The sequence below is a fragment of the Drosophila virilis genome, chromosome X (genome assembly GCF_030788295.1).
Source record: "Drosophila virilis strain 15010-1051.87 chromosome X, Dvir_AGI_RSII-ME, whole genome shotgun sequence".
Classification (NCBI taxonomy): Eukaryota; Metazoa; Arthropoda; class Insecta; order Diptera; family Drosophilidae; genus Drosophila; species Drosophila virilis.
The window spans coordinates 21306051-21427946 of NC_091543.1; the positions used below are offsets into that span (position 1 = coordinate 21306051).

The 121896-nt window shown below is 38.3% G+C and overlaps 8 protein-coding genes and 1 long non-coding RNA gene across 20 annotated transcripts; 5 read left to right on the plus strand and 4 right to left on the minus strand.

Moving 5' to 3' along the window:
* Nucleotides 1-13301: 13301 nt before the first annotated feature.
* On the minus strand, nucleotides 13302-15299 carry LOC6631570 (fibrinogen-like protein A). The gene is made up of 5 exons (XM_002055521.4): nucleotides 14990-15299; nucleotides 14879-14925; nucleotides 14695-14808; nucleotides 13916-14467; nucleotides 13302-13603 (listed from the first exon to the last, which is right to left on the minus strand). The coding sequence occupies exons 1-5, from the start codon at nucleotides 15107-15109 to the stop codon at nucleotides 13462-13464; spliced, it is 975 nt and encodes a 324-aa protein (XP_002055557.1). The 5' UTR covers nucleotides 15110-15299; the 3' UTR covers nucleotides 13302-13461.
* Nucleotides 15300-15406: 107 nt separating this feature from the next.
* LOC6631569 (fibroleukin) lies at nucleotides 15407-56561 on the plus strand. Of its 2 annotated transcripts, none has more exons than XM_015170871.3 (4): nucleotides 15407-15573; nucleotides 15976-16163; nucleotides 16217-16822; nucleotides 56446-56561. In XM_015170871.3, the coding sequence occupies exons 1-4, from the start codon at nucleotides 15472-15474 to the stop codon at nucleotides 56468-56470; spliced, it is 921 nt and encodes a 306-aa protein (XP_015026357.1). In that variant the 5' UTR covers nucleotides 15407-15471; the 3' UTR covers nucleotides 56471-56561. The 2 variants fall into 2 exon arrangements, with proteins under 2 accessions (XP_015026357.1, XP_002055556.1); XM_002055520.4 differs by lacking the exon at nucleotides 56446-56561 and adding an exon at nucleotides 16877-17021 and having other exon boundaries at nucleotides 15410-15573.
* Nucleotides 17032-23795, minus strand: LOC6631567 (uncharacterized). 3 transcript variants are annotated; one of them, XM_015171206.3, is made up of 4 exons: nucleotides 23632-23793; nucleotides 23282-23455; nucleotides 18742-18894; nucleotides 17032-17783 (listed from the first exon to the last, which is right to left on the minus strand). In XM_015171206.3, the coding sequence occupies exons 2-4, from the start codon at nucleotides 23420-23422 to the stop codon at nucleotides 17628-17630; spliced, it is 450 nt and encodes a 149-aa protein (XP_015026692.1). In that variant the 5' UTR covers nucleotides 23423-23455; nucleotides 23632-23793; the 3' UTR covers nucleotides 17032-17627. The 3 variants fall into 3 exon arrangements, with proteins under 3 accessions (XP_015026692.1, XP_032295515.1, XP_002055554.1); XM_032439624.2 differs by having other exon boundaries at nucleotides 18742-18897; XM_002055518.4 differs by lacking the exons at nucleotides 17032-17783; nucleotides 18742-18894 and adding exons at nucleotides 19079-19835; nucleotides 19903-19995 and having other exon boundaries at nucleotides 23632-23795.
* Nucleotides 38665-41729, minus strand: LOC6631566 (uncharacterized). 2 transcript variants are annotated; one of them, XM_002055517.4, is made up of 7 exons: nucleotides 41005-41729; nucleotides 40817-40918; nucleotides 39681-39827; nucleotides 39555-39623; nucleotides 39333-39476; nucleotides 39204-39263; nucleotides 38665-39067 (listed from the first exon to the last, which is right to left on the minus strand). In XM_002055517.4, the coding sequence occupies exons 1-7, from the start codon at nucleotides 41725-41727 to the stop codon at nucleotides 38756-38758; spliced, it is 1557 nt and encodes a 518-aa protein (XP_002055553.2). In that variant the 5' UTR covers nucleotides 41728-41729; the 3' UTR covers nucleotides 38665-38755. The 2 variants fall into 2 exon arrangements, with proteins under 2 accessions (XP_002055553.2, XP_070067364.1); XM_070211263.1 differs by lacking the exons at nucleotides 39204-39263; nucleotides 39333-39476; nucleotides 39555-39623; nucleotides 39681-39827.
* On the plus strand, nucleotides 56454-72123 carry LOC6631564 (uncharacterized). Of its 6 annotated transcripts, none has more exons than XM_032439622.2 (6): nucleotides 56454-56615; nucleotides 64879-64986; nucleotides 70092-70468; nucleotides 71215-71359; nucleotides 71424-71636; nucleotides 71703-72123. In XM_032439622.2, exons 1-6 carry the CDS (start codon nucleotides 56454-56456, stop codon nucleotides 71766-71768), a joined length of 1071 nt encoding a protein of 356 aa, XP_032295513.1. In that variant the 3' UTR covers nucleotides 71769-72123. The 6 variants fall into 6 exon arrangements, with proteins under 6 accessions (XP_032295513.1, XP_032295512.1, XP_070062715.1 ...); XM_032439621.2 differs by having other exon boundaries at nucleotides 71230-71359; XM_070206614.1 differs by lacking the exons at nucleotides 70092-70468; nucleotides 71215-71359; nucleotides 71424-71636; nucleotides 71703-72123 and adding exons at nucleotides 67441-67776; nucleotides 67882-68861.
* LOC116651998 (uncharacterized) lies at nucleotides 72079-77191 on the minus strand. Its single transcript, XR_011416001.1, has 2 exons — nucleotides 76932-77191; nucleotides 72079-75757 (listed from the first exon to the last, which is right to left on the minus strand). It is a non-coding gene; the product is annotated as an uncharacterized lncRNA (long non-coding RNA).
* A 35-nt stretch (nucleotides 77192-77226) lies between these two features.
* LOC6631462 (transcription factor 15) lies at nucleotides 77227-78346 on the plus strand. Its single transcript, XM_002055514.4, has 3 exons — nucleotides 77227-77775; nucleotides 77844-77974; nucleotides 78045-78346. The coding sequence occupies exons 1-3, from the start codon at nucleotides 77540-77542 to the stop codon at nucleotides 78182-78184; spliced, it is 507 nt and encodes a 168-aa protein (XP_002055550.2). The 5' UTR covers nucleotides 77227-77539; the 3' UTR covers nucleotides 78185-78346.
* Nucleotides 78347-79123: 777 nt separating this feature from the next.
* dgt3 (dim gamma-tubulin 3) lies at nucleotides 79124-81911 on the plus strand. The gene is made up of 6 exons (XM_002055513.4): nucleotides 79124-79379; nucleotides 79436-79764; nucleotides 79835-80197; nucleotides 80261-80926; nucleotides 80988-81165; nucleotides 81225-81911. The coding sequence occupies exons 1-6, from the start codon at nucleotides 79359-79361 to the stop codon at nucleotides 81387-81389; spliced, it is 1722 nt and encodes a 573-aa protein (XP_002055549.2). The 5' UTR covers nucleotides 79124-79358; the 3' UTR covers nucleotides 81390-81911.
* Nucleotides 81912-87011: 5100 nt separating this feature from the next.
* Nucleotides 87012-121004, plus strand: Cht6 (Chitinase 6). Of its 3 annotated transcripts, XM_032439688.2 has the most exons (12): nucleotides 87078-87143; nucleotides 87687-87934; nucleotides 103655-103718; nucleotides 103790-103975; nucleotides 104104-104618; nucleotides 104939-105124; nucleotides 105190-105455; nucleotides 106163-106633; nucleotides 106710-107714; nucleotides 107779-109078; nucleotides 115015-117984; nucleotides 118052-118209. In XM_032439688.2, the coding sequence occupies exons 2-12, from the start codon at nucleotides 87926-87928 to the stop codon at nucleotides 118073-118075; spliced, it is 6996 nt and encodes a 2331-aa protein (XP_032295579.1). In that variant the 5' UTR covers nucleotides 87078-87143; nucleotides 87687-87925; the 3' UTR covers nucleotides 118076-118209. The 3 variants fall into 3 exon arrangements, with proteins under 3 accessions (XP_032295580.1, XP_032295579.1, XP_032295578.1); XM_032439689.2 differs by having other exon boundaries at nucleotides 87012-87143; nucleotides 107779-112051; nucleotides 112186-121004; XM_032439687.2 differs by having other exon boundaries at nucleotides 115015-120976.
* The last annotated feature ends 892 nt before the right edge of the window (nucleotides 121005-121896 follow it).

Genomic DNA, 121896 nt, shown 5'->3' on the forward strand with positions numbered 1-121896 from the left:
CGGTCCCAAGCTTTTTTTCAAATAACTACAATAAGACGTGAAGAGTACGTAAAAAGCGAAAATCTTATAACTTTTTTGCCATCCGATCAGCTGAAAAACTCATTTTCAAAGATCTTTGTGAGAATATATTCGATACATTGTTATTAAAATGCATGGCTTTTGGAGGGAAATTGCGAGTCAAAGTCCTAATGAATGAAACCTTATATTTCTTCTTCAAGATTTGCACCACCAGTTAAAAGCAGGGGAAAACGTTGATTTCAATTATTTTCAATTAGATTTTAATTGAAGCACAAAACTTGCCATGAGCAATGCCGCGAAATGCCCGATAGTATAATGTAAAATAAACAGCCAACATGGGGCTGTTGTTTGTGTTTTATTATTTCTTTGTTAAATGAAAAATTGATAGGGTTATTCGGGAGGGCTAAAGCGAAGCTCGTGAAAAGGCACGCGGACAAAGTCGCGACGCGATATGCTAGAATGTAATAATTACGAATGAATGTTTCGGAGCTGAGTATCTCCTAGTCGGGTACTCTCAGCAGGCGCACTTTTAGTTGTTATACTCTGCACCCATCGAATGAGAGGTATATTTGTTTTGGCAAGTGTATGTAACAGGCAGAGCAAGACATGTTCAACCCCATTCATTCTATATATTTTCTTGATGAGCACGTCAATCTTAGTCGATTTAGCCATGCCCGTCTGCCCGTATATATGAAGGCGTCAGTCTTGGAAACTAAGTACATAAGAGAAACTAAACTACCATTATCAAAACTTGCTTATAATATCGATCAAATTATGTTTTAAGCATAACTCAAAAACTATAGAAGCTGGCCACCCAATTTTGGATAGTATACCGGCTAGTATACACAGTTGGGAATACTTCACTTATTGGATATCTCCACCATTCTCTTCGAAATTGAAAAATGTATATATTATTTATACAACGCTAAAGCCCAGTGATTTGGTATGTACACACATAAATGCTTTATTTGTTTAGTTAAAATTCCATGAAGGCAACTAACAATGAAGTTTAAATACATATACAGAAAATGTACAATAGTTTCGCATAGGCTTAAGAAGCAGCGCTGGCAATTCGCAAGTTTCGTAGTTGGCCGCGCACGAGCTTGTTGTTGCGCATAAAATTATATTTAATGAACTACACAGGAATTTTGGAGCTTATAAAGGGCTATAGATTTTATTTTGATAAATTAATATATAGGCTAAAACAATATATTGGCTAAGAAGTACAGGGGATTTTGCAGTCGACATCACCCGACGACAGCCTTTCTTACTTGTTTTTAATTAATTTTTATGCACGTAATTAAAAATGCCAGCGGCTCGCATTGTAGTGGCTAGTTTTTGTTTTGAATCTTTTTGTTATGCAGTGGTAAAAACAAGAAGCGGGAAATTAATTACGTGCCCTCGTTGCGAATGCATAATTCCTATATTTATGTAGATAATCATGGTAATACCCTGTAGCCAATTTAATACTTATTAATTTTAAAATCTCCTTTGAATATGAAAACAAGTACAATTAGTGTTCAAGTAGTGTTCTACTTAGTGTAATACTAACATTAGGGCTTTCACTTCTTGGATATCTTCCCTGTTCAAACCCAAAATTAAAATAAATTACATTTTTACTTGCTATATATGAAACGAATTCAAAAAAGTTGAGCTATAAGATTTTGTGTTCATTCTACTCAATTTTGGGTAGTTATCGACAATGATAATCAGAAAAAATGTTCCTCTAAGCCAATCATGATTTTCTGTTGATTACATAGCAACTTAATGTTCATTTGCTTAGAATTGTTGCTTCCTTTGCGGGCTCAAGTTATCTTTATCAGTCGTGTGTACAAACCGATCTGAATTGCTTAACCGACTTTTTGACATTTAGAACTGTTGAAATCACTGCTGAAAGCTTAATTCCTGTAAATATAGTTACAGTCTAGAGTTTGGAAAGAAGGAGCATAGCTGCTTGAAAAGTTCTACCAAATGTTTTTTAATTCCAATTTTGGCTTAAGGTTAATGTGTATAGGAATAGTTAAGAACAATTTTTATGTGCAAATGAAAAAAGCAAATTATTATTTTCCTTTTGACACTCACTATGAGAAGATATTGGAGTCTTAATCTGCCATGTGCCAAGGGATAATACATATTTTATCCTTAGCTCAGATGAAATAAGCGACTTTTATTTGGGATGGCACTGACAATAGCAAGCGATGGTCAAAAATTCGGTTTTCTGTGGGCTAGTTTCCACTTTCCACAAGGGAAAACATTCAACGTTTTTTCTACAAATGTGCAAATACACGCGCAAGCTTCACGCACACGGAATGTTTCTTCTTCCCTAAGCGTTCTTTAATAAAGGAAAAGGCCTACCTCTCAAATTCCGCCATTTCTTGTTAGTTAAGTTATCCTTGATCTGTTTTCTTTACTTCTAAAACTCGGTGTATTCAGCAGGATATTCTTTGAGATATATTAATAGAAACCACAGCTGAAACCCGATATTGAAGGAGTACGCAACCATTTAACTTAAACCCGTTGTACAAGTGCAAACATATGTATATATTTTAAATTTCAAAGCTCATACGAACAAACGCACAGTTGGCTCCCAACATATTATTTTGTGTGCAAATGTTTTCGGCGTCGCAGCAAACATTTTAATTATGAGCTCAGATTGTTCTGTTTTCTTGTTCTGGTTATTGTAAAAAACAAAATGAAGAAAGTCATATGTACACATGTAAGTGCGCGGAAACAGGCGCGGGTGCAGGACAATAGACGTATGGCCATTGCTGGCGCTAAATGAAAAACAAAATGGACATGTGGCGGCGCATTTTGTGGTTGGTTGCCTGGCAGCAGCCGAGATGCTAAAAGTTAAATACTCCTACAGGCATATGGCTTAGAAGTGTTGTTTTAAAAACTCTTTTTATTTAACAGATTGTTCCTGTAGGAATCATATGATACATATGTCTGATGTGGGCTTATACATATGTTAGGGGAATAGTTGACTTTGGTAACATTTTGTAATTCTATTTTATTATGATTATGATTACTGATTATTACTCAATGACTGGAAAATTATGATCCAAGTCATTTTTTCATCGCTTCTTTGGGATTTTCAAAAATGATACCGTTGTTTTTTATTTGATCCGCTTTAAGCGCATTATCCAGGATATACACTCGTCGGCATACGTTTTTGCCAGAAATACCCATATTTTCCGATTCTATGCAGGGAACAAAATTTGAAACAAGTAAGAGTTTTCTAGTCGGGAATGCTCGACCACAATATACCTTATACCTTTTTAGCCAAAAGTTAAATATACATAATCTGAAGAAGCTACCGCCGATCGGAATATAGATTCTCTGAGCATAATACTTGGACTTTAATGCTTTTTTTCTGATGAAATCGAATAAAAACTTTTTTACATTACACTAAGTACATTACACGAAACTGAAAGATAATTTTCGACGAATTCAAAGCGCTAAATATGGTTTTTTTTTTTAAGTAATAAATTCGGTTGACTTTTCTGAATATATATTCTGAATATATTTTCGCTTAGCCGCATTGTTTCACTGATTTGAAATATTGTGATATCAAAATACGTATGCCACAATAGAAAAATCAATCCGACTACTTAACAGAATGCTGCATACACAGAATGAATCAGAGGTGTAAGAAGTGCTTATTGCTAGGTCTAGTTTTGAATTTTACAAAAAGAAAATGCAAAACCGTTTTCATTTGATGCAGTTTTTACTTAAACGATTACTGAAAAGCCTTCAGAGGAATATGTCAAAGTACGTCTGCCGGCAAGTGTATATTTAACTACATTGAAGACATATTGGGCACTTCGCTGGCATGGGTAACATTTGAATGTGAGTCGATTGGACTTTAACATATTTTTCAGCTTGGCCTAAAAAATTGAAATAATTTTGCATCCAAGTTCAAAATTGGTTGTTGAATAGCCCTGTAAAATGTCACTTAAGCTATGTGTAAAGTGTACAATTGGGTATTCAATATAGTGTGGTCCATTCTACATATTTCGTCAAGTCAAAAATATGTTAAGGAAAACGATTGGACAGGTTATACGAGTGTTTTTATAAAGTAAGAATCATAAGCCACTATGAACAGAGTCATTTGTTTGTTGATTGTAGGAATGCCAATAATCGCTGGGTATCTCATGGTTGGGTACTCTAAACTATTTGTTATGCGTGTTCGCGTGCAGTCTGTGTGTGTAAGTGTGTGTGCTTGTGGAAGTGACATGTTAACGACGGAGCTTAAATGACTTTTGTGCGGTTTTAAACCAAACCTCAGAGCACAGCAGCCAACCATCGTACTATACGTGCATGTTTCTTGTGCTGCTCGTTTGGAGAAGCATTTTTCAATTTTATGGTTTCCAGATGAATTGCGTTCGGCCGTAAGTAAATGCCACGCCAACGCGCCTCGTCCCTGATTTTAAAACGTGGCAACCGCGTCAGCTGCAGCAAACAAAGAACAAAGAGTCAAATGCGCCCTCGTCTATTCGTTGTATCGTTTTTACAACACAGACATAAACATATATTTTTTCTGTGGCACTCGTTGAATTGACTCTCTGGCTTCTTCTAAAATGACTGTCCCACTTTCTCTTCTCAGCCACTAATAATATATACATTTTATTTATTTGGATCATTACATAACAAACTCATTACCGATTTTAAAAACCTAGTCGATTACCGAAAGCTTAAATTAAAAATATTATGAAACTATATAAAAAATTCTGGAAAAATCGAAAAAAAATTTGTATGTTTTTCGGCTGGAATGATATTTTAGCAGGAAAAGAAAAACTGAACTTTTTACCGAGGATGATATTAGTTATTTTGTCTAATTAGCTTGATGAAGGACGATATGGGCATTTATCATGATATTTTCAGTCTATGTTCAGAACGTTGCTAAACATTGCAACCCTGAACACTCACAGAGTATATGCTCCCATGTCTTTGCAGTGCAGCCACAAAGGCATTTTGGACTCTCACTTATGCTCCTCGAATGCAACAATGCATTGAGAGAAACGTGACCTGTCTACAGAAATCCAAGGCATAGGCGAAATCCTAAACTCTCCACGTCTGCAACAAGGATAGCCGCCTCTCAATCTTGTACATTCAGGCTCGACGACTCCTAACAGTTCCTGCAAAGCCCCCATGGGCACACAGGCAAACAGTGAAGACAGCACTTTTTTCTACCGAAAACAATAACTGTCTTACACCACACAGACGATCCCCATGCGGCCTAGTCACTATCCAAATTCGAACATGCACGTCTTCTATACAATCGCCCACTTCTGGTAGTCGAACGCTCCTTTTAAATCTACAGAAACACCTAGTTACTAAACGCAACAGTTTTACCAATATACCTCTACGCATCCTTGTCACATCTGCCTTATCGAAACCTCCCAACCAGAAGCGGATCAACAGGATCCAGCGCACTTGGTGACGCGTTCTGACAGTCCGCCCTAGGGAAGAGCTCATTCAGTAAAACATTCGCACAATTCCTCTATGCCGTTAACAACACGGAGGCAACTTACATCCGTTTCCCTAACTCAACATCTGATTTTTTTATATGCACGATCCCATCAGTCTTTCTTATTGCGCTTGAGGCAAGAGCTTCTACTCATCCTTCTTCACACTAAAAATCATTTGCTTGTATTCAGTTATACATCGACTTTATTCGAAACTGGTTGGTAAGCACAATCAGCATTGGTAGGTCTGGCTATTCAGAATAGCTTCCTCAGAGACCGAGCCAGCTGCTGCTTAGTGCTCAAAGCACAGTATATCTTAAGCATGCGATCATTGGCATCAGTTTACCGGTTCACATATACAACCTGTACATAAACATGCAATACATGAAATGCAATAAGCCGCCTCATGCACAATACGAGTGTGTGACAAGAGTTTTATTCGAATAGTGGTCCCACCCAGTAAACACCAATAAAAAGCATATACACTCATTGCTGCTGCATTTACAAGAGTGACATCAATGTCACTTTGACTCACTGTGCATTCACAAGCCGGGCAAGGCAAAGTCGGCAAGCATCTCATCCAATTTAACAACAGGGGCCTGATGCATGCGCATCAAGACCAAGATTGACTGGTACACTACTAACCAGCAGCAGCACCTCATTCAGATACAAAATGTACGGTATAAGGAATCACCGAACGTACAATAAATGCTCAAACACCGTGCAGAAACTGCCAGTAAGGCTCACACACACACGCCCCCGTCAGTTGAATTAACTACAGTGAATTGTATCACAATTACAACAATTAACTGCATTCGACATCTGGCAATTCAAATGGAAAAATTGTCAAGACAGTTTAATATCTAGCATTCGCACGCGCAACAATTGAACTAAAAGCAAGCAAGACAAATTATAAGATATTTCAACGGCTCCCCATAAAAGAGCCATTGGGACAGTTCAGTGAAAAAATTCACTGACCCATCCACTGTAACTTAACGTAACAGCGTCTGACTTCCGGAATGGTTTGCATGGCCAGGCCAGCACCATCGAGGACGACACTAACTGATCCGCCACCACCAACTACCCATGTATGATTACTCGCCGTCCGGACACCTTTCCTAAGGTCCTCAAGCGACATTATCGTACGCATTATCTCACCACCATTCCGTAGAGGTTTTACCCCATGTATAAGCACACCACCGACACGGGCCATTTTTCCGGCGATATTGCCAGCAGGAGCCTGCTTTCTTGAAAACAAGAAAAAAAAGAAGAGGCTCTAGTCGGGAGCTCCCAACTAAGGGACAATTGCAATCCTGTTGATAAAATTCAAAGAAAAGGCGGGTGAATGTGTACATGTACTCTTGCAATTTGCGCTTGCTGCCCCAACAACTTCTGTGTTTATAAACCGATCTTGATGATTTTCTACAGTAGATCTCATTATGCTACAGAATATGTGTATATTCTCAAAAAGTCAATTGCATTTAAATTGTGGGCTTTATTGGTGGTCTTTTCGAATTGATTTACATCTATGAGCTAGTAGCGGGGAGGTTGTGATAGCTATAAAATTAAACATACCTTATACATATATATATATATATATACATATATACTATTCTGAAAGCTACATGCCAAGTTTGCTAGATCTTATTATTTACCAAAATTGATAAAAAAAAAAGGATTTCTATATTGGTTTGTATCGATTGCTTGGAAGCTATCGATTATCGGAACAAACTCGTACTGCTTGGGCACCTGGGGGAACTACGTTAGTGTCAAGTCTGTGTAGCTCTTATATGTCTTGAGATCGGATATGACTGACCAAGAATATATACACTTTATGGGATCAGTGAAGCATACTTCTGTCTGTTGCATTCAGGGTATACAAATCTGTATTAAATATAAGTTCCAGATCATGTGAATAGATTTAAATTTTCAAAGGGTTAAAATTTATGAAAAGCTGATCTCTAAGATGGTATTGTGACGTCGAATTGCTAAAAGTTAGTGCGTATTGAAATTGTTGCTATTAAATATTTATATCTTTAAGGTCAGGCAAGAATAATTCCGTACCCTTGTTTGCAGACACACAAATGTCAAAAATGAAATGTTATGTGGACAATAAGATGACATAATTTTTGATGTAAATAAATCAGAGAATTTCATAAAGATTTTTCTGGCGTCAACTCGGTTTTCGTCGCCTTGCAATGCATCCAAAATTGTTCTGCTGGCTTAACAGCAACAACAAACTTCACAAATCATCATGTATCAACATTATACTCTTTTGTCATCCTTCTATTGTTGCTAGCGTGCTCCAGTGAAAGGCGAAACGCACACTTAAAGTCAACAACCAAAATGGCCAAAAGAAAATTCGCGCTTAAAATTACAATAAACGGTAAGCCAGGCACCAGGCTTCAGTGGGGTTGCCCAAAGAAGGCTTCTTGCGCCGCCTGCTGCCACACGTTGACATTTCACGGCTGCTCAGTCTGTGTCGGCAACGCAATTGTTTGGCTGTCAGCTTCCTTCCCGTTATTTGTTGCAATTTAAGTGACTTGGAATTGCAATTTATTGTTGCCTGTCGGATGCCCGAATCTGGCCAAACTCCCAATTTTCTCAAAGAAAAAACAAATAGGAGTTATCTGGTGCGAGCCGCCCAACTAGAATATACCCTTTACCAAGCTTTGCAGCATATAATCCCTATTACTTATTTTTGGCAGCGGTTATACGAGTGCACCTTAACCATTAATATAATAATCTGTATATAATAGTTTTAGTTATCTTATTTTCTTAAAGTTTTCGAGCCTACCACGCACGCATAGAAGTCCAAAAGTGACGCTTTGATCTGTTACTGTATGTTACTCATATTGAAAAACGCCCTCCCCATTTGCATTGGGTAGAGGGTATAATAAGAATAACAACTGCCTTTTCCAACTGGTGCGCTCTTTTCGACCACCGCGTCCACAAAATATAAGAATTTAGTGTAATGTAGTTTTTATTGCAATTTCATGAGTGGAATGCATAGCGTGGCATTAAATCTACATAGTCGCATGTGTTGACTTTTATTGTGGTGGATACGCTCAGACCAAAAACTTTCGTTTCAGGTAGGCAATTTAAATCTCAGTCCTCTAAAAAATAATAATTTTATTTAATCTGTATACATTTTTTTCTTTTTTACACTCTGAACCCATTGAAAATAGGTAAAAAAAATATAATAAGCTTGTGCGTATGTGTATATCTGGCAGAAGAAAGCATCTCTGACCCCATATATCTAGATCTAGTCATGTCCTTCTGTAAGTCCGTATATATGTACGCGTCGATCTCAGAAGGCACACAATTTAAAAACTAAACATATTGAACAATAAGGGGTGATAAGGTTTTTCACCTGCATTTTCCCTTGAGGGAGCTTGGATTCTACGAAGAGTGTGAAACACGTCACCAATAAGTTTAACATGGAAATGAATTAGAGCCCGAAACTTGAGCCACCACAATTTTAACCGTCATAATGCATTTTCCGTTTAGTGAATGACAGATGATCGCATGTTTATGGTCTGCTTAATTCTATGAGAACCGAAATGCTGCTCAAAATCGGTAATGAGATTCTTGAATATGACTAACACAGTCTAACCTTTGAAAAATTTTAAGACATGTACGCAATTTAAACCACTTTCTATTTAAGAAACATTTTTGAATTTGGTTTTCGTCATACGGGACTCATTATGAACCAGAAAAAAACAAGAGTTGGCAGCAGATACAATTTTGATGTTACCTAGTGTAGCTTGCCCCGGCCTCCGTGATTTTGTTCAAGGAATCTCCCAGTTAGGTAGTTCCCAGTAGAGCACTCTTGCTTGTTATTTTTATATTCGGTTACTTCGCACACGTTACATTTGCATCGTTTTAATTTGTTTTTTGTCATTTTTTAGCCTGAACCTGTGACTAAACATGTTATGAGAAAGAACTTATTTGCAATTGGTATCTTTATCGAAATTAAGGCAGAATGCTCCTACGAATATATGATTCTCAAAAAAAGCCATATATTTTTTTTTTTTACTTTGAACAGAGACCAAATATATTAAACAAAGCAAACGAAGCACTGACAATGAATTGCTGCATCTAAATAGGTCGGTGTGCTTCTTTTTAAATTTTCATAAAACTTTTGCTCGTTTGCCGCTAATAAATTATTTTGCAAAAAGTTTGCGCCGAAGGCGACACACCGATGTGCCGGCCACTAAGCTGTCCACAGAAGGGACCCAGCCCCCACTTAAACTCTTACTATAACATCGATTCCAATTCCAACTACAACTGCGCCTGCGACTGCGGATTGCTCCAAGTATGGGGACATGGGTCGTATACTAACTGAACGCTCGTTTGCGCTCGTTTGCGCCTCTTTGTTGTTCTAGTGTTTGTTATTCCTGTGTGTTCGCTTTGTTCATAAATAATTGCGCCACAACTCAATTTCATGAGCGTAAATCACGGTGTGGTCACTTGGTACTCTCTATTGGATTGAGCTCGGGCTTTTGCTGCTTCTGCTGCTTCTGCTGCTTAGGCTATTGGTCGGTACCCAACTCCGCTTTTTGACTGTCAATGCTGTTTATTGTTTCACTTCTTCTTTTCAAATAATTTTTCAACTTTTTTTTTTTATTTTTTGGTTCGTTGTTAGTGGCCATTTATCATACAATTCTTTATTTATGTCTGCCGACCAGGCAACAAGCTATAAGTTCCAAGCTCTGAGCTCAAAACTTCTTTGTGTGCAGCAAAAGTTTTTTGCCAAGCGCCTTGAGGGAGTCCAACCAAATCAAGTGAACAAAAGGGAGGCCCAATGATAGTCGGGGGCTCGCTTTGTGCCTCTGTTGTTTGGCATGCGAGTGTTAAATCAACAGAAAGTTCCGCCAACTTTTCAATTGGTTTGACAAATATAATGAAATTTACAACATCCCATAGAAAATGGGTCGGGATAAGATAGCAGCAAATGCCGATAAGGACCACAGTAGCATAGAGCAAAGAACAAAAATTGAGGACAAAAACCAAATTAGCACCAATATATGGTTTGCATATATAGAAGTCATAAATCAAGTCAATAAAGTACAGTAACTTTGCTTATTGCTATTCATTTTGGACTAAGTCAGTTCCATTAAGTGTACCCTTTGCCTATAAAAAACGGGTTAAAAAGGATTGAATGAATTTTGGCAAATTTATATAAAATGTAGAAAAAAAGCGAAAAGTAAATACCTTTTCATCACTGATTAGCGCCAATATATGGTTCGATAAAGCCAATCTCGGTTTGTATGCATTAACGTGCCAATCGCAAGACTTTAGGAGGAGACATTTTATTGAAAATGAAGAAAAGGCATTTAAAAACTTATAGACTTTTTCAGGAACGCATTTTCCATTGGGTCGCTGAGGGTAGAAGAAGCCTTTTCGCTTCTTAAAGTGCGCAGTAGCGTCGTGATTCCCCGAGTAAGGGAATTCAACGCAACCCATAAATAAAAGTACGGGTTTCTTGCTTTTCTTCATTTTCAGATGAAACTGAGTATAATAAACATTATCAACAGCAGAGTCGATATATATCTCTATACAAGCTAATCTCTTAACTTTAAATCTCAGCAATGTAAGCTAAGTCATAATATACTTCTAACACATAGACCAAAAAACGATATTATGTATAAAAACTATTAATTTCTTAAGATGTCCTTACCACCTTCAGTATTTAAAAGATTTCGTATGCTTTTTATATGTAAATAAATTCTTCATTAGGTCGGCAAACAATATTCTAGGGTTCCCAAAGAAAGTGGACCGAACCCTAATATTAATATATTGTTTTTTCTGTACTCATTGAAAATGTGTAAAAAGGCTATAACGGTTTTGTTTGTAATAGGCAAGAGGCATATTGGACTGCATAAAGTAAATATTTTCTTACACAGCGTCAACAGCCGAGGTGTTCAATTTTATTAAAACATCGATAACTTGAGTCGTTCTGAGAATACTTCAAAGCTTAAAGAAGCTGGAGACACAAACTGGGACAGACTGCAGCATATTTGAATTATTAGGTACCTTCTTCTTTCCGAAAATATCCCAACCCATGTGGGCGTGTCCGAAAAAATTGACCACAATGCCTGACGCGGATATGCTCAAGTATAAATTGCAAGTTTCATGTTTTTGCTTTAACAAACAAATGGAATCCTATTGTGCTCAAAATTTGAATTAAAATCAACAAATTTAATATCTCACGAGCACTACAATTGAACAGCGTATTTTCCCAAAGTTGCTGTCTATCTTCAGGTTTTTTTTCTTATACCCTGGACTCGATGAGAGTAGGTAAATCGGGTTAAACGCGTTCTTGAACGTGTATGTAACAGGCAGAAGTCATCTCTGCCTCCATAAGGTATGCATATTCCTGCTTAGCGTCAAAATTCAAAAGTCATATTCTATAAGAGATGAAGATTGGAAATGTTACGTTCTGCTCCAAGCTCCACCGCGACATTGCTTCAAATAATTGAACTACTTCGCCGTTTCTATTGAATCGATAAAAGTCGATATTGAAATCCTGTTTTTTTGGCCCATTTCTTAGGGCTTATGAGTTAAAGTTGTCAAAATTGATATAAAGCTTCCAAAATGGTTCAGATTAAGTACAAGCCCTTCGATATAAATCAGTGAATATACAAATACACGATCAACTGCGAGCTGGTATTGCGCGGGTACTAGAAGGACCTACGTTAAAAAATGCAAGTCTCTATCTATTATACGCTCTATTTCCAGCATGCTTGGTTGTGTTATAGGTAGAAAAGTAATGAAGGTATCTCCTAGTCGAGCAGTTCCGACTTAAGCTCTTTATTATTGTTACTCTAGTAGCTATTGTGATGGCATTATGTGCCAATCTATTGAATATCATTTAAGGCAAACAATTTAATTGCTAGAATTAAAACCCGTTTTAAACGCATTCATATTATTCACCCAAGCATTTTACTTTCTGCTGTAGTATGATGTCATGTTATAATATGGAATTCGGAAATAATGCAAGTATCGTCAAGCTCGATAGCATCTAAATGCAAATATTATTTTCAGTTGATCGAAATTTTAAAATTATGGAATTTGTTCAATTGGTACTCAGTGTCTAGTTTGTAATAAGCCAAATCCTAAAAACATAAATATTGAAAAAAAATATGTCAGGTGTGCCGAACCAGATGCAGCTCTCGTTGCACGCACGCATGCTTACAATTACAATTTTTAAATTCTTACTTTTTTATTTGGTAATTGGATAAGAACTGAATACAAATAGTGCGAGGAAGGATGGCCCTTAAATATATATTCCCTATGGGGCCTAAGATGTTACACATTTCCCGAAAATATACCCTCTACTGGGTTTGTACACATATACAGAAATTCTCGCACTTTGCGCTAGCTGCCACCTGGCAAAATTTTTAAGTTTTGGTCCAAATTCATATTGATTTGATGAAAATGGGACGTGTAACTAAATGAGAAACTCTTTGGGCATATAGTATATGAGAATGAATGTAAATGTAAGTTGATGAAATTTCCGAACTCGACCTATTGTAGTTTCGAGATCGACGCTTTCAGGCAAATAGACAGACGTATATGAACGACTAAGACCGTCTTTCTTATTAAAAAGTATATACATACATATAACATGCAAAGTTTCTTGAGTATAGCTTCAAGAAAGTCTATCATATATACAAATGACAAATCGAAATAGTTCGCTTAAGCTGTTCCCGTACTGATAAGGAATATACATATACTTCTTCTTGCCAGAGATATCGATATAGAAACTTATAATACCCTCTGCAAGAACAAACATGAATCTCACATATCTTCATGTGTTATGTTTCCAAACTAATTGCATTTAAATTTAAATGATATTTTAATTACAGAATGAATACATATGTTTGTGTTACATTAAAACTAATAAAAAGTAACTGTGATATTTGATTCTTAGACTATTTAGGAATTCTTAAGAAATCCAAGAATTTGGCTACGCCTGCCTGTAAGGTCGGATTAGCATGCGAACATATCGCAACGAGCCTGTGGGACCCGGTAGAAAGGTTTTCCAAAGAATGCCTTTAAAATAGTCAATCTCCTGGCCATACTTTTTTTGAAAAGTGCCAAATAGATTGCTGAAAAATAAATAAAGAAAAATACATATGATAGAAATAAAGAATATCGATATTAATTAATTAAAAATGTTTAGCTCTGGTGCAAGTGGCTGCGAAGTTATCACAGTGTAAATTGTAAGACTGTAAGTCGAGCGCAGGGACTTTTAGGTTCTAACAACGAAATATATCTTTTTTATTTAGGCTTTTAGCGGATTGTTGGCCTGTGAACAGCAAGCCGCTGTCGATTAAATCGGAATGGAGCATTTCTATTCATTTTTTGGAAAATAGAAATTCGAAGAATCTGATGTATTTCCACAGTTACTGTGTATTTACCTCTCGAAACATTCGCGTCCATACCACCAGGCTCCCGAGTGAGTGCGCGCGCAGTTTTGTCCGTTGTCGTCGTTATCCTGGTCAAAGGTTGTGAACTTCTTGCCGCCGTGATATCGCAGGGAGTCGCCTGCGTCGCCTTTGTAGGGGCCCAGCACATAGAGCAAATATTTCTCCGCTTCGCTGCCAATGCTGAACTGATCATAGAGCGCGAAACGCTCCTCCCGATCTTTGTTACGCATTATAATAAGTAGCTCGTGTTCACCGCTGTTGGTCAGCCGGTTCAATTTATCCAGGCCAATAAAAAACTCAGAGTTAAGCGCACCAAAACCAGTCTTGTATGCATTCCACTCGCGATTAAAATTCTCACTGCCATCGAATCGATAAGCGATCACTAGCCATCCACCGCCGCGCACCTCTTGATCACAGCTCACATAAAAGGGCTCGACATCGGGCGCGATACGGATGCGCACCTGACCGTGCCTTTGATCCAGACAATTGCGCGGTATATCATTGGCATCAGTGACTGAAGGCACGAAAGGTTGAACTGGAAGGCTAAAATGAAAGGGCGAGAATTAATACAGATTGAGATTGAGTTATTGATTGAGTTACCTACATATATACAGCATATCAACATAAGCATTTCGAGCTCAATGACTAAATACGCATATATGTTAATTAATATAATTACAAAATACATAGGTAAGCCATAGGCAGGTTAGAAAGGTATCACTTTTTTTATAATCTCTTGGATAGCTGGCGAAATTATATTTACAACTTACATGCGCGATTCAAGTTGTCCGCTATATGATTGGCTTTTATACTGGTCGATGAGATGTTGCAATTCGTTAATATCCGATCGGAGCGACCGCAGCTCATCGGTCATGTGATGGACACTGTATTAAAGTAACTGTGACATAAGCACAGTTTGAAACTTAATTGAATGCATCCTTGAATATTACTCACCGCGCCATCAGACCTCCTAGCGCAGAGACTGGACAGCCGCCTGTATGCTGCAAAGAAGAGCTGGAGCCTTTGGAGCGGTGTTATTTCAAGCCAACCCTAACATTTACTCACATTGTCCACACGAAGCGGCTCCAGCGAATTTTGTATGATACTTGGTATGGGTTTCCCAGGCAGCGTCGTTGTTGTCGTGCTTAGACAGGCCAAAGCTGTGACTAGTGCTTCAAGAGCCATGCTGGCAGCGAAAAGCGGCTGCTAATAATAAACTAAGCTTTTAACTTCGATTGCAGGCAGCACTCGTCCAAGATAAAGTTTGATGTGTACGCCAACAGCTCGGATAGTTAACTGCGACGCAATCGACCCTCAGGTGGTATGCTATTCATAGACAAGTTACGAGCGGCATATACTGATGCTAGTTGCCAGTCCGACGCATATAATAGAATACTCGTTTTCAATGCGCCCGTGTGCATTTAAATATAAAGCTGAATTGAAATCTAATTGTCGACCTTTGGTGCTGCCACTGGGGGAAAACAACAATAAATTGATCCACAAAAGCGGGACGTAAATCGAAGCTCAGTTTAGCTGTGTACCTGAACATGAGCGTAATGCTGCAACTGGACGCGTTTGTCACAATGCTGGCCTGCCTTACCACAACGCATAACGATCTGGGCAATTATTCCTTGCCCCTCGACAATTCGGTGAGTCAAATGCACACGGTTAAAAGGACAGCAGGCATACATATTTCTACGCAAAATTACCCAAGTCATGCACAACGTGCTCTCTCTCTAAGCCAAAGATATTGTTTGAAATCTTCACATTTTTAAGAATTACACAATTGGTTATTGCATAGACCTGATCTTATATACAACGCAACAAGTTTGATTGGGTGTGCGTCCCCAAGATAATTTTTTTTTTTGTTATGTCAGAAATGATCTTTTTTGTATGTATTATGCATAAATAGATTATTGCATTCATACAACATTATTTGTAAGTATATTTTCGTTCAATGGCAGAAACCAAATGAAAATATATGCAATTTATACCTAATTGAATACATGCTTGTCAACTAAGAATCCATATACAAATTATATCCTACACAGACATCCGGAAGCTTTCCCCTGTCAAAGCTAAGTAGTCTTACTACACGTATTCAGGCACTATCAACAGATATTGCCAGCGCCAAGGAGCAATTAGGCAGCCTGCAGGAGCAGCTGGTAGATCTGCGTCGATGGACTGCCCCCAGAGTTGCCACAGCAGTTACGGCGGACAGGACACTTAGCACGCGCATGTAGGTTATCTGTTTCTGCACAAAATTGAAGTATTTCTAACAGGCAATTTAAGTGCTGATTTGAATCCACAAATACTGAAGAATGCTGCAGTTCCGGCTGGTGCGACCGTGGAAACGGGTACTGGTCTTGGGGTATCGGCCAGCGAGCCGAGCACGCCACATAATTGCCTGAGACAGCAACACGGTGTAGTGCGTATTCGTCCGCAGGCTAATATGGATGCCTTTTTTGTGTTTTGCGATCAAAAGAACCGAGGCGGCGGCTGGACTGTGATCACAAATCGTATAGATGGCTCTGAAGACTTTAACCGCAAGTGGGAGGACTATAAAATTGGGTTTGGGCCACTAACAAATGAGTTTTTTATTGGACTGGAGAAGCTGCATCAAATCACAAATAGTGAAGATAACGAACTATTGGTACAACTGGAAAATCGCAAGCAGGAGAAGCGTTATGCCCTCTATGATCACTTTAGCATTGGCAGCGAATCGGAGCAATACCGCCTGAATGTACTAGGAAATTACCAGGGCGATGCCTCCGATGCACTGCGTCAACACAACGGTAGAAAGTTCAGTACGTATGACAGGGAAAACGATGAGAATGAGGTTAACTGCGCAGTTGCACAGTCGTCCGCCTTTTGGTATAGCAACGCATGTACTCTAAGGTAAGTACAACGTCTCTAAAGATACCCAATTCCAATATGTATCCTTTTCCTTAGCAATCCATTTGGCATTTATCAGCGCTTGCTAGAACGCGATGTGGATAGCTATAAGGGCATCTTATGGCGCGGCTTTCTCGATGGCCCTAAGGGTTCCCTGAAACTGATGCGCTTGCTAGTACGTCCACGTACCAGCAGCAGTTAAACACATTATCTATCTGCATCATATGTTCACATACAATATATTGATAAATACAGAGATTATTCGCGTTTTAAAAGTACAACAAATCTCGAATAAATAATTAAAAAAGCCCAAGTATAAATGCGTGCGTCGGGTTAGCCCGACATCCAGATACCGTGTACCCAAGCCTATTTGTCTTATCTAGATAGAGTTAATATACATTTTCGATTAAAAAAACCTATCTCACATTCTTATACATAGTTTAGTGCTGGTGATTTTCGCTTTAAAACACAAATTTAAGGTTATCTGTTTTTCGTCCGTTTTAAAACCTTCAAAACATAACAAACATATTAAAAAATGTCTGTCGTTCTTTAAACCGGTTTTGTAACTACAAAAGGTAAATGTATCCTGTGTGAATATAAGTTAGACTGCCTAGAATCATATCATAAACTTATGATTTTTGAAGTCAAATGGATGGACACAGAGGCAGACATGACCTTATCGAATTGGTTGTAAATACTGATCAATACAAATAGGTATAATGATAGTTATTCCGGCATTTACGTACAGAGTATAGAACCTAACACTTAAACACAAAGCAAAAAAATGTATAAGTGACTTATTTCCATTCTAGACCTCATTGAGATTGTCTGTTCCCTCAATAGCTTGCGTAGTTGTGCGGCTGGTTGTTGTGGTTGTGGGGTCCTCATAGCCCTTGACTACCAAAGCATCGCCAAAAATGGGCTTGAAAAATAAAACGAAGCGGGAATAACGACGTGCGGAATTCTAGAAAGAAAAAAAAGCATAAGGATAGTTAAAACCCAAATTTCTCACATTGATACGTACAACATGTAAGAGGCTCTAGTCGGAATGACTAGGGGATACCCTAAACCAAAGGCAATATAAACCCTAAGATGGGTAACGCCCATACATTTGAATGCGACCCAACATTTTTGCCTGGCTTTTTGGCTTTTCGCTATTCAAACGACACGCCAGCCGTCTGGCCTTTCGCTCTCCAAAAGCCATACGTACGAAAACCGATGTCGTGAGTCGTGATACGGCTGGTCGATGGTGCTCTGCGTCGTTTCATTTTCGAAGTACATTGAGCGAAGAAGTTTACTTCTTACAGTACTTTCTCCATGATATGCATGCTTTATATGAATGATATATTATCTCAGATACTATCGATATATTTAAAATGAAAATTGATAAGTAAAATAATTTGATCACAAAGCGCACCTTTTGCAATAACTATCTTCAGAAAATACGCTTACGTAAAATGATTCTACATTAGTTTTGGACATTGTATGCTGTTGGCTGCCAAACAAATTAATTTTGTTCTTTTTTACCGCTGACCATGACCTATCCCAAGTTTGTATTCACATATAATTTATTATTAAGCCGATGCAAATAATTATATAAGACCCCGTCTTAGCGTACACATTCATGAGATACGAATCTTATTAAGAGATCCCATACTTTTATCTCTTATACTATGCGTATGCTTCTATTCAAAATTTGAGACAGTAAGGATTCCAGCAATTTCTTTTAATGCCCATATTGGTCTTTCTGCGTATTGTAGGTTGACGGATACCTAGCTTTTCGTAGGAAATCTCATTATTTATAGTCGAATTGATTATTATCGTCAGAAAAATGTGTTTATTCAAAACCTGTTTCCCATTTAATAATTTACTATTAGTAATTTTATTTTTCTAAAGAAAAATTAAATGAAAAATATACTTACCATAATTAGACGGGAAAGAGCTTGGGAGACTTGGGTGACCGTTCGGAAAGATTTGGTGAACAGCTCGTCGGGAAGCTCGAATGAGACGTTGCTGCGGTCCAGTTCCGGCGCGTCACTTAGATCTTTACCCCCGGCGCGAGTCCGACGTTTGCTCTGCTTGAAAAAGCAGAGAAAGACAAAATTGAAATAAGAGAGGATTGTGAGTAAGCTGTCTTATCAAATCATGCTACTTATTAAACATAAAAGAGACAAGGCCAAGGCTACCGCTAGACCCCATAGGCGCATTGAAACTTCCGGTTTTGGGTTTGTTTGCATTTTTTTTTTTTCTTTTTATATATTTTGTTGATACATATGTAAAAATTTTTTGCTTTATTTATCGTTATTAAGTCGAACATTACATACATATATGCGCCAATATTTACAAACATGAGTACAATGCGTAGCATAAAATTAAACTTATATATTGCCCTGACGACAAAGAAATTGACAGCGTTTAACAAAATTAAATCTTAAGTCTAAACTACAACAACAACAAAAAATCATACAAAGTTTAAATGTCAATGAAGGAGTGCGAGCATCAGAGGAAAACTTAGGACTGTTCACTCCTGCAGAGTGTGTGATGTACATAAATTATAAAACCATATTGTAGAAGGGACCATCGAGCGATCCAGGCCTGGTCATCCAATGTCAGCTAGGTAGCCAGTTAGCCAATTGATTTAATAGCCTGCCTCATCGGAGTCGGGTGCAGGTGTTGTGACGCCTGCAATGCCATTCACTCCGCCCGACGATCCCTGCAATATGGGCCCCGAAAAACTTAAAAACTTGGACACCACATTGCCCAAGCCTGCATTAGCATTTCCATTGCCCGATGAGGAGCCGCTAAAAGCAGTTATAGTAGTCAATACGCCAGTCGTCAGATCATTGGCAATATTGCCAATTGAGCGTATCTTTGGCGAAACGACGGCTGTGATTAAAGTCTGGAAGTCCTTAATTGGCACCGGCGCCTTAATGTCCCACTGCTTATTCTTCTCAATGTTCGATCGATCCAGCTGCTCAATCACGCGTGTCTTTGTGTCTAGAAAGTTGTCGATCTTCTGCAATGGAACGTAGTCAGAGCAATCATTAATCAAAGAATGCATTCCATCGTATTTAACTACTTACACCAAAGACAAATCCGAGCACGGCATTTTTCGCCTCAAATGTCGCATCGGGCAGTTTTCTTTTGTTGCGTTCAAGGTCAGCGCCTAACACCTCCTAGAATAGAATGGTGAAAAGAGAACACAAGAGAGATTGGCAAGGTGACATTGGATTCGCGTGATTTGCCAAGTTGAAGGCCACTTGTAGCCATAGTTGCGCATTTCTTTATACCGCGCATATTTTGGCTTGAAAACCAATTGAGCTGGAATCTCGGCCAGGTGTGACTTAAGAAAATGTCGATTTCTTAAATTCGTAGACACGGGTAAGGGTGATCACAAGAGGTCACCCTTGTGGTGATCATTTAATTTTGTAATTTGGATAAAAACGCGGGAGATATTGATATTTGTTGATTGACCGTCCCCGACGTAAGCCAACAATTTTTAGCACGGTGTGTCTCTGATATGCACGAGAATATATTTGACAGACAGACATCAAGATTCTACAAAACCAATACACTCTGTTCTCGTCGCAAAGTATAGAAAAAAAAAAAATTATGCAAAAGACTGCATAATACTCTTTTAAAGCCCTGACTTCCACAAAAATTGAGTAAGATATTACGTCTTCAAATTTTGACACGTTCTTAACGGGCATATATATATATATATATATATATATATTTGTAAGGAACCATCTTTGGAGGAGCACATCAATAGTCATCCTTAACTTATAAGCCCTTGTACAATTATGTTTTACCGATCATAAAATCATAAAATTGCGATCATAAAATTTGCTTCGCAAGCATTAATTTAGTCGGCACCGAACGGATCGAATCCCTATATTATATAGCCACCATATAAACGATCGGTTGAAACGAAGGTTTATTAATAAAAAACTTGTTGCTTACCAAAATATCTTGAGAAGACTCAGCGTTCTTAGATGGTCCTTTCAAATGGGCCAAACCTTATAATTAGGTCATTTCAGCTCAAATGCTGCAGAAGATGTAGACTTTCGCGGTCTTGCATACCCACAACGGGCGTAGTCGTAGCCAATCTTACACAGTGTAGACGAGTGTGCATTACAAAGTTATAGATTATTCAAAGGCATCGAAAAACATAAAGTTAATACGGAGACATCAAAATCGACAGCAAGACAGACGTTGTACAAAACCAACAAATACTTTTCACATTTTAAACAATATATACTTGAAATCGAACATCGAGGCAGGTTAGACCTAAGCCGATTAAAAGCGCAACACAACCGATCAAAATTCAAGTGACTATATATGAATTTATAGACTCAAATACACAGACACACATAGACACAGAAAAACATGTTGAACACATACGTTTATTCTAAGACCCTACAATATAGGTATCACGGGCTTTGACAGCAAGGCGATAATTCGGCATTCAATGCAATCATGTTTGTAGATGCTTAAAATTCATAACGTCATTGTCAATTTAAAAACAAACACTTGTGTGCGTTTCCAATGTTTCCAATGTACGTACATCAAAATTCACTAATTTCTAAACAAAACGCATGCGCAACGCGCACAGCCCAAGCCGGTTACCTTTTGTTATTGTACGGTCAGCTTGGAGTGCAGATGACTATGCCAACGTACAGATAATTAAACGAACTGTAAATACTGTTGGTTTTTGAATTTTTCAAAAAGTGGATACCAGTAAAGCCAGTAATTATTTTCCTATGTAAAGCATATAGTTAAGGCTAAAAAAACTCTACTAAAAATCTTAATATCTCACAGATTTCAACTAATACACATATAATCGGATAAAATGATTAAAGGATATTTCGATAATTAAGATAACCATAAAGAGAATAATTAAGCTGTTCCTCCATTAATGTTAGGTAGCCGGACGTTTGACCACATTTAACCTTGACATTATCAATCAATTGGTAGGCACATCATGTTAACATCTGAATACTGACTTTAGCTTTGATTCGTATTTTATTTATGTTCAAACTGAATATATTGCCGCAAGGGCTTATATGCGAAAATTTTTTTGATACAAATTAAAGTCTATCTGGTTAGTATTTGCAACGAGCACTTGTCGCATGTTGAAATGATGCCTCACTTTTGTTAAGCAGATCAATCAATTTTCTAATTTGTTGCGACCCAATATAATTCGCATAGTGCCTCAAATTAATAATAATTATCAGTACGGATGTTATAGTTGGGTATAACCGACTGCGCAATGCTCGATTCACAGTTAAATTATCTATCAAATCAGTCGAAAAAAGACACGTATATTTACGATATATACTATATATCTCATATACTGTATATCTCATCATTCACTTACATGCATCTCTGAATGGATATTGCACAAAACTAATCATATTATTTCACTTATTGCACCGAGTATTTACACGTTATTAGTAAAAAATATATATACAAATAAACAATATCTTAAACGATATTTATGAGAAACTTTGAGATGAGATGCTTCTTTTAAAGCTCAGTCAACTCACTAACAATATCCCCACCAGTCTCTTCTTTATCTAAGCTTCCTGTCCCCGTCAAGATTAAAGTTGTTCTAGCCGTACACATCCGTCTGTCCATCTATTCTCGTATACTGTTTGAGCTACTATAGAAGAAACATAGTAACGCGGACCTATTACTTTTTGTATGCCTTAATCGAAGTTAAGAAAATCTCATATTTGGAGGTAAGGATATATAAATATCCAAAAAATTACATAAGATCGGACTAAAACAGCAGGAATATTCAAGAATGTATTTCCCGCAATGTGGGATGGAAGAGTGTTTGAAGTATTGCAAGAATACTTGTAAAAGTGAATGTATGTTAAAGTGTAAGTAAGGAATTGCTACTAATTTTTAGTACAGCAGCTTGGTGCCGGATACAGGGTATATCCTAGTCACGTACTCGCAACTAGTGCACCTTGTTATTTTTGGAAATGTTAACTTAGGTCGGGCAGGTTGAGCAAGCGCTCTTTTCGCTTCAAGGTCACAATTTTAAAACTCCGAAGGGCTTGTTAACTTGGATAAGCACTTGTACACAGCTGTGCGTACATCGGATCTATACTCTCCTAATGGCGGAAAAACAGTATCAGTAGCGATTTCAGTCGACCACAAAATTAGCAAGTGCTCAGCTGCAGCTTACACAACATAAACAACTAAAAAAGAAAAAAAAAAAAAAAAAACAAAAGGCGCAACAAAGGGGCTAGCAGGCAGTTAGCAAGTGACTTTTACGCCTCAGTAGTAACTGCAGCAACAACAGGAGATGGTGGGGCAAAGGAGCTCACAACAAGTTTGTACCTCTCATGACACAATGGGCACTGGCAGTCGCAGTTTGCAGTCGCTGTGTTCATGAGTTGGATGATGTTTGCTTCCTAGTTACTGTTTGCTGTTTGTTTACTACTTTACCTCTGCATTAATGGGATTCAGCTCGGCAGGCTCGCTACTGTCCTGTAGCTCGAACAGTGGCTCCGCAGGTGCCGATATCGTCAGTTGGGTTGTGGCCAATAGCAGCAGGGCCATCATCATGCATCTCATTGCGAACTTCATTTTGTTAGCTTACGTCCTGATGCTCTTACAGATCTATGCAGTTGCAAAAAGAAAGAAACAAACAACAAGAAGCGGTCAGTTTATATTTCCAGGCGTAACACACGGCGCATGCGCAATATCGTCGCATGTGACCTTTAGCTGTGGGGCTCCCCACAAATGCTCTGCCCATCTTACATAAATACATATGTATATACTCTATATGCACGCACCAACTAAATTGTAGTAAATGAGCTTCGTAAGCCACAATTGGTATGCAAACTGAACAGAAACACACAACAGCTACAACAGCCCGCAATTACTACAACACAAGCCAAACTTTTGGAGCAGCTGCCGCAGATATGCGATACTAGCACGTTCACTAACTTTAAGCAAATGACTGCAGACGAAAGTTACTTCAATGATTTAGCAGTGGCCAAAAATCGGTTACACAGCCAAAGCGCAGTCGTCGAGCTTTTGCAGTCGACGTCGGCGTCCGCATAGACCTCATTTGGCCAACAACCAAAAATACAAACAACAAATATACATTCGACCATAAATATATATATATATATATATATATATATATATGTATATGTAGATATTATGCGATCATACCTACGAGTGGACATGCATGTATTGTACAATTGTGTGTATGTATGTATGTATGCATATACATCCACAGTGCATGTATACAAAATGTAAGACTGAGAAAACCGAATTGAATTTTATTACGCGCGCGCTCGCATAGGCGTCAATGGCTCGGCAACGGCAACGGCAACGGCAATATCAGTATTCAAGGCGGCGTCAGCGTTGACGCCGACGCTGCCGTCAGCGTAGACGCCGCTGTCGGCGTTAACGCTGCTGTTGGCGCTGGCAGCGCATTGAAGCGACAAACACGTTTTGAGCGCAAATTTCAACAAAACTGCTCAATAAAGTGCAAAAGCTGTAACGAAGCCACTAACAACAACTTTAAAGGCTCAAAAACCTCTTTAATTTGTTGCAGCTGTAAGTGTTCGTTGCTGGATTTTTTGCAATGCTCTTTTAATTTGAACTTTTGGTTTTTAATTAAAACACAAGTTGCTCGTACATACTTACATATACATAAATTCGCATGCGCAATCATTTTGATTTACTCCATTCTTATTTCAAGCACATTTAATGATTATTTTGTTATTTTACTCGATTAACTGAAATGCATAATATTGACACATGAAATATGCTGTATATAAACAGTGACTCTCCCCTTCACTGCACTACATTATTTAAGTAATTCGCCCTATTATTTCGAATACCCCTTACGCAATTTACAAGAAGGTGGCATTCCTATTCATATTTATATATAATACATACAGTCGTTTGAGCCACTATTGTCTGTCTGTCTATATGACAGTCGAAGCGAGCTTAAGGACAGCTAAATGGAAAATTTGTGGTCATTCATTTTTAGAGTTCTGGTCCAAAGACGACTTCGTTTTTGTTCGGGTCCGAAACTCGTTCACTTGCTCAGAGAGCAAAACAGTAAGATATCCATATGGTTTGTGTGATAGAACGGCATTGCTGCTTCTTGTCTTGCTTCAACTTAAGGAAATTGCTCTGGCTTACTCTCAGTGCTCTTTCATTATGTCTAGATACCGTTTCAATGTTCGTATGTGTATGTGTCTGCACAAGTCAAAATGCCCACAAAATCCCATTTTCTTATATATCAGTGGGATTTCTTCCCTTTTGTAGGACGATTTATATGAAATAATGAAAGGGTTTGCCACGTCGTTAAGGGTACCTATGCATTGCCATTTGTGACATTGCCATGTGTGCCTATTGTAGTTTTTTGGTATTGTATTGGTTTTGATTTCTGAATGGAAAAGCTAAATATAAATATATTATCACTCCAATGTTGTTTTTGGAATATTTGAATATTTTGAAGATTTTAGATTTGAGATTTTTTTTTTCAGAATGCGTTTGAGGTCGTTCGGACGATAAACAAAGATGTTTTATACATTCGTGTTTCGTGATTTTTCCACACTTGCGGTTAAACTTTCCGTCTCATCACATTGGGTAATTCACGTAAAAATTGCAGTTCCCTAGCTTTTACGTTTTGGGCTGTGCGCTGATTACCAATCAGTCAGTTCCGGATGCTCACACGCTCCAAGGATATGTGTGGGAAAATAACAGTCACTAGTGTTGAATTCTGGTGAAAAATTAAATCTTATTTTCTTATCATACGCTCGGGTTTGGTCACGTGTCAACATTTTCTTTTTAGTACAGTACGTTTAGCTTGATCTTAATACACCTAGCTATCCCCAAATGTCAAAAAGAGAGTGCTTGTCTTAGCAGTTTGCTTATCACGGATATAACCAAACGTTTCTTATAAAACCCATCTACTATTCAATTGCAAATCTAGGCAGCTAAGATAGGTTAAGAGCCTCTTCCAGTTGAGCAGACCATTCTAAACCGCTCTTACTTGATTTAGTTTACGATATCTACATTCGTTTCCTGAACATCAATCATTATTTCTTTTAAGCTCCGATTCTCGTTTAACATATGTCAGGGAGTATAAGAGGTAGAGACCGTAAGTCTGACATCTTTGTTCTCTTGTCGAATACGCAGATCAAGAATAATTCATATCATATAATTAAATGGAATAGTGGCTTAAATAATTATTATTTAGCCATCAAAAATGTAGTTAACGTAATTGGTAGAGGGATTAAAGTCCCTACGTTCTTTGTACCCTTAAGCAAGGCCAAATGTCTGTCCCCTGGACAGATAGCCTTAGTGAGCAGACAGTCACACGGATATTAAGACAGTCGGATACCAACATACTCTTGCCCACAATGACATAAACAAAGCGACAGATGAACAGCGAGACATCCAAACACGATGCAACTGTCATCGCTTACAAGGTCGAACCAGTTGAGAGAGCAACTATCTACGGTCTCTATAAATATAAGCACTTCATTGTCGACGTCGAAGAATCTGAGCAACAGCAGCTTTATCCTACAGCTTAAACTGGGTTTGGTGGAGCTGGTTTTATCTTTTGCTCCGCTTCACAGTGTGTTAATTAACTTTCATTTGTCACACCCTGTGCCCATTAAAAATGGGTAAGACGGGTATAATGGTTTTGTGAAAATCTATGTAACATGCGAAGAAGGCATTTGCTATCCCAAAAAAATATATATTTAAATAAATATTCTTGGTCAGCAAAAAATAGTGGAGACAATCTAGCCTTGTCCGCATTTATAAAATTGTCAAATGTTGAACCTATCGGAGCTAGAAATTTGAAATTTAATAGACTTAATTTCTCCTGGTGTCCGTGTACGAGTATACTTAATATAATCGAATGATCGATTGGCATCAATGACTTCCGCCCTTTTTCGTCTTGAAGAGTGAATCTTGAAGCCTACAAATAATCTTTCCTTTATATAACCAATTACCTGCATTTTCTATCCAAGAGAGACGGGTTCGCGAAAAACGTTTTAAAGAATTATTATATTATATTATATTATTATTATAATAGAATTGTTATTCGTGAATTTCCAACTTTAGCGGGGAGAATTTCCTCTCATAGCTTGCACCGACATCACATAGTAAAAGTAAAAATTGTAGCTTCCCTGCTTTTACAGTTTGTCTTGTGCGTTGATCACCAATCAGTCAATCAGGATTAACAGTGTTATACAAAATTATGTATGTATATAGTCTTTGGCAATTTTATTTTGGCTTTTTCTCTAAAAATCCGAATGTTGGTAAGACGTATGAGACGTTGCAAGTTTGTGGTAAATGGGGGCGCGAAAGAAAAAGCAGCGCTGCCGCTGCGTAAGTTTCGCAGTTGAACGCACATGAGTGTATTTGTTAAGCATGAATGCATCTATAAGTACCTGCATTCACATTCGGCAATACATATTTGGCTATATCTTATGATTTGGTCAATTCAAAGCGTGCTGGTATATGCCACAACAAATACTATTCTTCAACATCGTAGGTTTAAAGACATAGAACTATCAAATTTGAAATGTAGCTTTTCATGTAGTATACACAGATTAAGTATATTTTATTCTGTGGTTAGCATCAAGAACCGAGTTGATCCGGTTGTGTCTGTCTATTAATCCAATCGTATGTATGAACTCGCCAATCCCAGCAACTAATAGAAGGAGTGGGCTCTTTGAAGAGTTGCAGTACCTCTGTAACTCTTTCTCTTGCAGCAACACAAGTATTGTACCTGGCACTGAATTGTGGGCCAGTGTGCTCAAGCCAGTTGCTGACGCTGTTACTATTGGGATACATGAAAATTCAAGTGGCCGCAACACTTCGAAAATAATTGCATTCATATAAAAAACGAACATGGCACACAACTAATATGCCTTTTTACTTTGTGAACAGTGGATAGAAACTTATGCCGTAACTTCTAATTCCAAGTGCAATGAAAATGCTGTCATTAAATTTGTAACGCGTTAAAGGATACGTATCCAACACCATTCTGTTCATATATACATGATGAGTATCATCAGTCGAGTCGATACAGCCAAAGACAATGTACACACTTTATTCATATTGTCTCTGATATAGCCGACAAAATAAGCCGCAAGGCGTTACAGCTTTGTTAATGATCGGACATACCTAGAGAAAAGCCATTCCATTAACGAGGAGTCCGCTTTCCATATTAAATATGGCGGATCTAAAGAGGAAAACTTAAAAAATAAAAATCGGTATTCGAGCCCAGCTACGGGATAATTCCTTTGCTCTATTATCGTGGAATCAATATATAGAACAATCTTAATATAAAAGCATCTGCAGTAGTTGCAATTGACTAATTTCTACAACTCTTACACCACTAATGATATTGTGTGAGTTTGGCAAAAATGGCCACACATTAGGAAATCAGAATGTGGCGCTGACATCTGCATTCCTGTCGGACAGCACCGACCTGATCCCTGCCAGAGAAGTACGTAGTAGTTCATTGCCAGTATATACAAAAACCTATCGACTAGGAGAAGTCATGTATCGACGCGACATTGCTATGAAAATATGAGAACCTTATCTGAAACAGCCAAGTGTGTTTTAGTGGCCTACTAGGAGCTTCCTTGAGTCCAGTGCCTAGCTGTCGTCATAAACAGTCTACACGAGACTTTCTCAAAAATTAGTTTAATTAAATTTGTTGTCTCTAGCTCTTGAAATTCTTAAAATATGCTCAACATCGGCGTTCAATACAGTTTTTTATAGTTTACATCGAAATGGGGCAGCTTATGATCGTACTAGGATTAAGCGCATTCCAAATTTCAAGTCTATAGCTTGGTTGACATACGCCTTTGATCGGCTTCTCCAGTATATCTACACATAATTAATAGATAACTAACTTTTATCGGAAGTCTTTTCTTAACTCTGTACAATGATATTTAAAGTATTTTCTTTCTTTCTAAAAATGCCAGCGTGAATGTTCTAGCTATTATGAGCTCCTAGATTTGCTTTGTAGAATGGGTAGTGCAATAGAAGGCCATACATTCCAAGTATCATGTCTTTTGCGCACTGATATTAAAAACATGAATAGATTAAATGGGCTATGGGTACTGATCAAGAACATCCCCTGACTAACGCGTTCATACATACGAACTGATATTGAGATGGAGGATTTGCAACAACGGTGCATATTGAACATGCACATGAATATCGCCCAATTGCTTAGTTATGCATTATGTAAAAACCCAACACAAGTAAGTTGCATTAGCCATCTAGTTGATGTTATTAAGTTTTTCATGTTTGGAATTGGGTGTTTGGTCACCTCAAGTGGCTTTTAAGTTTGACGGGTTTGTCTTACATGCAATTGGGCTTTATTAGCACGGGCCTCATATCAAAACGAGTCAGTCGTAATATATCTATACCCTAGACCCATAGAAAATGTCTTAAGAGGGTATAATCGTCTTGTGCATATGTATGTAACAGGTAGCAGGAAGCGTATCCGAACGTATGAAGTATATTTAATATAGTCTTGGTCAGCGTGAAGAGTCTGTTCATATGGATGATCACATCGAACTTAGAACTCATAAGAGCTAAATATTATTTATAGGCAATCGATAAGAATCGATTTCGATATCATGCTTAATGAGCAAATCATTTAAGTTTTGAGAGCTAGAGTCACCAAGCTCGCTCGTTTACATGGGCTCGTATAAGGGAAATTTTGGCAATCGATGTGTGTATTTTAGTTCCCTTGGTGTTTATTTTTGTCTTTCTAAGACTTCCATTCATGGCTGTCAGGCGTGGGACGATGGCAAATAGTTCCATTACATAGCTTAAATGTGTTAAGCTTCAACTGCATCTAGTATTGGTAGAAGATGGTGCAGGGTATTTTCCTAGCCGACCTCTCTCGACTGGAGCACTCTTACTTGTTTTATGTAGCCGTTGTAACGCATCAGCTCACTTGTCATACCTACTCGTTCGAGTATTTGACATGGTCAAGACCCCAACGCTGCTCAAATTTTTTACTACTCCAACGGCGCGACGTTGTTTTAGCGGTTACATCAACATTTCCCCTCTTGCCACTTAGTCTTACACATAAAACACAATTACGAGGTGGCTGATAAGACGTCCTTGCGCACTTCGTTGGCCTGGCTATAATAGATCTTTCAAAAGTTCATTGCGCAAATGTTAAACGGTCGACGGGTCACTAGTATGCTATGATACATATGTACACACATATATTTGTCTATGTATGTATACTTTAAAATAAAAATGAATGCATATGCATGCGGCTAGTCATCTTTTATTCACATTTTTGGGACCTAGTAATAGCGCATTAAATGTGTAGTAGTTGCAACTTGTTCTCCAGTCACTCGTCTGTCAGTTGTTACAACTATAATTTGGCATTGCTCAATGTGCAGTCGCTGCTTGTTGTTTGGTTGCTGCTTCTGTCGACGCGTCGCGTCGTTCAAAATGATTGTCATTATACATTATTCATTTGTTTATTCATGTCACATGCTCTTAAGTTCTTAAATGCGTTGCGATATACAAAATACTTATTTTGGACAGATCAGGGCTGCCGCAGTACACACAAATCTAAAACAGGTCCATTACCTACGACTTTCAGCCTCAAATCTAAAAATAATTAAGTATACCATTATGTTGCATAGAATACTAATATTTCCCGACGCTACTTTGCCCGTATGCGAATTGGTAACAACAAATTTGCACCAAACCGGGCAATGCTACCAAATTTTCTTTACACAAATAACAATAAAAGACGAGCAACGATCATATTATTGTTGTTTTCTATATAACCTTTGAAGAAGAAATTCCCCGCAGACGAACGGATCAAATAAATAAAGTTAAATATTCAAGTGGCATTGAAATTGATTTCCCTGACTTCAGGCAGATACAAATCTCCAACACACGTCTATGTGTTTTAACTTATTGCAAAACACACCCAATTATTTAATTTAATTAAAAAAGATTTCGGTCCCGTCAGGGATTCGTAGCCAAATATTTGTGCGCGTCGTCCCATACTCTGCACATGCATTTAATTTATAGAACACATCGTAGCATCGTACATATATACTGGCATTTCAATTGGTTTTAGCCGCCACAATTAAAATACATCTCAAAAGGTGTTTCGACTATACATTTGCATCTATTTTAGCATCCAATCAGATGTGTTATTGTTTTTTTGTATTGTATGACTATTTAAAGTAAATTACACAAGTCAGGCAATTAGGTGCAAAATATTGAACCCCTCGAAAACACATTTCGATGTACTTGGTGAAGTAGCCTATTTCGAATAAAATGAAAGCTGTATTTGTGCCACGGTCATTGATCTTGGAATTTACAATGACTATATATGTATTGGATAGGACGAATGTTTGGTATATAAGTGGAAAGTAATTGTAAAATATTACACACCTTGAAGCTGCAATATGTTCTGATCCCAAAAGTCAGGCAAAGTAGACTCCACCGTCCCAGCAAAAATTCACTGCAAAAGCAAAAGTTATAATACATTTTTAAATATTATATATATTTATTTTTTAATTGACTGGTAAGTTTTGAATCTGATGTGTCGCTTGCTAGTGAATTACCACCTCGAAATATGATTAACAGCGTCTTAACAGTACAAAATGATCGAATACTTCCAAAAATCACTTGCAATCGTCACAATTGCATCATTACACAAGTACATCGTTCGTGGTTGAGAGTTTTTCATGTCAGACCCCAATATCCCCAAGAAAAAAAGCTGTTTTGATTTAACCCTACCCATCAAGATCAATCTAAGAAGTCAACTGGTGTTTTATATGAAAATGTAGATTTCTGTCATCGACTACTCTCCTTTTATATTCGTGTGATCTGTCATCGTGTGACTATTTTCATTTCCCAAAACAGAAGACAGCAGGGAAGGAGCAAAGACGTTATATATATGCTAAAGAACATCACAAAAACGGAGCATAAAAAGTCTGTAGACAAATAGGCTGACAGTCCCGATCGTTGTATTGGATCTAATTTTGTTTTAAGTGAAAGTTGGCTTTGAAGCATACTACAATAAAGCAAACATGGTACAATAAATAATACAAAACAGACACGGATTGGATATATTATTGTTAGCTCCCAGTCATTTTCGATTTCTTTATATGTGAATATTGACGAAGAAAAAAGACGACCAACAAAATATGTTTATCATTCTAATCGCCCGCAATTAGAAAACGAGGATCCATTACTCCCATAATGTTTTGCAGTTCAAAACTAGCTAATAAAATAGTAGTTCATTAGTTCCTACCCCTCGTTGACCCCGAATTGTGCTTTCGAATTTCATAGAATCGCGTATATTATCGCTCTTTATCATTTTAGCAGCTCCGCCAGCGCTAATATTAGCGGAATGATAATCGATGTATGCTAGATAGGAATCAGATATATATATATATATAATTAAGACAACCAACCTTTCATTAAACATCAACGAATCGATCATAGACTTGTTTGTTGTTCAATAATCTATGTAACTAGCATTGGGTATTGGGTAGTCGAGCACATTCGACTAAAGCGCTCTAACTTGATAACTGTGGAGTATTTGGGTGAATTCAAAGGTTAATTCGTTCCATGTGCGGCTAGTGCAAATTACTCAATGTTGATAAATCGTATCTTGTGCATTAAGTTTGCTTGTAGTGGAACAATTACACTGGCCATAAAGACAGATTATAAAATGTGGTTTTATATGTACATAAGTTATTTACCACGACGTAAGCTGTAGTTAAGCTGGCATGCTAGTTTAGCGATAACTGCTCGAAGGTTGTCTGAAGTGACCCAAGTTAAGATTGCTGGCATATTCCACGAAAGAGTCTTAGAAGGTATATATGACTAGAAGCACAATCTTACACTAAATCAAGAGTATTTGAGTTTTCCATTGCCTGCCATATTTATGGCCACACATATCATACTTTAGTATTTGGTATTAGTTTTCATAATTTATTTAATCGGCGTGCTGGCAGACAACATTGATGCCCAATTTTAACATTGACTATGGTAGTTTAATTTAAAATAATACCAATTAAGACTGTTCTTGAAAGCAGCGCCCGGCTAAGTGATACCCTAGATATAGTAAATATTCTAACTTCCTCTATCTATATAAAAATATATTCATTATTATACCTTGACCTTATTATAAGTATAAGTTTAAAAAATGTATTAAAGTTAGTTAAAGGATTAATTAAAACTTCAATAAGCCCTCAATAATCATCGATTCCACAGGTAAAAATTAAAGACACTATTAATTCGCTGTGTGCTCCTCCAGGGGGAGGCTTATCTTAAATCTCTTGCAATAAATGGATCACCACTCCCACACACCAAAATAAATTAATAAACGTCATGTTCATGGACATTTTTTCCAGTGCGTACTGAACGTATATATATATATATAGATAGGGCAGATTCCTCAAATCTATATTTTACACCCATATTATTTGCGAAATATTTACATTGCCAGCAATGTTGTATGGTATTAATATCAATTACTATAAAAAGACGACTCCAGCTACCACTTGGCTCTAAACTCAGAGGGACACCTTCTAACCTGACCTACGTTTGCTCAAATTTGTCAATTCTGTTTGAGTTTGAGTTTATTAGTCCACTATAACGTCCCCTCGACAAGCAACCATGCACAAACAAGATCTGCGTATTTTGAATAACTTTTGGCCTTGAATATAACATCCAAATGTTTGATTATGCCAAGCGAAAACCTTCGTATTAAATATAGGACATATATGCATAAAATAAAAAAAAACAAGAAAGATCGGCTATCTGCGGCACACCAATAATGAAATACCTTAGTAGACATTTGGCTCACTCAAATATAACTCATATTTCGACCGAATACATAGTGAGATCTTGTTCAAAAATGTTAGTTATTTTCACTAGAACTTCATTTTCGCATGATCGATCATATATCAGATATATAATGGTGTTATACGGCCGGTTTCGACATACGTACTACCTGTAACAGAAATACGAACTGATCCGAAGTTTCAAGAAGACGAAGAGACTAATCTTTGTAAAAGAGGAGACGGACATGACTATATAAACTGGTCTGTAAATGCTGATCAAGAATGTATATACTCATGAATCCTTCCATGCGTTAAACAGTTTATGATATATTCATAATACCCTTTGCGATAGTTTTTAAATGAAAATGACCTAAAATAATATAGTTTAAGCCTCTAGACGCATAGGCTAACAGTCAGAAAGAACACAATAACCAACAGTACATACATTTGCACAAGAGCGTTATATTCTTATATATGCATTTAAGTGGTAGAAAGAAGTAACAGCTATCTTGAGAGTGCCGAAGATGTTGTGCTCCTGAGTTATACATCTTATGTGTGGTTTTTTATATCCTGCGCAAATAGTAAAACGAGTATATCAGTTTTGTGCAATGTCTTTCTTGCCTCCTCCTGTCTGTATGAAGGAAAGGTTTTCTAATCTTAATTAAAAAGTCTCTGCTTTGTGATTACAGAGTAAGAGTTCCCACCAACAAAATTATACTCCAACCAACTGCTTCCAATACATCTACTTATTATCGATTTAGAGATGTCTCCTTTAATGCATTACACACATCATGACAAAATTAAGGTTGGTTCGGCAAGAGTTTAAGAAACGTCACTTTAATAATTTACACAATTTAAAAGCCAAACAAACGTTATAATAAATAGCAGACGAATGTGCATATATAATTTTAAAGCACAACCGCACAAAAGCATTGTTTTTGCCAATTTGATAAGTTTTTCTGTTGCTTAAACATTGATTTGCCTAACCAATTTCAGTTCATTGGAAAAAAACTTTTAGCGAAATAGGAGTATTCATTACGAAAATAAAGCCATCAAATCTGTTAAAACGGTCAATAAACTTATTGACCGACTTATGCAGATGCACATCCACACAGACACACGCAGCCAAACAACAAATTTAACAGATAACCTGGTATACCTGTATAGCAACGCCCCCTCGCTAGTTTACCTTGAACGCGGGCAGATTGTGCTCTACTTTCATGGCGTTTACTTTCGCTTTTTATATATGAACATATATGAATAGCTAAAGTGTGTGTGCCTGTGAATGCTAATCGCCATAACATGAGGCTTTGTTATTGTTCAAACTGTGTCGACGCTTCTGCTGCTGGTGAGGTTTATCTTGATTTAAGGCATCGTAATCGAGCCAAGTCAACCCGATGAGCGAGCCAAACGCACAGTTTCTCAACGACCTTGAGACTGTTACCGGTTTCTTTGCGCCAACAAAAACCGTCTGGCTTTAACACTGATTATGGGCATGCACAATTATGTATGCCTGTGTTTCTGACAGTATGTGTGTGCGTGCGAGTGTGTATGCGCGCAAGCTGTGACTATCTTTGGCGGCTTCGACTTTTTTTTCGTGCTCATCTTCACCTGTACGCTATAACATTGGTTAACTATTGTAAGATCACGACATTCGCATCTGAAATGGTTTTGAATTTTTATTTAATTAGTTACTTATAACATATAGACCATACATGAATATATTGTGATCTATATATATTAAACTAGCGCGTATCACCCGGACTTACTCGCTCCAAATTTTGAACATCTGATTTTCCGTACTACCTTGATCCTCAATTTGAACACAGTCAAAGAATGAGTTCAAGAAAAAGCAATATTCTTACTTCTTGCATGACACTATATAATATTTACCTAGCGTCACCTGGGTTAAAACTTAACCAACACAGCCACTAAAACATGAATACAATAAATCTTAATTTAGTGTCTTAAAAAGTCCTATCGGGTTTTTAAATTAGTTTCACTCTTATTTTCAAAATATAACAGTTGTTCCACCTTTGTTATCAAATAAATTCTAGCCAATCGAATGGTAAAACAATTTTCTCGATTTTTCCACACTTGCCTGCATCTTCATCACATAAAGGAAATACATTTGTTACAGTTGGTCAGTGAGTCAGTTTTATGTATAGAGTTTATATAATTTTATACATACATATTTAAGGTTTTTATTAGAAATTTAAAACAAAGACTAAAATCCCGTTGCACAAAAGTTTATGTACAAGAGCGAATACACTTTATTCAATAAATTTTAAACGCACGTAAATGAAAGTATTCCAAGTTTGTTTGCATCGCTTGTTGGCATGGTTCAACTGGATTTTAATTTTGGTGTTTCAACAGGTGTCTGATTTATTAATAAATGTATGCTAATCAGAGCTTTCAGCCGCATTCACGCATATTCTCTAATATACATTTTGTTGTTTTTTTAATAAAAGTTTATGTATGTATGTACTAAAATTATTTTGAATATTCGTTGCGTGTTGCAATGCGATGAAAGCGCTATTTGTTTTGTAAGTTGTTGTTTTTGTTAGTGATATTGCGCTTGCCACCAATCCAATCTTCGTTGAGCCTGATCCATTACCACATCTCTGTTCGTTAGCAAGTTCGTTGCCTAAGTCTTTTGATTTGTCACATGTGCATACTAGAGACTTTTATGTTTCTTTTGAATTCACCTCAATTTTTAATGTATAAAAATGAGCAAAATATATATTGGTGTGTGCATTTTCCATTCTACAGTGCGTCAGCCCGTCTTGCGGCAAGAGCAAACGCAAAAATCGAAATCTTTCACAGTTTTTGGGCTAACGTCTCTTAATTTGGCATACATATAAATAACTAGATACAGATTTTACAGACAGATAAATAATAGTCTTTTCGTCTTCTCGGTTATTTAAAAGTGTACAAAATTATCGCAATCAAATGCAAGTTGCCAATTCCTTTTTACTCAAATCCTTGATAATGTGAACTCTCCCCGCTGCAGAGCTTAGTAAATCAAACCACATTTAAAAAAAAAAAGAAAACACTGGGTATTAAATTTACCTAAAATATTTCACTTAAAATTTGTTTTTGATATTAAGGGTAAAATAAATTTTCGCTTGCACTTTTGAAATTAACAAATAAACACACCCAGTCGTCCGAAATGTCACTTGATCTTGTGAAAGATTCACGCGTAACTGAAACCGCTTTGATCGCAATGCGCAACTCGCAGACAATTCAAAGAGAAATATGTTTGAGGCATACAGTAGTGAGTGAAAAGTATGTTGATATTTATAAAGTACCCCTCCAACATACTCCCTGCCCATGTAGCATGCAATGAGAAAGTGACAAAATATGCGCTTCGTTGGCTAAAGTAGTTGAGTAGTTAAAGCAATTGCGTATCGAATGGAAACGAATAAAAGAAAGAAAATAAACGACAATTAAACCAAAGCGTGCAAAACGTTAACGTTGATGCCCACAATCGAATATCACTATAGACTGGCATTATTATTTAGCCAATGAATTGGTGCAAGGCACTCGATCTGCATCTAATTTGAAAAGTTTTAGCTCAAACATTTGTTTCTGTATTTCATTTCTTTATGTATAAATCTGTAAATAATTAATACCTAATTTTATACAGAGACAACCATTTTGAAATTAAGAGTATCCGTGGGAATTCGTATTGTACCAATTAACAATACAGTTAAGCGAAATGGCAGATCTGGTGAGATGGATTCCTCAAATTGGTTTCGTTTTATTTTGATTGTAGCATTTGCCGGTGCCTCTGTGCTTGTATGCGATTTGGTTGAGCTGGTAAAATGTGCACCATGTCAATAGTCTATAAATTTTCTATTTAATAAAGCCATTATCCCTGATTCAAGTATGGCATAAAAATGGTTGAAAATGTAAATAGTACCAAATTTACTGTTGTTCCAACTGGAAAGATATACAATGCCGCTGTAATAGCGACGACCCGTTCACCACGTCTTCTCTTCTTAACGATTGCTCCTTTATATGCATTAGTATGACATCTCAGACACCTAAGCCAAAGAGACTCATGACGCTATTATATGGCTGCGCTGTTTTTCATGTAACCTAAACAAACTTTGACCACATGCGGATCGATTGTATTCTGGACCCAAAAATAAAATTCGCAGACAATTTCCTGTCAGTTTGTATAGACATATCGTCTCTGAAATTAAGGTGCACGGACATGGAATATTCTGATTCTGATATATTAATTTAATCAGTTTTAAGGGCACCGCTCAACTCATAGTTCCTCAACTACCCCAAAGTGGAGTGGTGAGTCTGTGCATGCTTAGATATAAGCAAAGGTGAAACACACTTAAATTTTGGCCACATACTTAATAATGTCGCGCTTTATCTGCTTAATTAGGGTAATTTAATCTAGTAATATTCACAATTAATTGGAGAACATTCTAATTGAGAGCAAAAAAGTCATGGAATTACAAAAGTTATCCCCTAATCTCATAAAGTCTTTCTAAAAGGGAACTTTGAGTCATATCGCTGAACTATGAATTCAGTTTAACTTTGAACAGACCCTTCTGATTTTGGTTATGGCTTTAACGATTTCTATTAACTTGGAGCACTTTCATTAGTGACTTTATAAGTGAATTTCACTTGAGCGTAACACACTTTTTACTTTTTATTAACGTTAGAGAGATAGTTTAAATATACCCAAGCTGGTATATTCTTACGTCATCCACTATCCACTCAACTGGCCAACTGTCCAACTTCAAATCGTCACGGCTTACGCACATCCCATACCAGGTACGACTGTGCCAGCCAAGCCAGGCTAAAAATGTATCTTTCTTCTGCTCAAAGCTGTGCTTTACGCTTTTTCAATCGCTCAAGAAGCGATGGAATTGTTTGCCTATTACCTTTTGTTAGGCTGGATCGCCGGCTTGCAATCTTATCAAACAAATTACGAAAACTTGCATAAATAACGTCCAAGCTAGCTGTTTATTTCTTATAAACTATTAAAAAAAAAGACATTTAAATTGCGTAAAAGGAAGTTACAATCACTTGTAGTGTCAGGATCTGCTTACGTCTTCGTGTGATGGCTGCTGCTTGAAAATACTCCAGTGGATGCATGTGAAGCACCACCGGAGGCACCCAGCGATGCATTCAGCAACAGCCCTAGTACGCTGCTTACTAAATGCGAGGCGATTTGCTGAACAAATCCCTCGGAGTTAAATCCAGCGCTTAGAGATTCCTTTTTCTTTTGGCGCGGCAACTCGCCGCTTCCATGACGCTCCTCTGGCGCTTCCGCTGGTCGGAATTTCGATTCAAGAAAACTGCTCAGAAAGTTTTTGGTAAAAGTAAGTGGTTGTGGTGGGCCTTCATCCTCCGGATCCTGTAAAGATAACCAAAACGCAGTTGTAGCTAATGCTAGACAGTCAATTGACATTTGCACAAAGGTTAGTAGTACAGTCATAAAACAATCATAAGCGGCAAAAAAAAAAGGAATAATTAATAAAAAGCATAAGTACTGCGCTCAATGAGGCTAACACGGTCCCCACAAAATTGCCCAAAAACTGTCCATTGTTAATCTGAAAAAAAAAACCAAAAAAATAATTGTGAGCAGTGCGCAGTCGATGGACTGGATGTCTCAGACCTACCGCTCCGCCACCGCCGGACAGTCCATCAAGAGCTGTGCCTACATATTGACCCAACACAACACCAAAGTTCTTATTGCCCGAGAGCAGGCCTGACAAGAGCGATGTAGCTGTACTTATCAACGCCTCAATATCTAGTCCACCCGGCTGCCCAATGTAAGAAACAATATTTGATAAAAATATGTATGTGCTTCGCTTTCATCAGTAGAGTTGCTCAAAGCTTACGCCAAACAACGTCGAAATAACGCCTGTGAGTGCGCCGATCAATGCCCCAACATCCGAGCCGCCCTCGCCCTGCAGTTAACAATAGTTAGTAATATTCGGCTATCCATTTTTTTTTTTTGTACTCACACCACTTAAGCTTCCGATAATGCCAACCAGGCCACCGCCGCCGCCGCCGGCATCAGTTCCGCCATCATCGCCTCCGAGCTCTGAAGAACTGTCATCTTCCTGCTTCGCATTGCTTGTAGCTGTGGGCTTTACTGTAATAGTTTGCGACTTCAGAGGCGCATTAATAAAGGATTATTCAATTCTTTAACACGAATGGAAATTAAATAAGACAGGTGAATGGATTCTTACTGTCTCATAAGCCTACCATTATCACTCGCTAAAATATTCGAAGGAATATTTCCGAGCACACAGAGGGCTCAGGTCGAGCGCGTTTAGTACATACACTTAGCTTCAGAAGTAAGCACGAATTCTACAAGCTTATGAAAACAAAGTACACTGCCTTTCTAGAAGTCAAACAAGCACCGGACAGGCTGCATACTTGAAAAAGTTTAATACTGCGCAACTAATGAAGATCCGAATCTTTGAATCAAGGGCAGCGAGAACAATGTCTGACCACCCTTGGTATGCGAGAAGCTTGTTATGGAAAATATCTCTATTTCTATCTAATAAAATGGGATAAATTATTCGCTACTCCAGTCGGTACAAGAATCGACTACTTTTACATTCAAATTCTTTTATAGCAGCGTCGCCGCAAACTAAGAAGAATTCCCCAGCTGTCTTGGCTACTTGAATATGAATTATATTATAATACATTTATGTGCTTTGGTATGTTACTCTAAGTGTTTTAGTGTGAGCTTTGCCCATCAATTATTTATAAGCCTAAAGCAGAATAGAATAAATTGAAGGCCATTAAAAAAAAAGATTATGACGCTATGCTCGACTATTAGCTACCCTGTTTCTAGATTTGAGCCACTTAATTATTTTTTAAGATACATCATTGTAGTTTTCGTGCTATGCTCTCAGTCTTCATTCTAAATTTCGTATATCTAGCTGTAAAGCTGTCGAAATTTGGGACTTTGTGATAATATTGTAATATAATATATAATCTAAGTGCTTTATCTGATCTGGTTAAGCACAGGTCCGTTCATGCGGGTATTGCATGAAACAAAAATATTTTCTTCATTTTGCGAACGTATATAACATTTTAAGCAGTTAGTCACAAAATAAAAAACAAATATTTATATTTAAGTACTCACAACATTATCCAGGCTATCGAATTCGTTTTTAGGATGAGTTTGGTTACCACTTTCACCGCTTTTCTCAGATTGATCAACCACCAAATTTTGCCGAAAATCATCCTGCGTTTCAATGGATTTTACTTGGATTAGGTTAACTTCAACATAGTCTACACAATGCTCAGTAATTGCTGAAATTGTTTACTGACCTCTGGCAGATCAGCCTTGATCACAAGCGTTTTCTCAGAGTCCTGAGTCGGCGTTTCAGGAGTCTGTTTTTCATTGGCTGCCCTCTTGTGCAAAATCTTATGACTAGCCTTGGCGAGTGGCCCATCGACTGTGGCTTGCCTTACAAGATGGTCCAGGGTTCTCTCGATTTTGGCATCCAAATGGGTCTTCATCTGCGAAAACTGTTGCAGTATGTGGCACCGCAGCTGTCCTAATCGCGTACCAACTTCTGGCTGCACTTCAGACTGCTGCCCAAGAAAATGCTGCTGCTCCTTAAATACATTGTAAACTTCTTGCCGAAACTCTTGCTCATTCTTATCGTTGCACAACACATCCATGGCGTTACTGAGAATGTTGAGAGCATACTGATCGCGCTCCATTTGCTGCTCGATCGCATCAATTTTGGGGAGTACTTTATCGCTTTGCCACTTGTCAGTCTGTATCAGCTCCTTGACTGCTTGCACCAGATGCTGCTCCATTTGCTCATTTGTCTGTCGAGCGCCATTTAGCAGTCCTAAGCCAATCAAAGCACGCAGTTCCTGAGGAGGAAGGCTACGCTCTAGCCTTCTATAGGCACTAATAGCACGCAGGTACTGAGATTGCAGCTTCACTTCACTGGGCCGTGCACTAGTGCTGCTGCAAGCGCAGGCGCAGATCATCAAAACCAACAACAGCCGCTCCTGAGGCTGCCTTATGTTGTGCATGGTTTGGTCGCTGTACTAAAACAGCGCCCAGAAGAGCAGCTCACTTTATACAGAAATCAATTGTGGCGTCCAATATAATCACATATCTTTATATGGTTCCGATTCAATTCAATCCCATTCAATGACGTTACAACGCCAGTAAGTTTGTTTTCCGCTTAGTCGAGTGTGGGCGTATCACTGCCGCAGCCCATACTCCACCTGCCCTCGCTTCAATACACAGTTCGTTACATTGTCGTTACAATCGTTTATAGCCTTTGCTTTATATATATAAATATTACTTATATACTGAGTTGATCAGTGGTCCATGTCTTTATTTGATTGCCTAACCGGCCCATGATATGCTAATTTCCTCAAACATAATTATTGTTTTTACTTCTTTGAATTGTTATTTAGGCCATCTTTAAACATTTAATATCAAGTAAGTATTAAACTATTATAAATCTCTAAGCATATTGAAAATTGATAAAAATGCTATAATCCTTAAATGCTAATGTATGAAGCAGGCACAATGAACTATTCCAACCACATAAACTATTTATGTACTTTTGGTCAGTATCAAAAGCCGAGTCGATTTAGTCTTGTCAGTCTGTATGTCTATTCGTCTGTCCATATGTATGAACCCGTTGATGGCAGAGCGTATTAGAGCTAAAGACGTGTGTAAGTGGGCCCCTCCCCCGTTCACCAAATAATGGAAAACAAAGCTATTTTTGTGGAATAATCTTTCATTTACGTAGTCACCATATTAATGCCCCACAAATGAGATATAGATCTGATCCCATCTGGAGCTACGGGCAGTTTGTGCTATAATGCTTGTAAGCACAGTTCGACGCGGGGTTCAGGGAATCTTCTTTGATCTGGAAAATATTTTGTATGCACCGGAATCTGTGACCTAGTTTGTGAAAACAATTTATGTGACAAAGATCAGAATAATTGAATTTTGAAATGTCATAACATAAGCCCTTTAATTCGGTATAATGCCTTATTTGTTATTTGGGTATATATATTTAACCAGCGGCTTAAATCAGAAAAGCAAAATGGGCTCAAATGTCACAATTATTCGTTGTTGCTAAGTACCTTTATCCAGATGAGGCTACTGGTCCATATAATCTACATATAATCTGTTGGCCTGCAGGCAGCAAGAAATTAAAGCGACAAACAGAATTGTGTCTAATATCTCCGCCTCTTCAGCGCCCATTAAGCCGATTCAGCGGTCAGGCCACTCCCATTTAGAGATTCTGTGACTTGTTTAATTGGCAGCAAGTACAATGAATTTCTTTCTGCCAGTGAGGGCTAACAGGGTTAAACTTTTTGAAATGTGGAATTTAGAACAAGCTAATTATACCCTGAGCCATTGTGTAAAAAGGGTCTTATGCATTTGTGCAAATGTATATAGGAAAGAGAAAAGGCGTTTCTGATCGCATAAAGTATACATATATATGTATATATAAGATATAGATAAGCATAAATACTTAGCAGAGTCGATCAAGGCATGTTCCTTTGATGCCCGTGTGGAAATATCGTAGAAAACGGTTGTACAAAACAGTTTTGCTTATCCATCCGATTGGAGCTAAGCTCAGTTATAGAGATCCTTATGTGTTTACCAACGCCCGTTATCAGGACATACCTAGTTACATAAAAATCAACAACAAGGTTGAATCCATTGTTAAAGACCAAGCAGCATCAGAAAGATTAATATCACCCAGACCAATGAAGAAGTCATCAACAGAAAGCAAGAAGAGCGGAAAGATGGCTTGTATGAATATACATTTTTTTCCACTGTTGTACTTGCGGCCTGATTTTTTACCTGCATACGCATTACAGGTCTGACTGTAAAAGCACTATCAGCTATGGCATCTAAAACAGCTGGTCTTGTCTAGTGGCAATTAATTTTATTGTAGATGCCCCTCTGAAGGACCCACAATGACAGCGTACAGCGGACACACATGCAGCATCCGAAATCGTGTCCACTTCAGACCTTGTAGCTACAAGAGTAGCAAAAAAATGTTACGCCTTTGAAACTCACTTAACACTTTTTGGCTATTGAATTGAGGTTCAAGGGCTCTAAAGTTATCATTAGATTTGCAAAATTCAATGACCTTAAAACCAGTCAAAAGTCTGTCGCAGAAACAACCACAACTTCCCCATGCGAGTGGCAACTATAGGGAAAATAGGGAATTAATAATATTCTTCTGTCAAGCCTTTTAATAGCAGACAGCTGCTGCAACGTATTCATTCAGCCCTTATAATACCTTTCTTGTACAAGTGCACTGTTTCATTCTGACAGCTCTCAAAGTGGGGAAATTAATGTGCGCAGCCGAAAGAAATCAAGTTGTGAAATTTACTTGCGTCTCATGTTCGATAATTTTCTAAACTTTATACTTATCCACTTTGGCACCACATGACTGATAAAAAGGCTTTGCTTCAAAAATATAAGCTATTTTCGGGATCAGCAGCCTCAAATTTGTTTAAAACGCACTATTTATCGAGGCTTACGGGAAATAAACAAATTTTGTAAGTTCCTGTTCTTCACCTTTTTGCTGTCCAATGCGGAAGTGGAAAAAGCAACGCCAAGTCGTTAAGAGCAATCAGCATCGGCATCAGCACTTGGCATTGCAGATGTACTTACATACAACGTAGAGTATTTCCGCTTTTGAAGTTTAAACAATGCTAAGTTATTCGGTAGAGCGAAAACTGTAAGCGGTCTCTGCCACAGATTTTAGACTAAAGTAAACAAATTACTCACGAACTCCTTTTAAAATTGAGATCCAATTGACCACGCCTGTGCCCTACCTTTAAGAAGCGATACTTTTTAGTCAAAGTTTACAGGTCACTCCTTTGTGGCTACAGTCTTAAGTCGTACGAGTAATTTTGTCGAGAGTGCCTGACTGCGAGATACCCTGGAACATTGGAACATTCTTCAACCAACCACACAACCACAACAACTTAGGAAATGGATTCCTGATCATTTCGGTGTTTACAGTCGCATCTTTGAGAAATACGTAGGGCATGATTATGGCAGCTTAAATTGGTTGATACCAAAGTCCATGATTCTAAATTTATAAATGCCAAAATTGTTGCACAAATGAATCACAAATTAAGAAAAGTACGGAAATACGGAAGAATAGACGAACAGTACACAAAACCAATATACTCTCTTCACTTCGCGTAGCCAGTGTTAGCATTTGGTTTACTGGTTGAGCAGGCGATTCGGGTCTGTTTACGAGTATTGCGATAGGTACGCGAGCTCAAACGTAAACAAACGACAATCAAAAATCGACAGACATCAAATGGGAAAATAAGTTCATCAAAATCAATTTACGAGCAGGCCAACATGAAGGCCACTAATGGCTGTCTGTCTTGGCTAGTGTGTGTGTGTGTGTGTGTGTACGTTTGTATGTGTTAACACATATCTTTGTGCAAGAAATAATAACCTTGCCAAATCGTTTGACTTTGTTTTTATTAGTCGCCGAGCTTGGCAACGCAACTTTGTTTACACGCTGTATTGCAGTTTGACAAAAAGAAATAACAAGAATATGTAATATGGGGAAAAAAAAAAAAAAACAAAAACTTATAATTTTATTGGCAAAATAGTTATAAGCTTTGCACCGTTCTAAGCAATTTATGATTGCATTGATAAGCGCACTTTGAGCTCTAACCAGATTTAGAGCGGGGCTACACACACACTAAACATATTGTCGCTGCACGTTATTGACATCAATTATAGAAAACCTATGGAATCTATACTAAGTAAATAATTGTTTCTTAAATGGCTGACGTTTTAATGTTTGCAGCAGGCGACGTTTCTATACCCTATTTTTTGTTATCACAGACCCTTACTAACCTCTGCGGGCTGCAGACTTAACTCATTTTGCTTTTGTATTTAACTTTATGTGTATGTGTAAATAAGTATAAGGATCATTTGCATCTGTATATGTAAACACTCATGTACACAATATTTACATACATATATGCACTACATATAAACGAACGTTGTAGTCCAATGATCCGACTCCTATAAAATTTGATTTTATAATACAATAGGGCTCTCATCGGCAGCTGATACCCTGTTTACAGCAACAATTATTGTAACTTCTTTTTATACACTCATCCGCTAAAACATAGCAATACACACACACTGCCCGGAAGCTCCCATATGATTGTGCTTCTTCTCATTTTCGATGTTTATTGACCAATCGATATGGAATAAGTACTTAAATATGAATTCGAAATATATGCGTCAACGTCAAAACAAAGACATAGTATTTAAATTGTACGAGGATCCAGATACTTAATCTGGTGTCGCTAGCTTTTATAATCTTATTTGTTGTGAGATGGTATATAAAAAGACGAAATCATCGTAAAATGTAAAAAGTCGCTAAATAGAGCGATATATGCTTTCGTAGGGACAGTTGATCGTGCGGGACAATATAGGCTCATCTGATCATTTCGACCATTTGAACGCGAAACTTTGCACACCAAATTTTTGACCCCAATTCATTTCATACCAAGGGAAATAGTTTTCCGAAAATAAATATGAACATAGATCTTTAGTAAGCAAAAAAGTCAATCAGTCCGCCAGTCAGTCAGGACGGAAAGTTTTATAAATAGATATATAAAAAATATGAATATTACTTTATAGTTTATACTTTCAGTCCAATCAAATGTTGGAATGCCATACCCTTACCCATAGCTTTTAATAGCGCCCTTGTTAATGTTTTGCTCACTCAACCCAAATAAGTTTTTGCGCCAACTCATTTGAGCAGTCATTTGCAGATTTTTAATTTAATTTTTTCTTCCCAAATCATTTCAATCAGAGTCAGACAGTCAAAAATGCAGCCAGCTGTCGCAATATTTCGCAAGTCATTTAGCCATTCTTCGGCAGTATAATTAGTTACCGCTTGACTCTGACCCCAAGCGAACAGCAAAAAACATAAAGTGTCGCAGAGGCGCCGCGCCGCTGCAAAACTTTGCTTGAGATGGGGTCGTGGACCCAACGGACCAATAAAGGTAATGAAAAGTGTTTTTCACTTGCGCCACAAAACAACTTTAATTTGCAAAAGGCACAACACAAAAATACTTAAACTGCTAATTGAATATTTTATGAATATTTAAATATATTAAATCAAATTAATTCTCTTTAGATATGCTTCTGCTTTGAAATCTCAAGCTCAATAGCAAAGAGCTCACAAACGAAATATAGAGAACTATGCAAACACAGTCACAAAAACAATCTGGAAGGTTCAAAGGTTCATACAAAAGTTGCTTACAATTCCAGCTTACATTTTAGCGTTCGGTTGATGGTGGGGCGAGCTGGTACCGAGTAAGAGAAGAAACTAGTGGTTTTTTAAAGGCTGATGTTGAAGAAAAGCTTAAGGTTAAGAAGGTATTTCCTAGTGAGCATTCTTACATTTTGTGTCGATAGCTGAGAAAGTCAACACATAAATACGAGCATATGTAAGTAAATTATACCAAAGCACTTCCACTAGTCACGTCCTGCACCCATATAAATGCTTAAAATGGGTATAGTGGAAAGAATATAGATCTTCTTGGACAGCATTCTTGGCCGAATCGATCTAGCCATGTCCGTCGTTCTGTCCACCTGTCCATCTCAAAACTAATTTAACAAATATATATTGAGTCTGAAAGCTTAGATCTTTTACTGTAGCAATTGAGGTCGTTGGGTGGCCAATCGGGCAAATAAAACACCTCCATCGTGTCGGTGATGTTATTGAAAGATGTGTATTCTAACCAAGGCATTTAGTATTTTGTTTTAATATACTTAAGTATTAAATAATTAGAAATACACTTGTTTTATGGCCATTAATAAATAATTAATAAAATAAAAAATATTATAGATGTACTGAAAAACAACACTTTTTCTTAAAAGTCGTCAATTTTCGACCGCCCATTCCCATGGCATTCTTACAGTTTCTTTAATAACATATCTGTTTCTTGAGCCGATCTGGATAGAATAGTAGTAGTGGAGTAAATAAATTAAAATTTACATAATCTGTATTAAGAATATTAGCCACTCACCACCTGACAAGCATGCACATAAATTGGGAGTTCGATATAGCTTTGGATCGATTGCTTCAAAACAGCGAAAGGTATGGATGATTTGAGATAAGCTACCTACGTGTTCTATAAGCTCTAAGATCAACGTGTTTATACATGCGACAGACCATTATGACTAGATCCCCTTCAGCCTTTGATGTTGGGTAAGGATATAGCTTACGGATGAATATACTGTACAGCGTTCTGCCTGTTACATGTATTAGCACAAGGCAATTAAACTAATTTTACCTATTTTAAATAAAGCCACTATCATATTAAATATATGTGGAAATATTCATATTAGTCCGTGAGTATTTAAATATTGGACAATCTTATAACTTCAGAATGCTTTTATTTGATTAAATGCAGAGCAACGAAATTGTTGCGTTCGATATTAAGCTGTGACAGGCCGGAAATTGTCGGCCGTGTCTACAATAACTGGCCGACATGTCAAAAAAAAAAGACATGAAAAATGTAGGCAAATTAAAACTAGCAGCATCAAGATCGATTTTTGGCTAATTTTGATTTTGACTTAATTTAATTGTCTGTGACCGAAACCAGTGCCGGCCAGAGATCATAACTCGAGCTCTTTACCTTCGGCAACAGGTTTTTTGTCTGTGTGCGTATGACATGAAGGATAACCAGTTCAATAGTGACTGTGGCTACAGTCACTAAATTTGCCCATGTCGCTGGTTTGAGTTAACGACACAGAACAGCGGTTGGCTTGCAAGATATGCATGGAAAACTACAAATTACGCATACGCTGTGTTGCTTGGCAACAGCAATAAAACAGCGCGCAGATAAAGTATCTTGACGTTTTGCGATTACAAAATAAAAGCAGGCGAGCAAAAATAAATCCGAATCGACGCAACTCGAAACAAGTCGAAGTTTGAGTCGACTTAGATTTTACATACACACAAAAGCTGCACTAACACACTCAAAGCCTTTGCTTTGCATATGCGCAAAATTATGAAATTAGTGTGAGTCTCCGTTCGTTATAAAAAGCTACCAAATCGAAATAACATTAAATCAAAGCAACTATGAGAGTTTAAGTTGGGTGCGTCTGACCACGAGATACTCTGTACCCATGCTCCATGTGCCGATACAAACATAACAAAACTGTGAATGTTTCCACAACAGGACATTCAACTCCGCAATGTTTTTTCCGGCTATGAGAGATGTTTGGTTACGAAAGATGCTCGCTTACGGCAGGAGTAAACAGTCTTTATACCCTGAACCCATTGAAATAAGGGTATAATGGTTTTTGTGCAAATGTATGTAAGCCAACCCCATAAAGTATTTTTATTCTCGGTCAGCATCAATCGCCGTGTCGATTTGAGAGTCTGTCATTTTGTCCGTAGTTATGAACGCGTCATTCTTAAAACCTAAAACACGAAGAAACTAAAATTTTCAACAAATCATCAACAAAAAATTATTGATCCGCATTTTCCAACAAGGATGCTTGGATCCTGCGAAAAGTGTGAAACACGTCTCAAATTAATTTTTACGAAAATCCTTGTGAGTGAGTTTAACACCGAAATTTTAACCACAAGTTTTTGAAACGTTTTCCCATCAAAGAGAGATTTGTTTTTACCAATATTAGAATATAATTATAATTATATTATATCTTGAGCTCCAGCTCTCAAGTTATATTTTACATAAATCTTAAAAATTTAAAATCAACTTTTCACCAACTCTATTTCACCCCAATTGTACTTATATAAAGGCCAGAAAAATGCATCAGCAAAACTATAAAGAATAGTAATAATAATAATAAATAAATAATAATAAGAATTTCCGCAAGCTTGTCTACAAAAAGAACACGTCGACATCAGAGATTATATGAACTTGAAGACTTGAAATTTTAGACGTAAGCAGTAGTAGTTCTAAAAAGGGTCGACTTTATTTCAAAACATCGATATTTCACCCGTTGAATTCTGGAACCATTTCAACAAAGTAATTTGGTGTCTTTGTTAAAGCAAGTCTATTACACTTCAGCTGGCGTTGGAAACTACTTTTGCAGCTACATTTTGGTTTCATACATAAACGTTTACTTCAGCGTGAGTAAAGTAAATCTAGCCGATGCATACAAATTTTAGCAGAAAGTGACTGACGTTTTTGGCACAAATATTGATTGTCACCTTTGTATCGTATTCATACAAATATTGAAATCAGTCGAGTACTTGTAATCAAAACATCGACTAAAAGCCGTAAATATAATTGACTTCTGTTGTGGTCGTACTAGCACAAGAGACGTAAAAAGTTCAGACCAGATATATACGATTAATCCATTGAACCATATTGGACAATCCATAATTGGCCGTGACAACTGAGCGCGAACATCACATGTTACAAGAATGTTTACACATGAATAAACTAACCGCGCGATGGATGCCGCGATTGCTGACACTTAACCATAAGCACAACCATTTGACAACTTCAAAGGAGTGCATGGCGAAGTTCAGTCTCAATTCAAACAAGTTTTTACTTCGTTTCGATACCGTATACGATACTTTGATCCATCAAAACACACCAGAGACCAAGGAACAATCAAGACTGCGGTTTTCTTCGGGTGAACGTGCCTCAAAGAAGGCCAAGGTGGGTCTGTCCGCAAACAAGGTTATGGCCACAGTTGTTTTTTGGGATGCACGTGGTGTTATTTACGGTGATTCATTACAAAAGGGGGAAGCGGCTACCAGCGTATATTATTCAGGGCTTAGCGACAGATTTGATATTTTCATTTGGTTAATGAAAATGGTCAAGAAAAGAATTGACGTGAAGAAATCATTTGTCGGTCGAACATGTTTTTTTTTTTTTTAATTGAATATTAATTATGATTTTTACACATAAAAAATATAAGCATGTAATCGCTTTTCGAACTTTATTAGATTTTGCCTAAACTTCTTGCAAACTTATTGTTTTGTAGTCTGTCTTTTATTGAAAACCTTTTGTACTCCAAATATGGATTCAAATTAATCCTGCTCATACTTCACAAGCGTTTTAGGAGGAGGATGCTAGTCTTTAAATATGGGCGAAAATAAAGGGATAGTCACATAGGGCGATCTTCTAGAAATTGTAGTAAAAAAAAGGATTTTGAGGTAAATTTTGCTTGTTGATTAAAAAAAAATCAAATTATATACTATTTCCAAATGTTGGCCCTTTTCGTTTCGACAAATATCAAATAGAGTCAAATAGAGTTTAGCGGAAACTGGATATTGAAAAACTGAAATTTCGCCAAGCCCCAATTTACGATGAAGAAAAAGAAAACAATTAATTGAAATGAGTTTAAATATACGATATAAATAAATAATTCCAATTGTTATATTTAGTTTAAGTTTCGAGGAAGACAATCCAAATCAGTTGGAGAAACAAACCCCACAACGGCGCGAAATAGCAAAATGTCCAAATAAAGTGTTAAAGCTCTTTTTCTAAGCCTCTCAATAATGCCTTTGCTGTAATTTTAATAATTGCAGCACCTTTATTATGCCCATCTGCATTATTTAACTTATATACATAGTTACTCCATCAACGTAGTAACTGTCACCCCTATAAGTTCTTGGCAAAAGTTTTTAGGCTGTTGCGCAGGCCTCCGATATCACTGATCATTGTAGCTTGTGCGATTGTTGCCACAAAGGCACTTGGAATGCGGAATTCACCTATTCAAATTGTTAAGCCCAAACGGTTGAGTAACTGAATATGCTAGTGAGGATACGCACTACAACGCAATCAATTTAAAAAAAGAAAAAAAAAACGGCAAACGCAACTTGAAACTAACGATTATTACCACACAGAGCATTACTTCAAGAAGACCTGTACGTGTACTAAATTGAAGAGCTCAATAAAAATTCAAGAGATGGGTACAGCTGCACAGATTGTGTAAGTCTAATCCTGCCTGCAGCCCGCTAACAGTATGACAGACTGGCGGACTGACGGACTGACGGACTGTCGGACTGTCAGACTAAGTGCGCATTTGCAGCCATGAAGCGGAAATTTTGGGTGACTGGTAAACAGGCCAAAGAGATTCGCGAATGATCCATACGCCAAAGCCTTCATGCATTTGCACTCAAAAGGCGGCTGCGATTTGACTCAAAGCTTCGGCTCAAACACGGCCGCCTTTGGCTTTGACTCACTTTCGTTTTTTAATTTTTGAGTGCAACGTCACAGTCAAGGCGTTAAGCGAGTGACGCCAACAGCAGCGGCCGCAACAGCTGCTAGCGTCCGCTGCTCAGCCGCTTAGCGTCTAGTGGTGCTTACTGCTCGCTGCTGGCGTCGCAGTCACTTGTTCGGTTCGCCGCTTTGTTCGAGCTTTAGTCGCTAGTGTATGATAAAATCACGTTAGTAATCAATTGCAAGCCCACCAGCCAAGACCGCATAGCCAGCGCCAGTTGCAGAAAGGTCCACATAGCCAAAAAAGTTTTAAAACGTATAATATAAAAAACCATAACCAAAATATAGTATTTAAACAACAAAAACAAAGCTTCAACGTAGTCGTCTTACCCGTCGCTATTACCCGTCGCCGTCGCACCAAACGTGAGGATATACCCTAGGCATATATACAATACATAACACTGCTTATAGTCGAAAAGTCCAATACGGTTTTTTGAGTTAGGTTAAACCAAAAACACTACAGCTAATGCAAATGCAAGTGCAACTACAACAATAACAGCCGACAAGCCGACAAAAAAGTTGCAACTAGCGCAAATTCCACAAGTTTCGTACTGCAAATCAACCCCAATATATGTAAACAAAACTAAAACAAAACACGCTAAATAACAAAAACACAAAAAAAAAGAAAAAACAAACAAACAAAAGTAACGAATGAAACGTTGTAAACTTATGACGAAATATTAAACTGAATGTTTTTTTTTTTTTTTATATTAAACAATTTTTAAATTTTTTTGTTTACACTTTTTTTTCTGTGCTGTGCCTATTTTTTGGTGAAAATCGAAACAAAATTAACGCGTGTGTTGAACTGTTTTTGTTTTGTGTGCTCAAGTATTAACTTATTTCTTTTTTGTTATCTTTGGTTTTTTTGGCATACTCCGTTCTCATACAGTTGGACATATGGTATAATTAGACCTTGTAAGACGCATATACGTAGCAGACAGGCACGACACCTTAATCAACCTAGTCATGTCCATTAGTGCCTATACGGCCACACTTTTCCTTCTGATCAGATTAAGCAAGAATTGAAGAGAATAACAAAGTTTCACAGCAACCGCTGGTGAGGAACACAGCATGCGACCGATATTTACGATCTGATAATCTCTGTGTTTAAGATTAGCCTTAGATTGAAATATTTTTAAAGTAATTTCATTTATATGTTTCGAGTCTTAGCAATTTACTTAAATAGCTGAATGGCTGAATTTAACTCTTATTAAGGTTGTCTAAGCATAGTTCAACATAAAATTATTTAATCTCTAATACTGGACATTTTCTTTTGAAATCCACGATCGTGCCATGGCACGATCGCATCATTATACGATTTGCTTGATCCAAGCAAGGCTGATGCCTTAATTGCAGTTCGTTATGTATGAGTTAGTAATAGAGATCCACTAAATGACAATTTTAGATGTGTACGTGGACAATGACAGGAAGCAGCGGCTTCAGCATTAATTTGAGACTACAGATCGCGCCAAATTCATACTATGGCAAAAGTTTGCAGCGTCATTTGAGCCACTCCCCTATTGCACAATCACCTTCAGGCATAACGCTACTGAGAGTTCATTTTCTGATTTCCTTTTTACATTGTACGCCTTTAAAATAGGTGAAAAGAGTTATAATACTTAGTGTTGAGCAAATATGCATAAGGATCTAGGAAACTACTAAATAGAGACATTAAATTTTGATGAGTGTTTGTCGTATATCGTACAAAGTTCAAATTTGTTTTTGCTTGCTAAATCGATAAATATCGATTAGAAGCATTTTAGCAAATCGGGGATATTGAAAGCGCAATATACTTGAAATGCTGTTTGCAGCTTCTATCGCGTACACAGTTAAGAAGATTTCTTTAGAATCGGATTGTCAATAGCAAATCTATTCAGTAATGCCACTTATAGACTGCTGCTGCGTAAACTGCGCAGCTAGCGCCGTTTGTTTTTGTTTATGGATTTGTAAAGTGGAGATTAAACAATAGTTACAGTAGCTCTGACCTGAGCACAGGGTGATTCCCGTTGGGGTACTTTCGACTAGAACACTCTATCTTCATTTTTTGGATACTCTTTCATTAAATCATTAAATATTATGCTGGCCTTTTAAAATTAATGCGCATACAGTTAATACACAATGCCATCTGATTTTATAGGTCTTAAGTAATCATATCAATACGCTGCATATATTTATTTGTATACTAGTAATGGCCAAAGGCCAGATCTATATTTTGACTAGGTTCAAAATTACCAAAAGTAACTACTACAGACAAGGTGAAAAGTAAAAGCAAGCATAAGTCCAAGTCTGCCACCACTGCCAGATGACATAACTATACAACCCAAGACGTCAACCGGGCTGCGTTGTCTGTTATTGCCGGTTTCTGACAGCTCTCACAGTTAACACTTCACACTGTCCAGTTGGTGATGACAACCTTCACTCTCCCTTTCTACACCGCCCAGTTTTTTCGGCGTTGGCTTCTCTTTCTCTCGGGCTCTCTGTCTCTGTCTCTTGCCTCTTTTTTTTTTTCATTTTGTTCGTTTTCATTTGGGTTTTTGGCGCTACGCCTTACTTAATAGTCGCTGACCGTTGGCCGTCATTGCATGTTACCATGCACAGCTAATAATAAACTAATAAAAGTGTCTTCGTATATAGTATATCGCATCGTATATCGTATATCGCAGTAACCGATAGATGAGTTGTCTTAGTGACCCAGTCATACGGGCAACTGAACAACGAGGATCCGGGTTCGAATTCCGGTCCAATGTACGGATGTAACCATTATGTATGTTAGTCGAAGGCCATAGTGAACATGGCTACTTGAAAACTTCGGTTTATAGTTGCTTTTAGTGACCTGTTTAAGTATTAAGCTACGAGTTAACGTTAGCTGGCTGAAAGACACGTGTATACAAGTTGTTTTTTATCACAATGGTTTCACGATTTTTTTGTTTTTTTTTTTTTAAACAAGTTAATTGCTATAATAGCTACCCTGATCTCAATGTCACCTTCTTTTCATCTGACCGACAGCAGTTAGCGTCCATTATTTTATTTATATTTCAAATGTATATTTATTTCTATCAATTTCATTGTACATTTTTAAGTACAATATATTTTTTGGTTTCGATTTTTATGAGTTAACAAGGGCAATCTTCTTAGCTTATATATTTTCATCGTAAACTTAAGCTACAGTTTTCGGGATAGACACTGTTGTTTTGCCTCATTTCGCACAGTTTCAATCTGTATACTTCCCTTTCGCCACCGTCTATTTAAGACTTAAGCTTTTCCATTTTGTTGATTTCCAGCTAATTTCCTAAAACTCAGCTTAAAAGCTTACACGCTCACTCAAATATCCATACACACACACACACGCACACTCGCTTAACGCTGTCGACGCCGCTGTCGCTGTCGCCGTCGCCGTCAACGTCGATGCCTCTGCTGACGTCTGCGCTGTCTAAATAAAATTACATAATTCTTATTGCAGCGTTTTGTATATTGTTGTTGCTTTGTCTGTTGTGATTTAAAAATTGCTTTAACCGTTGTTGTTGTTTCTCTGTTGCTATTGCTGTTTTAGTTGTTGTGCACACTTTCCACACATAATGCGCATTACTCATACGACATGTTGCCCAAGAAAGATTCAATATTCAAACTTGACACACACGATAAAGAGATTCCTAATCGAGCCACAAAACAACATGGGCCGGGCAAATTCAAATATCCATTTTATATACACAATTAAAATTACAAAAATCAGTGCCAAATGGGCGGATTGTATCTGCTAACCTTGGCCCGACCCCCAAATACCAAGCAAAAACTAAAACACTAATATTAGTCTTTGAATGTTTAAGAAACAAATTAGGGTTTCGATAGTGTCCGACTAAGGCATACTCTATAATCAACGCCGGGCTAGCGTTCGGCCGTTCGTTTGGAATTTGTACGATAAATACATGCAAGCTGAATAACTTATAGGGCTTAAATGCAAACTCAAGCGCTAGAATATACCTATTAAAATGTGTGTATTCAAATTTGAATATTAGCACCGGTACTCTAAAAGTCAAATTTAGTGGATCTCTGCTTGTTGCTGTTATTTTTACCGAGATATGCACAAACAAGCTTGCTTCTAAATTGGAATCTGTCGATGTTTAGAGAGATGCCGAAAAAAGTAAACTCGTTCTAGTTATTTTAAGCGATATTACATATTTCGAAATACGCCTCTTTCTAGCTCTTTTAGTTTCCGCTTTATTAGATGGGCAAATCGAAATCGTTAGATCGACTTCGCTTGACGTTCTGATCGAGAATGTATACAGTTATATATATTTTATTCTTTTTTAATCGGTAAATGCGTGAAATTGCGTAAACCTGTGAAAGCGTGCGGACGGCAACATTTTGAATTTCTTATTCGATCGGTGTAAAACTAATGAAATTTATAAGAAACAAACATTTCGGGCCGGGCAAAGCCGCGTAACATCAGATTGTTTAATATTTATTGAGTGTGCCCATGTATGCATTTCTATCTTGTAGGTTCTCCAATGCACTACACTCTTAACAACAAAATGTGGCAGCCGAGCACACAGCACATCCTGACGCTGATCCTCTGCAGCAGCCTTTGCCTAATCAGCGCGAGTCCTCTTCCACATCCCGCAGGCAATCAGGAATTAGATGTGCTTCAAATACCTTTGACTAACGGAAAGGTAAGTCTAGAACAAATTCGTTTAAATCAACACGTTTCGACACTTAGGTCGCAGCTGCCTGAGCCGCACTGCACTGCCTGCAAAAAAAAATGATGCAAAGTTTTATGCCAATAGCTCTACAACAGTGAGAATAGACGTTACTGACCTGAACTACATATAATTTTTTGGGCTCCGAAAAGTGAAAAATGGAAGATATACTGTAGCCAGATCCAGATCTCTACAGCTTAATAGGGAGACGTAACTAGGAAATAAAACCACATGTGTCCCAAGTATAAGGCTGCAAACTTGCATTTTGGGTTCATAATAAGAGGTTCCTGATAAGATGGGAAAGACGAAAACATTCTAAGTAGGTCTCCCTTAACAAGCCTTTGCATTTTCTTATCATCATGCTTATTCGCCAATCTTTATCAATTTTTTCATGACATGACATAAGATGGCATCCAAATGTGTGCTAATTCCAAAGCCCAAGCTTAAGTCTGCAATAATACGTTTTCTTTTTACTATTTTGGGGCGATATATGTATAGAAAAAGTGAGGTATTTTGAATGTCTGTACCATTCGACAACCCATGAATCAAGAGCTACCTCTACGAGAGGTGTTCTTGTTCTTGTGTTTGTACATAAATAATTATAATAATTACAATTACAAATAATTACTGAAATTGGGAAACTAAGCATTTTCGATATGCGAAAATTTCCCTATTCCACCATTTCTTTAAGAACAGTTCCTCGCACTTTGGTTTTAGACGTAGGGCAAGGGCATTTGATTGTCCGCAAGGATCTTGTTAATTTATATGCATTTGCTTACTGTTGCTTTTTGCAAACGTTAAACATACCCAATTGCTTATTACAAAAGCTTGTGCTACCCTTTTGTAAACTTCCTTGGCAGATCTCCATTCGGATGAGAAGGCGAGTGATTTAGGGAGTTGGTTGTCCAACGAGTTTGTCAAGCTGACAAAAAATTTTCCTTTTACTTTTTCGGTAACAGCTGGAACTGTAGAAAATTCAGGTCTTGGGGTCTGTATGCCGATAAAGTCAAAAACCTGTGTGACCAGTTTGGCGAACTGGACAACACCAATTGCAAGGAAGTTGGCACACTAGTCACCAGTTTCCATGGCACGCTCTAGACCAGGCATGTTGGCCTGGCTTGGGTATTGGCCCAATCCCCACAAGCCCCTCTTGAAACGAATTTAATTCCATGCGGCTAGCTACGTGTCTGCCTGTGTGCCTATATGTCCATGTGCAATCTCTTAATTATTTAATAACTCCCAAAAACATAAAGAATTACGAGTCTTTTTATAGATTAATATTGTTTCCATATAAGTTAAAGAATTTAATTGCACCTCAAATTCGCTTTAAAAAGTTGAATAACGAAATCACACAAATTAACTGCCAGCGGATATTTTTGCATCTATCAAAGCCAACTGCACTTTGTTTCATAGTAAGCTTAGTAATTAACACCTGGGTCACAGTATAATTGCTTGTTATGTGCTGATTTGTTACCCAAAATTACCAATGCAATCATCGAAATATGCCAACCCCTGTCAGAGCAATCAAAAACAATCAAATCAAAGCTCTAACTCCGCAGCAATATGCTTTATACTTTGTGCAGAAGCAAATGTGGTCACGACGCAGAAGGTGAGCTCACCCAAACTATATTTTTCAATTGTAATTATATTTTTTTTTTTTAATTATATTTAAGTTTACCTTGTGACATGTGATATATACACAGGCTCATACACACATATACACATAAGCGAATCTTCTAGCTTATTTTTCCTTAATGTGTTATATTTCAAGTCTCTAGGCCTTGTCGTTTCTCATATCAACGCGTTCATCAAGACGGACAGACAGGCTTGGCCAGATTGACCATAATCGGATTTTATAAGAGCTAGATAAGAAAATTGTTGCGTCTTGTACTTATCAGATACACAGATTATGTATATATCACTTTCAAAGTACCTCTCTCCATTCGGACAAAAATTAAAGAATTTCGATATCGATGTCTATCGAAACTTATAAGGTCAGAGATGCTGCCTTTCACATACATTTTTAAAAAACCATTTTACCCTTTCTGTCCATTTTCAATCGTCAAAGGTGGCGCCATATTTGGGCCCTAAAATTTTATTAAGGATCGGGCGATAAGCACCAAAGATCAATTCATATGTACTCAGGGCTGCAGCGCTTGTAATGTGTGTGAGTGATGTTCGCAAATACTTGGTGCTGGGTGCGGGGTATCTGCTAGTCGGGCACTTCTGGCTGGATCACGCTTACTTCTTTTACCTTCTTTTAATTTCTCCGACTATTAAATGATATTACAACAACAGCTACAACGGAAATTGAAGCGCTGTGGCTTTTAAACGGCAACAGCAGAACCAGCAGCAGCAGCAACAGCAGCTGCAGCAAGACGAGACCAGACAATTACACAATTTCCTATCTGGGATTGCCCCCAGCAGACACAGACACGTCTAGTTTCTCAGCAACTGCTCATGGTTGCTACAGCTGCCTTATATAATCTCTCAGTTACTAGCTCACAAACAAATACACATCACACAATACTCGTTGTGCACGGCGGTGGCAACGGCAATTGCAATTTGTTGTTACCGTTGTAACATGTCGGCAGTACGCAGTAGTAGCAACTAGCACGCAACTATTACTATTGTTGCTGATGCTGCTATTGTTATGGCAGACAATTTGTTGGTAGCTGCATTTTCAAGTGGCAAACGAGACGCGCTTGCTAGTCAGTCATTAAGTCAAAACTACTTGCAGTTGTAGTTTTCGAGAGTACAAAAAATAAAAACAAGAGTGTACCAGTATGTGTGCCCGACTGTGAGATACCTTGGAGCTAATGCCGAACAGACATTAAAGTTATTCTAGATAACATGTGCACAAGCACGCACACCGTTTTACGCTCAGATTACGTTCCAATATTAGAAATTCACATTGGTCACATTGGTGTTTTAATTGTCCGATAAATATGATTAAAAACAAGTAAGAGGCTCTAGTCGGGAGCTCCCGACTCCCAGGGAATAACCTGAACTCTTAACTTAATCCAACACCACATGCAGCTGGCGCTATGCGCTCGTTTAAAGTAATAAAAATAGGCGACAGGTCGTACCACTTGCTATGCCTCTTCTCAACAACCAAACCAATAATTAAGTATAATTGAGAAAAAACGAAGTAAAATATTGCAATGATGTTGATAGAATTCAAAGCAGACGCTCATGAATAAGTGTACATGTATACAGATATTCTTGGAATTTGCGTCCTATGCAATTTCGTAGTGAAACAAAAATTTAGTTTTCCGAACTTAATGAAATTTTCTACAGTATACTATTGTACCATACATTATTGTACCATAGAATATTTGTGTATTCTCAAAAAGTCAATTGCGTTTAAATTGTGGCTTAAATTGGTGGGCAATATACATTACAATATACAATATACAAATTTCGAATTTTGGTTGAAAAAACCATCTCTTAAAATCTATATTAATCAATAATTTAAATGTGGCAGACAAATTTTCACTTCTGTGAAGAATTGTTATTTTTGTTTTATATTCGATTAAATTATTGATTAATCCTTCTGCCCCAAATATCGATCCATCCATAGCCTTTGTAAACATTTTAAATCTGTTCTGGGTGCATGCTTTGAATTGAAATGTTTTCAATTTTGCCACGCCCACAAGGAGACGCGTAAATAACAAAAATATATATACTCCTTCGATGCACTAGGCATATTTATTATTATACCCTTGGTATCCTGAATTTTTCAAAGATCGGACTAAAAGCACCGAAACTATTCCTTTGGCGTATGTTTTTATAAGTAGAAGGAAAAGAAAGCTTCTGTGTCGGCAGTTTGGGGGTGTATTCGTGGAATCTTTAAGTCTTAGTTTTATATAAGAAAGAAATCTTTAAGAAATCTTAAACACCAGCAGCCATGCTTCTTACATATCCTTATCGTATTCCTCAGATCAAAAAAGAAAAATAAGTTGGACGACAAACTTTTCTGTTATTGTTGTTATTATTTTTTTTATTTTTATCATAAGGTATGTTACGCATATAAAACACCTTTCCAACCCCGAAGAGTATAAACATTCGTGACGATTCGATTTATTCATTTCCGTGTCTCCGTCTGTCTGCTTTTATACAATGTTGTCGATTATTTTTGAAGCCATCCTCATAAAACTTGAAATGTCAACTAGGGTATTATATATTCGGCGTTGTCTCTTGCATTTGCATATGTTAATATATTAAGTTGGTTAAGGTCAAACAACTTATCCAAGCAGACACAGATTAATGCATATATTGGAATTTATGCTAATGCGCTTAGTGCCCATAAGATAAGATTTGATATCGTCAGAGTGCCAAAGATTAAATAAATTAATTGTCTCAATCGCTGGGATTTTTACCATGACCCCCATTTTCAAGTTGCACTAATTATATCAAAGTTTATTATTGGTTATTATCATATATTTTTGGTAATATTCAAGTTTTGCAAATCATTATCAATTTCTAAACCCTAAACAAACACCAATCGGAAATTCGTTTTTTTGTACATCCAGAAAGAAAAACCAGTTACAGCGCTCCAATAGGGAATACCAGACATGAAGATGGCCATGAAGATGGTCTACCAAGCTAATAACATTTTTTAAAAGCAAAATAGAAATTTATAGATCTACGCACTCACACTTATACTCAAACTATCCTAATGCTGACCGACTCTACAGACTGACCGCAAATGAGGTCACAGATGCATCCTGTTGCCTAACACAATCCATATACCCATAAAAATAGGCCATGATTACCTTAAAATTTTGGTAAAGAATTACCTAAAGTGTTAACGGTTGAATTGTATGTTAAAGGCAGAAAGAGGCGAGCGCATTATCATGTATAATATATATAATTTAAACCATGTTCATCTGTCAAAGCGATTTTATAAACATAAGCAAAACTAGATCATCTATTTCAGTTCCCCTAACGTTAAAACAAAAGAAACAAAAACAAAAAATATTTTCAAAGCTACACACATTTCAATGTCATATTTATGCCTCACTCATTTTATTAAAATTAGACCGCATTTAAGTTATTTAAACAGTTGCGCATTCGATATTCATATTCTGCTATATTTAATGATTTCAAGAATTCAAACCGGGACACAGGGTACTTTGTAGTCGAGCACAGCGTTCTTACTTGTTTTCTAGTGCCCCTGCTTAGAGTATGTGCATATACAATATGTAGGTGTATGTTTACGTTAGATCGAATGTTTCGTTTACGTTATTTTCAAGTCTTATATTTTTTTTGTTAATACATATTTTGTGTTGTTGTTGTTGTTTGAGGTTTGTGGACTGCTATTGTGAGCTGTGAGCCACTTTGATTCTTTTCCGAGTTTTTGTTGTTTAATGCTGCTTAACTCAAATACATAAACGTGTTTGTTTAATGCTGCTTAGCTCAAATACATAAACGTGTCTCAAATACATAAACGTGACTGACTGATTGCCTGATTTGTGACAAATTAAAAGCTCAAGCCATAAGAACTGGAAAGCTGAAGTTCTAACTTTGTGTAATGGAGGTGGTTTTTGAGGAATGCCTTCCGTCTCCCATCGGCCTCAACTCATGGTCAAAGCTTCTTCTTTAAATTCATTTGAGAGGTGTTTCAAAACAAAAGTTCTTCTTGGTGAAAATGGGATCATAAATGTAGTAGGTGTAGTTTCTAGTTCAAAATCAGTTTCAGTTTTCACTTTTTGAATATTAGTGTAAGATGGCTTGTTCTTTGTTTTTCACAAAGATATTCCCTTCAATAGTTTTTCACCAATTATGGCGAATAGATTTAGCGGGATCTCCAAATCTATTAATTAGTAATCCATTACAAAAGGGATTGTAAGCTTCCGAATTATAAAATGCTAACCAGCAAACCAATTCCTGCCTCAATTGAGCAAAAGAAATTTGACTTAAAAAAAAGAAAAAAGTATTTTGCCTTTCCCAAGACTCGTGCACACTGTATTATTAAGTATACAGTATACGTACCCAGTCACAATGAGACTCCTCCCCAACGCATTAATGCATAGGCTAGTTAAAATGCACAGTGTTATCTTTAATAAGATTGCCTGGAATATACTGCTAAGTTTTAATTGTACGCGAGTGAATTCAGCCAATTTGAAATTCATTAAACAACTTTGGGCCGAGAGTTATTCCTTCCCTCGTTAAAACTTAACAATTGTCGCACTTAGTTGGGAAACTGCTTAAATTTGATGGATCATTAAGAGTGAGAGGTGACGATGCACTATAGTGAGTGGATGGCGGATTGTAGCTGACAATGGCAAAACAGTTTGCTGTCCAAACTAAGAAAAGTTAGTCTTTCTTTATAGCTGTTGCTGTGGTTGTTGCCGTTGGCATTACCTTCCGCCCGTCTATACAGCGACTTCCGCACTGACTTTTGAGACAAATAAGCACACATAACAAAAACAACTAGCCCGGCAATAATAACAACAGCGATGGCGTCTACTAATTCTAATATGCCAGACTAGGAGATACCCTAGGCCCAGGCCCAAGCGCCGGTACCAACATTCTAGCTTTCTTCTACATGAGAAATGCATTCATGAAACGTGGCATTCAAACGTGTCCATTCAATAAGGTACAAGCTCTTTGGTATTTAAAATTAGTTTTCTAATTTTTGTGACTTGTGTAGGGTTTAGTAAGAGCCCCACCCCTCACAGCGTGCTTGTGTATGTGTACGAATATGATATGGGTAAAATGTATTGAAAAAAGCTGGATTGGTTCTGGAGTTTACAAAGGTTTTAAACTACGAGCCGGGTGCAGGGTGTCTTCTGGTCGTGCACTTCTTTGTAATGCACTTACTTGGAGAAGAAGCTTCGCAAGAAATCAATTTTGCAACCAAAAGGCTAATTTTGATTTTTCGATTTGTGACTTTTGGGCTGCTTTCACTGTAACTGCCCAAGCTTGGCTGTAGGAAATTATCGATATATTCCTTTTACGTGGAACGAAGTTTTCCAATTTACCCGAATATAAATTCCAAGTTTAAAGCCTCTAGCTCCAAGAGTGGCGAATGCATATAAGATTTTTGATGCTTGCAAATTGTATTGTAATATTAGGTAAGTGCAATTATCGTTGCTTGCACTGACTGTCCAATGGTTCGTGCTGTAGATTGCCAAAGTCATTTTACATGCCTTCACTTAAAATGTTTTTATCCAATATTTTCTTAGACTTAGCTAAATCACAGTTAAGATTACCTTTTACAACTTGTTGTATAGTCATTTAACCAGTATCCCTCTCTGTCTTTATACCTCTTTCTTTCTTTATCTCTCTCTGTCTGTCTCTCTAACTCTCTGTGTCTAACTTTTTGCGGGAGTTTGGCAAGTTTTAAACACCTTTTGTTGTCCAAACCCTAGGCAAAATGACTTCAGTCTATTGAGGGAGCATAAATAGAGCTGAATGAGTAAAAGATTAAGGCCGAGTTCATCAGGCAAACAAAAAGGGAAACGCTGCTTGGCGACTTAAGGAGAATTCAAAGCCCACCAGCAAAATGCAAGCCTTCCCCACTTTAGCGATAAATAGCTTTAAAACTATCAGAAGTTTTCAAGTTTTCAAGCTATTATTGATATATGCATGATACGCGTCTCGAGCTCTCTGCCGAAATATGCTCAAGGATGAACGAAAGAAGCTATAAATTATTTTAAATGCATTTTATATGCAACACACAAACTTCTCTGGCAAATTTGGTGAATACAGTATCTCCGATCGATGCGATAATCCAGACGGAGAAAGTTTTTGAAATGCGTTCGCTTATAATACCCAATCTTACATATTTTTAATGGGTACAGAATTTTAGCTTGGTTTGTCGAATATTGCCCAATTTGCTTGTACGAAAGACTCGACATTAAATGGAGTAAATGGATAAAATAAATAACACAGCTAAAATATAAATAGATTTGCATAGCTGCTTTCAGTTAGAGATATATCTGCTGGTGAGGCACATTATGGTAGTGTACATGATTTCGATCAGAAGTGTATGTGCACTTGAAGCGTGGTTACAAATGGCAGGCACACAAAGACGAGATCATCAACTCATTGCCTCATTGTGCAAAGTGAAAGTTCGTCATTTGTTGAGTTTGCTGTTGGGTTGTTATCTTTGGGATTTGCTTACTCATTGCGGTCAGTTTTGGGCCGCGATATACATATATGTATATGTATTTCAGTGCCACTTGAATTATGTAATGTATAATATTTGAGATATGTTTGCTTGCAGGAAATCGATGTCTTGACACTTGGCGCAAAAGATCAAGATCAATTGATAGCCGATCGCAACAAAAGAACTATTGGACTGCTGCGCGAACTATTTCCCGACATCACAAAGGTGCGTATAAAAATCTAAAATACCTAGAATAGAGCAGCCCCAGAAGCAGTATATCAGTCAGGTTAGGTGCGAAACGTCCATATTGATTTATATATTAACATAGATACGCCCAATGAACCCATTTAGCTGTTCGGAGCGGCATACAGCTCTGTTATTGTTAATTGTTGTATTGCCTGAACATTTCCTAGGAAATCAATATGCAAATCAATCGTCTAGTCAATAATATACTGCAACGCGTTGGGCCTGTCGTCTTGGGCACAGTTCTAAACCCCGCCTTTGCGGGAGGTGCTCCCCGCAAAACTAGTGATGATAATGAAACAGTTCTACCGATCGATAATGACTATGAAAGCCTACCCGAGGAGCTTACCAACTTTGAGCCCGAAGAGGACTTTGACAGCAATCAGAAGGACAACTAAAGACAGCCCGTAGAATATGAAGCGCTAGCATATTGGCATTTATTTAAAATTCCGTCAATTAGTTGATTATCTCATTTACCCAATCAAGCTGCATGCCTCAATATACTCGTATCTTTAACTAGACCTATGCCACTCCACTTGCCAGTAGCTTATGCACGTATTCAATACCCCACAAAAAAAAAAACACCATGATACCCATGCCCACCTACCTATGCATGCCACCTGCAAAAGCTCGTCTTATTTAAATAATACACGAAACCAAAACAAATCCAAAGCCAAACCAATTAGTAATTAAAAGCACATTGAATTCAACTACACACACATCAGACAATTGGCCAATCACAATGTTGCAGTACACAAATTTTTAAAGCGCCCCAGACAATCCACTACAACAGAAGTACCGCAGCAAGCACCAAAAAACAGCACCAAGTCAAAATAAACAAACAAAAAAAAAAATAAACATCAAAACAAAATATCATCTCAACATCGCAGCAAATCATGGACGCAAAAAAACAGAAAACCAACAACAACAACAACAACAATAACAACAAAAATCATCATATCAAGTCATGATGGATTGATGGAAGCAAGCCTGTCACAGTTTTTTGCATACCTCTCTCTCGTTCTTAGGAAATCGACTCGATTGTTAATCGCATTATAGCTCAAGTAATACGCGTAGCCGGGCCAGGTCTGCTCAATAGCGTTCTAGCGGGAAATCGTGGCAGTGGCGGTGCGAGGGGCAGCACGACACCCTCCACTAGCTTTGATGCCGATTTCGATGACGACGGCTTTGCCGATGATGATGATGATGATGATGATGTACCGTCTGCTTCTGCAGCATCAACGCCAGCCTCTGATGGGGCTTTAAACAGCGATGACAACGGCTCGCGGGTCAAAATTGATTTGCCTACACTTGCCCCAGTTGCAGAAACATCAGCGAACAAAGTGAGTGCGCGTAAGAGCCAAGCAAATGTAACAGCATCAACATTATCCTCAATATCAACAAGTACCAACACCAGTCCTAGTCCCAGCCCAAGCCCAACAACAATCGCCACCAAAACATTAACAATGGGGACAGATGTGCCCTTCGAGCTGTTGTCACGATTTCTGGGCACTGAGCCAACAAGCGCAACAGCAGCAACAACTGCAACTGTTGCAACTGAAATGCTAGCAACAACAAGAGAAGTGACGAGTGTAACAACAACCACTGATAATTCCCAATTAGCACCTACCTCAACATTCACAACCTCCACCCAGTATCCTCAAAACAAAGACAACAACAATATTATCGAAGAACCACAATTACTTACAATTATAGCCGATATAAATCGATTATTAAACTCTACCAATTATTTTATTACAACCAGAGATAATTTAACAACAACAACAACAACAACAACAACCACAACTTCAACAACATCTCTTGCAACGCCAACAACAACAACATTGGCGACAACAATTGACAACCACAACATTACGAAACTATTGCCCGTCTATGATTAATAGCAAATGAGACAAATATAGAGCACTCAACAAATTTTCGCTAGTGCATTACAAGAACATCAAGAAACAAACATCAAGAACTGCAAGCAGCAACCACAACAAATACAACAGTGCTTCAGGCTCCATTCAGTTAACATTTCTTGTTTCATTAACAATACATGTATGATATTTAGGCAGACAATGCTGTTTCAGGGATCGGTTTTAAAGATAGTTTAGTCAGAATCGCAATACAACAAACATTAATTTCTTGTAATAACCTAAGCTATTGGTGAAAGCAATTAGTTGTCAATTAACTAATCATTAACATTTATAATAGCCTTTAAGGTTTTTTTGCGCGTTTGCCAAATTCGTTATGTATGTGTAGTCCTAAGTCAGTACCCAGTCCGCAATATTAATCCGCCCACAATTCTTATAATAATACGATAAAAGAATTAAATAAACTAACCATTCTCTAAACTGTACCCAATGCACACGCACCGCAATCCACAACAATCCAACGCAAACCGCACTTTAAATTGAAACCTGGTTGTTGTAGCAAATCGATGAGCAAGCGAACCGCATCATCTCCAAGCTGCTGCGAACTTTAGGTCCAACTGTTCTACGCACCGCCATCCAGGGCAATAGCGCGAATGCGGCACGCGAAACCTTCGATGCAGACTTTGATGATGATGATGATGATAATGATGAGAAGACCAAGAGCGACAACACCGCTGGCAGCAGCGCAAGTGGCACACGAGTCACCATTGAACTGCCCACCTTTGAGCCCGACAATGAAAACGAGGTTGATGCAAATGAGAAGAGCAGCAGCATCACGACCACCGCATCCAATAGTGATGCCACCACAGAGGGCGCCACTCGTCGAAAGTAAAATGTGCGTGTAATTTGCTACAACAACTAAGCGATGCATTCAAAATTACCATATAAATTGGCACAACTTTTAATCTGTATTAAATTTTGTTCCGTGTTTTCAAAACAGCTACGAAAATTGGCAATGCTACAACAACAACAACAACAACAACAACTAAACACAAAAATATTAACCGCGCCATTCACAATTACTTGAAATCCGGCAAAATAGAAAATATACTATAAACAAAATTATATAAGATGTTATTAATACTGGCACTTTTATGCAATTCTGTATTGTTCTAATGCATTCAATATATTTTCTCTGTCGAACTATCCCTCAATGTTTCTATTTTCATTTTCTATTACTATCCCTCCATCTCTCTCTCTCTCTCTCTCTCTTGCTGTCTCTCTCACTCTATGTCTCTGTATACGTATCAATCTTCAGTTCTCTCCATATATCTCTCTCTATATGTCTCTCCTTACAAAATTTGTTTATGTATTTTTACGTTCCTTTCCTTAAAATAATAGGTGATTTTTATATTAACATTTAACTTGTATTAATTGTAAAAGTCGTTGTGTGTATTTTCTATATTTTAAAAATACAAAAATACTTTTAATTGTTTGAATTTGCTGAGCTCAAATTTAGTGTTTAAGAGTGTAGTCAAAAATTATTTTTCGCCCTCGCTCAAGCCCAATGAGTGCACTATCAACATTCATAATTCATGGGTGCGTTCACGAATTTCACGACCGTATTCACAACATTCGCATGAGCATCCATTGCGTTTATGAATGCAATTATGACAGTATTTAGTTTTCGATTATTCAACTGTTCCACAGGGTATTCACATTGGAAATCATTCGTTCGCATTTTCGGTATCATTAAAACACGCATTCTCAACTCGATTCTTTTAAGTTCAGTGAACATTTGCTTTGTTCGATAAAGAGCTTTTTTACAACTAAGATAAATATTCTAAATTTTACAAATTAGTTTTTTGAAAATTTTAGACGTGTTTTATCTTCTATATATTCTAGATTGACTAAAAATTCCAATGTCAAATTAAGCCATAGAAAATTTTCTACTTCTTGTAGACAGTAAAATGTATTCTGTTTTTTTTTTTGACCGTAATGTATAAATAGTGTTTTTCAATAAGAGGATGATGCGTTTTTTATAAATTAATTAACGTAAAACTAAATCAAGTTCCGTTTTTAGTTTGTAACTAACTATATTCTATACCTGATCTGATAAATTGTCTATAAGCTGTAAAATCTTGTACTCAGTTTTAAAAAGGTTCTTTTAGTTTCGCGTAGAGATGTTCTGTGTTATTGGAGAACCAACTTTTTCAGCGCAATATTTGAACGCTCTCTCTAACATTTTCACTCTGTCGCTGCTCTGATATCCATGGTCTAAGCTTAGAATTTATTTTGCTTTCTGTGGCGTTAATATTCCTGTATTGATTGCCCATTTATCTATCTGCCTATGTTTTCTTTTTTGTTTATTTTGAATCTTTTTTTCTTTATTTTCATGTTCCATTAAACCGATTCGATTTGTGCAAATAACCAAAAACAATAATATAAACCTAAAACAACAAAACTGAAAAAAAAAAACAAAAAAAATGATATGAAATCTATATATCCAAATCGAAAAACTCTTTCGCAATGATATCATCAACTGCAATTTAAAATATAATAATCAATATAATAACGTTATAAATCGAAAAATATTGTAAAATGTATACAAAAATACACCAATTGCATTTGTGCACGTGCATTTTTTCATCACCAATTAATCAATCAAATATTTGAATGACAAAATCGTATACGAAACTGGCCAAACCCGTAACCCATAATGCCAAACAAAATGTGGAACAATCCCTTAAATAACAATAATCTCCTGCCTAACATTATGTAATCGAAAAATTAACACACACACACACACACACACACATTGACCAATGACCTATGTCACTTTACCTACACATTACACCAAACTCTGTATTCATGCTACTTCAAACCCACCACACACACACACACACAAACACACACACACACACACATATTACACACAAACAAATACGAATGCATAAACTTAACACTATGCGTACGCTACATTGCGCCAAATCCCGTGTTACGCAAACCAATCAATCCACCGCAAACCGCAACTCGCAACTCGCAACACGCATACACTGAATCCAAATGTATCACACATACCAAATGCACATAATCAACTCGAAATTCGAAATTCGAAATTCTTTACAATGCTACAAATGCCCATACAAATGAAATCCGTTGCAACGATTCTGCGACACAATTCTACGGGCAAACCAATTCCGATCATAGAACGGTGCCACCGATACAAAAATCGATCTGTCGGCTATTAATAAACAACTTGAGGAGACCATAAGAGTTGCGCGCCAGGTGAAAGAAGCAGAGGCAGCAGCCGCTGCAGTAGCCCAATCGCTAAGCTCACCTGTGGCCCAGGCTCCCATTCCTCTCAAGTCCAACGAGCCCATTCAGCTGAGCTTTAACAATGAACTGTCAACGGTTAATACCGGTAGCAGCAGTACCAGCAGTAGCAGCAGCAACATTGGATCCACCGATGTCAAAGCGCTGAGCACTAACGATTTGCAGCTATCAGAATCGAAATCCCCGGCCATAGATGAGTTGTCGTTGGACTCTGTGGAAGATACAGCCGATCTGGATGATCGCAACAAGAGGTAAGCGGCAAATCCGACAACAAATTCAGTTAAAACAAAAAGCTACAAAACACAATTGGCCAACCTATCACATCACAATATTACTGTACAAAGGGGTTGCTAAACCGATAAAATAAAACTTCAATTTTTTTCCGATCGAATGAAATGTGCAATGGTCTTATGCAAATGTGTGTTACAGTAGCTAGGAGGCTTTCGAGTCCATAAAGATTATACATTCCATCATTCCATCAACAGACGCGTCGACAAAGCCCTGCCCATTTGTCCGTATGAATAAACGCGTCCAACATGGACACATCAATAGCGAGAGTCTTAAAGTGTTAATGTACTTGTGAATGTTAACTATCGCTATTTTAAAGTTAAAGCCCAAGTATTGGCCAAATTTTCATATGGGCGTTATATGAGACAGTAGTCCGGCGCGGCACAAGTGCTGTCAGCAACGCCAGGAGAGACCTATGAACTGGCATTACGATTGCTTTAAGCTTGGTTTTATATGAATTCCCATTCCCATTCGCATTTTGTTGTATTCGTATTAAAAATGCTTGGCAAACAAAATAATGAATACAAACATAAAAAAAAGGACACTTGCAGAGAAGCCACAAGCGCTTACCGAATTTACAGAAATATTGGATTTTTACACAAACACATTAACCCATACATATTAAAATTATTCCCAAGAGACTCAACTAATTACACACTTCTGTTCACGTTTCCCCCAACCTTTCAAAATGCACTCGAACAAACATAAGTAATTTATTTAAAAGGTTCCTGAGTTTCGGAGGTGCTGGTCTGGCTGGCGGCTCCAGCGGCGGCAGTTCGGGAGCTTCGCCTAGTGGCAACAGTTTGGGCGGCGGCGGCGGCGGTTCCGGTAACTTTTTGCTGGATGTGGTGCGCGTGAGTACAAGATAAGCTTAAGTCCTTGCCGCTGCCTGCTCACTATCGTGGCCCATTCGCATAGCTATTCTCTGGTAGTGTGCAGACCCAGCAGGGCGACGAGGCCGCCAATAGCGTCGGCGGCGGCTCCAGCAGCAGTAGCACAGATGACACGGATGCTAGCAGTGACAGCACTCGTACCGCAGATGGTTACACCGAGGGTATTCCCGGCCCAGTGACACGTCTCGTTGTGTTAGCCAATCGTGGTCTGGCCAATCTGGTACAAGACTTGATATTGGTAAGCATTTTAAATGGTTAATGGCTTGACTTGTGTGCTATTACAACTTACTGTCAATATCCATAGCGTGTTGCCGCCACGAGCGAAAAGTTTGTGAACTTCAAGGCCAAATTGATAACGGCGCTGATATAATCTCCCTTGGCCACATCCTCACGTGCCCGTTTTAGTCAAGTCAACCCAATTGTACAGAGTCAACGCAGCCAACTGCACGCCCACATAAGCACGCGCACAAACACTTGATACTCTTCCACCCATTACATACACTCTATAATGTTGTGTTTTTTTTTTTTTTTGATAATTGAAAAAATCCACTTTTTAGCAAAATTTCTAATCTTTATAAATATATACTCAACTAAAAACTCTAACTAGCGCAGGTAGAAAAAAATTTACATCAGAAATTTGCAATACAAAAAAGCGAAAGAAACAAAAAAAACACTTGATATTTATTTTTTTTTTTTTTACGAATAAAAATCGATGAAAATACCCAGACATATAAAAACACGATCAAATCAAAACAAACGACTAATGCAAAACTATTTTGCTTTATATTTTTCTCTTACTTTTACTGTGGCTTCTCTTTTGTAAATATTTTGCTTAAACTCTACGAACATTTGCAATTTTCCAAAAATGTCCCTACATACAAATGTTTTTGTTCACTTATAAAAATCATGACTGTGGTGTTTTATTTACTATTATTTTTAAAATCTTATATTATATAGTCGAAGTAAAAAAAAATATACAAATTTTTATAATACACATGTCTTGCTTTATTTCATTCCTTATGACAACTTGTTGCTCAAAAAAGCGCCAATCCATCATACAAAAACATACACAAAATTAAAAGAAATCAAAATTTATTGACTATTGAAAACAGTTCATGTTTATCCATATACATACAATTATTTTTAAAAACAAACTGTTTATAACGAATGCCTTTTTATTTACCCTTAAGAAAATGTGTTTCTATGATTTTTAACAACTTAAGTAAATTTTTACATGTATATATAATAAAAATGTTCACTTAAAAAACACATTAAATTATTTTGATTGCTGAATAATAGGCAAAATAGAGAAAAAAGCAAAGTATAAAGTAAAAGATTAATACTTAGTAGAACGCCAAGTTAACCAAAATAATTCATTTCAAATACAACTGATGTAAACAATTAATATAGTCGGGTATGCCCGTCCGGACGTACCCTAAACCAGAGGAACTCACGCTCGCTTGCAAAAAGTGCACTTGAAAAAACTTTAAAGCCACTTAAAATCCTCTCCGCTGCTCTAGAACTCGCCATCTCATTAGACGAGCAAAATGATTGCCATCGCCTCATGGCGCAACGCCATGCAAACATTTGACTTGTAGAACAACAAGTTGAACGAAAATCTTGCGCTTGGCTAACATTAACGTGGTTCGCTGTTTTATGTTGTGGCCATCAATTGCAAATTGTTTTTGAAAAAAAAAAGTAGAGTATTAATTTCAGTTTAATTATTTTAATCAATGTGTGTACTATACCTGAAACTATTGGTCAAATTAAGAGACACTTACTCTTAATACCTAAGATACATGGTCAAAAAACAGAAATAAAATATCCGTTTTTGTCGATGGGCAGATGGACGATCGGAGAGACCGTGGCTAGATCGGTTCGACTCGGCTATTGATGCTGATCAAGAATATATATACTTTATGCAGCCGGAGATGGTTCCTTTTGCCTCTTACATACATTCGCACAAGACCAGGTGCATACTGTGCATAAGGTGCATACCGAGTTACCCATATGCACCCGAGTGCACCCATATGCTAGAACCACTTGAGCGATTCGATCTGTGGCCCAAATGTGCATCCGGCCCTGTGTGAGTCAATATCCGAAATGTGATAGGTTAGCGATTAATAGAACACTCACAAAACAATAGTTAAACAATAATACGGTTGCACCCATTAAAATTGGTAAAATGAGTATACTGTATTTTTGCAGATGTATGTAACAGACAGCATCTTCGACCCCATAAAGTATATATATTCTTGATCAGCATCACAAGCCGACCCGATCCAGCCAAGTCAGACTGTCTGTCCGTCCGTTCGTATGTATGAACGCAGGGATCACATAACCTATTAAAGCCAGACACATACAATTTGGAAGGTAGGTCCGCCTCCTTACGATAATCGAAACATTGAATGGAATATCGAAAAACTGATTTTCAAGCAAATCTCGGTCTTTATTAGAGCTAGATCCAACAAATTTGACATGTTGCTTTCTGAATAGTATAAATATATATAAAAAACCTTTCATATTATAAATACTGCCACTCTCCGCCTACACAACAAAGCTATAAAATAAATCAAAACCCATTGCACTTATCCACCAATTACAGTCACAACTTTATTGCAATTGTCTTAAACAAGTTCCAGTGAAAATTATATTATGATGGTTCGCACAACGTATTATCTCATGATACGAGTTCGACTACTATCATGGAAACTAAACATTTATGTTTTATTTTTTTTGATATTACTGCTAAAGCAAATGAGCTCGCAGCACAAGCTGCTTTAGGCAATCCTCAAGTCGGGAGCTCCCGACTAGAACCTCTTACGTTTGTTGTAATGTGTAAGTTTCTTATTTCACCTCCGAGGAGATTGACGTCATGTCGTCATCGGTGTCAAACTTTAGATTCTATTTGGGAAGCCTTGGTGTCGTGGTAAGGGTAAGTGGGTGGCACTCTTGTGGCCTGTATTCTATTGGTAGCCATAGCGTGTTTTAGATGTAAGTTTTACACCCATTTTGTACCTGTACTCAATCAACCTATTCCATCTCAAACTCAAACACTTTATCCGCATTTATCATACATTTGTTATCAGATGGTAATTAAATAACTGTCATTCAATTCTTTTTCTTAAATTTAACACTGTTGCTGAGAATTCACGGTCACTAGGGCTTTCAAAACGAGCCCGATCGGACGAAATTTAAACCTTTACCACAATTGTGGGTGGAATTTCCAGAGGGTTTAAAATAAATTAAAATAATGAAACACGTCTGAAATTCATTCAGATTGTATATAAAAGTAAAGTAAATTATGTAAAAAAATTCCATTCAGGTGAATTTAATCAAAGGTCTTAGAAAATGATGTTATTACTATTCAGATTGATCAGTCGATTTTTCCACATTTCGGGTGGAATTACCCAAACCGCATATTAGCATGCATCTCCAGCTTATAAGGCTCTTATGGCCAATCAGTTAGTCCGTCGGTAAGGACTGCTTGATGCCCCTTCGCAGGTGCGGCGGCGCTGCCCACGCCATTTGATTCAAATCGAGCTGCGCTGCACTATTGCAGGTGCTGTGTGTTTTGCTGTTAACCGTTGTGTCAGTTGTGAAGGTAGAAGCTGTAGTAGAGACGGCTTTTGAACTGCTGGTATTGGAGTGGGCGTTGCTGCCAGCGGACGGGTCTTTGGCAGAGCCGAGTTCATGCTTATGCTGTTTTTGTAAGCGCACTGCAAAATTGAAAGTCGCTTTTTCTCGGGCGAAGGTAACACTAACCGGACCGAAAAATACAAAAGCTAACTTGCGATTAGTCAATCTCGTCGCTGCAGTGCAGGCCCAGGTGAGGCGTATTACTTAGTTTGTTCTTGTTTGTTTAACTATTTATTACTGAACGTAATAAATAATTTAATTGTTTGCACATCAAGCACAGGCACTCAATGTTCTGCTATGGTCGTGGACCTATCTTTCAGAATGGTTTTGTATTTTGTAAGCTGCAATAGAATGGGACTGTTCGCGTTGAGTCCAAAGCCGAAGCTTCATTAAAATACATGCACATATACACAACACAGTCTTTAATGCAATTGCAATCGAAATTCAATTAAAATAATTAGAAAAAGATTGAGCGCGTGAGTATGCCAATAACTTCTGTGTTTCTTAATCTAACCTGATGGAATTTCTGCAGTATATCGTATTAGTTTTTATTTTTTTATTAAAACTGAAAATACTTGATCTGTGTACATTATATATATACCCCATAATCATACATATATAGCGTAGAAAAATAAGGGGACAGAAGGAAGGTAAGAACATCATGGACATTGAAGATTCCTATTCCTATAATCGATATAGGAATACAATGATAAGCAATATCTGAAAAATATAATGAGAGCACTTCAATAATAAGTAGAATAAAATTAATCGTTACCTTAAAAGCTTTACTTTCATTTGAAGATGAACTGCTTATTTCAATAGAAACTAACTTTCCTATAGATCACTTACGAGATTAGCAAAACCATACGCCGCCATGGGCTAAAGATATCCTCTATTGTCCTGAGAAACTGTTACAGACCCCACAAACTGCGGCCGCCTTTACTCAACATCCACACAAACTATTGGGTTTTAATGAGAAAAAAACTAAATACAATCGCAATTTCAATGCTATTAATAGAATTCAAACAACCCAGAATTAGTGAAAAATAGACAAATTTTAGCAAAAAATGTAATTGTCCTACACTTCAGAAAAACGTGCCTATTTTAAAATTTGTAAATATATTTTCTAAGCATTTACCTCTTAGGGAATTTTTAATCCCTTACCTAACTCAAGTTAATAGTGATCGATTTTTTCAGTGTACAGTTCATAGAATTTAATATTTCATTTTTCCAAGTGGATACGTTCACCGAAAATTGAAAAACACCCATTTTTAGTGATATAGTATTTGGCTACTCACAACACAAGCCCTAAGAATGTTATAGGAGTTTTCAGGAATATCCCCGCAATTCCAGACAGGAGCATTCTTACTTGTTTCGGCTGCTATGAAAGGTAATTGCACTGTGACCAGGGTATTGCTCTGTCGGTCGCACGGGACTACTACGATCTCCTTTGTTAATTGTTAATGTTTCCATGTCAGCTATTGGATTATGAATGAAACCAATTTGCCTGGCTATTTGAGTGACTCTTAATGTTAGTTGAAAATATTAACATTCTATTGAATTTAATACCAACAATTCGTGACTAAATACCCTCTACAAGGGTATAAAAAGTAGGTTTGGTAACAGATACAATACAATACATGTAAAATGGGTGATTAAGTGATATCTAAAATTAAAAGTACAGGCATGGCCGGGGAATACTCGTTCATATTATATAATCTCTAACTCTAAAGGCGTAAATCAAGTGTATTCTAAAGTAATATTTTGAAAAAGTTTAAATTCGAATCGTATCCAGATTTCTTGTACTAGGCAAACATCGCAAAGTTAGTTTGCTTCGATTCAAAGTACTTAAAAAAAAAGATGCAGTTACGCACTGCATGGGATCGAAGCATACCTAAGTGCCACTTCCGTTCCGGACTGGAAAGCAGGCAAAGATATGATATTTGCAGTTAGTGATGATGGTCAGCGTAGATCGACGAGCGCATAATGATGAAGCTAAATTAAAATATACTGAAATGAAAATTGAAATTATAAAGCAGCAATTTGCGGTTGCTTATCCTGCGACGCGCCATTGCAAGCGGCTTACGAGCAATTAAAATTTTACAATTTAAACGCTTGTGCAGGCGTCGACGTCGTCGGCGGCAGCGGCGGCGGCGGCGGCGGCGCAGCTTCAGGGCCAACCGCACGCGCCTTGTGTGGTAGTGCGAGACGAACAATCTGCGAACACGGACGCATGCGAAAGAGGGAGAAAGGAGAATTGCGTTTGTTTTGACAAGTGCGCATAAGTACTGTTGGGATATTTAGTTTTGTTGTATCGTTTTATTTATTGCTGCCTGGGTGCTGCTGTTCATGCACAATTTGTCGTCACTTGCGACGATGATGACTTAATTTTTTTAACAGCAGCCCACAATCAGCGCGTCGAGCTGACCGAAGAGGTTGCTTCACTTCCGTCGGCTCATTCGCACTCTGGGTACCATACAGTGCACATATGTAGGCACACTCATGCGCATATTAAATATGAATATGGATATGGACATGGACATGGACATTGCCATCAATGCCAGTGAGGTGCTTGAATTTTCATCATATCTTCTATCGTCGTTTGGCAACGCCGACAGCAATGGCAGTGGCAGCAATGTCGGCGCTGATTCGGAGGACTCACTCATTTGCCATTCTCGCAAGCCGCAAGCAGCGCCCAGGCAGAAGATCAACGCTCGGGAGCGGCATCGTACTTTCAAGTGGGTCATCATTGCACTAACAGTACAGTACGATTAATCTGAGAATTGTTTCACACACTTTTCTTTAGCGTGAATGCTGCATACGAGGAGCTGCGCGGCCTAATTCCGACGGAGCCCGTAAACCGCAAACTATCCAAAATAGAAATAATACACTTGGCCAGCAGCTATATCACACATCTCCGCAGCACATTGCACGCAGGCAAGGACATTTGTGGTTCATTAATTGACTTTTTTAAAGCCTTATCTAATTATCAACATCTCCACTGCAGGAACTGACAGGCAGCCGTGCATGCGGCAAAAGTGGGAACACAAGTGCGGCAACGATGGCAACAGAGTTCCGGAGCGCGTAAGCATTTGCACATTTTGTATGAGACCAACATTTTCACAAACGACAGAAAGTCTGGAATAGTTTTAAGCTCATTTGATTAAGTAGCATAGCACACTTTATACATATGTCCGTATGTATGTACATTGCCTAGCGGTTCTTTTTTTTGCGTGCCATATCTGTGCCTTTAAGTACACTAAAGGCTTAAGACATCGTCAATAAGTAATAAATTGCTTTTTAAATGGACTTTTCTAAGCTTGGTTCCGATAGGAAAAGTAGAGTTCACATAAGTTGGGATTGCTATATTTCGTTAAACATTTAGTTCAGATTTATAACGACCAAAAAAAAGGAGGGTTCTGCCTTAATATATTTAGTTTTGCACAAGAAATCAATTTCCGGTTTCGAATAATATCCAAAATGCCAAGAAAAATGTAATTTTAAATGTATTAGTATAACAGTACCAAATGAGTAAATAAACTGCACAGAATAGGAAAAGGTGCGGCCAATCGGTAAAACACCTAACAGACGATAGTATGTCACTATCGAAAGCACTTCAATATACAAATGTGCATAATTTAGTCGGATATCGATAAGATTTAGAGACGCGTGTACTTTTGCTTAAAATATTTAGAAATAATTAAATTCTTAAATTATTAAGCCAAAGCCCGACTCATGTGGACCATCTTATTTAAGGATAATACTGAACAATTATCGGTGCCGCCATCCCAGCTTATTTTCGTTGTTTAGTTCAGTGTGTGATTTATATCATCTGTTTTTCATGAAGTTTAACCGATAGTCGGCAATTATAAAACGCTCATTCCAATGTTTTGCACGTTTTATTTTCGTAAAATTTATTTTGGTTAAAATCGATTCCTTCTGTAGAGCTATATGAACTTGTCCAAAATCTTCAATCGTTTAAATTTTAACATACAAAGTGAGAAATAATCGTTTTTCAAATGTACTTATCTTAATCGATATATAGAGTTGAAATACCCATAATTTTATCGATAGTCAACTCATTTTGGCACTGTACGCACGACGTCTTGTTTCTTAATTATTTATTTTGTTGACAATTATAGGTTTCCCGCCACCGAAAATCAATTTTTTGTACAAAACTACTAAAATTTAACAAAATATAATCACTTCTTTGCCTAAACTAAACCTAATAATTAACCTGCACGGCGTCTCTAATGCAGTGCTCTGCGTATGGCAGCAGAATCTATTTAATTGTGTTAAATTATCTGTATTTCGCTTCTTGATGATGGGCGATTTGCTGAACGTAAGTAACTAAGATCTACTAGGATCATATTAAAAAAGATATTGTTTCTCCATTAGAATTCGGAGATGCTTAAGAAACTGGGCGTCGACAGCTCCAATCAATGGATAGTTTACGACGAACAGTTCGAAAAATTTTTCAATTTCTTGTCGGAGAATGTGACCGACTCCAATATTCTCACAGCACGGGAGTTATTGGAGCGTGACGAAATGATGCAGCGCGGCGAATGGCTACAGGAATCTGAGAGGATTTTGAAGCTGCAGCAGATAGAATCTGAAAATCCTGGGCTGCTCAAGTATACGAATCAGGATGTAGAAACGCTTGCTGCAGCGGTGGAAGTAATTGAGGAGGCAACCAATGATTATTCCACACTAATCGACGAAATGCAGTAAGCAACTTTTATTAACAACTACAAAGCGACCATCTAGAATAGGAACTACAGTTATCATTCGTTAAAGGAACACAAAGCATAGTATCATCAGCAAGCTGAGTGAGCTAGAGTCTACAATACTGTTGCTGCATAATACGGAAAGGGAAATGTTAGTCGAGTGCCAAGCCAAAGCACGCCAATTAGAGGAGTTGCAGCGGGAGAACTGTAAGCTCAGTGAAGATACCAACAAGGGCTTCACCTTACCACAAGTGCCGCCGCTATTCATGCACCAGATGCCGCTTGACCAATATTTCCTTAAATGCGACTCATTCATGCAGTATTTTACTCTCTATATGAAGGAAAACTTCAAAATACAGGAGCTCATAGATTTTGAGAGCGCTGAAGTGGACGTGCAACATTTTAACAGCAAGCTGGAAAATTTACAAAACTCGTGAGTAGACATGCAAATATAAAACACAATAATACAATACAAACAATTATATTACACGCACAGGATTCAATATTATACACTCGAATATATAAAGGAAAAGGCCAAGGCAAAAGCCACACAAGCACTGACAGATCATATTGATCTGAATCAAATTCACTGCATCTGCCTTGCTGACATGGTGCGTGAAACACATGACCTGCAACTGCTCAACGAAAACCATCTAAAGAACACGTACGATACTCTAGTCAATGCTCTGGCCACGCACGTACAGCAGCACACACAGCAACGCATGGAGCTGGTCCTGTACGAAAACACAAAGCAGAAATTGGAACGCGCTCTGCGTCGCCGCGAAAATGACAAGCAGCTGACAAGTGTCATATCCGATGCACTATCCAACGCCGAACTTATTTGGATAGCTATACAATTGGACTTGGAAAAGAAACGAAACTGTACAGACAGCTCCATAGGTCTCTGTGCTCAAGCGAAAGCGAGCTGGCAACGTATACAAACAATGCGTTCGCTAAATTCCTGCCCCAGAGGCACTTATGCACCGTTGTTACACGAAATCGCTTGTCAACTGTCCACGCACCTTGGGAAGAATATTCGCTCAGCTGAAGCTAAGCTCTGCTTGTATGAGTATGAAAAGTTTGGCCGTCTTTTAGCCTACTCCTTGCAAAGCATGTTGAGCGGAAAGTCACAGGCGCATGCGCACGAGCAGCTGGCCGATCTGTAAGTAAAACATTTATTTATTATTTTCATATAGCTAGGACATGTTCCAAATGTTTTACAGCAAGCGTTTGGAGCAAACGCTAAGCCCTTTCGTCTACAACTCGCCTCTAGATCAACCCATGTTTGAGCACATTCAGTATTTATGCCCCATGTTTGATGCCGCACAGCAGCAGATGCGCTTTGAAGAGTCGCTTCGCCATTTGCGCACTCAGTTTCAGGAAAAGATCTTAGAGCGCATGGTAAGTCAGCAAGGGAACATGCCATCGTAGAGTTCTGAAAGTTGGCTTTTTCAATTTAGGATAAAGAAAAGCTGTGGCGCTATAGCAAACTCTTGTGGATTTGGTTTCTAACTGAGCCGCAACGCATGCTTCATGCAATTGATGAGGTGAAGAAGAGTTCCGCCAAGATACCAGCTCTAACAAACTCCATACTGCGTCCAGGTGGCGGTCTGCAGCGTAAATGAATCAACAAGTTGCATTAGTGTGAAAGCTAATACAAAAATATTCCACATTTTTCGGTTAAGTAAAAACTTAGTGACGAGGGCACAGATTCTAGCTTGCAAAATGTAAGTCGAATTTGCGCATTCCACACTCTTCTAATATATGCTACATTGCATTCATACATCTCTCTCGCCCCCCCCCCCCCCCCTCTCTCAGTCTCTCTCGCTCTCTCTCACTCTCTCGCTCTCTCTCACTCTCTCGCTCTCACTCTCTCTCTCGCTCTCACTCTCTCTCTCTTTTCCTCTTGTGTTGGCTTGAACACGTACATATAATAAAACCATTTATGTTTGTTTTCCGTTTATATATTTTATTAATTTGCTTCACATATGTAATGTACAAAATAAAGGGATCAGGCCAGGTCTAACCCGTTGAAAATTATATATACGCCATTACGCTCCTATATATGACTATGACTTACTGTAAAATTTGCACAGAAGGCCAAGGCAATAACTTAATTTAAAAAAAAAAAAACCTTAAAACAGTCACCAAGTGTTTTTGTTATACTAATTTACTAGAATTTAAAGAACTACGTACAATTTTAATTTGATTACCTGTTTCATGCCGTATAATATCTACTTGAATGAAAGGTTTTTAAAAAAGTGTTCTTGACCTAATGGGAGATACCCTGAACCTTCTTCTAAATATCAATAAAACCTCATCTCATCTCATCTCAGCTCGTGAAACGACAATTTTTACCCATTTCCAAGGGATTCAGATAAAACTTAGGAAACAGGAGTAGGAGTAACAATGCATTTAGTTGATATAATTTTGAAATTCATAATATTTATTAATAATTGTATATGTAAGTTATCAATTGATGTATGTTCTGTGGTGTATATGTATATCTATATATATATACGTGCGTACATAAACTTATACACTGAATAGAAACTTGCTCAAACATTATTTTTGATACAAGTACTTGACTTTTTTCACCTATTTAATAGGTAAAGGTAGATTAGACTTAGATCGCTAAACATACAAGTTGTTGCTTTGTACTCAATTTCTTTATCGCAAAATCCAATTTAAATTTTTATAAATCAACAAATAAGATGCACAATACTTTTTTAAAATGGTGCCATTCATTTCAAATGCCTACTTTATTAGAAAAATTGTGTTGGTAAAGTGCCTTAAGTAAACAGAAATAAATAAGACTATTTTTCATCCCGTAATACCCAAAAAATCCAAAATATATGGTCCTTTATGTAGGGGACCTAAACCGAAGATATACCATATATACATACACAGTTTTTTTAATGGCTGATTGGTAGACCAGAACTTTCAACTGCCCATCTTCTAGTCTTATCGATAATCATCTCAAGCAACTTCCTCATTTGGTACTGTTGACCACGTTATATTTTCTTAAATTTTAAACATTTCTGTTAGAAATTGACTGATTTGTTAACAATTTTTGTTGTGTAAACTCAAATTTCGTGTATAAAACAAAAAAATGTTCTTATGTATTCATGACTTTTACAATTAATCAATTTGAAATGGTTAATTTAATTAAAAAGAATCTACGATATACACTGTCTCATAAAAAAAAATATATATATATATGTATATTTACTCTAATACCCACTAATTTTTATAACAAGCCGATTTTCAAATTGACGTTTAAAAGTCAGACTTTTGAAATTATTATCGTCGAACAGCTGGGAGCAGCTGCTCTCTAAAATATGTGCAGTGTGCCCAGAGAGAGTAGGGAAATTAGAAAACCGCTAATGATTTAACGAAATCAGCTCTGAGTCTGATTTAGAGTTGCTTTCGATTTATTTTGGTGATATGACCGTTCTCTATGAAGAAAATTAAGCGGCCACATTTAAAGCTTGCATACATTTTGTTGTGATTTTAAATTCACAACAAAAAAGCAATAATAAAAAAAATGTGAATACCTCTTGAAATAAATGAATGGATTTAATAATAATATTTAAACTTTTTCTAATCTCAGTTCAGAAAATTAGCTTTAGAAACTCGCTAAACATTTTTTAGTTTTTCAAAATGGAAAATAGATTTCTTGATTTCGTCGTGCTTGTGATCTTAGCTTTGGAATCTATACAACCTTTTTGCCTTTATAAATAAAAGGCAAAGGAAGAAGACATTTGTGAAACTATAAAGAATATATATAGTAGATCAGCAACTAGGCAAGCCAATAGTAATTTGTCCGTTGTGTCTATTTGTTCTGTTGCAAACTAGTCTGTTTCTCAGTTAAAGCGTTTCTAATGGAATTTGCATAGGTCCATGTTTTTGTCCAAAGTGACCGGATTTTATCGGTGTATATGATGCCATCCAAATGTGCTGCCATAAAAATGATCTTTTTTGAAAATCTTGTAAGAAACCTGTTTTGTTTGCTACTTAAGTAGAAAAAGGTGTGCAAATGTTCCTCATTACCATAATCCTCCGTGTCAAAATAGCAATGATCAACTATTTGTGCGCAAGCTTTCCATTTATGGATCTCACTCTGTGCTTAAATAGCCCTTCTTGGTTTTCTAGAAATATTGGGCAAAAAGAAGACCGTTGTGATCATAACCTAGGAAATGTTTCCATTGAGCGCTTAACCACATGAGTTACCAACTAAGGTTGTCAAATACCATGTATATTCCCTAATCACTGGGCGAGTTGGATATCCAAGCTTCAGCTTTTCCCTGTAACGTGAAGAGGGTGGCCGATCCCTCCTGGAATACATTTCTTCAAACTAATGGACGATCCGGAACGGGTGAGCATCATTCATCCATACCTAAAGGAGATCAGTGACACACAGCTGAACACTATCAATAGTGTTGCGTGCCCGGGCCCGAACCCGGAACTGGTAAACTTGTGTTAACTTAGTATGGTCTGAACCAACTACTAATCTGGTGTGCGTTATTCGGAAGTCCATATCCGATAGTCGCGATTCTAGCGTTTAGACAAGGAGGAGTTCGCAGGGGTCTGTGGTGCTCTTTGATAATATCCTCGAAGACATTTCTGTGCATCAGTTGTGTGCTGCAGATCTCCCTCTCTCTCTCGCTCTCTCCCCTCTCTCTCCCTCTACAGATCTACAGATCTCTTTGACATCGGATAGCATCATTATTATTCCGGAGTGATATTCGCCATGGCCAATCGAAAAGTGTATTTCTCTAAGATTTGAAGAGCTTTAACTACAAAATATCGAACTTTGCAATTTGTGCAGGTGTGGGCGTGGCGGACAGCAAGTCGAGCATTGCACAAACCCAATAAAATCGTTTTCACTTTGTGGAAATACGTCGATAATAAATATATTAGGTGCACAGTAAAAAGAAAGAAAAAAACAAATATGAAAATAAGTTTTGAAAGAGTGTAACAAAGTAAGAGAGAGAGAGAGGCAGAGAGAAAAGTTGTACGGGGTGGGGCGCTGAGAGGGAGAGGGAGACAATCAATAAGAGTAAAAGCCACACAAAACAACACACAAATGGCTTGGTCAAATATTTGAAATTCATTTCGCGCCGCCACAGCCAGCGTTCGGCATTTCGATGACAGCATTTAATGGCTATTATGTAAAGGTTTTTATTTTGTTGATATACTGGACAATGGCCAGCAGCAGCAACAAAGGTCAACCACACGCGTCCGCAGTATTCGAAAACCAGTAACAGCAGTTATGCCTGTGCAGCTGCTGTGGAGCTGCATTGATTATTGGTTCCGCCCAAGCCCTATAACGTGTACTTTTAGGTACGTAAGCATCTCTTTCTCTTCAAGTCCAGCCCGTTTACCAGCAAGTCAAACAAGATTCATAATAAAATACAACACCTGTAGCAATTGGCCTAGTTACAAGACTAAAAGATGACGCCAAACACAAGACAATGAATATACTTAGGCAGACAATCGGGATCAATGCAAGGAAGTCTGGCTTTTCTTAAACAATTAGAAAACGAAAATGACAAGCTTGTTTTTATCCTCGGATTTTTTTTAGATTTTACGCTTTTTAACTTCTGCTTTTCACAGGGGAGTTTACTTTCGTACAAATAAACCACTTTTGTGGATATATAAAATTATTCCTTTAAAAATGTCCTGTACATTTTTTACTGCTGAACTGTGGTTAAAGAGTTGTTTGGCTGATCTGACTAGCTAGATTACCATCTGGAACATAAATAAAGATTTTCTAACTTTTTCACTCAGCAAACCAAGTTCCAATTCAACTTTCCCACCTATTCTTAAAAATTGATTTCGAAGCTGATCAGATGATAAACAAAAAACTTCCTTTCGATCGTTTTCCGCCTGAATTTTACCACTGAACCACTTTCCCAAAGAAAAAATTAGAATCGCATTTTTCTTCAGGGCAGCTCGGATTTTGAGAAAAGTGTGAAACACGTCTCAAAAGAAATTTCATCAAGATTCATGGAAATTAATTAAAACCCGAACCCCTTTTCCACTAAGGAGGGTTTGATTTTTCCAGTATGTGAATCACTGCTGAAATGAATTGTGTCTGTGAAATTGAGATATTTCCATACTTTCCGGTGAGATTTCTCAAAGTCCCGTTCAAGCGTTCACTTCCATCACATGAGGTAACTAGAGTAAAAATTTCAGCTGCTTTGTTATGTACCTCATTCCGAGACCAAAAAAGTTCGGCCTTATCGGAAAAAGAGTGTAAATTTCAGCCATAGTGTTCTAGATAAAACAGTATTTATATTCTAAGAAATTCAATTTAGTCTAACAACCTTTTCTTTATATTTCTTATTTGTAATTTTGATCCGTGTCGACAGCCTGGTCTAAAAAGCAAACAAGTTTCTTATTTATGTGCTATCCTGATACAACAGGATATAGATCCTTTAAATAATGCATGCAGTTAATTGATGGGTCAGAGGTCGATGAAACGGAACACTTTGCAGGGTTCGATTGTTTCGCAAACATTCCAACTTGTTCTAAAAACATTTTTGTTTCTAAATCATAATAATAATAACTTACAAGAACCTTGATACCAAATGGGTAAAAAGGGTTTCATGTTTGCATGCAAGTGCATGTAACTGGCAGAAGGAACTATTTTTTATATTCCTGAAGAGGACGGTTAGCTGAATCGATCTACCAATGCCTACTACTCTTAGATCCACTTAGCTATAAGTTTGAAATATGAAATATCTTCTGTGGCAAATGCAGATAAACATTTTGATTTTTACTCGATATCGTCTTTCAGATTCATAATAACGATAAATATAGACTGTACACATGCATTTTTAGGCATTACTCGAAAATGCTTTGAACAGATACTTTAGAGATTAAGTTTTGCGTTAGGTCCGAATTCAATAAGAATCGGAATGTAAACACCGAAGAGAGAGAACTAAATGCATGTATATGGTAAAGAAAGGCACATACAAATTTTTGTAAATGTTTCATAAGATTTTCTAAGTTTAAGTAGCCAACAGATTATAAAAAACTGGACAACAAAATATTTAAGCTTTATAGCTGGCCATAACATACTTGTATATCTAAACTTACGAATGCGAATTTAACTTTATACTAAATGCGGCCCAACGTTTCACTGTTAGCTAACAGCTGCTTTTAACAGAGCTATGCCCACGTCGCAACCTCGCCGCTTTACAGCTGCGCAGTACAAAAACATGTTGTTGCCTTGCTGCTGCAGCCCCTCTCAGCAACTGGCCAAGTACGGTTGTTCAAGCCTGGGCTACGCTTTTTGGCTACAAAACGAATTCAGTGCAACGGCGACTCTTGAACGGTAATGTTGGCTTAGCGGTACTTTTACATTGCTGGTATTTTTGCTAGTTGATTGTTCGCGAAACGAAAACGAAATTGAAACAGTTACCAAATTTGGAAATGTTAAACACAACTTGTTTTGTCAATATTTAATACTTTATCAAACATTATTTTTGTTTTGTTTTTTTTTTTTCGAGTTGAGTGTAAAAAATCCAATACAAAATTCAGATAAAAAAAATAAAATAATCAATGCGAAAGCGTATTTGAAAAAAAAAAAAAAAATGAATGTGCTGAAAAGTGGTAAAAGCACAGCCTGCCGAAAGTGAAAAACTAAATGCGCAGACGTGTGTAACAGTTTTTATTTTCGATCTGGTTTTTGCTGTTGCTGTTTCAGTTGTTGTTGTTGTTGTTGCTGCTGCTGTTGTTGTTGCTGCTGCTGTTGTTGTTGCGCTGCTACTGGGCAGCAGAGCATAAAACTTCGCAGATCTGCGCAGGCGTTGCAGATTGTACCAAGTTGCTGCAGCAGCCAAAGAAGAGGAAAATCCTCAGCAACGGCAATTACTGAAACAGCAATAACTTGCTTGACCCACTTTTAACAGATGTACATTTTTTAAATATTTTCGCAACACATCAAATTTAATAATAACAAGGAAAACCTTTTGCTGTCGTCGCCGTCGTCGTTAAATAAAAAGGCCACCCGTTGGCTGCGTTTAACCGAATACCAACATCACCAGCAATAATTACAACATAGGCGACATCGTCAAAAGCAGTAGAAAATATTCAACTGCATACACAACAACAACAATAAAACGTTGACCATAAAAGCCGCGCCGCCAAAATGCTTCCGGTAAGTTTCCAAAGTGTTTGGCACAAATCATTTTGTTCATATTGTGGACAATTGCCGCAAATGTTTCGTCATATCGAAAACTTGTTGCTGCTTTTCGCTTAGCAACAATTCCATTGGGCGCTCGCGTTGAGCCGTTTATTTTCTGCCTGCTGGTTATGTGCTCAACAGGATTAACGCCCCAACAACCTTGAAAGTCCGCCGCCGGGCGAAAGTTGTTGCCGCAACGCCAATCCAAGGGCAGTGCTGGAAATGCCAGCCGCAAAATAAAACCAAGCTAGTCAAGGAAGTCGTTGACGTTGTCACCACTTGATATATTCACCACGTATTGCTATATCGCGATTTGTATATCTCTAGCCAAAAAAAAAAAAAAAAAAAAACACAACCACAAAAAGATCGAGAAGTTCGAAAAGTTCTACAACAGGTTTGCTTTAGCCAGCATCTTCAGTCATCCACCTATACATGCACACATTGATGTATCTGTGTGTACACTTGTTTCTGTTAATTTGTGATTTCGATTTCATTCTGCATTCATTTGCGTTGTTAAACTTGTTTTCAAATGTATTTTTGTGGTTTTTTCTTACGATTTGATTGCATAATTAACAGCCAGAATCACCTAGCCGAGTCTAACACAGCTGGCTCTCTAAATGTATATAAATATATATATGAAACCATCTTCCACCAGTTTTTCTCCTGAAACCAAAGCAACTGTTGCATTTATATTTTCTCATTAGTCTTAGTTGGTCATGGACTTTATCAAAGTTTTTTTTTTGTTTTTTTAATCTATATGTTTGTTGGTGGTTTTTGGGGTTTTTCAAAGGCTACTGGTCATACATTCTCTCACTCTTCCGCATTTCATAAAAAAAATGACGTTCTGTTATGAACAGATATTTTCGTAAAACAATAATGTTATATGCGTTGGATCTATAGCTATAGCTATAAAATCAAGTTCTCTATTGAAACATCTACAATATATCTACAATATATCCGAAAGAGTATTTAGTATTCGGCGCTCTTTAGAATCGGATGTTATCGGATGAGTATCTTCCGATTGGCTATTCGTATTGTGAGACAAATGATTTGGTAATATTTATGTTGATTGCTTTCGGCCATAAAATTTGCTGTCTTATATAACAAATTGTTTTTGTATAACCAGCAAACGCATTGCCCCATTAAAACTTTCGAACTCCATTCCTCCTCAAAAATCAAATTGAATTTGCCGTAATTATCTGTATCTCGTACTGAACACCTTGCGTGCATATTAAAGATTTTTGGCCAACAACAAAATGCTTACTCGTCGTGTTTGTAGACAGATAAATGTATTTTAGGTATGCAGTGCATACGAGCATATAGATATGTATATAGATATGTATATACATAGCTAATATATACTTTTACTTTAGCGTCTGGCAGACAATTTTAGTTTCATTTCGCTTTGGTTGACTATTTTTGATGATATTTTTCACATCCGCCTTCTGCTGAGCGGCTGCTCATAATATCTGGCCAGATGTAATTGATGGCTCATCGACTATACACGGACCTTTAACTGTCATGCAAATTTTTGGTTGAGCATTGACAACATCTCAGCTACGCATGCGAAAATAAAAAGAAAAAAAACTTGTTTTGTTTTTGTACATACATTCGGTATACAAATATTTTGGACAACGTTTCTACTTAAGGGGCGGGGGCGAAACCAGTTTGTTGCGACAAGTGTCCAAGCCTTAATCACTACTCATAATTTCATTAACTTTTGATGTCAGCTCTGAAATATGCGTGGCCCATACGTAAAAATACATTAACATTTACCATACCATGGCTTGGCACCATGTCTCTCGCTATACTCAAGCATTTTCTCGGAATCAAAATCCAAAAGCGGAAATGATGCACCCTCCAGACGTTGCAACGTGTTGCCTATCCCCTGTCAACTCTTCTGCCTGTGGGCGTAAATGTGCAAATGCAGGCAACACTTAAAGCGGCAACAGGGCAAATCTACTGCCTGTTACCAATTATGTTGCATATTGTAATTGTTCTTTGTGTTGTGGGCCTGCGTACAGAGACAATAGCACTGAACTTATTATTCAACTACGAACTGAGCTGAACTTTAGCAAAAATCATATGCAATGCTGTACACTCTCCCACTCCCACTCTACCCTCACATATACACTTTCCTGAGTGAGCAGACGTCAATGGCGGCAAATGCTGTGTGACTTGTGGGCCTTGTTTTAATTGAATCACACGCGCTTCTACCTTGTAGTTTAGTTCTGTGCTGATTAAGCTACCGGTTTGCCAATTAGCCACTTTTAAACTTTTAAATTCCAGCAATATCGTTTTAGCAGCCAGCAAACCCATTGCTGTATCCACTGCTTGCAATGTATCTTTCACTTGCATCGTTGGCCCCCCTTTGAAAAAGCTTTGTTACGTTGTAACACAGTGCCGTACTTTACAGCTGTATATATATATATATCTATATACATATACATAAATATATATACATATAGGTTCAATTGGATTTATTGACTTGCTCGGCTTTAAATATGTCACGCAAGCCTTTGATTATGCTGGGGTTACTGTTGATAGATTACATACATCTACATACAATTGCGTACATGCATAAATATCTGTCGGCTTTATTTCGTATCCAATTAGTTGTCGTTAATTTTTTTTTTAGATTTAACGCAATACATCATCATTCCAAACATGTTAGATAGCCATGCACCATATACATACATGTATAAATGCAATTTTTGACGCACCAACCTAACTTAACTTACTTTGTGTTGTAAGAAATAAATGTATTTAGATTATTCCCAAGCTAGATCTCATGCTTATTTTTAGCCGCTTGAAAAGGCTATCCCAAAGATATAAATTCTAATAAGAGTATCGCAGAAGATAAGCTTCTCGTGTTGGTCCTTGGGGGAATATTTGAAGTCAACACAAAGGTTACATTAACTCATGCTTGATTTTAAATAATATTATTAATAATTAATATTAAAATGTTAATGTTTGGTAAATATTATCATAGGCTTAAAAGATGCTGATTATCCACCGGCCCAAACTAAGCACAAAACCTTTTTAAATACAAACATGGGTTGGTTCATGGTCTGACCAAGAAAACTAACAAATTAAGGTTTTTCGGCAGCCAAAGTCAAAGCACATACAAACATATTTTGATGCAATTATATATGCATTATTCACACACACAAGCGTAGCTGCTTGCACGCCATTAGCTGGGGGACACGGGTCTTCTCTCCAGCATACACTGTGCAAAAATGAATGAACCCAAGAGCCAAAATTCAACTGAAAAGCCACAGAACACATTTCGTATGGGGGTTACTCATCTTAGTATTTATGTTGTCTTTTGTCATACCAAAGAACCCTTTTAAAAACTGTGATGACATTTAACTGATAATAATAATAAATAAACAACATTTTGGGTAAAAGTATCTTTTTCAATCTGCTGCACATGCACTCAGTATGCATATAAAGGAACTGGTATAGTGTGTTTTTTTGTATTTATTTATTATGCATTCTCTTTCTTTAACCAGTATGCAGATGGGTTGAAAATTTTATTGCGGTATGACATCAAGGTATTTGATAATTTTGTTCGGTTTTGCCAAAGTTCACTGCGTTCCTGATTGATTTCACTAGCAATATTTTTGAACAGAATGTGAATATCTTGTGCTTTAATTTGATTTAATTAATAATTATCAACAATGGTAAAAGCACATGAAATAATAACAAAGCACTGCAATATTATTTAACATGCAAATCTATTAATTATTTAATTAATGCAATCAAAAAAACAAGTTACCCATTTGCTTCGATCGGGTAGATAACGTTAGCCTAACATCACAAAGTATCCAATGCATAGAGTTGCCAAATCGACAAAAAGTGGCTGAAGGTTTTTTTTGTCGCATAGTAAAGCTTGCTCTCATTTTGTTTTTGAGTATCGACCGCACGCTGAGCCTCTAGAGCCGAACAATCAGTCCCAAGCTGTATCGCTGAACCCAAGATCTTTTCTTCAATGCGTGGGCGAATAGCAAATGTCACGTTCTTTGGTATTTCTATATACCCTGTACGCATTGAAAAGGAGTATGTTGACTTTGGCAATCGTATGTCACAGGCAGAAGGAGGTTTGTCCGCTAAGACAGGATTAAAGAAAATTTTCGCAAAATCCTTCGCTATTTATTGAAAGTCGGGCAAAGATTTGCTGTGTGAAATCTCGGGCTCAAATTCAGTTCCAAGGATTCATATAAAAAGTAAAGAAATCTAACTCTCCAACCTTCCTTTTTGCGAAGCATAGCGAATAAGAATGCTGTAACCAAATGTGTGATCGACTTTAATTACCCTGTACCCGCAGTCAAAATAATATTTTGGGCAAAATAATTTGTTTGCCCCCCACGCTTTCGCTCTTTCACACAGCATTTACAAGCTTTCCCCCATAGATACACAAAATTAAACTTGGTGTTAGCCACATGCATCCACAATTGATAAATACATTTACCGAAGACAATATACATAAATACTATTTCTTTATATTGCCTTTGCATGTACGGTCAATAAAGGTATAACATGTATTCACATAATGCTTGTCACCTCCTATATATACATATGTATATTTGCACTAATATATATTATATATGTATGTATGCTCTCTAGTATTTCCAGCTTACGCCTGGCGCGAGTTTCTTGCAATTTATTTCAGACAGCATTTACCTTCGAATTAACCGGAAAATTTAAATCTATCCATACTATCTTGAAGATCTCGCCTCAAATTGTATTTTACAGAGATAGGAAGTGAGTGAAAGTCCATGCGACTAAGAACCAAAATTTTTCGGGTTTGAGAATGAGACAATTAGCTGTTGAAAAGAAAGTGTGAATCTACCCTCACAATCCCTCACAACCTTTGACCTCCATTTCCCGCCAAGGAGGAGGCATGCAATTTCCGAAAGCAGTCACAATTCATTTTTGCAAATGATCTTGAATTCAATTGAATGGCAAACAGACTTGTTTCTTATCGCTGTTTTAATATTGGTCAGTAAATGAATCAGGAGAAATTGTTTTATATTTTTATCTCTGCATATGCAAGCCAATTCAAGGTTTTTATTTTGATTAAGTTGTGCTTTATATAACATTGATCAGCTACCTACAATTGAGAATACCTCCTAATTATTCCGAGAGATAGTGGCAGATAGACCGTGTGTGTGTGTGAGAGAGAGAGAGAGAGATAAAAGTAAGAGAGGACAGCTGTATTTATGTCACGACACTCGTAACTGTAAATGTGCAACTCTTTCATGTATCAGTTTGAAGGTCGACCTGCTTTGCGATTCAAAGTAAAGCAAAAGCAAAGTTATAAATTATCTTTTAAAGCATATAAACGCCGTACTGCCCCGTTGTTGGTTTCTAAACTTGTTTTGGTTTCGCTGTCTACACCAGCTGGCATGCAGCACACAGCTGAAATTCCAGGGACTTGAAGTGCCAGCTAACCTGGCCAACAGTCAAACTGACCCTCAATTGGTATTTACTTAAAGAATGTGATTTCACACAAACGTTGAATCAATCCAAACGAACAATACTAAAACAGTAAGTGCATATATATTTATGATATTGTGCAGCTGATTCGCCATAATTATTGGAATTTTGCAACTATTGACTTGAAACTTTTCAGACACTATTCAGAGATATGTTAGGAGAGGCTGTGCAACTTATGTAAAGCGAGTTGTCTTAGGCAGAAATGAGATGACTTATGACATTTGATTATCGAGTTGTAAATCGAAAGTTGGTACAACATAGTTGCAGTCGGATCGAACCGACTGTGTTATTGTCTGTTCACAATCTAAACCTGAAACATCATATATCGATCAAGAAGATACATACTGGGTATATAATAGTCGTGTACTACCCATTAGAGCACTCTTACTTACTCATTAGTCAAATTGATGGTAGGCCTAATGAAAGCCCATATCTTATTCTAGCTCTGTTCGAATATCAGCCTTAGCTCACTCTTTCTTTCGTTCAATATTTTTAATGCCGCCTATTTCCCAGACGCTATCTGAACTTGCGAGACTGCTTTCAACTTTAAACAAAAAGTAAATATACTTCTTTCACAACCGGATGGTTTTCGTTTATGATCAGTTTGATGTCAGCTTTTGAAAACATATTTTTAAATCATGATGCTTTTCCGATGCCCAAAAATTACTTAAGTTCACATTTCTGTCAGTGACATGATTTAGACACAATTGAATATGGTCTATACACAACAACAACAAACAATGGCAAACGCTTTTTTAATATATATGTTAATGCATAAATATAAGATAAGTCTGCTCGTGAATTTAAAAGGGCACATTGTAGCTTACGTAACCCTTGTATGTATCTCTTTCATTTTGTTATTGTTTCGCTATATATTTCTATGGATTTGTATGTAAGACATGCGTCTTGTTAATATTACATAACTAGTACATACGCCTTTTCAATGAAAAGCTTATAAAAGGCTTTCACCAATATACTTCATAACATCAAATCTTTTCGGTTTGCTAATCAGCTTGGTAGGCGTTGAGTTCGAGTTAAGACTGTGATGCGACTCTCGAGAGTTGCAAGAGACTTGCAGACTTGTGGGCTTTCCTTTTTTTTTTTTTTTTTTTTTTTATACAATCGATTATACATTGATAGAATTCACACGCTGTCTTATAGTTAACATCATGACTGCATTGGTTCAGATCCATTTGTGTTTATGAAATTTTCGCACTTTTTAATCATTCTACCTGGCTTTCGCCTTTCATTCGTATCACACTTTTGTTTACTCTTGCTTTCACTAATCATGATGTATTCATTAAGAGTTCCGTGGTTTGACGTAACCTTATCGCTATTGGCCCATGCAGAGACCGTTAATCCAGTGACTAGTTGACAAATTGTATGTAAATATTTCAGCTTTTCAAATTTCACTTGTGACGTTGACGTGCGCATGTGAAAACAAGTAAGAGAGCTCTAATTGAGAGTGGCCCCTAGGAGACTGGTCTAGGTTCACACACACACACACACACACACACACACACACACTATAAATTAAACTTCTTTATTTGTGTATACTAAATGAAAAGTTGGTGACTCAAGTCCCCTAAACCAACTTGGCTACTGATGCTGAGAATAAACATAGTTGATGGGGTCGAAGATGCTTTCTACTGCCTGTTCCATTCATTTGCACGAAACCGTAAGCCCCTTATTACCCAATTTCAATTGGTTCGGGTTATAAGCCGAATAAGTTTTAATTGTGATCAATTTTACCAATATCAATTTTACCCACTTGTTAAATATGGATGTATATAGGAGAAGCTGTGGGCAGCAGTGCAAATGGTTTATTAACTATTTTCAATCCGAATGTAAAATTGTTTGAAGATTGTTGTTGTTTATTTGCATCTTAACGCTAAATTTGCTAAAAGAAAGGTGGTTCAATTAGATTTACCTTGCCTACGCTGTTGTATTTTATTTTAAAGTTCACTTTATACTGAAAATGTCGTTGAAATTCCTCGCCCGTGAGTCACAAGTCTTTTAATTCTCTTTAGGTCTCGGTTTCTGCTTTGAATAAATAAGTTTATTTACTGCAACAGCTTGGAGATTAAACGTTTCTATTTTTGTGTCATGAGTTTGATTTGAAAGAAGTTAAAATGAATGTGATGGCAATGTTTCAATAATTCTTGTTATTCAAAATATATAAATCAGCACAGCAATAAATATATTCCTTACTATTTGCCTGAGCTATAACTATAACCAGGACCAAAATTCTTCTTCTACCTTGAACTTCACGTCTTAAATGTCATTTTACACACATAAATAAACTGTAAGAGATGTCTTTGAAAACTGTTTTAGACCAATTCAATGGTACACAAGAAATGTTTCATAGAAATTCAGGTACTACGCCCAACTAGACTAATAATCGCTCACAAAGGCCGGCTAGGCTGCACAAACCAATACACCCCACAGAGGTAGAAAATTGCAATAATCGATATTTGATATCCATTCTGTGGAGTTACAGTCACCAACTAAACATTCAAAAAGACTGTCTTCAACTGATTGCCTTTTTAATGTTACGTGCTTAATTCTTTGACATGTGATTAGGTCATATCCTGCTGCTGTAAAAATATTAGCATGCCCTTATTATTACCCATATTATCTTGTGGAGGCAATCTATATCTATGTACTATAAGATTGTCTTGTTACAATTGAATCATGCATAGAAGCAGACGGTTTCGCCCTATTGAGTATGTATACTTATAAACAGCCCAGTTGTACCTCCATCTGTCTGGTTCTATACAAATCATCTCGATTTGCTGCAGGCAGTCGAAATCGGTCGGATGCTAGTTCAAAAATTAAGTTATTGTTTGGAAAAGTTATTCCTTTTTCAAGATAACATGCCCAAGGAAGTTCCACTTTGCTTCTGTTAAGAGTAAGGTCAACATATATGTGTTCATATTCATTTGCTTGGTTAGCCCTTTCCCGAAAAACGGGCGGACTTTTCTGTTGAGTCGTCGGGTTGCTATGAGATATTAGAATATGAGTAGGTTTCTGTTCAACTTTAGTCAGATATCAAGGCTTTGTATCAACTTACAGTCAGGTATTGATGTGACTAGTTGCTGGTTTTGGTCGTCATTAATAACAACCATCACCAACTTTCTGTGGACAGCAACATGTTTTAATTAGCAGTCTATAGATAGATTCAATGTCCCACATCAATGATAAGGAGCCGAGCAGACGAGTTGTCTAGAAAAACTGCTTTGCCAAATGTAAAAGTGTAATTGGACTTTTAATGCAAGTGGACATTTCTTTTTTGAGCGCGTCGTTGGCCATCGCTAACGTTGACCCAAACCCCATGTCTTATCCTCGCCGAAACTAACCGCGTCGCGTTTGTGTGTCGGCTTTTTAGTTGCTGGACATCCGGCGACATCAACATTTTCGTAGATTATGGCAACTTTCGCTTTTTTCGGCTCACAGTACCGCCAATATGCGATTAAGAAAGTCAAGGAGTATAAACCGGGTTGCATCCAACCAAAGTCAATGACTGCACTCCACTGACATTGACTCAGTGACTTCTGCGTGGTCGTTGTCAGCTGCAGCATTTGCTAGCTCATAATTGGTGTTTTTAGCTGTTGCAAGTGTTTGTATTTGGTGTTCATCTAGAGAAGACAGGATCAGCTGCATTTCACCAGCAGTATATATGGCAAACCGGCGGCCAATAATGAAAGTTAACGCGCTTGCAGATTTCTAGATCTGTGGTGATGTTTTGGCATCGTCGGAGTCATTGGCGTTGACGCAGACGCTGTTATTGCTTAAGACTTTTGCTTGGCCACTGGCCATGATTTTTATACACCCTGTTATCACTGACATTAGCAAAAAGGGTATAATAGCTTTTTGCAAGTATATTTGACAGGCAGATTAGGACGGGCAGCTGATAAGATAGTTATCGAAATATGGAATATCCTATCTCGTTCATTTTTCGAAAACTTCTCACATTTCGATAATAACTATCTTAAGCAAATTCAGTTAGGCATTCATAGATATAGACACCGGCTATGTTACTTTGGTACTTATAAAAAATTTCATTTTTTAAGATAATCCAAATGTTAGTGCATTTATGCATTTGTGTACGCACACATAGATATGTATATAGCTATTACGTTCGCTCATCAAAATAGGACACAGGGTATCCACCTGTCGAGCAGTCGTGACTGCAGCACTCTTTTTCATTGTTGGCTTATTAAAAATACCTTGGGTCAAAATTTAGAATGGCCTACCAAATTTCTCACGATAACATTGCATCTTGTTGGGTGATTGTGCAACAATGAGACTTAAATATTCACACGGCATAAATCTGGACAAAATGCAAAGCTAAATGCACCACCTTATCGCCCGTAACCATCCAAACATGTTGGCCATTTTTATACCCTGAATCCACTGAATACGAATAAAACGGGTACAATGATTTTGTTCAAATTTATTTAACCAAGAGAATGAGCCATGAAGTATTTTATTTTGTTGTAAATTGAGACAACTCATCTTCAAGGTAGAGCCTAGCAATTTGGTAAATATACACTTTTTGGTGATATGTTTCAAAACAATTGGTCTATAAACACCAAAGTTATTCAAGAACGCTCTCCTTATAGTGTGTGACCGACTGACAGGCTGATTGGTAAGCAATAGCTATAGCCATAGTTACCTTATGGGAAGACGTTGAAGAAGGTGGAAAAGTGTTTCACACTATTCGAAAAATCTATTAAACAAGGAGTGTTTAAGAATATTAATTGAGACGTGGAAATCATGCTAGATGGGTAAATTGAAAAATGTTAGACTAACAAAAGACTAGACATGGGTGGAAAATTGATGTCTAAAATTTAAAGCAGCAAACTTGGACCGGACACGTCTGGTAAATACCAGCTCATTGTATTTATTCTGGACTCTTTCTCTTTCTTCAGCAACTACAGCCACTATATTAAGGATATTGCCCTTTTGCGAAAAAATTCTATGGAACAGTAAGAATATTACAGGTTTTAATGAAAATGTGTCATCATATTGGCCAAACTGGTGACTGCTGGCAAGAAGTGCGAGCCATTTTTGTACATTCATTCACATATATGTATATACAATCATGTGCATATATATGCTGCTATTTTAATTTAATCTTTGTCATAAATATGCACTTTGCATGTTTATTTTTGAATGTGTGATTTTATCTGGGTGTGCCTGCCCTTGAATGGTTGGTTGCACTTCGCTCCAAGCTTCAAATGCAAAACTTTAGATAATACAGCCCGTGCCAAGGCGATGTCTTTCACAACACGCGGACCGGCTCGATCCAAAAATATTTCGACCACGACCGCACCCTGCTTAAAGTCGCTGTGGTTACAGTGTCCCGACTGCGATGATTCTACATCTTATAACCTCGCAAAAGCTATTATCATTTGTCATGGAATGTGTAACACATAGATGAAGACACATCCGACTCCATAAAGTTTTTATTTTCTTGGCAGTGCCATTGATTTGAATTGGTTTGATATGTGTTTTCATAAAATTCGTTCATTTTAAAAACAAAATTCGGGTTAAAGTTTAATTGAACGAATGTTCAAGTCTCATACCAAGGAACCAAAATGTACGTAAACAGTTGATGCCAATTGTTGGTTCAATCGACTTCAAGCTCACTCTCGAATATCTTTCTAAGACATAACTTTGTTCATGGAACTCGAGATAAATTTTAATTTTTTATTGATTCTGGGTTCGGTTCCATATGAAATGCATTATGGATGAAGCTCTGATAACTTGACGCGGGCAATTCGCGTCCAAAAGGAAAGAAACTCATAAACAAAAAATGTATTAACTCTGTAGCTTGTTTTTTTCCAATTCTAATTTATATTTTTGAGTGTTGAAGACGGCAATGCAATTGCTCATTATGATAATGATAATTATTTGAAGAAGTTTGTCATTTAAATTAAAACAATTATCTGTCCCAAAGAAATTAAGTATCCTTGATCCATTATAGGCAAGAGGTTAGAATGTTTGTTAAGGTTTCTTTTTAGTCACATTGTAGACGGGTGAAAATTGTCTAATAGATTTGTGCAAATATATGTAACACAAGGATGTATCTTCGATCGCTATCGCTATCGATATAAAAAATATTAATTGAGTTTATTTAGATAAATCCGTCCGTATATTCGTCTAATATCAAATATGCTTGATTATCATACATGCATATTTCGATATTCTGCCCCATTTCCTAAAATTGCGATAATTATTAATTTTCTGTCTTTTTGGACAGAACATGAAAATTAGAATTTTTTGGTGTGTATGCAACTTCAGATTATTTCACTTTTCGTTACATCTTTCCGTTCTCCCTAAAATTGATAATATATTATTTTCTCATAAATATCTTAGCTCGTATCATTTAAGAAGAAACTGCGCTAGCTTGAGGATCTCTTTTAGTCGGGCATTTCAGACCAGTTGTTTGGTTGTCAAGGCTAGCAGTACGCAGGCTTTATGTAATGCGAAAAACCAAAATTACGGGAGCAGAGACTGTCCAAGAAGTAACAGCTAACTGCACTAACTACATCAGAAGACAGAGTAACTAAGCTAACAGCAGTAGCGACGGCAACAAGCGTATTAACAGAGACAACTTCAGATGAGACAATGCAATAACTCAAACTCGCGGCCATCGCTGCTGGCGCTTACATAAGAAACGGGCTTCCAGCTGCAGTTTCAGTTGCAGTTGCTGCTTTGGGTAGACTCGAAAATAAGAAAATAAAAATAAAAAAATTGGCACAGTTGTGTGGCCGTTTGTTCGTTGTGTTGCAACACTTATCGACATCATCGGCAAACTTTCTGGCAAAAATTGCGGTTTGGGAGCTAGCAGCACCACCATCAGCTGTCTTCGCCGCGGCAATTTAGGGTATCTCTCATTGAAAGTGATTCTCAAATTGGGCCGAAACAGAGCTCAGCCTGCAACAACATCAACCGGTTAGCCCGTCCTTAAAAGACATATCTTCTGTCGCATTACATAGCTTTTAATTGCAAAGGACTTCACTCAATTAGAGTCCGTTTTGGTTAGCAAACGATTTGGCAATTGTTCCACTTGCCTTAAGTACTAACACACACTCATGAGTCGGTTTCTTTTTGCCTTGTCTGTTATGCATTTGGCGTTAAATCGGCAAATTTGTCAACAGTCGGGCCAATCAATGCACATGCGCAATGTGCAATCCAAATTGTTGGCATTTTATTTAGATATTTGTTGGTTTATTTTTTTTTTCGGACTGCAATTTGTACATATGTACGCAATAAATTTTTTGCAAGTAGCAACCTGCAGTCGCTTTTCATTTCGCCATCGATAATAAAGAAATATTAGGCAATGTGTGCGACAACAAAATAACAACAGCACCAACCAATGTAAATTATGGCCATGTATGAATGTTAATCAAAAGTCGTCTTATAGACATATATTGTTGTAGCTGTTGTTGTCGCCACTGCTGCTGCTAGGTGTTTAGCCATTTTCAATAATGGCCAAAGGCCCGATCAAATTTATTTTGGTCTTCACTCTGGTACTGAGTGCAGTTACCATTACCCAAATTCACATATCATATACATCAAAACACAACCCCTTTACGTCAATCGAGAAAATGTTTACCTCAATGTTTTGTGCCACAAGTGGCTAACATATGGCACACTCCAACTCATGCCGGATATGGATACGGCTAACGACTTACGGCTTTGGGTTAAGGGGAAAGCTTTGTGGCTCAAGTATTGTTGATGGCTTTTTGTTGGGCCGCAATAACATTTTTGTTGAGTTTTTAACCGTTTGCACAGCAATGTTTTATAAAATGTAGCTTAAATATGAAGTCGTTTCCCCGTTTATATCAATTAACTAGATTTTGGAATTAAAAAAACCAAGGCATTAACCTTTAATATTGCACAATCGTTTGGGTGGGCATGACTTAGACAAATTTTTTTGTCGTACCTTTGATAATTACCAAATTTAAATATGCATCCAGCTCACTCAATTCACACAAGTCCAGTTGGCATTTGAAAAAAAGTGAACTTATTGCACGAATATACGAAAAACTAGAATTTTCGATAAAATAGAAAAATGTGCCGTTTATGTATTTTTAATATTTCAACAAGTATATATTCCTTATTCATCCCTAGCTAGTACCAGCTATTTTTGTGGTTGCCCTAGGCCTGTAGAATAAAAGTTCTCACTTGTTCTTTTTATTTTCACCTGTTTTCCCATTTTTCAGTCAATGAATAAACTGCAAGTCTGTTGAAGACCTGCGATTATATTAAAGTTTTTATTTTGAAACGCTTTTACGGCAAGATAATTATAAATTGTAAGCTAATCAACAGAAATAATTTTCAGCTGAATAGCAGATAATTTAATCATAAAATAAAGAGTTAGCTTCCTGCTACTTCCTCCAGCAGCTTAAATGAATAAATAAACACTAGGCAAAACAATGCTGTGAACCACCTACATACTCCTACCTGTGCCCATTAGCCAAAAACAACTTCAGCTTATTGCAGATGATGATGATCCACACTTGGCATTTTTACTACTTTTCGCTGAAATACAAATCTTTCAAGTTTTTTCTCTTTAGGGTGTGTGTAAAACTTACTGCGGCTTCGATGAATAAGAGACGGCGTATGTGTATGGAACTAAAACCGGCATGGCCAGCATACACGCACATTCCATAACAAGCTGCTACCATTTGTTGCTGTTTGGCTTGCTTATATAATTATACCTCGTACCCATTGAGAATGGCAAAGTGGGTATGCCATATCTGTGTGTATTATGTATTCATCTTGGAAACTATCAAATCCAACGAATTAAAAGTGGATATAAATCTACTTGTATTGAGCTACATTTTTTCCAAAATCTATTTATATAATATCTTTATAGGTTCTCGGTTCACATACACAAATATAGATTCTCCCATCTACTACTACCTCTTAAACCAATTCATTCAATTTTAAAGAATTAGCCTTGAGCACAGAGAGAAAGAAGAACAGCCAATGCAAAAAGTACAAGACGTGATTGCGTGTGTGGTTTATGTGTAAACTGCAATTGTAGTGTTTGTTGTGGTGCATCTCGATGCAAACAGGCACAGGGTACCTTCTAGTCGGGCACAGTCGTATACAGCACTCTTACATGTTTTTATTGTGCGCTGCTGGCCAAAAGTCGACTGTTTGTAAGGTAGACTATGTAATGTATATATGCATGTAACTTAAACCATTCGAGTTGTTGTTTTTAAGATGTTACCAAACTTTGGCATTTTGTTTAAAAAATGCGGTCAAACAAAAGTAAAACAAACAAGAATATTGAGTCGGCTGCAACCGACTTTTTAATATTTGTACAAAGTTCAAAACTGCTAAAAATATATAAATCTATATAAATATTCTTAATACTCTAGCGCCGGCATGCGCTACATATTCCAAATATCAAGTCTTAAACTGGAATAGCGACAAAATATGTTTCCACAACTAAACTAAACACTAAACACTCTCTTAACGAGTATAAATATTTAAGAGTCCGACTCCTATCACTATTTTACTTACTTACTTACTAGAAACCAATCACAAACAACAAGTGTAGGTGATCTCTAGGAGTCCTCTGGTACCTTCTTCTGCCAAATTGTTTGCTTGGAAGCGGGCCAATTTATTAATGACCAAAAACTAACGCATATTGCGCGGGCAGTAGGCGGGCATATTTTAATAATTGGTGTAGCTCTTTAGGTTTTAAGTTCGACGCGTTCATACATACGGACAGACGGACGGAAAAGCTGGATACTCGACTATAGATGCTGACACATAAAACATATATAACTTATGGGGTCGAGATGCTTCCTTCTGCCTGTTGGCTACATTTGCACAAAACCATTGTACTCTTTTTATTCAGTTTCATGGGTTCAGGGTATAAAAACTGATTTAAAGATGATGCTGTATTTCATTAAATTAAATTAGCATATTAAGTTTGTGAGGTTGTGTAACGTGTTTTGATGAATGCAGTATTCACGTCGACCTTCATGCGAATTTGTCGTGGTTGAATTGCTTTGATATTTTTTGTCACTGAAAATTGTCTCATATGTCCGCATCTCAGCCCAGTGATGCCGTTGTCAATGTTAAAGTTTTATTACAATAATATGCACCTTTATCACTTCCGACTTCGACTTATTCGTTTTATTGTTGTTTGCCTTACAGTTTCGGCCTGGAGTAGGCTGGCAAACGCTCTTACTCCTCTGCGCATTGGCCTATTGCATTGATGGTAAGATTTAAAGATTGGGTCATTTCAATCGATGCAAAACTAAAACGATTAATTCTTATTTAACATTACAGTTGCGAGCAGTGAGGGTCGAGTGGTTTGTTACTATACGAATTGGAGTGTCTACCGACCAGGCACTGCTAAATTTAATCCTCAAAATATAAATCCATATTTGTGTACACATTTGGTATACGCATTCGGTGGATTCACCAAGGATAATCAAATGAAGCCATTTGACAAGTATCAGGATATAGAACAAGGTAAGCCAGATATGTCTACACACACATGTAACATTGCTGAAACAAAATTGAACTCATCTCGAATCAACTTCAATTGCCGCCCTGCTCCTTCTTTGTCGGATTGTTCATTTTCACTTTAACTTTCCCAGGTGGTTATGCTAAGTTTACCGGCCTGAAAACGTACAACAAGCAGCTAAAAACGATGATTGCAATTGGCGGCTGGAACGAGGCCTCTTCACGCTTCTCACCTCTGGTGGCTAGTGCCGATCGGCGACAACAGTTTATAAAGAATATATTGAAATTCTTGCGACAAAATCATTTCGATGGTATCGATTTAGATTGGGAATATCCAGCACATCGTGAAGGCGGAAAGTCGCGTGATCGGGATAACTATGCGCAGTTTGTACAGGAATTAAGATCTGAGTTTGAACGCGAGGCGGAGAAGACTGGACGCTCGAGACTGCTGCTTACCATGGCTGTGCCAGCCGGCATTGAATACATTGACAAGGGCTACGATGTGCCCAAGCTAAACAAATATCTGGATTGGTTTAACGTCCTAACCTATGATTTTCATTCCTCACATGAACCATCGGTTAATCATCATGCGCCTCTTTACTCTCTGGAGGATGATTCCGAATATAACTATGATGCTGAGTTAAATATTGTAAGTGCCACACCTGAATGCATATAAAGAAATATATTTTAACTAGTTTAAGCCCATTGAATTAACTACCAATATTTGGAATCAATATCCACTTTGAACTTTCCAAAAAGTGTGAAATTCGTCTTAAAACAAAATGCCATGAAAATCTTTACAAATGAGCTTAAGATCGCAACCATCTGAAACTAGGTACACACAGAACTTCAGGTAGAATTCGCCAAATCGTTGACAATTTTACATTCAAGCGGTGACGATTTTGCCAAATCGTTAAGACATATCTTAAATTTGTTGCATAAGTATAATAATATATTTTTATCTAACAGGACTATTCCATCAAATATTATCTAAAAGCTGGAGCCGATCGTGATAAGCTGGTATTGGGCATACCTACCTACGGACGCTCCTACACGCTCATTAATGAGGAGAGCACTGAGCTCGGTGCACCTTCGGAGGGACCTGGCGAACAGGGTGACGCTACTAGAGAGAAGGGATATTTGGCATATTATGAGGTAGATATTCCAAAGCAACTTCAAATGTACCCATGCCGATGATTATATAATAAATTATATTACAGATTTGTCAAACACTTAAGGAAGATCCCGAATGGACTGTGGTGCAGCCCAACGAAAATGTCATGGGTCCGTATGCCTACAGGCGCAATCAATGGGTGGGTTACGATGATGAGGCAATTGTACGTAAGAAGGCAGAGTATGTGGTCGCCCATGGATTGGGTGGTATTATGTTTTGGGCCATAGATAATGATGATTTCCGTGGGACATGCAGTGGTAAGCCATATCCCTTGATTGAGGCTGCCAAGGAGGCTATGCTCGAGGCATTTGGGTAAGTATTATATAAATAAGCTGAATAAACAATTTGTGTTTTATAAGAATTCATGCGACAATGCAATATTTAGCGATATTTTGTTTAGCACCCGACAATGAGTACCCAGCAGCATGTTTGCATATTATTCTTCGCTTCAATCCACACAATTTTTTTTATAATTGTCAGTTGGTAGAGTCAAGTACAACCTGGCTGCTTATAGAATTTTGTCCAGTCCTATCATATGGAGGAGTGCATTGATTTTCCAAGCCTTCAAAGCTCTCACCTCTCTAGAATTGAGGGTCTTGCCTCCCAGCTGTGGAGTCTTGGTCTGCTTATAGTTGGACAATTGTCTAGATCCTGGTCTGGAGTTTCTTCGCTTGCGGAGCCCACACTTTCATTCATGCTTGCACAATCTTAAATGTCCGGAATAGTTGTCAGTACTCCTCGTTTGCTATATAAGTTTTCGAACGTGGTCCTAGGTACGCCACTGTGAACTGGGCTTTCTTGCTAATTTGTCGGCAATCGCATTTTACGGGGAATCACGTTGTATGGCAACCAATAGATATTAACCTCATTTTTTTTTTTGCTTCAATAACATAAAATGTGTTATTGATATCGTTCTTTCGATTCACCTCCGGAAGGCTTATTAAAAATGTACAAAAAAAAAATATGAATTAGTTTTGCTACAATCTTTAATTTCACATTTACTTTTCGCACTGTCACAGACTGGGCATTAATGAAGTAGCAAAGTCAAATGGCCCGCAAAAGCCGTCACGCTCGAGAAGTCGGGACAATGGCATTACCAGCACCAGGAATCACTTAACCTCCGAGTCCGAAGTAAACGCAAGAAAGCCAAGTGCAACTCGAAGACCTGCGCATAGAGGCACCACAACGACAACGTCCACTACGACTATAAAACTGACGGAGGCTAAGGGACCGTCGCTGTATATTGGTGGACGTGCATCGACGACGCCACCACCGCCGACAACGCCCGATCCCGGCTCTGACTTCAAATGCGAGGAGGAGGGCTTTTTCCAGCATCCTCGCGACTGCAAGAAGTACTACTGGTGTTTAGATAGCGGTCCTTCTGGTTTGGGCATTGTGGCTCATCAATTCACCTGTCCTTCTGGGCTTTACTTTAATCCCGCTGCCGATTCTTGCGATTTTGCACGCAATGTGCCATGCAAGACCCAGAAGTAAGTGACTGATGTCTACATAATATACATATATATATATGTAATAATTATTATTGTATCAAATGTATAAACACAGACAGACAACTGCACGCCCTATAACCTCGACAAGCAGTACAACGACGACAACACAACGCCCTACAAGTAGCTACAATCGTGTCACAGCAGCACCCGTGGCTCGACCAGTCTATCCACGTATCACCAGCACAAGTTCCACCACCACAAGAACCACTACCGCAGCATCAGCGGAAGATGTGCTAGAATACGAGGAGGACGATGATGACGCACAGACATCAAGCAAGTCCACTGATGCTGAAGAGGACCCACAAGTCATAAAGGAGCTAATTGATCTTATACGTAAGGTCGGTGGCGTGGAGCAGCTGGAGAAACACTTGCTGCGAAATAAAGACGGCTCTATAACGCTGAAGGAGAACGTGGCTAGCGGCGCACCGACAACACCTTCCACAATTAGCAAGTCATTGTATGATCGTGTTCTAAATCGTCCTGAAACATTGGGCACATTTACACGCCAACGCCTCAATGTTGCTAAAATACAGTCTACTGAATCGGTTGAATATAGCAACGCAGCCGTCGCCGGCGATGGCAGCTCGCAAACAAACAATTCAAAATACTCATCCGTACTGCGCGGCAACAGCCGTCAGGGACCACAAAACGAGGGACTGGAAAAGCTTGCCGAATTCGATGGCTTTCTTAAGGAACGTAAGCCGTATGTGACAATTAATCGCAATCGAGGCACTACACGCGATGAGGAAGAAGCGGAAGTTACCTCTAGAGATGATGATAGTTTGAGTGAGGAAGAGGCTGACTCCAAGCAAGATCCGGTGAATACAACGAGGCGTCCGATTGGCTCTGTCACGCCATCGTACACCAGCTTACGACGCTCCCGACCTACCACAACGTCCACAGCGCCCGTTGAATCAGTGACGGAGCCCGAACAGCCCATTGTTATTAAGGAGCAAACGCAGACCAAACACTATGCTACACTAAGCCGTACTCGTGGACGTAGCACAGAACGGCCGCAAAGCACAGTTTCTGAGCCAGCAATTATCTCGAACACCAATCGGTAACTAAATGCAGACGAAATTATTGTTGCTTTCCATTTACACACACTCTTTCCCTATCTGTAGCTATAAATACCTTGAAAGGACGCAGCCCACAAAGAGCAGCGGTGCAATTGATGTCGGAGCTGATGCTAATGATCATGATTCTGATGAAGACGAGGAGGAATACGAGGATGAGCCACAACAGAAAAAAGTAACGGTACCAAGAAATCAAAGCACCACAGCAACATCAAATACACGTAAATACGCGAGCATTGGCCGCAGAACCAAAACCACAACAATCACAACAACAACACCACCAGAAACAACAACAATTACAGGCGCTGAGACTGCCAAGGCCAGCACCCTCAACAACTACAACAACAACAACAACAACAACAACAGAAGCAACACTGTGAAAATTAATAATGTACCAGCAACCACACCTGCATCAATCAGCATCCAATCAGATATAACCACTACAACAACCACTATCATTAACGAAACCACTGAACCAGTTGAAAGCACTAGCACTACTAACAGCCATACTACCACCACCACCACCCCCACCAACACCTCACCAACACCCACACCCACAACCACACCCACACCCACACCTCCAGTATTATCCACTATCCAAACACCAACCACCAGCATCGACTCCTTGAGCATGGCTGATGGTATTACCGATTTCTTAGAGTCACAGTTTACCACACTGCCGCCGGCCAATGAGCCAAGCGATGCAGTCCACCTACCAGCACTTGACTTAAATATTAACAACTTATCACAAGTTGCGGCCCCAACGACAACCGCAACAGTAACTACGACGGAGTCTGAACAGGCCAAAATAAGAACAACTGGCAATCGTGAACAAAACAACATTGACAGCGACGAAGACGACAACGACAATCAAATAAACAATGTTGATAACGAGGTAACAACAATTAAGACTAAGTATGCAACCAGTCACAGACGCATAAACACGACCAACAACAACTCAAAGAAAAATAATGCAGCAGCAGTCAACGATACTAGTCCCAACTTTGGTAACTCTCAAGCTTTCAGTAGCAGCGATCCTACTGTAAATATCATTAAAAGCACCTACTCTGGTAGAAGGCAACCACAAAGAACACAACTTGAACTGAATACAACCGAACTACCTGTAAGCCCAACTAACATCAACACGCTGGGCGGCATATCTAGTCCAAGACCCTTTGGTTATCCCCGACGTCGCACACGTCCCACAGCCACTAAACCAATTCCTACCATAACAACAAACAGCACTGTTAATAATTACGATAATGATAGCGATAACGTAAACAATACTCGACATGATGATGTTGCGGGAATAGGCAAAACGCGTCTATCCAAAGTGGATAGGCCCAAGGTGAGTGCCAATAATAGTCAAACGTTGTTGGACCCTAGCACAAACACCCAACCAACAACACCCAAATCTAACACAACAAACGCAATACGCACACAAAGTATAGTAGATTTAGACGTAGCTGGTAATGGTGGCAATATATTAAGGCATGATGTAGTTAGCACCTCTACTTTAAGTACTAAAGATGACGATCAACACACCGAAATAATTAAACATACGCGCCGACCTACGCAAATTCCAGCAGGTACGGTCAGGCCGCCCAATTCGTTCAATGTCAAAGACAAAGATTCACGTAGGTATGCTGGCAAGCGTTTAGCGGTTGATTATTCGACTTCATCGGCGCAAGTTAACGATACAAATGGAGATGGAATCGAGGAACCAGTCACGACGCCACAAACTTCGCAGATAACAACAAGTCGCAGCTATCAAAACATCGCTCGTACATATAGCCGGGTGGAAGAGAAAATCGAAAACAATACTAAAATATTTGACGACGTTGGGTTAATAGAACAGACAACAATTGCTGAAGATGAATCTGTGTCTTCCGGCCATGGAAACTCAAAAATTCAAGTGACCAATGAGACCGACACAGCGTCCAACTCAAGTGGCAAACGTAACTACCAAAGCATAAGTCGTACTTCTACTCGCGGCAGTGTCGATAAACAGGTACCCTACACTTCAATAGTTCGCGATAGCAGTGGTGCCCATTTGAGCGAAGATAGCAGTTCCAGCTTTATGCGCAATCTAGGTGAAGTGAACCGGTCAGAAGACAATCTGCCCATACAACGAGGAGGCCTGATTACGGAAACAACAATTGAGGATGAGAATATTGCAGCTGAAATAATTGACGATGAGCCCCCTGTAGTGGCTCGTGGCAAGACTATAGCGCCTGCCTTAAATGACAGCTCTGACGATAGCAACACAGCAACTGAGCAGGAATCAAGGGAGATAGCCACTGAGGGTGCAACTTTGCGAAAAAATTTATTGACAACGTTGCTATCAAATAATGTAGAAATTTCAAAGGTAACCACCCTCGGCGCAGATGTTGAAGCTGGCAGTGAAAATAATAATACTTCCGAATTGGCGAGCACGTCTTCTGAGATGGCTAAAACCGTTCAAGAATCTACAACGCCAGCTGTGCCCGATATTGAAAGCAGCACCACCACAACAACTGAACAATCAGTGCATACAACAACCACAGCAGTGCCTCAGAATAGTAATACGTCTCAGATAGAATCGTTAGATAAGGATGTAGCTAAAGTGAAGAGCCAAACAAGCTTTACCGAGAAGCTAAGCACTAAATCTGTTGACCCACATCCACGCCGCTCTTCAGTCCAAGTGCAAAGGACAAGCACTACAGAGACGGCCCCGAAAACCACCACAACAACAGCATATACTGCGAGCACTAGACGTTCAACTGTTCGCAGCGAAATTAGAACAGCGAAGGCAACAACAGCCAGTGCGACAGACGCAGGTGAAGATGAAGATCTTGTTATTAATAGCACCACGCCGCATTCAAGGCGGCGTGTCATTGTCAGGGGCAACTATCGACCCCGCAAGGAAGGCGATCTCTCATCTTTGTTAGCGGCTGATGAAAACAAACGCGTACGATACAACCACCAGCAGGCGCCACAGCAACCTTATAAAGATCAAGAATTGACGGACAATTATAACACGACGGCAGTGCCAAAAAGTGAGGATATAAGTGGTATAGCCGATAAGAACTTAACGCGTGCAAAGCTTAACAATCGCGCTTCACTTGGAACTGTGCGCAATCGCACCTCCAGCCAAACTGAATCTTTGGGCAATGGCTTAACACGCACGCGTACTACTTACGTGCGTACAATTGATAATGGAAAGGTCGTGAAGCGTGTGCACACCAAAACTGTTCAAGAGAAGCCGGCCGAATATGAGTATATATCTGATGAGGTCAGTGAACCGGTGGCCAGTACAACAGCACGCACCGTAACCCGAAATCGTGGCTCAGTGAAGTTTCGTAGTAATGATCTGTCCTCATTGCTGTCGTTGGACTTTGCTCCGAAAGGAAAGCAGACTAAACAATCGCAGCCGACCGTGACAAAGACTCGCAGACGTTTGTTGAAAAAGCCCAAGGAAACTATAGAGCACGAAGAAGTTAAGGAGTTTGTTTACGATGACGATAATGATGTAGACGATTCAGAACTAGAAACTACGACCAGGCAAAGTGCAGTGACTACAGTTCGCCCACGCTTGAGACCCACAAGACCTAGCACAACCATAAGTCCGCCAACAATAGCATCAACGACCCCGCAATCTGCAGTAGTTGATAAGAAAGAATTCCAGCGACCAACTTCGAAAGCAAACACAGACCAATCTACACGTACCACTCCGACCAGACGTAAGCTGACCTTCAAGCGACCCGTAGCTACAACTATACCGAGCGTCTCAACAACAACAACAACAACAGAGGAGCCAACAACAAGTTCACAGCAGCCAGTTGCTAAACAAAACATTTTCCGTTTAAGGACCAGCAGCACTACAACAACAACGACCAATAAGCCTTCAACAACAGACATCAGTGATGATCTGAAGGATCTACAAAATAATTTAACAAATGAATTGAATAGCATTCAAACGGTTAGTAACAAAACTGCCATAGTGAGCTTCACGCCTGCAGCTGAACCTGGCAGGGAAACTAGCCATGATGACAAGCTGTCGCTGCCAATTTATCATCGTCGAAAGTACTATCAATACGTGAAAGATTCGCCCATTACATATATTGACAAGAGTCCAGAGCCAGCTGACGTCGAGAGCGTCACGGTAAACATACAACAGCAGATTCATGATGTTTTCAATGTAAGTGACAATGGGAAGCCGACCAATTCATTAGAGGAGGATGAAAACATAAGCGATGATGATGACCATCGTTTGGCTATGGAGCAGGCACGCGAAATCAATTCTGAACTGAGTCATTTTTTATTGAAAACCCCCGGGTCAGTTTAGGCCACCCGGGGGCTAACTTGACGGAAAATGCTGAGGAAACATTTAATAAGAGTAAGCTTGGCAAAAAGCAGCAAATAACCACGAATACTAGCCTCATGGACAAAGACAGTGGAGATGATAATAATGAGCTTTCCGTGGAAACGAACGCCGCCTCGGATATAAATTCATATCGACAAGGTAAAACTTTCAAATCAAAGCTAACAACGGCAGGACGAAATGAAACCAAGCGCATTATACAGTTGTCCATATTAGCGGATGCGCAGCAAGTCACAAATGATTCCCGTGCCTTACGTACTTATAGCCGATTAAATCGCAAGCGTCCAAATCTGACAACTAATCCAGATTCGGATGATGAAGCAAGGGAAGTAAATGACCTAGAGACAACCACGAAGAGTGCCCCTAGTCTCGCTCAGCTTTTTGGGGGCAGAAGGAACAAGACAACAGCCACAGCAGGTCAAGATAGCAACACGCGACGGGTTAATGGTAGCTTTAATAAGCTGCTGTCGACAACGACACCTCGTCAAAATCTTAGTATCAATCAGAGAGTGTCATCGGAAAACTCAGCAAATAGTGCACCCGATTTTGATAGTGTAACATATTCAAGTGATGAGCATAGTGACGAAAACGAGCTTCTGGCTGAGTTGGCTGATGAAAATGATGTTGTCAGTAATGAAGACATGACTACCCTTAGCAGCTCTTCGACAACTGGAATCGGTACTGCCGTCATCAGCAGGGAACATACGCTGCGCAGCCGCTTTAATACAACAACCATCGGGATGAGTAATACAACTTATGAAGAGAGTAGAGAAATCGAGCAGTTTGAGAACAATGTTGGTCTCAATATTGCGGACCTTCCATCAACAACCACAGTCAAAACTATTGGAAGTCCCACGCCACGACGTCAGATTTTGCAACGTAACCGCTCAAATACAGATGTACAGAATATAACAACAAATACTGGGGTATACAACGATGTCAGTGCCAGCAAAATTAATGCTCCCGATCTTGGTGAGTCCACGAGTGCAAGCACAGAAACAGCCTCTGGGCGACCTACATATAAAAGAAGAAAAGTCATAATACGAAATCGCTTGAATGCAACGAAATCTGCTTCATTCACAAATAATGCAGGAAGTAACGAAGCCAAGGACGATGAGGAGAAGTCCAGAAATGGCACAGAATATACAACTCCAACATCAGAAACAAAAAGCAATCAAAATCCACGTTACCAGTTGTTGCTTCGTCGTGGCAACACTACAACAATTACAACCGCATCAGTTAAGCAAATCAACGAGGTCAACGAGGATGAAGACAGTGCTGATGTAATCAATAGCTCCGGAGATGGTGAGGTTATCGGTGAAACCATAGAATTAACCACATCAAGACGTAATCTTCTGATACGCCGCCGCTTCAATGCAACTGCACCCACTTCAAAAGCAAAGACCAGTGCTGAACAGAATTCAAATACAGAAAAGTATAACGCTGTTAATGGGACCGAATCCACAACTTTAGCCCCAACAACTACCAGTGGAAGATCAGCCCTAAGACGCCAGAGTCTGGTACGCCGGCGATATAATTCAACCACAGCCGCGAGTCAAAATGATATCCAAGAAGATAAGGATAACTCTGAAGAAATAAGTGGTTTTGGAAATATTCAATTAACAACTGCAGTGCCAAGAAACAACAGAAATCGTCCTACACAACCACGTGATCTTTTAAAGCAGCGCCGTTTTAATAAAACCTCCACAGAAGGCTCAGCAAAGGAAATAACAACGCCTGGAACAGATAAAGAGGTCGATGTGAGCACACGTCGTCCATATGCGACACTGAGCCGTACACGCAATCGCTTTTCAGTTAGCAGGGAATCAACAACAACTGAAAAATTAATAAGCGATGCTGACAGTGATGACGACAATGATGCCAGCACTGATGATAATATTGGCGATAAAACGCCTGACTCGGATAGCTTAACAGTACGTGGCGGATTTGTGCAAACGAACCGCCATCGGGCCTTGCTAAGACCTCAGCTAAGCCAGATACCTGCTACCAAAAAAGGAGAACAGGATAGCCAAAACATTGGGCGGAAACCACCCAATTTTGGGACACGTCGGACTCCAGCGCCGCAGACAAAATTCAGCTCTAGTACTCTTCGTAGTATAGTGGCAGTCAATAGAAATCTATATAATCGTGAGGATGCCAACCAACATGAAAATCAGCAGTTAGACGAAGAGGACGATGATTACGACAACAATGTCGAAGACAATGAAGAAGATGACGTTGAGCTCGAAGAGGCCGTTGATCAAAAGCTCAGCAGCAGAACTTCCAGCTCCATTCTAGGCCAGCTACTTGCCAGTAGACAACGAATCGCTAACACGAATACAGAAACTGTTAAGACTGAAAACCCGACGAAAATACTAACCTTGATCCAAAGGCAACACGGCGACAGTACCGATGACAATGACGATGACGAAGACGAAGACGTAGACGAAGATGGAGACAACGGCGACAACGACGACAACGAGGACGATGATGTGGATATTGACAACATGCAGGATAATGACACTATAGAACACGTAACTGAAAATAATATCACACAACCTAATATTAGAAACTACACATATCAAAGCACCTCATATAGAGCTAGTCATAATTATGGAACATCACGTGGTAATAGCACCGTAGCTAACTATTTAAATAACTCTTTTAAGTTTTCTAATGCTAACAAAAACAAAAACAAAAACAACAACAGCACCGACAGCAAAAACACTTACACAAACAAACAATTTGAAGACACAGTCGGTAATGCTAAAAATAACGATGAAACTAAAGATGATGATAGTCTAGAAGCAGATATTGATATTGAGGAGACGGATAAGAATAATAATGATAATGAGAATGGGGCACCAGAGCGTAATTTAAGTGACATAGGTAATGACGTTAATTCTAAACGACGTTTTCAGAATCGGTATCAAGTGAGCCGCACAAGAGGCCCCACAACTACAACAACAGCCAGACCAACAGCCTCAACAACAACGGCAAAATCAACCACAAGGCGTTTATCCTTCGGCTCACGTAGTCGCGTACAGGTAACTAAAATATCTAATATCGATGACGTATCAACTGAAAAAACAGAAGAGAGCGAGGAAGATGATGATGCCACTGAGACTACAACCGTTCCCACAACAATCACAACAGCAACGACAACGACAGCGACAACAAGCGGCAAACCAAAACTGAAACGCATACGCGTACTTAAATATCGGCGACCACTTCAGCCTATTGATAGTAGCAATAGTACAGCCAGCACCACTAATAGCGCCAGTTCCACATATACTGAGAACACCAATCACACAATCACAATAGCAAACAATACCACTAACCCAATCAAAAACACGCCTGCAAAAAAATTCCGCAAGATTGTGCGCAAACTTAGACCAGTTGAGACAACCACCGAGTCTAATAAGCTAGCCACAGATGAACCAAGCAGTGAAGATCAGCAGACAGTTGCTGGTGAAACAACTACAACCACGCGTAAGCCATTTCTACCCAGCCACTCACGATTCGGAGCTGCACAACATGTTGAGCCAGGGAAGGATGCGGACGAAGATAGTACAGATTCCCAGAAACAGTCGGTGCAGCCGGAGCGGCGACCTGTTGACTTACAGAGGCTGCGAAATCGACTCAAAAGTCAACAGTCCCGCGGCGAGCCAACTGATGGTGTCATAAACAGTAGACTGCGGGGAAAAGACGACAAAAACATCGATGAGGAGAATGAAAGTGAGGGTAATTCTACATTGCAGCAACTGCGCGATAAAGTAAAGGCAGAGCAAGCACGTGGTAGTGGGGAGCAGGGTGTCATCAATGATAGACTTAAGCAATTGCTAGTCGAAAGAACGCCATTGAGCACCACCACCACTCCAGACAATGACGATGTGGAGCTTAATGTGTCAAGCTCAACACCAGCTTCATCGCAGCGTCCGGTTTTTAGACGCAAGCTAGTAGCCAAGCGCCCTTATGCCCCATCAGCTGCCACCACACCCACTAAAGCGGCTCTAGTGTTCAGCAGCACACGACCCACAGCTAAGTTTGTGCGTCGCAAGAACGGACGCTATGATCCCTTTAACTCCAATGTGCGAAACAGAGGCGAGGGCTTTGTGCGTAGCGATCCTAGGGGTGCGCGACTGCCAGGTGCCGATCGGTTTAAGCAGGAGCAGAAAGAGATTGATGTCGACGGAGAAGATGCGGATTACGAGCAACAGCAGGAGCACCCACAGCCGCTGATAAATACTAGCCCGCTGGGCAGTCAGGTAGCGGTGAGAAGACCTTTTATTCCCAAAAACAAACAACCTGAGCAAGATCAGGAGAATGCCAAAAGCGAAGAAGAATATGATGATGATGACGAAGACGAGGACGAAGATAATGAGGATGAAGACGAGGAAGAAGAACAGCCAAGCAAACAACAAGGTCAAGAACCTGTTTCCAGCCAGGAACAGCAGTTAGGGGATAGTACCAGCAAGCCACAATTCCATACGCCGCCCGCCTATCGGCCCAAGGACAATCGTGTGCCGCCCGGTAATCGACCAAACTTTGCACCCACCGCCAGCGGCCCTAATGCCAACGGTGGTAATGTACCATTCAATCCTCGCAATCGCCAGACCAATTTCAGCACTGTAGGCAGTTCGTCCTCTGCGCCAGTGAATCGCTTTGGTGGAAGCAATCGCCCACGTGTGGTGAATCGTCCGCCTGGCGTGGCAACTCCCAATTTGACTCTACGCCCGGTGGCCAACAATTATGAGCGCACGACTCCATTAACACCTCTGAAACCAGCTCCGTTCATTCCCAGCAACAATCGCAGTTACGAGCGCAAATACACAGGTCCTTCAACAGAGACACCGGAAATCACTAGCGAGAATCCACTGATTGAAGATCTTAATATTGATGCGCTTAATGCACGCAATAAAAAGATCTTTGACATACACAGCAAGAAGCATACGACCCTTAAGCCAAAGGTAGCCGCTAAGACTGACGCAGAACTAGAAACCGAAGTGGTTGAAAGTGAGGATGCCTACGATCAGCTGCAACAGAGGCAGGGCTATGTGACTACCACACCAACCACACCAACAACAAATCCTACATCAACACAGTCAACAGACACCACAAACACTGAAACCGAAACCGCACAGCCACAAATTGTGTTCCATGAATATGCTAATGAAGCCACAAACATCTCTTCACCCCCACAGGACAAAGCACAGGCAACATTGTCTTTGACAACGCTACCACCACCGCCAGCAACGACGCTATTGCACGTATTTACCCTGGTTGAAGGTGAAAATGAAGAGGAACAGGAGCCTACTGGGCGACCGCTGGGCAGTAAGACTACCGCTGTGGAGCCCAAGCATAAGCTTATCGAAATCAATCGCATTGTAGAAATTAACTCGAAGCAAACCAAGGCCGCCCAACGCAAATCCAAGGCCAATCAAGATTTTGGCACCTTGCGCGTCGAGTCACTGCCTCATGTGGAACAGCTAGGTGAGATCAGTGTAGTGAAGTATGTGCATTTGGTGGATGGGAGCGATATCCAAATCAACGATGGCCACAGTACCGTAGCGGATTACACGCCTACTGAGCCTAGCGTTCCCAAGAACTCAGCTCCAGTCCGCAATAGTCTGCCACAGACAGAAGGTGACTTTGAGTTGGATCGCAGCGGCAAATCGCTGCTACCGGAGGTCATCCGTGAGGCCTTCGAAACATCCACGATTTCGCTAGAAGGGCTATTTGACTCGGCGCGTAAGGCCAAACAGCTGAGCATCGATACTAATAACGCCGTCGATAGGAATGCCGATACTACGCCCCTCATGGATACAGACCTGGATACAATTAATACAACTGTACCACCAACAGCTGCGTCTGCCCTGCCAGCCACATACGTAAGACCCATTGTACCCCTACTTCGTCCCGAATCCAATGAATCCTCACCCCTAATCATCTCGATAGCCAATCTCGACAAGGTCATACTAAGCAAGGTGCAAGCGTCGGAGGGCGAGTCAGATGCCAATGCCGCAAACGGCATCGAAGACAGCAGCACCCTGTTGCCACCCAGCTCTATCAACGCACCAAGCCTCGCCCCCGACTCAAATTCGGCGTTTTCTGTGCGCCATGCGTCAGTGTTGCAGGCGCCCAGTAATCAGCTTTCGGACCTATCTGATAAACACAACAGTTATGCACAGACAACGTTCACACTAACAAACGGCGCTATTAGTGGCAGTAGTAACAACAACAACGACAGCCAAACACAAACAGCAACAACATATACTAACATTAGCAACATTAGCGAGAAAATCAGCTACAGCAGCGAAACGCATGTGGTGCGTCGAAAGAAGGCGCGTCGTGGGCGTGGCCGGCGACCTATGAAACGCCAGCGCAACGCAAAAACAACAACCACAACAGCGACAACAACCACGGTGGCTCCTTAATTGCTGCACCACCAATTGTAGTTAGTTACTTCTAGTCTTATTTTGTACAGAGACAAACGCATTAAGTTTAACCCCTCTGCCGCCCTGTAAATAATCGGCGTTATCTTGTCCTTCAGAATTGCAACTTTTTTTTTTTAATAATAAAAATAGTTTTTCATAAAATTTTACCATATGGTTGCCTATGGCCGTATCGTGGTAAAAACCTGCTGCTTTTGAACACTTCAACTTTGTATTCTTCAAGCTGCCATTTATAATAACAGTAATATACATACACACACCAACACATATGCTAACACACACACACACATACACACACACAACATACACACATATACAATCCCACACAATCACATGCAGTAATGAAATGCAATGCCTTTCCAATTGGTTCAATGCAATCTCTAACGACCCTAAGCGGAAAACTGTAAAATAAACTTAATTTTATTTAAGCCCCTTCATTTTTAAATCAATTTCGCTTACAAATTTTTGAATATCTTTTTTTTTCCTTTTGAATTACTTTGAGTTTATTGCATTTAGTTTTAGTCGTTAAATATTTATGCACAATAAACCTAAATAAACCCAAAAACAAACATAATTATTTTGTATATAAGAACCCCAGAAAATTACATACATGCATATCATAGCTATATGCAAATACAATATGCGTAGAGATATTTATTGATATATTGAGATATAGCTGAACAGCTCTATCCAGTATCCAAAAATTATTTGTACATACAGAATACTCACAACAATATAAACACAAAAACAAATCATATTTATTATACAGCACATTTTTATATTTTTACGAAGCTTTTAGTTACATTTTTTGTTGATATTCCTTCAAAGAATCACAAGATCTTACATTAAGGACTATTTATACTAAAAATAGACTGAAACTGCGATATTATTTTACATAGACAACAAAGAGTTGGCATACATGACGAATCAATATAAACATATATACTTACATAAGGGCTGCAAGCTGAATCATAAATCAAACCAATTGTCTCACAAATAATCGGTCTGAGACCCTAACGAACCATTTATTTCGATACCCAAAATGTCCGGTTATGTGTCAGTCCGTCCGTCTCTTGTATGCACGCGTCGAACACAGAACGTGCAAGCGCCCCGTGTTCCATGAAATCGACCAAAATCGCAATTCTGGTTTATGAAAATATTTGGTATATTTTACGCAGATATAGAATATTTCACTTTTTCTATGCCCTAGAAATTCCAAAAAGATTAATCACGATAGCTTTTCCTAACTAGAAACTTAAAAGTTGGCATCGACAGCTCTGAGCGGGGAATTCCGGAAATATCCGAGTGGAGCACGTTCAAAATAGCTTGGTTTAAATTAAATAACCTTTGGCTTCAATATGTTCAGGACAACGGCATTTAATTAAGATATGTTTTATTACATTTTATAATACAAGGCTAACAAAATGTTGCACCAAAACTTGGGTTCAAGGGTCTGTCGAAACCGAGCCGTTAACTTAAGCTGGACAAGAGCCTTCCCTTTACAAACTTACTTTTTCGAACTTGCCCAAACACACACGAGAAAAGTTTAATAGCCAAAGGCCCCAGGCAAAAATAAGCTTTTATTGCTTACATTTTCGAAACTTCATCTTTTGTAGTCCTACTTCTATGTCTGGCTTACATATCTTTATATATATATAGATATATATATGCATGCCCTCTGTCGCCGTCGTGGAACTTCAATCGAGAGAACTTCTTCTATTTATACTACTATTTATAGAATTCAGAAAGCTATGCATATAAATGTATGTGTGCATTCTTGAGCTAGCTCATGTTTTAACAATTTTTTTTTTTAATAATTGATCAAATGCTCCTAAGTAGGAATTATCATAATATAGGATATTCGTATTTTCGTAAAAGGGCAGCAGTTTTTATTTATTTGATTATGCGTGATAAGGGGTTCTATCCAAAAAATTAAATATACCAAGTCTGTGTGTACAGCACGAGAAGCTACGTGCCAAATATGAGAGAGATATGCTAAAATGTATATTGATATTGATAATCGATTCTTATCGACTGCTTGAACACGAGGCAAGCTATCAATTACCGAAAACAAAATTAAGCTGACTCTAGGATAATCTACGTTCAGAATTTCAGGTCTCTAGCTCTAATGGGTTCTGAGATCAACATTTTCATACGTACGGGCAAAAGGACATGGCCAGAATAAAGCGACTATTGCTAATCAAGAATTTTACTTAATCGGCTTTTGCTTCTTTCTGCATGCCACATACATTTGCACAAAACCATTATACCCTTTTTACACAACAGGTTAGGGTTATATTAAAAGTCCAAGGCAAACTGGCCAATAAAGCTTATATACAAAGATTTGAAAAATGCGCCCCTTGACAGATTTTTATTTGTTGATTTCATTGGTTGAAGCCCAAAGAGGCTAATAAAGATTATATTACGAGACTCAAAAAGACATGTATCATAATAATCTATTATAATTAAAAATGAATATTTTTAATGTGGCTGTTTTTTCGGTGGCTTTTAGCTTTAGATTTATTTATTTTTGCAAGCACTTTAATTTCCCTACACAAACATTACGAAGCTGAGTACCCAAACCTAAGAAACTTTTCAAGTGCAGTTCAGATTGCATAAATAATTTTATAATAATGTGAGGCAATGCGATAACACAACTTATAGCTTGGTATATAACTAAACAATTACTCTACTTAGTTTGCTTTAAAAGTAAAATATGTATTCTTTCTTCCTGTTGCCATACCCCCCAAGTGCTTTCGATTCTTGAAGTCACTTGTATTCATTCAAATTTCCATCAGCATGTATGAATTCCCATATGACTTGCCACTTTAATGCCGCTTGGCATTTTTGTACCTTTCACCTAACACATGCATCACAGTTGGCACTGATTTGGGTCTTCAGCCAAAACAACTTTTTGCATTGGCAGCAACTTTCTCGTCTTACAATGACGACGCCCTGACAAGCATTCACCGTACACACTTCTGGCTGTGTCTTGATCTAGCTCCGATCGTCTGCACGGTATTTAAGTAAAGATAACCAGTTTGGCTTGAAGACAACAAACATTTCAGCAACAGCCAATAAAAGCGTCAGCTAACAGGCTATCATAAAAAGCAAAGCGCACATCTTTTAACGGCAGCAGAGCCAAGTGTCTTATGCAATCACAATGGCATGCAGTCGCCGTTGCCAAATGAGCCGGTCCGGCCAGCTGATACGGGCTCATCTTCAATCTTCAACTCGGCATATCGGGTTTCATACGTTGCGCAAGCGGCTCTAGGGCGTGTCCATACGCATGCGCATGCGCATACTGGCGACATTGACATTAAAAAAGCTCCATATACTGGCAAGTCC

Bases quoted from the DNA above. Each gene is read 5' to 3' on its own strand.
- LOC6631462 (XM_002055514.4), top strand. From the start codon at position 77,540: ATGCGCATATTAAATATGAATATGGATATGGACATGGACATGGACATT. The intron at 77,776-77,843 runs GTGGGTCATCAT...ACTTTTCTTTAG, and splicing joins GAGCGGCATCGTACTTTCAA to CGTGAATGCTGCATACGAGG. The intron at 77,975-78,044 runs GCAAGGACATTT...TCTCCACTGCAG, and splicing joins CCGCAGCACATTGCACGCAG to GAACTGACAGGCAGCCGTGC.
- LOC6631570 (XM_002055521.4), bottom strand. From the start codon at position 15,109: ATGGCTCTTGAAGCACTAGTCACAGCTTTGGCCTGTCTAAGCACGACA. The intron at 14,926-14,989 runs GTGAGTAAATGT...TCTTCTTTGCAG, and splicing joins AGCCGCTTCGTGTGGACAAT to CATACAGGCGGCTGTCCAGT. The intron at 14,809-14,878 runs GTGAGTAATATT...ACTTTAATACAG, and splicing joins CTAGGAGGTCTGATGGCGCG to TGTCCATCACATGACCGATG.
- LOC6631564 (XM_015170877.3), top strand. From the start codon at position 56,454: ATGCACTACACTCTTAACAACAAAATGTGGCAGCCGAGCACACAGCAC. The intron at 56,616-64,878 runs GTAAGTCTAGAA...GTTTGCTTGCAG, and splicing joins TACCTTTGACTAACGGAAAG to GAAATCGATGTCTTGACACT. The intron at 64,987-66,032 runs GTGCGTATAAAA...TCTCGTTCTTAG, and splicing joins TATTTCCCGACATCACAAAG to GAAATCGACTCGATTGTTAA.
- Cht6 (XM_032439689.2), top strand. The intron at 103,719-103,789 runs GTAAGATTTAAA...TTAACATTACAG, and splicing joins ATTGGCCTATTGCATTGATG to TTGCGAGCAGTGAGGGTCGA. The intron at 107,715-107,778 runs GTAACTAAATGC...CCCTATCTGTAG, and splicing joins ATTATCTCGAACACCAATCG to CTATAAATACCTTGAAAGGA.
- LOC6631566 (XM_002055517.4), bottom strand. From the start codon at position 41,727: ATGCACAACATAAGGCAGCCTCAGGAGCGGCTGTTGTTGGTTTTGATG. The intron at 39,264-39,332 runs GTAGGTCTGAGA...TTTTTTTTTCAG, and splicing joins TGTCCGGCGGTGGCGGAGCG to ATTAACAATGGACAGTTTTT. The intron at 39,068-39,203 runs GTACTTATGCTT...TTATCTTTACAG, and splicing joins TGTTAGCCTCATTGAGCGCA to GATCCGGAGGATGAAGGCCC.
- LOC6631569 (XM_002055520.4), top strand. From the start codon at position 15,472: ATGAGCGTAATGCTGCAACTGGACGCGTTTGTCACAATGCTGGCCTGC. The intron at 15,574-15,975 runs GTGAGTCAAATG...TATCCTACACAG, and splicing joins CCTTGCCCCTCGACAATTCG to ACATCCGGAAGCTTTCCCCT. The intron at 16,164-16,216 runs GTAGGTTATCTG...AGGCAATTTAAG, and splicing joins AGGACACTTAGCACGCGCAT to TGCTGATTTGAATCCACAAA.
- dgt3 (XM_002055513.4), top strand. From the start codon at position 79,359: ATGATGGGCGATTTGCTGAAC. The intron at 80,198-80,260 runs GTGAGTAGACAT...TTACACGCACAG, and splicing joins CTGGAAAATTTACAAAACTC to GATTCAATATTATACACTCG. The intron at 80,927-80,987 runs GTAAGTAAAACA...AATGTTTTACAG, and splicing joins CACGAGCAGCTGGCCGATCT to CAAGCGTTTGGAGCAAACGC.
- LOC6631567 (XM_002055518.4), bottom strand. From the start codon at position 23,422: ATGAAGTTCGCAATGAGATGCATGATGATGGCCCTGCTGCTATTGGCC. The intron at 19,996-23,281 runs GTAAAGTAGTAA...ATTCTATTCTAG, and splicing joins TGAATCCCATTAATGCAGAG to GAGGTGTTAGGCGCTGACCT. The intron at 19,836-19,902 runs GTAAGTAGTTAA...GTTCCATTGCAG, and splicing joins TGCTCGGATTTGTCTTTGGT to AAGATCGACAACTTTCTAGA.